The sequence below is a fragment of the Phyllobates terribilis genome, unplaced genomic scaffold (assembly GCF_046119375.1).
Source record: "Phyllobates terribilis strain yellow unplaced genomic scaffold, ASM4611937v1 Scaffold_12__6_contigs__length_324123572, whole genome shotgun sequence".
Classification (NCBI taxonomy): domain Eukaryota; kingdom Metazoa; phylum Chordata; class Amphibia; order Anura; family Dendrobatidae; genus Phyllobates; species Phyllobates terribilis.
Genome location: NW_027362772.1, coordinates 258,166,148 through 258,310,326, shown reverse-complemented (window position 1 = coordinate 258,310,326; position 144,179 = coordinate 258,166,148).

Below are 144,179 nucleotides of genomic sequence, written 5' to 3'. Positions count from 1 at the left end.
TAAGCACATGGTCCTGGCTTGGTACTTGTGTGAGCTCGCCTCGCCTCAGAGCCGCCACCAGGTTCTGGCCATTGTCACACACGACCATGCCTGGCTATAGGTTCAGCGGTGTGAGCCACAGATCTGCCTGCTCTTTCAGAGCTGTCCACAACTCTTCAGCATTGTGCGTTTTGTCACCTAAGCATAATAGCTTCAGCACAGCCTGTTGCCGCTTGGCCAAGTAAGTGCTGCAGTGCTTCCAACTTGTGACTGATGTGGTCATTTCGGAGTTAGAGGCTGAAGAGGAGGAGGAGGCTGAGGAGGATGAGGTGCAGGAGCTTTAGACTGTGGGGGCAATCCTGATTGACCTAGGGCCCGCAATCCTCGGCGTCGGGAGGACGTGTTCCGTCCCAAGGTCCGACTGGGTCCCGGCTTCCACTATGTTAACCCAGTGTGCCGTCAGCGAGATGTACCATCCCTGCCCACAAGCACTTGCCCATGTGTCCGTGGTTAGGTGGACTTTCCCGGTAACTGCGTTGTTGAGGGCACAACTAATGTTTTGGGACACATGCTTCTGTAATACGGGGATGGCACACCGGGAGAAATAGTGGCGGCAAGGGACCGAGTACCGAGGGACGGCCACCGCCATCAGATTGCGGAATGCTACCATCTCCACAAGCCTAAAAGGCAACATTTCGAGCGCAAGAAGTCGTGGAATGGGGGAATTTAGTAGTGTGGCCTGTGGGGCATTGGCTGCGTATTTGCGCTTGCATTCCAAGGACTGGGGTATGGACAACTGAACGCTGTGCTGGGACAAAGACCTGGACATGCTTACTGATGCTGCTACTTGAGAGTGTGCAATGACAGGTGCAGGGCAGGAGGCATCTTCGCATGCACCATGGACACGGGATTGGCTTGCATGCACAACAACGGAAGAAGCAATGGTGCCACCCGCAGACACTGTTTCTGGACCCTGGGGTTCGGCCCACAAAGTCGGGTGCTTTACTGCCATGTGCCTGATCATGCTGGTGGTGGTCAGGCTGGTCGTTTTGCCACCCCTGCTGCTGCTGGCCTGGCAGGTGGTGCAAATGGCCTTTTGGGGGTTATCGGCAGAGTCTTTAAAAAACAACCAGACTTGGGAAGACCTAACAGTTGTATTGGCAACTTTCTTTGTTTTGGTGTTACGGCAACGGTTGCCTACCTTCTTTCTTCGGCTACCACACTGCTTCTTCCTGCCTGTTGGGATGCTCTGCCTCCATCCCCCTGTGTGCTGCTGTCCTCTCTCTGCATGTCCTCCTACCATGTTGGGTCAGTTACTATATCATCCACCACATCGTCTTCCACTTTCGCCCTCTGGTCCTCCTCCTGACTTTCTGGCCATTGTGTCACATCATCGTCCACCTCTTGGGATACTTTCCCATTGTCGCCTTCATGTGACCACAGCTGCTCAAATATTTGGGCATCGCTACATGCGATCTCCTCTTGCCCCGCTTCAAGTGGACCAGGCGAGAGGCCGGAATCTATAAATGGGAAAGTAAACAGCTCTTTGGAGTGTCCAAGTGTGGGATCAGTTGTCTCTGGGCACGCGGCATGGTGGGAGGAAGGAGGTTCAGAGTGAGGAACATACGTGACTGTGACGAGCATGGCGGCGCCAGGTCTGATATAGACCCGATGACGCTGTGCGGCCAGCCAATCACTGTAATGCCACAACCAACATGGCTGCGGCATTACAGTGAGTGGCAGGCAATCCCTGCATGTTTATTGGCTCTCTAAAGAGCGCCAAACATGCAGGGAGGAGACCCAAGCTCCCGCCGAGCAACCACGGAAATACTCGGCGTGCACCGAGAATGTCGAGCAGTGAGATACTCGGGCGAGCACCGAGCAGTAACGAACATGCTCGCTCATCACTAATCACCTATAACAGTGTTCCAAAATCAGCCATTTCTGCCTTCTATTTTGTTGCAGTGTGCTGGTCAAGCTATTCACATTAGGTCTCTGTGTAGAATAATATTAGTAAATTACAGGCCTCCTATTTAAAACCGTGGTTCTCTGTCAGACATATCACCTGTAACAGTGTTCCAAAATCAGCCATTTCTTCCATTTTCATTTCGTTGCAGTGTCAGTCAAGCTATTCACACCAGGTCTCTGTGTAGAATAATATTAGTAAATTACAGGCCTGCTATTTAAAACTGTGGTTCTCTGTCAGACATATCACCTATAACAGTGTTCCAAAATCAGCCATTTCTTCCATTTTCATTTTGTTGCAGTGTGTCGGTCAAGCTATTTACACTAGGTCTCTGTGTAGAATAATATTAGTAAATTAGAGGCCTGCTATTTAAAACCATGGCTCTCTGTCAGAAATACCACCTATAACAGTGTTTCAAAATCAGTCATTTCTTCCATTTTCATTTCGCTGCAGTGTGTCGGTCAAGCTATTCACATTAGGTCTCTGTGTAGAATAATATTAGTAAATTACAAGCCTGCTATTTAAAACCATGGTTCTATGTCAGACGTATCACATGTAACTGCGTTCCAAAATCAGCCATTTCTCTTGAACGTTGAAAATATTGTCCTCCATTTAAAATTGGCAAGGTGTGCGGCAAGGGGCAGGGAAGTGGATGTGATGGTGATGGCGCATGCAGAGGCCAAGGCCGAAGGACGTGGCCGTGGGCAAGCTGAAATTGTGCCACAGTAAACACCCACATTTTGTTGCTCGACCTTCCTGTCCCAATTACTAGGGGGCCGCAGTACACCACTATTGAACTCAGAGCAGGGTTCTTGGTTGGATGGCAGATAATACTTTCAGTCACTTTGCCACTACCATCCTGTCTTCTACACGATCAAGTCTCAGTAGCCGTGAGTCTGGACCGCATATTCCTCACTCTGATCCTCCTTCCTCCCACCATGCCGAGTGCCCGGAGACAACTGATCCCACACTTGGACACTCAGAAGAGCTGTTCACTTTTCCATTTGTAAATTCGGGCTTCTCGTCCGGCCAGCTTCAAGAGAGGAGAACGCGTGTAGCGATGCCCACATATTGGAGCAGCCTCGGTCACACGAAGGCAACGGTTTGAAAGTGCAATTACTGTCGCAAGAGCTGGATGATGATGATGAGACACAATTGCCAGAAAGTCAGGAGGAGGACCAGAGTGCGGAAGTCGAAGTCGTGGTGGTGAATGATATATTAACTGACCCAACCTGGCAGGGGGACATACAGAGCGAGGACAGCAGCACACAGGGGGAGGGAGGTATAGCACCACAACAGGCAGGAAGAAGCAGTGTTGTCGCCACAGACACAAGGTGGGAAGCGTTCCTCGTAACGCCAATACGGCGGAAGTTGCCAGTACAACTGTTAGGTCATCCCAAGTCAGGTTTATTTTTTAAAGACTCTGCAGATAACCCCAAAAGGGCCATTTGCACCACCTGCAAGGCCAACATCAGCAGGGGTGGCTAAACTAGCAGCCTGACCACCACCAGCATGATCAGGCACATGGCAGCAAAGCACCTGACCAAATGGGCTGAACCCCAGGGTCCAGAAACAGTGTCTGCAGGACTGCTTGTTCCGCTGTTGTGCGTGCACGCCAATTCTTTGTCCATGGCACATGCCAAGATGTCTCTCGCCCGCCACGTGTTGTTGCACATTTTCAACTAGCACCATCAGCAAGCAGCTTGTCCCAGTGCAGCGTTCAGTTGTCCCTACCCCAGTCCTTGGAACGCAAGCGCAAATACTCAGTCAACGCCCCACAGGCCACACTACTATATTCACACATTTCGTGAATGCTTGCACTCGAAATGTTGCCTTTTAGGCTTGTGGAGATGGATGCTTTCCACAACCTGATGGTGGCAGGTACTCGGTCCCCAGCTGCCACTATTTCTCTCGGTGTGCCATCCCCCGCATTACACGAGAACGTGTCTCACAACATTAGCCCTCAACAATGCAGTTACTGGGAAAGTCCACCTAACCATGGACACGTGGACAAGTGCTGGTGGGCAGGGATGGTACATCTCGCTGACATCACACTGGGTTAATATAGTGGAAGCCGGGAACACGTCTTCCCGACGCCAAAGATTTCGGGCCCTGGGTCAATCAATTATGCCCCCACATTCTACAGCTCCTGCACCTCCTCCTCCTCCGCTTCAGACTCCATCTCCGAAATGACCACATCAGTCACAAGCTGGAAGCATTGCAGCACTGCCTCGACCAAGCGGTAACAGGCTGTGCTGAAGCTAATATGCTTAGGTGACAAACCGCACAAAGCTGAAGAGTTGTGGACAGCTCTAAAGAGCAGGCAGATCTGTGGCTGACACCATTGACCCTACAGCCAGGCATGGTCGTGTGTGACAATGGCCGGAACCTGGTGGCAGATATGAGGCTAGGCGAGATCACACACATACCATGCCTGGCCCATGTGCTTAATCTCGTGGTTCAACGGTTTCTCAAAACCTACCCGGATCTGACGGATCTGCTGGTCAAAGTGCGCCATGCATGTGCCCATTTTAGAAAGTCAGCTACAGCTTCCGCTGCCCTTGCTATGCTTCAGCAGCGTTTGCTGATTCCAGCTCACCAGCTGATCTGCGATGTCCCCACACGTTGGAACTCTACATTGTAGATGTTGGGAAGGATTTGTGAACAGAAGAGGGCAGATGTTGACTACCAGCATCAACAAGGCCGTCGGTATTCAGTTCAGGCTCCACACATAAGACCTCAGGAGTGGACATGGATGTCAGACATATGTACCATCCTCCAAAACTTTGAGAACTCCACCAAGATGGTGAGTGGCGATGAAGCCATAATTAGCATCATCATCCCGCTTCTCTGTTTTCTGAAACACTCTCAGCTCACAATCAAAGAGGATGCATAGCAGGCGGAGCACGATGAGATGGAGCAAGGAACCATACAGGGTGATTCCAGACAGCCCAGCCTCATCTCATCCCAATGTGAATTGGGTGACAATGAGGAAGAGGAGGAGGAGGAAGAACAGGATCTAGTTTCCTGGGTTATAGACGGTTCTACCTGCACAACTGTCATACCGTCTGTTCAGCGTGGATGACCTGAGGACAGGGAGGAGGAGGAAGAGGAGGAGGATGATGAGGAGGAGAGCATGGTCAGTCGTCCTCTTGGTGAGGACACGGAAGTCTTGCCTCTGCAGTCTGGCACACATGGCTGAGTTTATGTTACTCTGCCCTTCCCGTGACCCTCACATTGTCCAAATTTTGGGTGACAGTCATTACTGGTTGGTGACACTTCTAGACCCATGCTACAAGGAGAACTTTTTGTCTCTTATTCCCTTGCAGGACAGGTGTAATAAAATGGTGCAGTGCGAGAACGCCCTTGTTGCGGAATTATTGAAAAAATTCCCATCTGAAAACGCAGGCGGCAGAGGTCACAACCAAGGAGTACAGGTGAGATAGCCACCAATGCAATCCAGCAGAGTCAGGGGAAAACTGTCAAAGTTCTGGGACAGTTTTCTCAGACCCTCCCATCGCACACACCCTGAGACGCGGGGTACTCTCACAGGGAGGGAAAAGTTTCGGAAGATGGTGAGGGAGTACCTTGCCGACCAAACCAGCATCCTCCGTGATTCCTCTGTGCCTTATAATTATTGGATATTCAAGCTGGACATGTGGCATGAATTGGCTCTCTACGCCTTGGAGGTCCTGGCCTGCCCTGTCACTAGCGTTTTGTCAGAGCGAGTTTTTAGTGCCGCCGGTGGAATTATAACCAATAGGCCCATCCGCCTGTCAACTGAAAATGCTGACTGTTATAAATATGAACAAGGACTGGATTGGGCCAGACTTCTCAACACCACCGAATGCTAGCAGTGTAACATAAACTCAAATACAGTGGTTTTTTTTGGGAGGTCTAACTCTATTCCCATGCACCTCTGTCTTCACACCCAGACATGGGTATACGCTTCCTGATTTTGGCTATTTGCTCTTGTCTTCGTCCTTCTCCTCATCCACCACATCCTCCTCCATATCACCACCATATCTAACATATCAACGTCTCTTGCAAGGGACATTGGAGTTCCTCCAAATTTTTGACAGTCGTTGCATTCACTCCATAGGCAAACAGTATGGGAGACCCACTCCTTTTTAATGGAAACATGTCATACTTGTTACTGTAGCCCAGCTCCATGTGTCTTTAAATTGTTAGTAGGGTTTTTACTAAAATTTGTCAGCCATTGGACTCACTACATGCCCTATAACTGTATAGCAGACCCCCTCCTTTCTAATGGGAACATGTTGTTACTGTGGCCCAGCTGTATGTGTCTTTAAATTGTTAGTGGGGTTTTTCTCAAATTTTGGCAGCCCTTGCAGTCACAGCATGGGCATTACCACTATAGGAGACCCACTTTTTTATAATGGGAACATTTTTTTACTGAGATCCTCCTCTATGTCTCTTAAAAGCGGTATTGGGGTGCGTTCAAATTTTTGGCAGCCCTTGCAGTCACTGCATATGCAATAACAGTATAGGAGACCCACTCTTTAACCCCTTAAGGACCTTGGGTTTTCCGTTTTTGCGTTTTCATTTTTTGCTCCCCTTCTTCCCAGAGCCATAGCCTTTTTATTTTTCAGTCAATATGGCCATGTGAGGGCTTATTTTTTTCAGGATGAGTTGCACTTTTAAATGCCATCACTGTTTTCACCATATCGTGTACTGGAAAACGGGAAAAAAATTCCAAGTGCGGTGAAATTGCAAAAAAAATGCAATTCCATAGTTGTTGTTTTTTTGCTTTTTTTTAACCACGTTCACTGAATGCTAAAACTGACCTGCCATTATTATTCTCCAGGTCATTACGAGTTCGTAGACACCAAACATGTATATGTTATTTTTTATTTAAGTGGTGAAAAAAATCCAAAGTTTGCTAAAAAAAAAAAAAAAATGGCGCCATTTTCCGAGACCCTTGGCATCTCCATTTTTCGGGATCTGGGGTGCGGTCTGAGGTCTTATTTTTTGCGTGCTGAGCTGACGTTTTTATTGATACCATTTTGGGGTAAGTCCAATGTTTTGATCGCCTTTATTGCATTTTATTGCAATGGTGTGACGACCAAAAAAACGTAATTCTGGCGTTTAGAATTTCTTTCTCGTTACGTCATTTACCGATCGGATTCTTTTTTCATATTGATAGATCGGGTGATTCTGAACGCGGCGATACCAAGTATGTGCATGTGGGAATTTTTTTTATTATTTTATTTTGAATGGGGCGAAAAGGGGGTGATTTAAACTTTTATATTTTCTTTATTTTTTTATATTTTTAAAACCATTTTTTTTACACTTTCTGCATGCTTCAATAGTCTCCATAGGAGACTAGAAGCTGCAGTTTCCTGATCGTTTCTACTGCATACGGGCGACGAGCAGATCGCGTGTATGCAGGAGAAATGCTCCTGTGCTATGTCGCTCATAGCTAGCGAGACATGACAACAACAGGAGTCTGCTGCAGACCCCGGGTTGTCATGCTGACTCATCGGTGACCCATGATCACATGACAGGGTCACCGATGGACGGGGCTAAGTCCCCGCTTTCGGCGCGGCACTATTAAATGCCGCTGTCAGAGATTGACAGTGGCGTTTAACTGGCTAACAGCCGCGGCTGGATCGCGATTACACCCGCAGCTGTTGCGGGTACATGTCAGCTGTAAGAATCAGCTGACATGTGCCCGGTTCAATGCAGGCTCAGCGCCGGAGCCCGCACTCAACCGGGGGTAATAGCCTATAGCGTACTAATACGTCATAGGCTATTAAGGGGTTAATAATGGGAACAACAAAGCATAGCCAACTGCTGGCCCTTTAAGAATAGTAAGGCTGTAAAAATAGTGTTTGTGACTTTCACACTCTTTCCTTCATAAATGAAACAGGATGTGTAATGATGATGTGTCACATGCCACATGGTCAGATAAGGTTGTAAAATGTTAAAATGACATTTCCCGGTGAATGCATTTGTTCACACTAGTGTAGATCGAGCACTAAAATGCTCGGGTGCTCGAAGCTCGGGCCGAGCTCGCCGTGATACTCGGGTGCTCGTCCCGAGCAACGAGCCCAATGTTAGTCTATGGGAGACCCGAGCATTTTTGCGGTGGCACCCCCGGCAGTCTTTTAAAAGCCTAACAAGTGCCCAAAACGATAGTGACAGTGCTCAAATGACATGGGGACAGCATGGGGATCGCCCCAAGAAGCATTTCTGACCCCCAGGTCACTGCTGTCAACAACATGGTCAGAGGTATTAAGCCACTTTTACGGGCTCACAATAAAACGTTCAAAAGCGAAACTGAAACTTTTTTCCTGTGAAAAATGTTAAGGAATTTCTTTTCCACGGTAAAGACTTGTGTATAAGGTAAAATAAATAACCAAAAACAAAAATACTCCTCCACACCTTGGGCTATGTTCACAAGTAGCATTTTTTATGCGTTTTTGCACTTTTGTATTGCTTTCAACTGTGACAAATGCATTCACCGGGAAATGTCATTTTAACATTTTACAACCTTATCTAGCCATGTGCTGTGTGACACATGCATAAAGTGCTGAAAAGACATGGAAACAGCATGGGGAAGACCCCTGGAAGCATCTCTGACACCCAGGTCACTGTCTAAAAGTGTGCCCATCATAAGTGATCCTTGCCGCATCAGAAGATGCAGACTTGCAACTATCCCCGTGCAAGTTCTAGTCCCAGGGCAGTGTTCAATTGTACCTCCCCCATTCCTTGCATTACAAGCGCAAGTATGCAGCCTGCCACCCACCCACCCTCAGGCTGCAATAATATACTGCTTGCTTGCTTGCACTTGAAATTGGGCCTTTTAGGCATGTGGAGGCGGAATCTGGCCACCACGTCATGGCTGCGTTGGCGGTGTGGAATCCATACTCAGTCCCCAGCCGCCCGGCGGCCGGGTGTCCATACTCGGTCCCCAGCCTCCCCGCGGCCGGGTGTCCACACACGGTTCTCAGCCGGCTGGGGGCAGCCGGGTGTCCATAAACGGTCCCCAGCCGCCCCTATTTCTCCTGGGAACATCCCCCCACACACTTTTCTTAGCCCGGCCTGCTTTAAGGCAGCATTGGACGAGCCCACCAGAGAACCAGACTCCTCCGGTGGGCCCTGGCTTCTCCTTCAGGGGAGTTGAGAGTGCCAAGGTGAGGAGCATGATGATGATGACAGAAGTTAGCACCTGCTTTGTTTTCTTTTAATGCAAGTGTAAGTGTGCAGCCTGCCACCCACCCAACCCCAGGCTGCAATACCATACTGCTTGCTTGCTTGCACTTTAAATTGGGCCTTTTAGGCATGTGGAGGCGGAATCTGGCCACCACGCCATGGCTGCTTCGGCGGCCTGGTATCCATACTCAGTCCCCAGCCGCCCGGTGGCCGGATGTCCCCGCTTGCTCCCCAGCCTCCAGGGGGCGGCCGGGTGTCCATACTCGGTCCCCAGCCACCCCTATTTGTCCCGGCAACCTTTCCCACACTTTTCTTAGCCTGGCCTGCTTTAGGGCAGCATTGGCCGAGCCCACCAGACAACCAGACTCCTCCGGTGGGCCCTGGCTTCTCCATCAGAGGAGTTGAGGGTGCCAAGGTGAGGAGCATCATGAGGATGATAGAAGTTAGCATCTGCTTTGTTTTGTTGGAATGCAAGCGCATGTATGTAGTAGCGGCTAGGCCTGAGGTGGTCAGCATTTTGGCGCATATCCTACCTCCTCCGAGGATTGCTGGATGTTTTCCTGCTACTATCCAAGTTCTATGACTCCCATTAAAACAAAGCTTTAGGTGATAAATGATGGATGAGGTAGTGGCAAAGGAGAAAGAGCAGGAGGAACAGGGACCATTCACATCAATATCAGGCCAGTCAACCAGATATGTCTTGTAGGATATGTTTCTGTAACAAAAGGAGCGGTTCGGCTACACAGTTATAGGGCATACAGTGAGTGCAATGCCTACCAAAAATTTTGAGGCACTCCAATGCCCCTTGGAAATGACATGGAGGTCAGAGGGCCTTAACTAAACCTTTTTTTCCATTTATAGCAACTGGGTCTCCTGTGCACTGTTGGCCTAAGCAGTGAATGGAAGGCTTTCCAAAAATTATGAGGAACTGCAATGCCCCTTACAAGAGCCATGCAGTACAGCATATTACAAACATAAGTCCCATTATTGGGGAGTGGGTCTCCCATAGGATTTGCTTATGCCTTCCAAGCAAAAGCTTCCAAAAATTAAGGCGGAGCAACTTGCAATGCCCCTTACAAGAGCCATGCAGTACAGCATATTACAAACATAAGTCCCATTATTGGGGAGTGGGTCTCCCATAGGATTTGCTTATGCCTTCCAAGCAAAAGCTTCCAAATATTAGGACGGAGCAACTTGCAATGCCCCTTACAAGAGCCATGCAGTACAGCATATTACAAACATAAGTCCCATTATTGGGGAGTGGGTCTCCCATAGGATTTGCTTATGCCTTCCAAGCAAAAGCTTCCAAAAATTAGGACGGAGCAACTTGCAATGCCCCTTACAAGAGCCATGCAGTACAGCATATTACAAACATAAGTCCCATTATTGGGGAGTGGGTCTCCCATAGTATTTGCTTATGCCTTCCAAGCAAAAGCTTCCAAAAATTAGGACGGAGCAACTTGCAATGCCCCTTACAAGAGCCATGCAGTACAGCATATTACAAACATAAGTCCCATTATTGGGGAGTGGGTCTCCCATAGTATTTGCTTATGCCTTCCAAGCAAAAGCTTCCGAAAATTAGGACCGAGCAACTTGAAATGCCCCTTACAAGAACCATGCAGTACAGCATATTACAAACATAAGTCCCATTATTGGGGAGTGAGTCTCCCATAGGATTTGCTTATGCCTTCCAAGCAAAAGCTTCCAAAAATTATGACGGAGCAACTTCCAATGCCCCTTACAAGAGCGATGCAGTACAGCATATTACAAACATAAGTCCCATTATTGGGGAGTGGGTCTCCCACAGGATTTGCTTATGCCTTCCAAGCAAAAGCTTCCAAAAATTAGGACGGAGCAACTTGCAATACCCCTTACAAGAGCCATGCAGTACAGCATATTACAAACATAAGTCCCATTATTGGGGAGTGGGTCTCCCATAGTATTTGCTTATGCCTTCCAAGCAAAAGCTTCCAAAAATTAGGATGGAGCAACTTGCAATGCCGCTTACAAGAACCATGCAGTACAGCATATTACAAACATAAGTCCCATTATTGGGGAGTGGGTCTCCCATAGGATTTGCTTATGCCTTCCAAGCAAAAGCTTCCAAAAATTAGGACGGATCAACTTGCAATGCCCCTTACAAGAGCCATGCAGTACAACATATTACAAACATAAGTCCCATTATTGGGGAGTTGGTCTCCCACAGTCTTGGCTTATGCCTTCCAAGCAAAAGCTGACAAAAATAAGGACGGAGGAACTTGCAATGCTGGCACCCTGGTGGTATAGTGGTGGTGGAGGCTGAGGATAAGGAGAAGAACACAAAACAGCCGAAATGAGCAAGCGTATACCCATGTGTGGGTGTGAAGTGGTGCATGTGAATACACCTCCCGAAATAACACAGTGGATTTGACTTTATGTTACTCTGCTGTCATTTGGTGGTGATGAGAAATCTGGCCCAATTCAGCCCTTGTTCATTTTGATAAGGGTCAGCTTGTCAGCATGGTCAGTTGACAGGCGAGTGCGCTTATCAGTTATAATTCCCCCAGCGGCACTAAAAACACGCTCCGATAACACGCTAGCGGCAGGGCAGGCCAGGACCTCCAAGGCGTACAGAGTGAGTTCATTCCAAGTGTCTAGCTTGGATACCCAATAATTAAAAGGCACAGAGGAATCACGGAGGACACTGGTACGGTCAGCAAGGTACTCCCTCACCATCTTTTGAAACTTTCCACTCCTTGTGAGAGTACCCAGCGCCTCAGGGCCTGTAAGCTGGGCGGGTGTCAGAAATCTGTCCCAGAACGTTGACAGTGTTCCCCTGCCTCTGCTGGATTGGAGTTGCATCTCTCTCGCCTGTACGCCTTGGTTGAGCAACGAACTGTGACCACTGCCGCTAGCGTGTTCAGATGGGAATTTTTTTTAGAGTTCTGCAGCAAGGGACTTCTGGTACTGCCCCATTTTTGTAGACCTCTCCACCTCAGGAATAAGAGAGTGAAAGTTCTCCTTGTAGCGGGGGTCTAAAAGTGTCACCAACCAGTAATGACTGTCACCCAACATTTTGACAACGCGAGGATCACGGTTTAGGCAGCGTAACATAAAGTCAGCCATGCGTGCCAGACTGGTAACGGGCAAGATTTCCGTGTCCTCACCAAGATGACGACTGACCATGCTCTCCTCCTCCTCCTCCTCCCCCCTGTCCTGAGGCCACCCACGCTGAACCGACGGTATGACACTTGTTCAGGTACTACCTTCTACAGCACATGATAACAGCTCCTGTTCTTCCTCCTCCTCCTCCTTCTCTCCCTCATTGTCCCCCAATGCACGTTGGGATGAGATGAGGCTGGGCTGTGTGTAATCGCCCACTACGGCTTCTTGATCCATCTCATCATACTCTGGCTGCAATGCCTCCTCTTTAATTCTCTGCAGAGTGCGTTGCAAAAGACAGACAAGTGGGATGCTGACACTAATGATGGCGTCATCGCCACTCACCATCTTGGTGGCCTCCTCAAAGTTTGTCAGGATGGTACATATGTCAGACATCCAGGTCCACTCCTGAGGTCTTATGTGTGGAGTCTGACCTGAATATCGACGGCCTTAATCATAGAATCATAGAATGGTAGAGTTGGAAGGGACCTCCTGGGTCATCTGGTCCAACCCCCTGCTCAAAGCAGGATTCACTAAATCATCTCAGACAGATGTCTGTCCAGCCTCTGTTTGAAGACGTCCATTGAAGGGGAACTCACCACCTCTCGTGGCAGCCTGTTCCACTCATTAATCACCCTAACTGTCAAAAAGTTTTTTCTAATATCTAATCTGTGTCTCCTCCCATTTAGTTTCATCCCATTGCTTCTAGTCTTTCCTTGTGCAAATGAGAATAAAGATGATCCTTCTACAATGTGACAGCCCTTGACATATTTGTAGACAGCTATTAAGTCTCCTCTCAGTCTTCTTTTTTGCAAGCTAAACATTCCCAAATCCTGCAACCGTTCCTCATAGGACATGGTTTGCAGACCAGTCACCATTCTGGTCGCTCTTCTCTGAACTTGCTCCAGTTTGTCTATGTCTTTTTTAAAATGTGGTGCCCAAAACTGTACACAGTATTCCAGATGAGGTCTGACCAAAGAGGAGTAAAGACCAATAATGACTTCACGTGATCTAGACTGCATGCTTCTGTTAATACATCCCAGAATTGTATTTGCCTTTTTTGCTGCTGCATCACACTGTTGACTCATGTTCAGTCTATGATCTATTAGTATACCTAAATCTTTTTCACATGTACTGTTGCTTAGCTCTATTCCTCCCATTCTGTATATGCTTTTTTCATTTTTATTGCCCAGATGTAGTACTTTGCATTTTTCCCTGTTAAAAACCATTCTGTTGGTTGCTGCCCACTGCTCCAGTTTATTTAGGTCTTTTTGAATCCTCTCTCTCTCTTCTCTAGTATTAGCTATCCCTCCTAGCTTTGTGTCATCAGCAAATTTAATCAGTTTACCCTCAATTCCTTCACCTAAATCATTGATAAAGATGTTGAACAATACAGGTCCCAGGACGGAGCCCTGTGGTACCCCACTTGAGACATTCATCCAGCTGGATGTGAAGCCATTTACAATCACCCTTTGAGTCCGATCACTAAGCCAGTTATGAATCCACCTAACAGTTGCCTGGTCCATTGCATACTTGGTCATTTTTTCAATAAGGATGGTGTGAGATACTTTGTCAAATGCTTTGCTGAAGTCAAGATATACTATATCTACAGCATTTCCCTGATCCACCCAGTCAGTGATTCTGTCATAGAAGGAAATTAAGTTAGTCTGACATGACTTGTTAGTTATAAACCCATGCTGACTCTGGTTAATCACTTCATTCTTATCCAGGTACTTACATACATGTTGTTTAATAATTTGTTCAAAGATCTTTCCTGGTATAGAAGTCAGACTCACCGGCCTATAGTTCCCTGGGTCCACCTTCTTCCCCTTTTTGAAGATAGGAACAACATTTGCTCTTCTCCAGTCTTCTGGGACTTCTCCTGTTCTCCAAGAATTTTCAAAGATTATGGAGAGTGGTTCTAAAATTTCTTCTACGATCTCTTTCAGTACTCTGGGGTGTAATTCATCTGGACCTGGAGACTTGAACTCATTTATGTTAGCTAAATATTCCCTCACAATCTTTCTGTTTACAGATAACTTGGATTCTTCTATTCCTTTAAAAGGACAGCGAAGATCAGTTGATGTTACATTTTCTTTCTGAGAGAAAACAGATGCAAAATAGGAATTAAAAAGTTTGGCCTTCTTAACATCCTCTCTTACCATTTCTCCATTTTCATCCTGTAAAAATCCTATAGCATCTTTGACTTTTCTTTTACTTTTGACATACCCCCAAAATCCTTTTTTATTGCTTTTGACATCTTTTGCAAGCCTTAATTCATTGTCAGCTTTAGCTAACCTGATACATGCCCTGCAGGATCTGCAGACTGCATTATAATCTTCTTTAGATATGCCTCCCTCTTTCCATTTAATAAACATTTCTTTCTTTCTTTTTAGCATGTGTTTAAGTTCTGTGTTCATCCATCCTGGTTTCCTTAAATGCTTCCCATTCTTCCTACTTTTCGGGATTGTTAACGATTGTGCTTTGAGAATCTCATTTTTAAAAATTTCCCATCCTTCCTGGACATTTTTGTCTTTAAGGACATCCAGCCATTGGATCCCTCCTATTCTCTTTCTGAGTCTCTTAAAATCTGCCTTTCTAAAATCTAACCTTGAAGTTTGAGTCTTCACATGTCTTCCTCCTCTAGTTATCCAAAATTCTATAATAGCATGATCGCTGCCTCCTAGGGTCCCAGCCACTTTTACCTCCTCAACCATTTCCTCCTTGTTTATAAGGATTAGATCCAAAGTAGCAGATCCCCTTGTTTTCTCCCCTACCTTTTGGAAGATAAAGTTGTCAGCAAGAGAGGATAAGAATTTGCTTGACCTGTTAGTTTTACTTGAGAGAGATTCCCAACAAATGTCTGGATAGTTGAAATCTCCCATGACCACTACGTCATATTTTTTTGAGAACTTGGTCATTTGATACATAAAGAGTTCATCCATATCTTCAGCTTGCCCAGGTGGCCTGTAGTAAATGCCTACAATGGTGTCCTTTCCGTTGTTCTCTCCTTGTATTCTTACCCAAACAGTTTCCACAGAACTCCCAGTCTCTGAAGCTTCAATCTCTGTGCAGATATACGCTTTTCTAACATACAATGCGACACCTCCTCCTCGTTTATCAAGTCTGTTTCTTGCAAATAAGTTGTATCCTTTTAGCCTTTTATTCCAATCATGTGTATCGTCCCACCAAGTTTCAGTGATTCCAATGACATCATATTTCTTTTCCTGCGTTAGTAGTTCTAATTCTCCTTGTTTGTTGCCCATGCTTTGTGCATTTGTATAAAAACATTTTAGTTTGTGATTGGTTTCTCTTCTTCCCATATTTTTATTATTTAAATTGTTTTGTCTTTGTTCTTCCTTTCCACTTCCAGTAGCAGAGATCTCAATAGTATTTGTCAGCTGTATGGCTTTTTCTGGCCTTTTGCTTCCCTTCCCACATTGTTCTAGTTTAAAGCTCTCCTGATGAGTGCAGCAAGGCAATTTCCAAATACATGTTTTCCAGTCTTCGTAAGGTGCACCCCATCTCTAGCAAGTAGTCCATCGTATAGGTAATTCATTCCGTGATCCAGAAATCCAAATCCTTGTTGACGGCACCATCGACGTAGCCAGTTGTTCACCTGTAGAATCTTATTCCACCTCATTGTTCCATGGCCATCCACTGGGAGGATGGATGAGAAGACCACCTGCGCTCCCAATTCTTTCACTTTCTTGCCCAAGTCTTCAAAGTCACTGCAGATGGTTTCCAGGTCCTTTCTTGCGGTGTCATTTGTCCCCACATGTATTAGCAGGAATGGGTAGTGATCTGTAGGTCAGATCTGTAGGCCTTGTTGCATCTGGTACTCCACAACTGCTCTCTTCTGCTCACAAATCCTTTGCAACATGTGGAGGGTAGAGTTCCAACGTGTGGGGACATCACACACCAGTCGGTGTGCCGAAAGCTGCAATCGCTACTGCAACACAGCAAGGGCGGCGGAAGCTGTAGCCGACTTGCGAAAATGAGCTGACAGGCGGCGTACTTTCACGAGCAGATCTGGCAACTCGGGGTACGATTTAAGAAACCGCTGAACCACGAGGTTAAGCACATGAGCCAGGCATGGTACGTGTGTGATCTCACCTCGCCTCAGAGCCGCCACCAGGTCTCAGCCACAGATCTGCCTGCTCTTTCACAGCTGTCCACAACTCACAAGCAGTGTGAGGTTTATCTGTACACTGTGGGAGAAACTCTGACTGACATATGGCCCGCAATCCTCGGTGTGGGGAGGATGTGTTCCGTCCCAAGGTCCGACTGGGTCCCAGCTTCCACTATGTTTACCCAGTGTGCCGTCAGCGAGATGTACCGTCCCTGGTCACAAGCACTTGTCCACGTGTCTGTTGTCAGGTGGACTCTCCCAGTAACTGCGTTGTTGAGGGCATGGCAGATGTTTTGGGACACGTGCTTGTGTAGTGCGGGGATGGCACACCGGGCAAAATAGTGTCGGCTGGGGACCGAGTACCAAGGGATGGCCACCGCCATAAGATTGCGGAAAGATTCCGTCTCCACCAGCTTAAAAGGCAACATTTCCAATGCAAGCAGTCGTGAAATGTGCGAATTTAGGACTGTGGCCTGTGGGGCGTTAGCTGCGAATTTCCGCTTTCGTTCAAAGGTCTGGGATATGGACAATTGAACGCTGCGGTGAGACGTGGACGTGGACGTTCATGTTGTTTCTTGAGAAACTGCCATAACAAGTGAAGACTGAGAGGAGGGGGCATCTTTACATGCAGTATGGACAGGGGATTGCCTTGCACACACAACAGGGGGTTCTATTGCACGCACAACAGTGGAAGAAGCAGTGGTGACACCCGCTGACACTGGTCGTGGACCCTGGGTTTCGCCCCACAAAGTCGGGTGCTTTGCTGCCATGTGCCTGATCATGCTGGTGGTGGTCAGGCTGGTAGTTTTGTCACCCCTGCTGATGCTTGTGTAGCACCCTGAGGATTCGGCTGCTACAGGGGTATTGCACCTCAACCCAGAGGTGTGATATTCCACTCCCGGGTAAGGATGGAGTGTGGACCTGAGCTCGGTAGGCTGCATGCACTACACACATCCCATTTCCGAGGGGCAGACCGACGGTACTCCCACTTAGAAATGTGCAGGTACGACCGAGTCTGTTCCTGGCTGGAGTGGGAGGGGGGTGGAACATCCCAAGTAGTGTAGGGGCAGATAGGGGGAGCAGCCTGGGTAAAGATAGGAGCTCATTGGGTGCTGGTCACCTGAGCTCACACATAGAGGGTGTATATAAGGTGGGCACCATCAGAGAACAGGGTCAGTCTGTCAGAGTAAGAAGCAGAGGTCCAGATGAGCCTGCAGAGAGAGAGTGGAGCAGAGAAGAAAGACCCAGAGAAGACAAAGAGAGGACTCTGAGAACCCAAATTCAATCCCCGGGTGAAGAGTCGGCAATAGGGTACCGGATCCCAAGCTGGTGGGGGCAAAAGCACACCCTAGCCAGAGACCGGAGGCCGTGGGCAGTGTCTGCCACGGCCACCCACCACATCCACCCCGAAGGCATACCACGTGGAGGGTCAGGGAACCCAAGGCCAAGGGTCTCCCAACAGAAGGCCCGAGGGAGCTGGACCTAGGTGGATCACTAGTGGGGACGGCCAGAGGAAAGGACAGAAGGAGAGCTCAGGGTCACGCTCCGGACTTGCTTGGGGGTTGGCTGAATCCAGGACCTGGTGGACGCAGCACGGCTCGGGTGGTCACTTGAAGCTGGAGTGACCGGAACAACAGCAGTGAGTAAATACCCTAAACTGCACAACCCGACTCTGTCTTCATTTAACATCTATGCTGCACCACCACAACCCCCATTCTCTGCACCTGACCCCCTGAGGCTATACCCCACCCGTTGAGGGTTATACCACCAAAAGCTGCACCAACACCATCAGCCTCAGCGGACCCTGCTGCAGCGGCGGCCATAGTGACCGCAATACAACGGGTGGCGTAGTCGACATTAAGAACTTAATAACATCTGTAGGACTGCCACATACAACTGAGTTTGACACCCTGGGCACGGACCGGGTCACAGCCACTCGGAAGACTACAACTCCCATCTGATCCGGCTCCGGGTATTCCCCTAAAGAATATGGCCCAGGGGGCGCGTCACTTGCATGGCAGGTGGTACATATGGCCTTTTTGGGGTTATCAGCAGAGTCTTTAAAAAAATTCCAGACTCTGGAAGACCTACCGCTTGTACTGGCAACGTCCCTCGTGTTGGTGTTACGGGGAACGGTTGCCCACCTTCTGTCTGCGGCCACCACACTGCTTCTTCCTGCCTGTTGGGGTACTCTGCCTCCCTCCCCTGTGTGCTGCTGGCCTCACTCTGCATGTCCTCCTGCCACATTGGGTCAGTTACTAGATCATCCACCACCTCCTCCTCTTCCACTTGCGCACCATGATGCTCCTCCTCACTTCCTGGCAATTGTGTCTCGTCATCGTTCACCTCTTGTGACAAATTGCCAGCGTCGACTTCCTGTGGCCGTGGCTGTTCAAATATTTGGGCATCGCTACATGGGATCTCCTCTTCCACCACTTCAAGCGGAGCAGGCGAGGGGCACAAATATGGAAATGGACCAGTGAACAGCTCTTCAGAGTGTCCAAGTGTGGGATCAATTGCTGTCTGACGACACTCGGCATGGTGGGAGGAAGAAGCATCAGGGTGAGGAGGAGTATGCGGTCGAGACTCACGGCTACTAAGAGTTGACCGTGTGGAAGACAGACCGGAGGTGGTGGTGCCCAGGTAACTGGAAGTATTATCTGCTATCCAATTAATAACCTGTTCACACTGATCAGTTCTCAATACTGGTGTTGTTCTGTGCTTCCCTAGTAATTCGGTCAAGAAGTGGGAGCGAGAAGATGTGGCTGTTGGTTGTGGCACATTTTCACCTTGGCCACGGCCCCGTCCTCTGCATGAACCATCACCAGAACGTCCACTTCCACGTCCCTTGCCACGCGCCTTGCCCATTGTAAAGGAAGTAAAATAGCTTACACTTGCACTATCAATGGAAAAAGGGTAATAAAAAGTAGATTAGAACCGTGGAAGAGGAAAACCACAGTTCTATTTCTCTGGCCTACACCTGACTCTTTTAAACAATCTGAACAATCAGGGAGAAACTATTACTGTTTTTCTTTACGTGAAAAAATAACAAAACCTGAATAATATGACCCGTGGAACTGCAAAACTACACTGGGATTTGTCGAGCCTACACCAGACTATTTTCAACAGATATATTTTTGTGTCACAACAGTCAGGAGACACTACTGTTTTTCTTTACGGAAAATATACCAAAACCTGAATAATAGAGATTTTTTACCATGGGATGGCAAAACCACAGTTATTGTTTACTGGGGTATACCCGACTTTTTTAAATATATAGATTTGCGGCTGAACAGTGAGCGACACACTCAAACTGTGTTTTTTTAAATACCAAAGGCCCAAAACTGGATAGTACAGAGATTTGACCCGTGGAACTGCAAAACCACACTGGGATTTGTCGGGCCTACACCAGACTATTTTCAACAGATCTATTTTTGTGTCACAACAGTCAGGAGACACTACTGTTTTTCTTTACTGAAAATATACCCAAACCTGAATAATAGAGATTTTTTACCGTGGGATGGCAAAACCACAGTTATTGTTTACTGGAACTTGTCATCATTGTATGTTTCGTTGCGGCCTGCTCTTGGCGGAGTTCTTCTTTTTGCTCACTGTTGGACGATATTATTCGAGGGAACTTATCATCATTATATAATTCGTGTATGCTTTTTGTCTATTCTATGATTTTCATCATCTATTTTACATCAATAATTTTTGCATGTTAATTCAATATTCAGATTTTGGATTGTATAACCCTCTTCACAATATTTGTATTTGTATTTAATTTTTATATGTATGTATTATAAATTTTACACAATTACTTATTATATGTACACAATTTTGTCCTTTATACTTCTGTAACACTGTATATCGCTCCAGCATGTTTTAATAAGTGTGATTTCACACAGGCTTGTCCACATATATTTATTACAACAAACATACACTCTCATCTCCCATTCTCGCAATACTAATTTTTGTTTTCTCATTATTCACAAATGTACACATCTTTGCCCCTTATATTCCGCAACACTGCACATCGTTCACATGTTTCATTTACCATAGCTCATTCCCTTTTATTGTTGTCCCTAAGTTCCTTCACTACATTCATGCACTTCACAATCCTCTTCTTTCACTTCTTTTTTAGTCCCATCTCGATTTTTCATTTTTAAATTCATCATCATTATTTTCAATTTATTTTACATTTTTATTTTCCATTATTATTTTCATTTTTTCATTTTTATTTATATTATCATGTTTATTCCCATTCATATTTATTCTCATTATCATTATTCCCTTCATTTATATTTTTATTTTTAATTTTTTATTTATTCACATTTTTTTCATATACATTTTTATTCATTGCATTTGTTTATTTTCATCTATTCATCCCCCAATATTTATTCATTTTATTATATTTCACATTATATTTTTCATAATTGATTTATTCATATATTTTCCTTTCCTTTGTATATCCCTCTACCTTCTGACTCACTATTTCCATCGGCACATCAACAATTACTCCAATATTGCAGTTTGGTCGCGCATACAGGATTGACAGAGCTTCCGCCCCTTCTTGACGCGGATCATGTGACCCCTGGAACGCAGGTTGCATAGCAACCTGGAGCCTGCGTGTCACCCGCCGCGAACGGAAGTAAGGCCCATAGGAAGTGGTCATCACGCATGCGCGCCACGTGCATCTGCAAGTCCGGCAGCGCAGCTGTACAAGTTTACTTATTATAAATACCCACACATACACATATACAGTCATATGAAAAAGTTTGGGCACCCCTATTAATCTTAAGCTTAATGTTTTATAAAAATTGGTGTTTTTGCAACAGCTATTTCAGTTTGATATATGTAATAACTGTTGGACACAGTAATGTTTCTGCCTTGAAATGAGGTTTATTGTACTAACTGAAAATGTGCAATCTGCATTCAAACAAAATTTGACAGGTGCATAAGTATGGGCACCCCACCAGAAAAGTGACATTAATATTTAGTAGATCCTCCTTTTGCAAAAATAACAGCCTCTAGTTGCTTCCTGTAGCTTTTAATGAGTTCCTGGATGAAGGATGAAGGTATTTTTGACCATTCCTCTTTACAAAATAATTCCAGTTCAGTAAAGTTTGATGGTCGCCGAGCATGGACAGCCCTCTTCAAATGATCCCACAGATGTTCAATGATATTCAGGTCTGGGGACTGGGATGGCCATTCCAGAACATTGTAATTGTTCCTCTGCATGAATGCCTGAGTAGATTTGGAGTGGTGTTTTGGATCATTGTCTTGCTGAAAGATCCATCCCCTGCGTAACTTCAACTTTATCACTGATTCTTGAACATTATTGTCAAGAATCTGCTGATACTGAGTGGAATCCATGCGTCCCTCAACTTTAACAAGATTCCCAGTGCCGGCATTGGCCTCACAGCCCCAAAGCATGATGGAACCTCCACCAAATTTTACTGTGGGTAGCAAGTGTTTTTCTTGGAATGCTGTGTTTTTTTGCCGCCATGCATAACGCCTTTTTGTATGACCAAACAACTCAATCTTGGTTTCATCAGTCCACAGGACCTTCTTCCAAAAATAAATTGGCTTCTCCAAATGTGCTTTTGCATACCTCAGCCGACTCTGTTTGTGGCGTGCTTGCAGAAACGGCTTCTTTCGCATCACTCTCCCATACAGCTTCTCCTTGTGCAAAGTGCGTTGTATAGTTGACCGATGCACAGTGACACCATCTGCAGCAAGTTGATGCTGCAGCTCACTGGAGGTGGTCTGAGGATTGTCCTTGACTGATCTCACCATTCTTCTTCTCTGCCTTTCTGATGTTTTTCTTGGCCTGCCACTTCTGGCCTTAACAAGAACTGTCCCTGTGTTCTTCCATTTCCTTACTATGTTCCTCACAGTGGAAACTGACAGGTTAAAACTCTGAGACAGCTTTTTGTATCCTTCCCCTGAACAACTATGTTGAATAATCTTTGTTTTCAGATCATTTGACAGTTGTTTTGAGGAGCCCATCATGCCACTCTTCAGAGGAGATTCAAACAGGAGAACAACTTGCAAGTGGCCACTTTAAGTAGCTTTTCTCATGATTGCATACACCTGGCTATGAAATTCAAAGCTCAATGAGGTTACAAAACCAAAAAAAGTGCTTTAGTAAGTCAATAAAAAGTAGTAGGAGTATTTAAAACAAGAAAATGATAAGGGTGCCCATACTTATGCACCTGTCAAATTTTGTTTGAATGCAGATTGCACATTTTCTGTTAGCACAATAAACCTCATTTCAAGGCAGAAACATTACTGTGTCCAACAGTTATTACATATATCAAACTGAAATAGCTGTTGCAAAAACACCAATTTTTATAAAACATTAAGCTTAAGATTAATAGGGGTGCCCAAACTTTTTCATATGACTGTATATAACACACGATACACATCACTTACCACGCTCCTTGATAAAGAAGGAATGAAACGCGCGTCGGAGCGTTGTTGGGAGCCCCTTGTGTTCGTTTTAATAGCCCTGTCTCAGGTAAAGCGCCTCTATTTAGCATTAGAACTTAATTTTCAATTTGTACCCACTGAGCATTGCCGTGCTTTATCATTTGCTGTGTTGTATTATGCCATAATGGGACGTATATAATTTCTATATGGTTTCTCATTGCTAGTTTGGGCTTACTTGTTACTGGCATACTATGTCATTATTTTGCATGTAGATTTAATTATCTGTCTTTGTATTGAACACTTTGGCGATTGCTCCCTACTTTTCTGAAGCTGGGTTTTTTATTTTTATTTCTGTTTTTAATTTTATCTCAATAAAATGTAATATTTTAATATATCCTTAATACTCTTTTTGTTTTGTGTGTGGATGACTCATTCCCTATACAAACGTTTGATATATTGTCCTCGAGTTGGATATAATACATTATAAACCTATGGATACCATTGGGACTTTTTGTGGTTGTCAGATATATTTTTGTGTCACAACAGTCAGGAGACACTACTGTTTTTCTTTACGGAAAATATACCAAAACCTGAATAATAGAGATTTTTTACCATGGGATGGCAAAACCACAGTTATTGTTTACTGGGGTATACCCGACTTTTTTAAATATATAGATTTGCGGCTGAACAGTGAGCGACACACTCAAACTGTGTTTTTTTAAATACCAAAGGCCCAAAACTGGATAGTACAGAGATTTGACCCGTGGAACTGCAAAACCACACTGGGATTTGTCGGGCCTACACCAGACTATTTTCAACAGATATAATTTTGTGTCACAACAGTCAGGAGACACTACTGTTTTTCTTTACTGAAAATATACCCAAACCTGAATAATAGAGATTTTTTACCGTGGGATGGCAAAACCACAGTTATTCTTTACTGGGGTATAACAGACTTTTTTAAATAGATATATTTGCGGCTGAACAGTGAGCGACACACTCAAACAGTTTTTTTTTAGATACAAATGGCCCAAAAGTGGATAATACAGAGGTTTGAACCGTGTAACACTTCTGTTTCTCTAGCCTACACCTGACTATTTTCAACAGATATATTTGTGTCTCAAAAATCAGAGACACGCTTTTTTTTGGGGGGGGGGGGGGACACACCAAATGGTTAATAAGATGGGTATTTAAACAGTGTGAAGGAGGAAAAAAAAAAGAGGATTTAGATGAAAAAAAAAGGATTTTTCCTGTCCCTTGAGACCTGGAGCTAAGTCCAGCAATTTCAGCAACAGGAGCAGCACACAGGACTGTAATGCAGAATTTGCTGGTATAACCACTGCGTCTCCTATACAGCCTGCCTGCCTGATATCTGGGATGGATATTAGTCCTGAGAAGGACTGTTTGTTTGATCTGGCAGCCTTTACAGACCCTACACTAACTATTTCACAGTTTATATCTCTCCCTAAATCAGCAGCGCTGTCCTTACACTGTCTGATCCGGAGCGACTGTGTCCAAGATGGCGGCACTCGGTTTTAAATACTCGAGGTGACGCTGTGCGGCCAGCCAATCACTGTAATGCCCACAACCAACATGGTTGCGGCATTACAGTGACTGACTGGGAATGCCTGCATGTTCATTGGCTCTGTAAAGAGCGCCAAACATGCAGGGCGGAGACCCGAGCTCCCACCCGAGTAACCCGGAAATGCTCGGTACTCACCGAACATCCCGAGTAGCATGATGCTCGGGCAAGTACCGAGCAGTGTCGAGTATGTTTGCTCAACACTAGTTCACACGCATCAAAAACGCTACGTGTGAACATAGCCCAAGGTGTGGAGGAGCATTTGTGTTTTTGGTTATTTATTTTACCTTATATACAAGTCATTACCCTGGAAAGGATGTTCCTTAACATATTTCCCAGGAAAATCCATTTTGTTTTTGTTTTTGTATGTTTTATTGTGAGTCCATAAAATTGATGTAATACTCTGACAACGTTGTTGACAGCAGTGACCTGGGGGTCAGAAATGCTTCCAGGGGTCTTCCCCATGCTGTTCCCATGCCATTTGAGCACTGTTCCCATCGATTTGGACAATTTTTAGGCCCTCTGCAGACCACCGGGGGGAGCCAATGGAAAAATGCTTGAGTTTCCCATAGAATTACATTGGGTTCGTTACTCGGACTGAGCACTCGAGCATTACAATTTGCTCGACCCGAGCATCGAGCACCCGAGCATTTTAGTGCTCGCTCATCACTACTCTTTATACCTCAATTAGCCGTCAGTCAACCTTCATTTTTTTAGAGAATTGGCATCTTTCTCAATTGATGCAACCTCTAGGAGCCAAAGTACAAATATGGCTCATTGGTGTCACTTAGTAATCATGTTTTTGTTTGCACAGATGAGGCAGTACTGACTCACACCGCTACCCCAAATTAAAGTACATTGAATTATGTGAACAAAATCTACTCATCGTATGTTATGCACAAAATTACAAAAGTACCGAATGTGTTTTTATCCCGTAATCTCATCTTTTCCACAAAGTTATGCTCCAATGTGGCCAGCTTTATTAATTTATATTCAATTCATGTAGCACACGTTAGCCACTCCCTCCTTCAATGTTATAGATTATATAAACTTTAAACTATGTTTTCCAGATTTTCTAAATTTTCGGATTAAATCCTGAAACACTTCAAGACTACAGATGTGTCAAGCTGTCCAGTGGATAAAACATATTTTTAAAAGGGCTCAGTGAGTATTGATAACTTGCTTTTTATACTAGTTTGAACCCTTTTATATATTTTTTATTGGCTGGAAAATTAATTTTACTTCTTCAAGTTTTATTGAATTTCCTCACTATTCAAATTCAATACATTATAACGACATGAGAGCAATACCTTTGACAGTTTGTGTGACGACACAGCTTTTCTTCTTAATGATGCCAAACATAAATTCAGTAGACCCAGAGACATAACTATTATTCATGCGTCTGGATGTTAACTCTTCTTGAAGGTTGACTTGGAATTTGTAAATTAATAACTGGCTGTTATTTACCTCTTATATCAGCTCCTACAGTTTATTGTTCTGTTATCTTGGCAAGACAGGGATGCAGGGTCATTGAACAATGCTGTTTGCTAATATGTTGATTACACATAATACCAGACCATGCAGCTTGTTGACTTGCATTGTTTGAGTGGTTATAATTTATGCCTCCATGTTTACAAATCAACATTGGGTGATGAGCTGTGGATACTAGGGCACTGTGAGTTAACATCATCATCCCTGACCATTGACCTGTGGATGATAGCTTGAAAGGACAGTTGTGAACTTTTTTACTTTTGGGGGTATGTCAAAAGTAAAAGAAAAGTCAAAGATGCTATGGGATTTTTACAGGATGAAAATGGTGAAATGGTTAGAAAGGATGTTGAGAAGGCCGAACTTTTTAATTCCTATTTTGCATTTTTTCTCTCAGAAAGAAAATGTAACATCAACTGATCTTCACTGTCTTATTAAAGGAATAGAAGAATCCAGGTTATCTGTAAACAAAAGATTGTGAGGAAATATTTAGCTACCATAAATGAGTTCAAGTCTCCAGGTCCAGATGAATTACACCCCAGAGTACTGAAGGAGATCGTAGAAGAAATTTTAGAACCACTCTCCATATTCTTTGAAAATTCTTGGAGAACAGGAGTAGTCCCAGAAGACTGGAGAAGAGCAAATGTTGTTCCTATCTTCAAAAAGGGGAAGAAGGTGGACCCAGGGAACTATAGGCCGGTGAGTCTGACTTCTATACCAGGAAAGATATTTGAACAAATTATTAAACAACATGTATGTAAGTACCTGGATAAGAATGAAGTGATTAACCCGAGTCATCATGGGTTTGTAACTAACAAGTCATGTCAGATTAACTTAATTTCCTTCTATGACAGAATCACTGACTGGGTGGATCATGGAAATGCTGTAGATATAGTATATCTTGACTTCAGCAAAGCATTTGACAAAGTATCTCACACCATCCTTATTGAAAAAATGACCAAGTATGGAATGACCAAGGCAACTGTTAGGTGGATTCATAACTAGCTTAGTTATCGGACTCAAAGAGTGGTCGTAAATGGCTTCACATCCAGTTGGATGAATGTCTCAAGTGGGGTACCACAGGGCTTTGTCCTGGGACCTGTATTGTTCAACATTTTTATCAATGATTTAGATCAGTGTTTCCCAAACCCCATCCTCACGGCCCCCCACAGGTCATGTTTTCAGTATCTCCTTAGTATTGCACAGTTGAGAAAATTCCTGATGCCTTGATGATACTTCAATCACCTGTGTAATACTAAGGAGATCCTAAAAACATAACCTGTGGGGTACCATGAGGATGGGGTTTGGGAAACACTGATTTAGATGAAGGAATTGAGGGTAAACTGATTAAATTTGCTGATGACACAAAACTAGGAGGGATAACTAACACTAGAGAAGAGAGAGGATTCAAAAAGATCTAAACAAACTTGAGCAATGGGCAGCAACTAACAGAATGGCTTTTAACCCCTTTACAGCCTGGGGCGTAATAGTACGCCCCAGGCTGTCACCCTCTGTTCAGCACGGGCTCCGGCGCTGAGCCCACACTGAACCGGGCACATGTCAGCTGATTTATACAGCTGACATGTGCCCGCAACAGCCGCGGGTGGAATCGCGATCCACACGCGGCTGTTAACATGTTAAATGCCGCTGTCAATCTCTGACAGCGGCATTTAACAGCGCCGCGCCGGAAGCGCGTCACTTACCCCGCCCATTGGTGACCCTGTCACGTGATCGCGGGTCACTAATGGGTGGGCATGACAACCCTGGGTCTGCAGCAGACCCCAGTGGTTGTCATGTACTGATCGCTATGAGCGCCACCTAGTGGTCGGCGCTCATAGCACAGGAGCACAGGAGCATTTCTACTACATAGAGGTGATCTCCTATGGAGACTATAGAAGCAAGAAAAAAGTGTAAAAGAAATGTTTTTAAAAATATTAAAAAAAATAACAAAAAAATAAAAGTTTAAATCACCCCCCTTTCGCCCCATTCAAAATAAAATGATAAAAAAAAAACCACATACACATATTTGGTATCGCCGCGTTCAGAAATGCCCGATCTATCAATATAAAAAAAGAATTAATCCAATCGGCAAACGGTGTAATGAGAAAAAAATTCTAAACGCCAGAATTACGTTTTTTGGTCGCCGCAACATTGCAATAAAATGCAATAACGGGTGATCAATACATGGGATCTACCCCAAAATGGTATCAATAGAAACTTTAGAAACTTCAGCTCAGCGCACAAAAAATAAGCCCTCACCCAGCTCCAGATCCCGAAAAATGGAGACGCTACGGGTCTTGAAAAATGGCGCTACTTTTTTTTTTAGCAAATTTTGATTTTTTTTCACCACTTAAATAAAAAAGAACCTATACATGTTTGGTATCTACCAACTAGTAATGACCCGGTGAATAAGAATGGCAGGTCAGTTTCAGCATTCAGTGAATGTGGTAAAAAAAAAAAAACATCTGTGGTATTGCACTTTTTTTACAATTTCACCGCACTTGGAATTTTTTTCCCGTTTTCCCATACATGATATGGTAAAACCAGTAATGTCATTCAAAAGTACAACTCGTCCCGCAAAAAATAAGCCCTCACACGGCCATATTGACCAAAAAATAAAAACGCTATAGCTCTGGGAACAATGGGAGAAAAAAACAAAAATGCAAAAATGGAAAATCCCAGGGTCCTTAAGGGGTTAACAGGGAAAAATGCACTACATCTGGGCAATTAAAAAGAAAAAAGCATATACAGAATGGGAGGAATAGAGCTAAGCAACAATACATGTGAAAAAGACTTAGGTATACTAATAGATCATAGACTGAACATGAGTCAACAGTGTGATGCAGCAGCAAAAAAGGCAAACACAATTCTGGGATGTATTAACAGAAGCATACAGTCTAGATCACGTGAAGTCATTATCCCACTTTACTCCTCTTTGGACCTCATCTGGAATACTGTGTCCCGTTTTGGGCACCACATTTTAAAAAAGACATCGACAAACTGGAGCAAGTTCAGAGAAGAGCGACCAGAATGGTGACCGGTCTGCAAACCATGTCCTATGAGGAACGGTTACAGGATTTGGGAATGTTTAGCTTCCAAAAAAGAAGACTGAGAGGAGACTTAATAGCTGTCTACAAACATGTCAAGGGCTGTCATGTTGTAAAAGGATCATCTTTATTCTCATTTGCACAAGGAAAGACTAGAAGCAATGGGATGAAACTGAATGGGAGGAGACAGATTAGATATTAGAAAAAACTTTTTGACAGTTAGGGTGATCAATGAGTGGAACAGGCGGCCACAAGAGGTGGTGAGTTCTCCTTCAATGGAAGTCTTCACATAGAGGCTAGACAGACATCTGTCTGGGATGATTTAGTGAATCCTGCCTTGAGCAGAGGGTTGGACCAGATGACCCAGGAGGTCCCTTCCAACTCTACCATTCTATGATTATATGATTCTATATAAAAGGGTCTCTGGCTCTGTCCTAAATGACTCTACAGGATGTCAGTTTGCAGGACCCCAACTGGAGGAATACAGATCTGCTCCATTGACCATTCCTGAACTCTCAGAGACGTTTTGAAGAAATCCAGGTTGGGACTAGAGATGAGCGTTGTTCTACTCGAACTGTTCGCCAATCTCAAATTCGAGCTGTTTTGGGCGGTGTTCGAGCCGTTCGGCAAACACGAACAATTTGAGAAAAATTCGGCTGTTCAAGGTTATGTTCGATAACTGTTCGTGCACCAAAATCATAACTGGATTTTTTCTCAGTAATGATGAAAATTAATGTTAATACGCAGTTTGAGTGTACAGCGGGGTGGGGGGAGGGGCAGAGGATGGATCTCTGCAGGAACAATGAAGATCTCCATTTTTTTTTCTCTTTCCCGCATTTACAGTGGGGAGGTGCAATCTGTCAGCCTATCAGCAGCGCACACACGGAGCGAAGTGCTGTTTTTCACACAAGCAAGGGCATGTGTCATTGGCAGTGTATGTCACATGTCCTTGCCCTATAAGACCAAGCCATTTTCCCCGTCGCCACCATTTTCTCACTGCTGCAGCTGCGTGTTAGACGGCACCGCTGTTGCTGTGTGCGCTATACTTTGTTAATTTCAAGCCAATTTTCGCACAAATCTACAGATAGCTTGGGCGTAGGGAATAGTTGTGATTGCAGTCCTTTTAAGGACTAGGTTACAGCATTTCCTATGACTTTTATCAGGCAGGTCTGTGCTCTTAAATAGATAGGTTGTGGGAGTAAAGACTAATTGTAATTGGAGTCCTTTTCAGGACTAGGTTACATCAGTTCCTATCAGTTTTTGCCAGGCAGGTCTGTGCCAGTGCTGTGCAAGTTTTTTCACAGCATTTGGCTGAATCTAGCAAAGCTAATCCTTTTTGGTCTATTGCAGAGTGTGTTAGTCAGTGGAGTAGCCTATCTGTGTTGCAAGATATACCACCTGTGTATAGAATACCAATTTTTTTACTGCACCTAGTGAAGTAAAATCTTTTGGGCATAGCATCATTCTATTAGTCCATCTATACTGACCTCCATCAGGTTGCAAATTAAATATAATTTTTTTCTGCATCTAGCTCTGAAAAAATATTGGGCTTCTAGCTGTGTGTGGGACTTGTTGCATTAGTCCATCTATACTGACCTCCATCAGGTTGCAAACTGAATATATTTTTTCCTGCATCTACCTCTGAAAAAATATTGGGCTTCTAGCTGTGTGTGGGACTTGTTCTATTAATCCATCTATACAGACCTCCATCAGGTTGCAAACTGAATATATTTTTTTCTGCATCTACCTCTGAAAAAATATTGGGCTTCTAGCTGTGTGTGGGACTTGTTGTATTAGTCCATCTATACTGACCTCCATCAGGTTGCAAATTGAATATAATTTTTATCTGCATCTAGCTCTGAAAAAATATTTGGCCTTCTAGCAGTGTGTGGGACTTTCTCTATTAGTCCATCTATACTGACCTCCATCAGGTTGCAAATTAAAAATAATTTTTATCTGCATCTACCTCTGAAAAAATATTTGGGCTTCTAGCAGTGTGTGGGACTTGTTCTATTAATCCATCTATACAGACCTCCATCAGGTTGCAAACTGAATATATTTTTTTCTGCATCTACCTCTGAAAAAATATTGGGCTTCTAGCTGTGTGTGGGACTTGTTGTATTAGTCCATCTATACTGACCTCCATCAGGTTGCAAACTGAATATATTTTTTTCTGCATCTACCTCTGAAAAAATATTGGGCTTCTAGCTGTGTGTGGGACTTGTTCTATTAATCCATCTATACAGACCTCCATCAGGTTGCAAACTGAATATATTTTTTTCTGCATCTACCTCTGAAAAAAATATGTGGCCTTCTAGCAGTGTGTGGGACTTTCTCTATTAGTCCATCTATACTGACCTCCATCAGGTTGCAAACTGAATATAATTTTTTTCTGCATCTAGCTCTGAAAAAATATTTGGCCTTCTAGCAGTGTGTGGGACTTTCTCTATTAGTCCATCTATACAGACCTCCATCAGGTTGCAAATTCAAAATAATTTTTTGTCTGCATCTAGCTCTGAAAAAATATTGGGCTTCTAGCTGTGTGTGGGACTTGTTGTATTAGTCCATCTATACTGACCTCCATCAGGTTGCAAATTAAAAATAATTTGTATCTGCATCTACAGTACCTCTGAAAAAATATTTGGGCTTCTAGCTGTGTGTGGGACTTGTTCTATTAGTCCATCTATACTGACCTCCATCAGGTTGCAAATTGAATATAATTTTTATCTGCATCTACCTCTGAAAAAATATTTGGCCTTCTAGCAGTGTGTGGGACTTTCTCTATTAGTCCATCTATACTGACCTCCATCAGGTTGCAAATTAAAAATAATTTTTATCTGCATCTACCTCTGAAAAAATATTTGGGCTTCTAGCTGTGTGTGGGACTTGTTCTATTAATCCATCTATACAGACCTCCATCAGGTTGCAAACTGAATATATTTTTTTCTGCATCTACCTGTGAAAAAATATTGGGCTTCTAGCTGTGTGTGGGACTTGTTGTATTAGTCCATCTATACTGACCTCCATCAGGTTGCAAACTGAATATATTTTTTTCTGCATCTACCTCTGAAAAAATATTGGGCTTCTAGCTGTGTGTGGGACTTGTTCTATTAATCCATCTATACAGACCTCCATCAGGTTGCAAACTGAATATATTTTTTTCTGCATCTACCTCTGAAAAAATATGTGGCCTTCTAGCAGTGTGTGGGACTTTCTCTATTAGTCCATCTATAATGACCTCCATCAGGTTGCAAATTCAAAATAATTTTTTGTCTGCATCTAGCTCTGAAAAAATATTGGGCTTCTAGCTGTGTGTGGGACTTGTTGTATTAGTCCATCTATACTGACCTCCATCAGGTTGCAAACTGAATATATTTTTTTCTGCATCTACCTCTGAAAAAATATTGGGCTTCTAGCTGTGTGTTGGACTTGTTCTATTAATCCATCTATACAGACCTCCATCAGGTTGCAAACTGAATATATTTTTTTCTGCATCTACCTCTGAAAAAATATGTGGCCTTCTAGCAGTGTGTGGGACTTTCTCTATTAGTCCATCTATAATGACCTCCATCAGGTTGCAAATTCAAAATAATTTTTTGTCTGCATCTAGCTCTGAAAAAATATTGGGCTTCTAGCAGTGTGTGGGACTTGTTGTATTAGTCCATCTATACTGACCTCTATCAGGTTGCAAACTGAATATATTTTTTTCTGCATCTACCTCTGAAAAAATATTGGGCTTCTAGCTGTATGTGGGACTTGTTCTATTAATCCATCTATACAGACCTCCATCAGGTTGCAAACTGAATATATTTTTTTCTGCATCTACCTCTGAAAAAATATTGGGCTTCTAGCTGTGTGTGGGACTTGTTCTATTAATCCATCTATACAGACCTCCATCAGGTTGCAAACTGAATATATTTTTTTCTGCATCTACCTCTGAAAAAATATTGGGCTTCTAGCTGTGTGTGGGACTTGTTCTATTAATCCATCTATACAGACCTCCATCAGGTTGCAAACTGAATATATTTTTTTCTGCACATACCTGTGAAAAAATATTGGGCTTCTAGCTGTGTGTGGGACTTGTTGTATTAGTCCATCTATACTGACCTCCATCAGGTTGCAAACTGAATATATTTTTTTCTGCATCTACCTCTGAAAAAATATTGGGCCTTCTAGCAGTGTGTGGGACTTTCTCTATTAGTCCATCTATACTGACCTCCATCAGGTTGCAAATTCAAAATAATTTTTTGTCTGCATCTAGCTCTGAAAAAATATTGGGCTTCTAGCTGTGTGTGGGACTTGTTGTATTAGTCCATCTATACTGACCTCCATCAGGTTGCAAATTAAAAATAATTTTTATCTGCATCTACCTCTGAAAAAATATTTGGGCTTCTAGCAGTGTGTGGGACTCATTGTATTAGGCTATCTATACCAAGCTCCACCAGCTTTGAAATTAATAATAATTTTTAGCTGCATCTAGCCCTGAAAATAATTTTTCCCAATAGTGGTAGCAATAGAAATATGGGGCGCGCGCCTGGCTAACAAAAATATACGCTTCATAGCACAAAACACCAGCCTAGCGCACTGCATTAATATGATGGCATCATCGTCTCTCCCAGTGCTAGGCCTACTATGCAGGCTAGTATTCCTGTGCCTAAAACACAATGTATGGGTCCGAACTAGCCACTATGCTGAGGGGTCTAAAGCTGCTGCTAACGCTTTATAACAATTCAATTGGCAGATTTTCACAGAGCTCTTCCACAACGCCCACCCATCGGGCAACAGTTGCCCACCCTCCCTATGGGATCTAGTGGCAAATAGTTGATGCCATTAATCAGAGGGTCAGTTGCCCCGTCAACGTGGCAAGCATACGGTAAGGCATGGGAAGAGTGGACACGACTAGTAGCAGGCAGACGGGTTGACCAATGTGAACAAGCCAGATCACAAGTCACCATAGAATTTCTCCACCAGCTAATGATGAGGGGCATATCAGGGGCGTCAGCGCAGCGGTGTCTGACCGGAGTAGCATTTCACTTCCAACTACTGAATTGGGGAGATGTGACAAAGATTCATCATCAGACAATCCATAAAAGGGTGGAAAAGGGGTCAGCCAAGTCAGGAATGTAGACGTCCCGTCCCGTGTCACTAAAACTGATTTCTCACATCTTATCCCTAACGCCATTAACATGACACTCACAATTTGAAGCAACACTAATGTCTACTGCATTTGTGATCGCCTTCTTCGGGGCACTATGTATAAGCGAATTAGTCCCTCAATCCAAAATTACCACCAGTGGACGCTTATTACACCAGGAAGTAGTCATAGCCAATAATGCAATACGTGTACGCATACACCAACCGAAAACGGTTCCAGCGGGCAGGGGTACTTGGGTACTTCTACAACCCACAAACGGTACACTGAGTCGGGTAACAATAGTAAAAACATATCTAACCATCAGATCACAAAGTAATTTCTTCGTATCACACATTGATGGAACGCCATTATCAAGATACCTGTTCCAAGCTATATTTAATAAATGCATAACATCGGCAGGGAACCACCCCAAAGATTACGGGACACACTCATTCCGCATAGGTGGGGCCATGGAAGCAGCAAGAGCAGGACTGTCAGAAACGGAAGTTCAGAGGATAGGGAGATGGCGATCCCCGTGTTTGGCGAGATACATAAGACCGGACTTGTTATCCTAACGTGGTTTGTTTCTTTTACAGGTGACGCTAAGCCAACAGTGTGAGTGATAGGCCACTCGTATATATATTGGGCACAAAAAAGGGCGAAAGTCCGCCCAGGCGGGAGGAAATTAGAGTTTCATAACATATATTTCAACTGGAGAGGTATTAGAGGCCTGCTATGGCCACAGGTACTAATGGAGGTAATCAAGGTAGGGAGAGAGGCAAGAGGTCCAGTCATCTTAGTTATACAGGCCGGGGGAAACAACCTAGGTCATCACAAGAGCGCATAACTAATGGCAATAATGAAACTAGACACTGAGCGCTTCAGAGAATTTTTCACAAAATCAGCTATAGTATGGTCAGAGATTGTGCCGATAGCGGTATGGCAAGGTGCGCGAGACATCACGGCCATCGAATGGACAAGGCGGGTAATAAATATTCGGATGGCAAAATTTAGAAGAGACAGAGGCGGTGTAGTGATACGACACCGACAACTGGAAGGAGATAAAGCAGGCCTCATACGGCCCGACGGTGTTCACTTAATAGATATTGGACTGGACATATTCCTGTCAGGACTCCAGGACGGAGTGGAACAAGCGTTAAGAGTGATGGGTGGGGGTCAGAGTCCTGCATACGAGTACGCTGGATCCTCCGTGGCCTGGAAATAGAAAGGACATGTTGGAGAGTTACACTTGTTGGCCAACTTGCCGGAGTGGGGACCCAGGGCATGCTGCAACAAGCTGAATTATTTTAGAAATAAAATGCCTTTCTAATGGAATGAGTATAAAGAGTTAATAAAGCTGTGACCGATCCTCACCCATCCAGTTGTAAGAGTTACATTATTGGGTTGTCCATGAAAGGGGGGCGGTAGGGGGGCTGAGCATCTGGGTTTGGTTGGGGGTCCCCACAGTCTGCCTAGGCTAGATTAATTTAAAAATTCTTATTAGATACACAGGCGGTGCAGCTTGCTTCGCAGCTGGGCTACTACGCCCAAAGTATTGCCTAGGCTAGATGCAGTTAAAAATTCTACGCTGACTAGCAGACACTGAAGATTTGGAGCAGACTTCTGAGTAAACAGCTCTTCAGACTCAACCATCTGTGTTACCCCAAGCCATAGTGTATGTAGTTTCCTAGAGTTAAAAGGGGGGGGTGCGACCCAACCCACCTGGAATTGACGATGCCAACGTCACGTAAGACACAGCAAGGGGACTCCCAAAATTGTGGCACAGACACCACTTAACCCTAGAACGCATACCTGTGGCCTTGCAGGCCCGCCCAGTTAATTGTTTTCTATTTTCTGCAAGATTGCTTTAGTTAGAATTTTGAAACTCTAGGTATTCTTCATGTATATAGTTGTTTGTCATTTGAGTTTGAGTTATTCCATGTTATTTGCACACGGGCCTAAAGGGCCCCAGGTATGTGAAAGTGTAGATTTTTATGGTCATGCGTTCTAGGGTTAAGTGGCATCAATTGCCCCACTGTTGCTTAAAACGGTTGGTGAGGTGATTTTACCAAATCCCCAAGCTTTTAGTCTCCCAAGGATGACACAGGGGTAGAAATGTCCTTGCGAATCCATGACTTGATCATCTTTATGAACGTGAGTCTGTCTACATTCTCAGTGGACAGCCGCGTGCGCTTATCTGTCAGCACACCACCAGCAGCGCTGAACACACGTTCAGAGAGAACGCTGGCTGCATGGCATGACAAGATCTCCAAGGCGTGAGTGGCGAGCTCCGGCGATTTTTCAAGATTGGAATACCAAAATGAGCAAGGGTCCAGTGACACAGTCATGGCTTCGATGTTCACTTGGAGATTCTCCTGTACCATCCTCTCTAGGCATTGACTATGTGTCAGACTTCTTGTCTCCTGTGGCCTTGCAAAGGATGGTCTAAAAAAGTGGTGAAACAATTCCACAAAATTGCTGTTACCAGCAGATACTGTGTTACTGTTACTGTTTGAGTGATGAAGACTCGACAGTCCCACCGTTGGCAAGTTAGAACTGTGAGATTCACTACGTGCACCACTGGTGTTTTGTGGAAAAGCACATGTAAGATTCTGCAACAGATACTCCTGCATTCGTCAATACCTTTTTATGGCAGGAATTATTTCAGCAAATATACTTTTGTACCGGGGATCTAAGAGTGTGGCAACCCAGTAGTCGGGATTACTTCGAATTCTGACAATCCGGGGGTCATGTTGCAGGTAGTGCAGCAAGAAGGCACTCATGTGTCTTGCGCATCCAGAAGGACCAAGTCCTTGTTGTGTTGGTAGCGAGGTAAGAATCATGCTTCCTTCCTCTGCCCTCTCCCTCCAACCTCGCACAACAGAAATGTGATCAAGGTCTCCCTCATCTGATGAGTCTTCCATGCCCATTGCCAGTTCGTCCTCCACTTCTTCCTCGGCTCCTGCACCTTCCTTAACAGTTTGGCTGCTACCATGTGCCCTGGTTAATCCCTCTCCCCCACCCTCCCATGCCTGCCGCCTTGGTGCTGCCAACCGTCTGGACCTTGGAGATGTTATCCCTTCTGCATACGACTCCTCCTCTACTTCCTCCACCTCCTCTTGTCCCACCACCTGACTCCGAATTCTGTTTAACATGTGCTCCAGCATGTAAATCATTGTAATAGTCATGCTGATAATGGCATCGTCAGCACTAAACATCTTCGTCGCCATTTCAAGAATGTGCAGAAGGGTGCATAGGTCCCTGATCTGAGACCACTCCTCCAGCGTGATTTGCCCCACCTCTGGATCTCGTTGGCCCAGGCTATACGTCAGAACGTATTGCACCAGGGCTTGTCGGTGCTGCCACAGTCGCTGCAACATGTGCAGAGTTGTATTCCACCGTGTCGGCACATCGCATTTCAGCCGGTGAACTGGCAGGCCCAACGACTTCTGTAGAGATGTAAGTCGTTGAACTGCGGGATGCGAACGGCGGAAGTGAGCACACAGCGACCGTGCACTCTGCAGAAGGCCATCTAGTCCGGGATAGTGGGCTAAAAATTGCTGGACAACCAGGTTCAACACGTGAGCCATACAAGGCACGTGTGTGACATTGCCCCGGCGAAGTGTCGCACCCAGGCTTGCAGCATTGTCGCACATGGCCTTCCCTGGTTGCAGGTCCAGTGGAGACAACCTTTCATGAAACTGGGTCTCCAGAGCAGACCAAAACTCCTCAGCTGTGTGACTCACATTTCCCAGACATTTCAAAGTAAACACTGATGCGTTGAGCCCTGCTGCCAGCATAGTAAGGAGGTGTGCAGGATTCCTTCTGCGCAGTTAGAAAACAGGTGGCATTACCAGACAGGCTTTGGGTGCAGGTGGAGGACCGAGAGGAGGTTGAGGAGGCAGAAGCAGTGGAGGAAGTTTGAGATAAAGAGAATTAACACACAACTCGTGGGGACGGTAAGACTTGGACAGCAGCCCCTTGTCCTGCTGTCACCATAGTTACCCAGTGCCCAGTCAGCGACATGTAACGCCCCTGTCCATGCCTTCTCGTCCAAGTGTTTGTGGTGAAGTGCACCCTGTCACACACAGAGTTTCTCAAAGAAGCGGTGATGTTGTGTGCGACATGCTAGTGGAGCGCAGGCACACCTTTCTTTGAGAAGTAGTGCCGACTGGGCATCTGGTACTGGGGCACTGTGACGGACATAAGGTCTTGAAAATCCTCTGTGTCCTCCAGGTGGAAAGGCAGCATTTCTGTAGCCAACAGCTTGCAGATGGTGAAATTCAACCTCTTAGCTTTCTCATGGCTAGGAGGAAATGGTCTTTTACTTTTCCACATCTGAGGGACCGAGGACTGGCTGTTGTGCTTAGACGGTGTTGAGTAGGGTGTCCCCGGCAACTGCCGGTCTGTGAGGAAGATGCAGGCGGACATGTTAGGTTGCCTTGATCCAAAGGTGGTGCTCTCGATGTCGGAGAGCGCTCAACACTAGCAGGTGTTTCCACTTCCCAATGAACTGACGACCTGCCAATCACACTGGCTGTTGCGGGTAAAGAGGTGGCAGGTCTGCGTCCAAAAACATGTGTGACTGCTGTCCCCCCAGTCACAGAGGATGAAGAGGCTGCGGATGCACAAGATGGGGCAGACGGTGGTTGGCCCAGCCGGCTAGGCCGCATTGTAGCACAGTGAGCTTCCCACTGCAACTTATGCTTCATATCCATGTGACGGTACATGCATGAAGTACTCAAACTATGTATTTTTTGGCCTCTACTTAGCTTTTGCTGACAAATATTACAGATAACACGAGTTGGGTCATCCTTATCGATCTGAATAAATGCCCAGGCTATGTAAGGCTTAGAGCCCATGTGACCTGAAGAGCCACTACGACTTGTGGTCAGAGGCAGAGTTGTGGTTGAGGATGCAGTTGTTGACGTGCTTCCAATACTCCGTCTCTGTTCAGGAAGGCGCAACCTAACCTCGTCGTCAATAGCATCTGTGATGCCCCGCTGTGCTTGGTATCACAGATCCTACAAGAGTGCATTGATGGAATCCTCCACAAGAGGCCCCCATAAACATTCACACATCTCCACCTTCCACCTCAGACCAGCAGAGGGAGCCCGTTAGGGATATAAATAGGGAAGGTGGAGCTAGGCAGTTCAGTTCCTCTGAAGAGTTCCTGCAGTAGAGAAGCCTAAGAGAGGTCAGTCTGCAGTGGAGCTCAGTCTAGTCTAGAGAACACAGTTAATAGTTCAGCAGTGGAGCACGAGGCTCCTGCTTGCTAGATTCAGGGAGCCCAGATAGAGCTTAAGGTGTGCCGGTGCCGTAAGATCAGTGAAGCGCGTCAAGCTGCCGTTAATGTGTATAGCCTAGTGAGGGCCCGAGTAGGCCGAAGGCGAGTGGCGAGTTAGTACATAAGGGGCAGAGGAGCTTAACCAGCTCACCCCGAAGCATTTACCGGACACAGGATCCGAGCTTACCGGGATCTCTATGACCCAGTAAGGCATAACCGGAATCCCTGGAGAACTACAAGTCCCAGGATCGCTAAGGTGCTGATATGTAACAGAGCCAGGAGACGCTTAGGCCCCGCATACTGGGAGCGTGAACTCCAAGAGAAGGCCCTACCACAAGGTCAGCCAGCGCAGGACAGAGACAAAGTTAGGCCTAGCTCCAGGCAGGTCAGAAACTTACTACGCAGAGGCAAGAAACAGGAGGCCCTACACCCGCTCATTGGGGAGGATCCTGATATGCACCCTTCACCCTACAGTGCTCCAGGATGTGCCTGAATTTCCACCAGTAAAAGGTACTGAAGTGACTACCGTGTCCGTTCCCGTTCTTGCTCTGACCCAGCTGGGTCTCGCCTGTCCTGCATTCCCCCTGCATACGCTGCCCTGAGACCTAGCTCCACCTGTGGGGAGCTATACCATCGAGCTGCCTTATCACCGGCCTCAGTGGACTGCTGCAGCGCTGGTGCTTGTCACCAGATACCACAGGTGGCGTCATGAACTCTTATAAAATTAACAATTATCCACCCTTTTAAAGAGAGACCCCAGGGTACGGGCCAGGGAGCCGACCACCGCGACATCCCCAAGGCCAGGCAAATGCCCGGGTACCGAGTCATCCCCATCCCCAGGGCTAGTCACATCCTCCTCCACCTCCTCTGCTGACCTCATCGACTGTCTGACTGTGGGTTGACAGTAAGTGGGATCTCCAACCTCGTCATCATCACCCTGTGTGTTATCACACCCGTCGCCCTCAGAGCCAACCTCTTCCTGCCCTGACCGAAAAGTCAAGTTGTCGCTCCAATTAGGTATTTGAGTCTCATCATCGTCTTCATCACTGTCTCCACCAACAGGAGTTACAGTTTGGGAACAAGGGTCTACATTATGCTCAGAACCTTCTTCATCTGGTCCTGGATCCAACTTATAAAGATTCTGGGCATCGGATCAGATCATTTCCTCATCTGGATTAACAGAAGCTTTGGAGCAGACCTCCGTTTCCCAGGCTATAGTATGAGTAAACAGCTGGGCAGACTCAGCCATCTGTGTTACCCCATACTCAGACGGGCAGCTGGAGACTTGGGAGCTGTGAGGAAGCAAGTGCGATTGGGGTGACACCTCTGAGGACTGGAGTATTTGTGATGTTGAAATTGAAGTGATGGAGAGCCCACTTGAAGGAGCACTTGATATCCGTTGAAGCACCTGCTGTTTTTGTGCCTCATCTAGAATTTGTAGCGATGGGCGTGTCCGTAAGAATGGGATCGTATCACATTGTCCACGAAAAGAAGTCGACATCTTAGTTTGGCTGGAAGATGGTCTTTCTTCTGCAGATGTTACTCCCCCCCCCACCGTGGGGGGCCTCGACCCACCGGCGGACAGGCACCAGTATTGGGATAGGGGGGCTGGCCGTCAGGGTCCACCGCGGCTCTGGCACAAACCCGGCGACACAGAGGTGGCACAGGCAGGAACGGACTGGCCGTGTCGGCTTCTCACTTTTTGGATTTTAGAAGGGCATGACATGCCTATATCTGTGTCTCCCCCTCCTTTTACTCCTCCACCTCTTTTCTTTTCGCATGACTATATGTACTTGTCACTTTTCCATGTGTTAGTTGTGTCTTCTGAGCAGTTTGTCAGCTTTTGGACACCTTTGAAGGTGTTTTCTATGTGTTTCTATGTGTTTTTGTTTGCCTGCCATTGGTTTTAACGGTGTTCGAAGGTGTTCGACGAACAGTTCGACGAACAGTTCGGCGAACACCCGGGTGTTCGACGAACCGAACCGAACTCGAACACTACAGGGGTGGCTCAACACTAGTTGGGACACTCAGGTCACCTGGCCACATTCCTCACTGCTCTCGGTTAGTTTCCTAGGTTTGTCGTTACCTCCTCTCTGTTGGTGCCACTGATGGGGGTAGTCGGCGCTGGGAGCCCTGAAATCTCAGCTGCTCTATTCCCGGCGGGTCAGCGGAAGGGTGAAACTGTGCAATTTACACCATCTTGGGTATTTGCTGAGACTGTTCTATATGTTATTGTTTGCTGGTAGTTTAATAAATTATTGCCACCATGTTTTACCCTCACCCTGTGTTGCTTGAGAAGTAGTCTAACCATGGTAAAAGAGAGCGGGCATTCAGTGGTATGAGCCCTGGTCCATGCAATCTTTCTAAAGACTGCCAGGCCAGCGGACAGCAGCACCCGCTGATCCCGGTTTCTTCACAATTTGCAATTCACATCTAAACCACTGGTTGGCCAAATAAAGACACATATAGCATGAATAATTCTCAACAGACTATCAGACAATCATTTTTATTTTAAAGCTGATCACCTCATATATGAAGCCAAAAGAAAAGGTAAGGAAGGACGCATTTGTATAAACATTAGGGTCATCACTCTGCTTTGACTGAAAAATCTCTCCATGATACTCGATCACTCTTCACACTGTAGGCCTAGATTTATTTCAAGGGAACCTGACAGCTGATAAAGGCTGCTCAAACCATGGGCAGCATGGACACAGGGTATGTCATATATGATTGGTCCCAATAGTGATGCACGTACTGCATGTGCAACCGGACCAGCTGCACAGATTCCCTGCAATTGCATGTTTCTCAGTCAGGAAGCTGCTGTGTTCCTTCTGTTTCCCGGGTCTGTCAATAGATACTTTTACACGTAGTTAAATAATTCTTTGCATTTCTTGATGAGTGTTTTTTCCCGTATTCAAACTCCCAACCTCTAGAATAGCAGACCAAAACTTAATGGATATATTTTCTCTGCCTAAAGATCTAAATTTTATCCTTCTTATTTACAGGCATAATGTACTGGTGTATAGAGAAACATCTTGATATAGCTATGCATTAGCGCTAATATAAATTAGATTTTGTTTCCTTATTTGTTCCTAAAAAATAATGAAAAATACAGTGGGTACGAAAAGTATTCAGACCCCTTTAAATTTTTCACTCTTTGTTTCATTGCAGCCATTTGATCAATTCTAAAAAGTTCAGTTTTTTCTCATTAAAGTACACTCTGCACCACATCTTGACTGAAAAATAACAGAAATGTAGAAATTTTTGCAAATTTATTAAAAAAGAAAAACTGAAATATCACGTGGTCATAAGTATTCAGACCCTTTGCTCAGTATTGAGTAGAAGCACCCTTTTGAGCTAGTACAGCCATGAGTCTTCTTGGGAATGATGCAAGAAGTTTTTCACACCTGGATTTGGGGATCCTCTGCCATTCTTCCTTGCAGATCCTCTCCAGTTCCGTCAGGTTGGATGGTGAACGTTGGAGGACAGCCATTTTCAGGTCTCTCCAGAGATTCTCAATTGAGTTTAGGTCAGGGCTCTGGCTGGGCCAGTCAAGAATGGTCACAGAGTTGTTCTGAAGCCACTCCTTTGTTATTTTAGCTGTGTGCTTAGGGTCATTGTCTTGTTGTAAGGTGAACCTTCAGCTAAGTCTGAGGTCTAGAGCTTCTGGAAGAGGTTTTTATCCAGGATATCTCTACTTGGCCGCATTCATGTTTCCTTCAATTGCAACAAGTCGTCCTGTCCCTGCAGCTGAAAAACACCCCCATAGCATGATGCTGCCACCACCATGTTTCACTGTTGGGATTGTATTGGGCAGGTGATGAGCATTGCTTGGTTTTCTAAACACATACTGCTTAGAATTATCACCAAAAAGTTGTATCTTCATCTCATCAGACCAGAGAATCTTATTTCTCATAGTCTGGGAGTCCTTCATGTGTTTTTGAGTAAACTCTATGCGAGCTTTCATATGTCTTGGACTGAGCAGAGGCTTCCGTCGGTCCACTCTGCCATAAAGGCCCGACTGGTGGAGGGCTGCAGTGATAGTTGACTTTGTGGAACTTTCTCTCATCTCCCTATTGCATCTCTGGAGCTCCGCCACAGTGATCTTGGGGTTCTTCTTTACCTCTCTCACCAAGGCTCTTCTTCCACGATTACTCCTTTTGGCTGGACGGCCAGGTCTAGGAAGACTTCTGGTGGTCCCAAACTTCTTCCATTTAAGGATTATGGAGTCCACTGTGCTCTTAGGAACCTTGAGCAATGCAGAAATTCTTTTATAACCTTGGCCAGATCTGTACCTTGCCACAATCCTGTCTCTGAGCTCCTTGGCCAGTTCCTTTGAGCTCACGATTCTCATTTGGTCTGACATGCATTGTGAGCTGTGAGGTCTTATGTAGACAAGTGTGTGCCTTTCCAAATCAAGTCCTATCAGTTTAATTAAACACAGCTGGACTCCAATGAAGGAATAGAACCATCTCAAGGAGGATCACAAGGAAATGGACAGCATGTGACTTAAATATGAGTGTTTGAGCAAAGGGTCTGAATACTTATGACCATGTGATATTTCAGTTTTTCTTTTTTAATAAATTTGCAAAAATTTCTACATTTCTGTTTTTTTTCAGTCAAGATGGGGTGCAGAGTGTACTTTAATGAGAAAAAAAATGAACTTTTTAGAATTTACCAAATGACTGCAATGAAACAAAGAGTGACAAATTTAAAGGGGTCTGAATACTTTCCGTACCCACTGTATATGTGTTGCTAGCCCTGAGTTACTAAAAAAGTTTTTTCTTTGAGTTACTAGTTTTAGTTTTTTTAAGTGCCATTTTTTGTAGGAATATAATAAGTGCCATTTTTCCAAACACTTATATTAACGTTATATCTGTGTTAATTTTTTTAATGGAGTACAAAAAAAAAACAATTGCACCCTTTTTATTTTTACCGCATTTACCAATCACCATGGATAATCTGTTCACTCCTTTCTATGGGTTGCTACAATTACAGGGATACCAAATCTATCCATGTCATTTACTCATTTGTGATGTTTAATTTAAAACAAAGTGTAGTAAAAAAATGTGATTGTTGCAGTTACAGTGGGTACGGAAAGTATTCAGACCCCTTTAAATTTGTCACTCTTTGTTTCATTGCAGCCATTTGGTAAATTCTAAAAAGTTATTTTTTTCTCATTAAAGTACACTCTGCACCCCATCTTGACTGAAAAAAACAGAAATGTAGAAATTTTTGCAAATTTATTAAAAAAGAAAAACTGAAATATCACATGGTCAGAAGTATTCAGACCCTTTGCTTCTTCACGCCTCCAGAAAAAGCTAATGCGAAACGTGCGCGTCGGGGCATGAAGCAGGAGCGTTTACATTGGTATGGGATATTTCTTTGATGACTTTATTGTAAATTATCTATCTGGTATTGATACTTGTGTGTGATATTCCACTTTTCATTGGAGGACTCGCTTTGGCAATTGGCATGTCAGTTAGAGGAGAACTTTGTATTCTTTGGCCATATCATCTTATGTGATTAAGGCACGATAGCACTGCTGTTTCCCTCACCTGACATGCTGCTGTCGGTGATTTGCCCCGGTATGTGGAACATATAGGTCAATTCTGTGTGTTTTCTGTGTTTTTCATTTGATTAATTCCATCATTTTTTGAATGACATGAATTATATTCACAAAGAACGCTACTGAGCAGATATATATTTTTTACCATGAAACTTTGATTATGGACAACTTCAGCCCTATTTATATCAATTTTTTCATCCAAATATCCTCCCAAGTACTGAATAGCTCCTATTGTGTCTTCCTTTGATTGGTAACTTTCCCTTTTATTTTTTCAATTTTTTATATATATGTCTCAAATAAAATATTTATTTTAATACTTCTCTTGTTACTCCTTTCTTTACTTGGTGATTACCGTACACCTTTGTAAAAATGTGTTATGAGTATGTGTGTATTTATATATGCTTGTGTGCATGCTTGTACTATGTATGTGAGTGTGTAATGTGGAAATGTGCATGTTATTTATTAGCACATGCATATTTTATATATGTTCCCCTAATGTTCTTATGCATTGAAATGTGCATTTTTATATGCAGTGGTTGGCTAACAGAGGGAAACCCAAACACAAGACCTGCAGAGTAGCTCTTTATAGTCATTGTCCACGTCTGGGTCCAACCTGTGAGACCAGCACCTATCCCAAGACTGGGGGTCCTTCTTATGACACCAGAAATGGACAGGTGCCCTCCTATGTGCCACTTTCTCAACTCACTTCTATGGGAGTTCTAAAAATTGTCTCGTATGTGCGGCCACCTCTTCTTTCCCAACGAGGAAAGACAGGACACTTTTCTCAAGAAAGTGAATGTCTCAAAGGTGGAACCTACATCTGTTAGACAGTAATGACTCGTATAAAATAGCTATATCGTGTAGGCAAGAGACATCTCAAGCACAGATGACTAAGCTCAAAAGTGTAAGATTAAGCATAGTTAAAAAGGTTGTGCACTACCCAACAACCCCTTCTGAACCCTTATGATATCCCCCAGAAAAATTATAACACGTCTACTCAACTGTGATGCCGGTGCTGTTCCAGCGGTGTCAGCACTGGCTCTCCCAGGGCTAACGTGACATTGTTATGTCACGTGATCCCTGCGGTCAATCAGCGCTGGCTTCATTCTCCCCACCTTCAGACAAGTCAAGACATCCACAGCAGCCGCAGTTCTCACTTCCTCCGGATATCAATTACATCCATAGGACGTAGGTGCTAACTGTCCTCAGGGATCACATGACATGATAATGTCACGCGAGCCCCAGGAGAGCCAGTGCTGACACTGCATCGATACTGGAGGTGAGTATAAATACTTTATTTTACTGTGGAGAACCTTAGGGATTCAAAAGGGGTTATCCAAGTAGTGGACAACCCCTTTAATGAATATAAAGATTTCAGAGCAAATAGATTTTTTTTTTTCAGATTACACATATTTGTTACCTACAGTAAAATATTCTGATAGAAAATTAAGTGAATCTCTGTCCAAATATCAAATTGGTCTAATACACTATTTTCTACGTTACATTGGCAAAACATTGGGACTTTAAGTGGCGGAGATACAGCAAAAGGAACAGCTTCATACTAAAAAGAAAATAGATAAAGTCACGTGGCCAACATGAAATGGAAAATCTGACAGTATCATTTAGGATTTGGATCCAGTCTATGGTGTTGTTCTTGGCTATAGGAATTTTTATTATTAAAGCAGAACCAAAAAAAACCTATGAAATTCCTTTATGCATATTCTCCAGAGATCTCAATGTTATTTGGTTCAAAAACAACTAATTAAAAATCACTGTGTAAACAAGAAAACAGGTGGCTTATTAGCCCCATTTATTCACAAACTTGAAAATGTCCCAAGTGGCTCTACAAATTAGAAAGTGCGGATACAGGGGACAGATTTGCTTAAATGATACTTGTCGGTGAGTAGGAGCATATTGGCTTACACAGCACTGGGAGTGCAATAGGCTACTGACACTGCTGGTGCTACAAAAGAAGCAGGTCAAAACCTGTCAGCAGTTTTTTGCTATACAATTTGACAGCAGCATGATGTAGGGGCAGAGGCCCTGATTCCAGTGATTTGCCACTTAATTTACTGAGTGCAGCAGTTATGATAGAATCCCAGTTTTCTCTGCTGTAGATTTAGCAGAGCTCGGAATGCTGAGCCCTGTGTAACTCCGCCCAGATCACTGACTTGCAGCTTTATGTGTGCATTGTACACTGACAAAAAGCTGCCAATCAGTGGTGGAGGTGGGGTTGGTCCAGGAGGAAAAAGACACCTATTCCTGTAGTGATAATCCTCTGCTGATAAAACACTGATTGTATTGAAACAGCCACACAGTCCAGTAAGTGACACATCGCTGGAATCAGGGTCTCTGCCTCTATGCCATTCTGCTCTTTGATTACATAGCAAAAACCTGCTGACAAATTCCCTTTAAACCACTATTCCTAGATTTCCTACAGGCTTAAACGGTTATAGTGATTTAAAAAAACTTTTCGTAAATTAAAAATACATGGGGATATAGAAACCTTTTTCTATATAAATTTGCTTCTTTTGCTCCACTTATTCTTTTCCCTTTGCTTCCTGAAGTCATTATTCACCCTGAAAACTAATAAAATCCACCTGGCTTAAAATAACACAGCCTGACCGCTCACTGAGGGATCACATTACAGCTGCCTATTAAAGTCCATAGAGAGGGAAGGGGAATGTGGATGGAGGAGCAGTGTAAGAGTCAGGGAAGCCCAGACACACATAGGGTGCTGCATTCTTAAGAGTAAGAGTTTTAGCATATAAAGAACTGGACTCACAGCTACACTGCTGTCCTCTATGGTGATGCTTCTGGGGTGTGCTACAGAGCAGGAGTTTTTTTTATGTCTGTATATACTATGCATGGAGGACATAGTAGAAACTAGTCTTCCCCAAACTTGATTAGATACAAATGAAAACTAGAGCTAAAGCTTGCAGAAGGGAAAACTAGTGAGAACTGCAGGAGGTCCCTTCCAACTCTAACAATCTATGATTCTATCAATCATATAATGGCCAGAAATAATATTATTCCTCGAGTATGTGTGACATGCAGAAGTAGTGTTGTTGCAGAGTGTGACATGCAGAAGTAGTGTTGTTGCAGAGTGTGACATGCAGAAGTAGTGCTGTTGCTTTAAAAGCATTCAGCAACTATTAGAAGTAACACAAGCACAGGAGACAGGAAGTGTTGTGCTCCAGAAGCATCCTGCAACTAGAGGGGTTAACACAGTCACAGGAGAAGGGGAGAGTTTTAGCAGAGCCCCAGTGGGATTGGGGGAAGTGGTTTACTATCTGGCTGGAGCCGAAGAGAAAGGTGGTGTGTGTGTTCTGTATCTCACAAAAGCGCCTCTGCAAGTGAAAAGAATTCAAGTGAGGAGTGAAGCTAAGCACAGGTCAGGTAGAGTTCCTGAACTAGCAGTGCAGAGTATTGTCAGGCAGAAAGATAAGGACTGGAAGAAATGGTGTCACAGGGATCATCTCCCTCAGCAAACCCTCCCCCTCCTCCATCTCACTGTGTTGTAAAGAATGCTGTGTTCATTAATGTGGCTTGGCATTAGAACTGTGCTGTCCTGTACTACTGGGAAGACAGTGAACTGCTGTGCTGCTAAGGAAACTACTGCTTGTCACTGGAACTTGTTGCTCATAAGACTTAACTTGCACTGGCTGTGTGGCTTCTTATTAAATGCTACTGTTCTACTGTTTATGAGGACTCTTGTCAAGTGTGTCTGGTCAGCAAGTGAAACAACCTACGTGTCTGTGCCTGAGGGTCAATACCCCTGTGTGCTTGAGAGAAGCTGCAGCACATGGTCTATGGTCGCCCTGAGTAATGGTTCCCCCAGGATTCCAAAGAATTCATGTAACCTGTCTCGCCCCTATCTGAACCTAGCAGCGTGCATGTAACATATGCTATACATTAACAAGATTGTTTCCTAATCTCATTTTAGTAAATACATTAGATTACCTACTCTTTTGGAGCACATTGCTCTACTAGTTTTGTGGGACCTATAGTTCTGTTCAGCCTGAGCCTACTGGTTCATGGGTATAATGTATTAACTACAGGAATTACAGGACTACTGTGAAACCTGTTTAGACAGATCAGAATGTTACAATGAACAAGTCTATGCTGTAGCTTGTGCTGTAAGTGTGGTGTAGGGCACCAAAGAGGACCAAGAAGAGTAGCCAGGTAACTACCCTTGTAACATCAATGTGTTAGTGGCATGCAACAAAAAGAAATCAAAGTAGTAGTATGCAATGTAATGTAGTGAGTCTTCATAGCAATGGGTTGTCCGGGACCTTAATATTGATGGTCTGTCCTTAGGATAGATCATCAATGTCTGATCGGTGGAAGCGCAACTCCTGGCACCCCCACCGATCAGGTGTACACGGTGTCGGCAAGTGTTCAGTTACAGAGCTGCACATATCTGTCAACTGTATAGTGGTCACTGCTGAGTACTGCACATCTGCTCTCTATTCAAATCACTATACAGTCAATGGAGCTGTGCTGCCCAGGTCTGTAACTGAGCAGTTCCAGCCACTGTCAACACCGGGAACAGCTGATCGGCAGGGGTACTGGGTATCACACCCCCACCGATCATACACTGATGACCTTTCATAAGGATAGGCCATCAGTGTGAAAGTCCAGGACAACCCCTTTAACATAATTTGTAATTTTTATTGCCCTCATAATATTGCATGTTTTCCTAATGCTGATACATTAGTGGTACCCAAAAACCATGAAATACATATTTTCAAATGAGGATGGAATACAATATCTTTTGCCTCTAGTCATGGCACCTATTCTTTATAGAAGGGCTAAGTTTTTCATCTGGGATCTAACAAGCCAAAGCATTGAATCACCTGAACCTCATTAGTTGGTCAATATCTTGTCAAAAAAAGAATGTGTGAATGCAGTATGGCTAATGTGCTTAATCCTTTGGTCTTACTGTGGCCTCAAAACAGTGCCAACCACAGTATATGCATGACTGCTACTAGTAATGAGCAGGCATGCTTGTTACTAAAGATTTACAAGCATGCTCAGGTATTTTCCAAGCATCTTCGGCGTACTCGAATGTTATGTTTGAGTCACTCCGTGTGCATGATTTGCGACTGTTTGACAGCTTTAATACATGTGAGGAATGCATGTTTGTTAAATGGAAGAAGTTTGGGACCACGAGAAGTCTTCCTAGACCTGGCCATCCAGCAATACTGAGCAATTGTGGGAGAAGAGCCTTGGTGAGAGAGGCAAAAAAGAACGCCAAGATCACTGTGGCTGAGCTCCAGAGATGCAGTAAGGAGATGGGAAAAAGTTCCACAAAGTCAACTATCACTGCATCCCTCCACCAGTCGGGCCTTTATGGCAGAGTGGCCCGACGGAAGCGTCTCCTCAGTGCAAGACATATGAAAGCCCGCATAGAGTTTGCTCAAAAACACATGAAGGACTCCCAGACTATGAATAATAAGATTCTCTGGTCTTATGAGACAAAGATAGAACTTTTTGGTGATAACTAGTGTTGAGCCACCCCCGTAGTGTTCGAGTTCGGTTCGGTTCGTCGAACACCCGTGTGTTCGCCGAACTGTTCGTCGAACTGTTCGTCGAACACCTTCGAACACCGTTAAAACCAATGGCAGGCAAACAAAAACACATAGAAACACATAGAAAACACCTTCAAAGGTGTCCAAAAGCTGACAAACTGCTCAGAAGACACAACTAACACATGGAAAAGTGACAAGTACATATAGTCATGCGAAAATAAAAGAGGTGGAGGAGTAAAAGGAGGGGGAGACACAGATATAGGCATGTCATGCCCTTCTAAAATCCAAAAAGTGAGAAGCCGACACGGCCAGTCCGCTCCTGCCCGTGCCACCTCCGTGTCGCCGGGTTTGTGCCAGAGCCGCGGTGAACCCTGATGGCCAGCCCCCCTCTCCCAATACTGGTGCCTGTCCGCTGGTGGGTCGAGCGAGCCCCCCTGTGGTGGAGGCAGCTCTAAGCTTTTTAATTTAAATTGTCTCTCTAATTTGAATGAATACACTTTAAATCCATTTACAAGGATCTATTGGAGGGCAAGTCTCATGCCAGCAGCCGCGTAATTCCAGCTCCAGTAGCGTCCACTAAAGCTGCTGCAGTTAAAAAGCTTTTATAAGGATCAAGCTCGGCTGTCCACCGCAAGGCATCCTACTGCCAGTCCCAGCCCCTATGCCTTGGGGTGCCTCCTGATGCTCTTCACTGAGTATCCCATGGTCCCGAAGCATTTCCTTTGAAAAAATTAAGTGTCTAAACTACAGGTGGTGTAGCTTGCTTAACAGCCGGGATAATCCGCTGACTAGCAGACACTGCTACTAGGCACAAAGTATTTCCTGGGCTAGATGCAGTTAAAAATTTGTAATTAGATACTCTCGTTGGATGCTGAGAAAGCATTCCATAGAGTCTCCTGGCACGCCATATATGATTCTCTTAAAAAGCTTGGGGTAGGGGTCTAGGGGACCCTTTTATAGCCAAAATCACAGCCCTGTATCGCAATACGTCACCTAGGCTGAAGATAAATGGAACTGTAGCACCCTGAGGGCTCGGTTGCTACAGACGTATTGCACCTCACCCAGAGGTGTGATATCTCACTCTCAGGTAAGGATGGAGTGTGGATCAGGACCCGACACCTGCATGCATTACACCACATTGCCGTGGGGCAGGGCGACCAATATGCCCCTGAGATGGGCACGACAGTCCCTGTCCCTGGCTGGAGTGGGGGGAGGGAACACTGAGGAAGGGGAACCCTGTAGTGCAGGAGCAGGGAGGAAGCAGTTCCTGGGTGCATTGAGAAGGGAGTATAAAAGGTGGGCACCATCTTAGTTCAGTGCAGAGAAGTCTGAGCAGAAGTGGCAGGGAGCAGGGGCTCTGCATGAGCTCTGCTCCGGAGGCGGGCCTAGTAACAGAGGCCCAGGCCTGGAAGAGGGAGAAGGAAGGAAGAGGAGCGGAGAAGGCTCCAGGAACGAGGAATGAAGGGATCCCAGGGGTGCGGACGGGCGAGTCGCCACCGCACGCCCGAATCCACCTGCGTGGAGGGGTCAGGCCAAAGGGGGAGACCGGTCCCCGAACTAGTGGAGGCAGGAAACGACCCTCAGCTAGAAACCGGAGGCTCTGACATTTTATGTGGCGCAGCCCCTCGCTACACCCGCTAGGAAGGCACCACATAGGGTCAGGGAAACTGGCGCCAAGTTTACCAAGAGGAGGCCCGAGGCAGCCGGACAGAAGTGTTGGTAAGAAAGGCCAGACAAAGGACACACAAAGGGGGTCCTGTGAAGTGCTCCAAAGTTATCTGGGAGTTGTCTGAGCCCCTCACCTGGTGAGCACAGTACGACGTGGGCAGCCGTTACCTGCAGACGTGGTCTGGATAATAAGAACTGTGAGTAAAGGCCCTGGACTGCATCACTGACTCCGTGTCGTTACTGCTGCTGCCCTGCACCATCACCCCCATCCTCCGCATACACTGCCCTGAGGCTATACTCCTCCCGTGGGGAGTTATGCTACGCTCTGCTGCACCCACAACACCAGCCTCAGCGGTCTGCCCTGTAGCGGCGGTTCACTCTGACCGCAATCCACGGGTGGCGTAGTCGGACATTTAAACATCAAAACCACATAAATAGTTCCGCCACTGGTTTGACCGCCCTGAGCCACGGAACCGGGTCGCCGCCACGAAGACTACAACCACCAGCATCCACCAAAAAGGGTCCGGCTCCGGGTGTCCCAAGGCCCAGGGGGTGCGTCAGAACATTTTCATCACCTTTCACAATCACCAATGGGACAAGGCAGGGATGTCCTCTGTCCCCTCTCTTATACATCCTAGTGACGGAGCACCTGCTCTCATCAATTCGCCATAACCCCAATATTAGGTGGATTGAGGTGGGAGGCACCGAGTACAAGTGCTCTCTATTTGCTGATGATGTCCTAGTATATATCACTCAATCACATATATCCATCCATGCTGTTATGGCTGAAATAGATCACTTTGTTACATGGTAAAACTTTAAAATCAATGCAGCGAAGTCTGAGGCCCTCGATGTCTCCCTCCCCAAATCCATATAGGATTCCATCCAGTCCAACTTTCCCTTTGCCTGGCCCTCACAGGGTATCAAATACTTAGGAATTCCTATTCATAGAGACCTCTCCCATCTATGTTATCTTAATTTTGGGCCCTTTATTGAACAATTCCATACAGACCACGGTTGGCAAGTTAGAACTGTAAGATTCACTACGTGAACCGCTGGTGTTTTGTGGAAAAGCACATGTACACCGCGTTCCAAATTATTATGCAAAAAGTGTTTAGGAGTGATAAGGGAAGAATTTGTTTGTTTGTCAGTTAAACTCATTGATGGTGATGTGTGTCAGGGCTCTTTATATCACTGTAAGCAATTGCAGACACCTGTGCTAATTAGTTTGGCAGGTGTGTCCAATGAAAGGCAAGACTACTTAAGAAGGCTCTCTCACATTATTAAGCAGCCTACATTTTCTGCCAAAATGGGAAAGAAAAAGGATGTGTCGGCTGCTGAGAAGCAACAAATTGTGGAGTGTTTAGGTCAAGGCATGACTACAATCAACATTGTGCGATGATCAGGATGAAGTGTCTTGGCAATCAAGAAGTATGTAGCTGATTCACAGTACACACGTGTGCGTGCTGATAAGGGCAAATTGAGGACTCTTTCCTACAGGCAATTACGTCAGGTTGAAAGAGCAGCGGCAAAAAAGCCTTGTTATAGCAGCAGACAAGTTTTTGAAGCTGCTTGTGCCTCCAACGTCCCCCGAACAACAAGACGCAGGGTCCTTCAGAGGTTTGCAGCTGTGCATACGCCATCCTGTCGACCTCCTCTATCCACTTCACACAAGCAGAAACGGCTCCAGTGGGCCAAACATTACATGAAGACTGATTTCAAAACTGTTTTGTTCACGGATGAGTGCCGTGCAGCGCTCGATGGTCCAGATGGATGTGACGCGCCCCTGGGCCTGTGTCGCGCTGCGTTGCGCATGCGGGAGCTTACCCGGAGCCGGATCTCTTGAGGGTTGTAGTCTCGTGGCGGTGATCCGGTCCATGCCCAGGGAGTCAGACTAAGTGGCGCTGTATCAGCGGTAGATGTTGGACGACTACACCACCCGTTGAATGCAGCTATGGAGCTGCCGCTGCAGGACAGTCCGCTGAGGCCGGTGGATGGATGGTGCCGCGTAGATGGTATAACCCCCAACGGGAGGGGTATGGCCTCAGGGCAGCAGATGTGGATGATGGGGGTAGCAGGAATCACTCAGAGATGATGCGGTGTGATTCAGGGTCTTTACTGGTGACAAAGATAGACCCTCCCGGAGTACTGGCTAGCGATTGGGGCCTGGTCAGTCCTTGAGCAGATGGGATCTCCCCTGGCCAGGCGGAGTTGTAGGCCTCCCAAACTAACTGTACTCTTCTGGCTACCTTGCTAGAGGCGGGATAAGTAGCCCACGTCCCTGAGTGTACCGTGTGGTGCTCACCCGTATGGCCGGTGACTCGGGGCCTTCTAGTAGCTTCCGCTCCACGACGGCGGTGCTGGTCCCATGCGTGTGACCGTGCCTTCGGGTTTCTTGGCCAGAGGACCTGGAATCCCCTGCCTGACGGATTCTGCTGCTGGGTAGGAGTTAGTCCCCACAGCCTCGTACTCCGGGTCCGGTAAGAAATCTTCTCAGTTAGGGCGAGCTCTGCAGCTGCCAGCCCCTGACTCCTTGTAACACTGCTCCCACAGAGCTCCTGTTGTTTCTTCCTATGCTGCTTCTCTTCTCTACTTCTGGCATGGCCCAGGAGCTGGGCCCAGCCGGAGCCACAGCTCCCTGTCAGCCCTCCTGGCTGAACTCTCCCTCTGAACTCTCTAACCCTGTCTCAGCCCCAGGTTTATATAGGGGAAGTCCTTCCCCTCCCAGGACTGGGCAGGAGGTGTGGCATGCATAGGATTCCTGACCAAGAGACCTCCCACCTGCTCTCAGACATAACATTGCATTACTGTGGAAACCAGACCCCTGGGGTGCCACATTCCCCCCTAGTGAAATTTAGTACTCCGGGACTAAACATATTTTTAGAAAAACATAACAAGGTATAAACAATAATAATACAATAAGAAAAACACATAAAGATGGTTACGGCGTGTCCGCAACCGGGTGCAGTCTTTGAAGAAAAGCAAGGTGTCCATTTCACCAAAACAGGGAGACGTAACCAGGTAGGGGTCTGTCCTGCCCCGAGTCCTTAACAGTCTTTTAGTCCATCCTGGGTTACGCTCCACTAACTGTACAAAGGATTCCCGGTAAATCCACCAAGGACTCCTATAAATTACTAGAAACACATAATTATTTACAGGATATGGCCGCTCTCAGTCCTCGGCCAGTGGTGATAAGGATTGGCTGCTCACAGTCCTCAGCCTGGTTTAAGATAGGGGCACATGGGGAACAATTCACTAATCCCAACGGGGACCATATTTTAATTAGCAGCAGTCCTTGTACCCTTACGGGTAACTATTTACAGCTCTTTATTCACTCTACTTCCCTTCAGTAGCTATGTCCTCTTTGTGCTCCCTCCTGAGGGTAATCCTCAGACCCGTCCGGGTCCTCTTGGCTTTCCTCGTATTGGTAGTACTGCAGCTCCTCCTCGGTTAGCTGGGTTAGTATCTCTGCGACAGTCCTCCTCCCAGGTGGCCAGGACTTTACCTCCCTTTGGGCTGCCCCGGTTAATTGGGCCACCAGGATGCTCACTTTTTGCTCCTCTGTGAGGGGGTACACCTGGAAGAGGCTATCCAGCTTTTCTCTAAAGTCATGCAGGGTATGTGACTCCCCTGAGTACTGGGGTAGCCAGGCTGCCCCCGGGATATAGGGCATGGTGAAAGGCATGACCGCAACAGCGGTGGCGCTGGCGGGGGTTGAAGCGGTGAAGCTCTCCTCCGTATCCGGCATCCTTCTCCCCCCTAGTGGACCGTGGCCTACCTTGCGATGATCCTTTTCCGTAGGCCGCGGCTCCGCAGTGAATCGTCAGGGTTGAGGACCTTCCGTCGCGCTCCTGTGACGTCGGCGTCTGCTGGGCTCCTTCCAGGACCTTACGCAACGTCCGGACGTGAGGCGGGGCTTCAGTTCTCGCGCGCTTTTGGAGTCCACGCCCCTCTTCTTCCCGCGCGGCGTCTTCAAGATGGCGTCCAACGGCGGGAAAACTCCACGGAAGGCGGGAAGAAGGCTGAAAATGGCGCCGGATGGCGGGAATCTTCACCGATGGCGGGAAGAAGGCTGAAGATGGCGCCGGATGGCGGGAATCTTCACCACTGGAAAGTTTTAGCAGTCTTTTTCAGGCACGCAGTACCCGGTGATTGCGGGCACGAGATCCAGCCGACTACGCCAAAAGCTGACGCGCCCCTGGGCCTGTGTCGCGCTGCGTTGCGCATGCGGGAGCTTACCCGGAGCCGGATCTCTTGAGTGTTGTAGTCTCGTGGCGGTGATCCGGTCCGTGCCCAGGGAGTCAGACTAAGTGGCGCTGTATCAGCGGTAGATGTTGGACGACTACGCCACCCGTTGAATGCAGCTATGGAGCTGCCGCTGCAGGACAGTCCGCTGAGGCCGGTGGATGGATGGTGCCGCGTAGATGGTATAACCCCTAATGGGAGGGGTATGGCCTCAGGGCAGCAGATGTGGATGATGGGGGTAGCAGGAATCACTCAGAGACGATGCGGTGTGATTCAGGGTCTTTACTGGTGACAAAGATAGACCCTCCCGGAGTACTGGCTAGCGATTGGGGCCTGGTCAGTCCTTGAGCAGATGGGATCTCCCCTGGCCAGGCGGAGTTGTAGGCCTCCCAAACTAACTGTACTCTTCTGGCTACCTTGCTAGAGGCGGGTATAAGTAGCCCACGTCCCTGAGTGTACCGTGTGGTGCTCACCCGTATGGCCGGTGACTCGGGGCCTTTTAGTAGCTTCCGCTCCACGACGGCGGTGCTGGTCCCATGCATGTGACCGTGCCTTCGGGTTTCTTGGCCAGAGGACCTGGAATCCCCTGCCTGACGGATTCTGCTGCTGGGTAGGAGTTAGTCCCCACAGCCTCGGACTCCGGGTCCGGTAAGAAATCTTCTCAGTCAAGGCGAGCTCTGCAGCTGCCAGCCCCTGACTCCTTGTAACACTGCTCCCACAGAGCTCCTGTTGTTTCTTCCTATGCTGCTTCTCTTCTCTACTTCTGGCATGGCCCAGGAGCTGGGCCCAGCCGGAGCCACAGCTCCCTGTCAGCCCTCCTGGCTGAACTCTCCCTCTGAACTCTCTAACCCTGCCTCAGCCCCAGGTTTATATAGGGGAAGTCCTTTCCCTCCCAGGACTGGGCAGGAGGTGTGGCATGCATAGGATTCCTGACCAAGAGACCTCCCACCTGCTCTCAGACATAACATTGCATTACTGTGGAAACCAGACCCCTGGGGTGCCACAGATGGAGTGGAGGATGGCTGGTTGATGGACACCCCACGCAAACACGGCAACAGCGCCAACAAGGAGGAGGTGGAGTAATGTTTTGGGCTGGAATCATGGGGAGAGAGATTGTCGGCCCCTTTAGGATCCCTGAAGGCGCTAAAGATGAACTCCATAATGTATGTGGATTTTCTCAAACAGCACTTCCTGCCATGGTTCAAGAAGAAGAACCGTGTATTTCACAGCAAGATCATTTTTCTGCATGATAATGCACCATCTCATGCTGCACATAAAACATCTGCATCTCTGGCTGATATGGGCATAAAAGGGGACAAACTTATGGTGTGACACCCATGCTCCCCTGACCTCTACCCCATTCAGAACCTTTGGAGCATCATTAAAAGGAGTGTCTATGATGGCGGGAGGCAGTTCACATCTAAGCAACAGCTCTGGGAGGGTATTCTGTCCTCATGCAAAACAATTGAAGCAGAAACCATCCAAAACCTGACAAATTCAATGGACGAGAGAGTTCAGAAGCTCCTTTCGAACAAGGGGTCCTATGTGAAAATGTAACATCACCTAGAATAAAGTTTTGAGTTGAAAACTGTTTGATTTCAGTTTCTAACAACCTGCTAATGCTTATAATTTCAAAAATGACCATTTTTTTGGTCTTTATTAAAATGAAAAGGTTGATCGAAAAGTTTGGGGGATCTAAGAGTGTGGCAACCCAGTAGTCATGATTACTTCGAATTCTGACAATATGAGGGTCATGCTGCAGGTAGTGCAGCAAGAAGGCACTTATGTGTCTTGCGCATCTCGGAGCCCCAAAATTATTTTCCGGGCTAGATGCAGCTAAAAATTATTTTTAATTTTAAATCTGGTGGAGCTTATTATAGATGGCCTAATAGGATCAGTGCTGCACACTGCTACAAAGCCCAAATTATTTTCCAGTCAAGATACAGATAAACATGATTAGTAATTTGAAAGCTTAAAACGTTTGGTAGGGTGATTTTAACCAATCATCAAGCTTTTACTCTCCCCAGGATGACACAGGGGTAGAAAAGTCGTTTCGGATCCATGATTTGTTCATCTTTATGAACGTGAGTCTGTCTACATTATCAGTGGAGAGCCGCGTGCGCTTATCTGTCAGCACACCACCAGCAGCGCTGAACACACAGACAGAACGCTGGCTGCGGGGCATGACAAGATCTCCAAGGCATAAGTGGCTAGCTCCGGCCATTTATGCAGATTGGAAGCCCAAAAAGAGCAAGGGTCCAGTGACACAGTCGTGGCTTCAATGTTTACTTGGAGATACTCCTGTACCATCGTCTCTAGGCGTTGACTATGTGTCAGACTTCTTGTCTCCTGTGGCCTTGCAAAGGATGGGCTAAAAAAGTGGTGAAATGATTCCGCAAAATTGATGTTACCAGCAGATACTGTGGTTCTGTTACGGTTTGAGTGCTGAACACTTGACGGTCCCACGGTTGGCAAGTTGGAACTGTGAGATTCACTACGTGCACCACTGGTATTTTGTGGAAAAGCACATGTAAGATTCTGCAACAGTCTCTGCTGATACTCCTGCATGCGTGCATCCCTTTCTATGGCAGGAATAATTTCTGCAAATTTACTTTTGTACCGGGGATCTAACAGTGTGGCAACCCAGTAGTCAGGATTATTTCTAATTCTCACAATTCGAGGGTCATGTTGCAGGTAGTGCAGCAAGAAGGCACTCATGTGTGTTGCGCATCCAGGAGCACCAAGTCCCTGTTGTGTTGGTGGCGAGGTAACAATCATGCTTCCTTCCTCTGTCCTCTCCCCCCAACCTCGCACAACAGAAATGTGATCAAGGTCTCCCTCATCTGATGAGTCTTCCATCAGTTCGTCTTCCACTTCTTCCTGGGCTCCTGCACCTTCCTCACTAGTTTGGCTGCTACCATGCGCCCTAGTAAAACCATCTCCCCCACCCTCACATGCCTGCCGCCTTGGTGCTGCCGACCTTCTGGACCTTGCAGATGTTAGCCCTTCCGCATACAACTCCTCCTCCTCTACTTCCTCCACCTCCTCTTGTGCCACCACCTGACTCCGAATTCTGTTTAACATGTGCTCCAGCATGTAAATCACTGGAATAGTCATGCTGATAATGGCATCGTCAGCACTAAACATCTTCGTCGCCATTTCAAAACTGTGCAGAAGGGTGCATAGGTCCCTGATCTGAGACCACTCCTCCAGCGTGATTTGCCCCACCTCTGAATCTCGTTGGCCCAGGCTATACGTCAGAACGTATTGCACCAGGGCTTGTCGGTGCTGCCACAGTCGCTGCAACATGTGCAGAGTTGAATTCCACCGGGTAGGCACATCGCATTTTAGCCGGTGAAGTGGCAGGCCCAACGACTTCTGTAGAGATGTAAGTCGCTGAGCTGCGGGATGCGAACGGCGGAAGTGAGCACACAGCGACCGTGCCCTCTGCAGAAGGCCATCTAGTCTGGGATAGTGGGCTAAAAATTGCTGGACAACCAGGTTCAACACGTGAGCCATACAAGGCACGTGTGTGACATTGCCCCGGCGAAGGGCCGCACCCAGGTTTGCAGCATTGTCGCACACGGCCTTCCCTGGTTTCAGGTCCAGTGGAGACAAACATTCATGAAATTGGTTCTCCAGAGCTGACCACAACTCCTCAGCTGTGTGACTCACATTTCCCAGACATTTCAATGTAAAAACCGCCTGATGACGTTGAGCCCTACTGCCAGCATAGTAAGGAGGTGTGCAGGATCCCTTCTGCGCAGTTAGAAAGCTTGTCGCATGACCAGACAGGCTTTGGGTGCAGGTGGAAGACCGAGAGGAGGTTGAGGAGGCAGAAGCAGTGGAGGAACTTTGACATAAAGAGGATTGACGCACAACTCGTGGGGACGGCAAGACTTGGACAGCAGCCCCTTGTCCTGCTGTCACCATAGTTACCCAGTGCCCAGTCAGCGACATGTAACGCCCCTGTCCATGCCTACTCGTCCAAGTGTCTGTGGTGAAATGCACCCTGTCACACACAGAGTTTCTCAAAGAAGCGGTGATGTTGTGTGCGACATGCTGGTGGAGCGCAGGCACACCTTTCTTTGAGAAGTAGTGCCGACTGGGCATCTGGTACTGGGGCACTGCGACGGACATAAGGTCTCGAAAATCCTCTGTGTCCACCAGGCGGAAAGGCAGCATTTCTGTAGCCAAGAGCTTGCAGATGGTGAAATTCAACCTCTTAGCTTTCTCATGGCTAGGAGGAAATGGTCTTTTACTTGTCCACATCTGAGGGACCGAGGGCTGGCTATTGTGCTTAGACGGGGTTGATAAGGTTGTCCCCGGCAAACTGCCGGTCTGTGAGGAAGATGCAGGCGGACATGTTAGGTTGCCTTCATCCAAAGGTGGTGCTATCGATGTCGGACAGCGCTCAACACCAGCTGGTGTTACCACCTCCAAAGAAAATGATGACCTGCCAATCACGCTGGCTGTTGCGGGTAAAGAGGTGGCAGGTCTGCGCCCCAAAACAGGTGTGACTGCTGTCCCCCCAGTCACAGAGGATGAAGAGGCCGCGGATGCACAAGATATGGCAGACGGTGGTTGGCCCGGCCGGCTAGGCCGCATTGTAGCACACTGAGCTTCCCACTGCAACTTATGCTTCATGTCCATGTGCCGGTTCATGCATGAAGTACTCAAACTATGTATTTTTTGGCCTCTACTTAGCTTTTGCTGACAAATGTTACAGATAACACGAGTTGGGTCATCTTTATCGATCTGAAAAAATGCCCAGGCTATGCAAGGCTTAGCACCCATGCGACCTGAAGAGCCACCACGACTTGTGGTGAGAGGCAGAGTTGTGTTTGAGGATGCAGTTGTTGACGTGCTTCCAGTACTACGTCTCTGTCCAGGAAGGCGCAACCTGACCTCGTCGTCACTAGCATCTTCCTCCACCTCCTCTGCTGACCTCATCTCTTGGCTGACTGTGGGTTGACAGTAAGTGGGATCTCCGACTTCATCATCATCACCCTGTGCGTTATCACACCCGTCGTCCTCAGAGCCAACCTGTTCCTGCCCTGACAAAAAACTAAAGTTGTCGCTCCAATCAGGTATTTGAGTCTTATCATCGTCTTCCTCATTGTCTCCACCAACAGGAGTTACAGTTTGGGAATGAGGGTCTACATTATGGTCAGAACCTTCTGCGTCTGGTCCTGGATCCGACTCATAAAGATTCTGGGCATCAGTGCAGATCATTTCCTCGTCTGGATTCACAGAAGCGCTGGAGTCGACCTCTGATTCCCAGGCTATAGTATGAGTAAACAGCTCTGCAGACTCAACCATCTGTTCTACCTCATACTCAGACGGGCAGCTGGAGATTTGGGAGCTGTGAGGAAGCAAGTGCCATTTGGGTGACACCTTTGAGGACTGGAGTATTTGTGATGTTGAAGTTGATGTGGAGGAGAGCCCACTTAAAGGAGCACTTGATATCCGTTGAAGCACCTGCTGTTTTTGTGCCTCATCTGGAATTTGTAGCGATTGGCGTGGCCGTAAGAAAGGGATCTTATCACATTGTCAGCTAAAAGAAGTAGACATTTTAGTTTGGCTGGAAGATGGTCTTTCTTCTGCAGATGTTACTGTTGCTTTAACACCTACCGCACGGACACAACCTTTTTTCCCCTTCCCAACACGCCTATTCCCCTTTCCACCAGCAGCAGGCCTTTTTCCACTCAATTTGGTGGTTAACTAATTCACAACTCTGGAGTTGTTTGCACAAAAAAACAATGGATGGTAACCGAGCAGAGCTGAGTGGCCAAACTGTGGTATTAGGCCAAAACTATTGGCTGGGTTAGATGCAGAAAAAAATTATTTTGAATTTGCAACCTGATGGAGGTCAGTATAGATGGACTAATAGAGAAAGTCCGACACACTACTAGAAGGCCAAATATTTTTTCAGAGGTAGATGCAGAAAAAAATATATTCAGTTTGCAACCTGATGGAGGTCAGTATAGATGGATTAATAGAACAAGACCCACACACAGCTAGAAGCCCAATATTTTTTCAGAGGTAGATGCAGAAAAAAATATATTCAGTTTGCAACCTGATGGAGGTCAGTATAGATGGACTAATAGAACAAGTCCCACACACTGCTAGAAGCCCAAATATTTTTTCAGAGGTACTGTAGATGCAGATAAAAATTAGTTTTAATTTGCAACCTGATGGAGGTCAGTATAGATGGACTAATAGAGAAAGTCCGACACACTACTAGAAGGCCAAATATTTTTTCAGAGCTAGATGCAGAAAAAAATTATATTCAGTTTGCAACCTGATGGAGGTCAGTATAGATGGACTAATAGAGAAAGTCCGATACACTACTAGAAGGCCAAATATTTTTTCAGAGGTAGATGCAGAAAAAAATATATTCAGTTTGCAACCTGATGGAGGTCAGTATAGATGGATTAATAGAACAAGACCCACACACAGCTAGAAGCCCAATATTTTTTCAGAGGTAGATGCAGAAAAAACTATATTCAGTTTGCAACCTGATGGAGGTCAGTATAGATGGACTAATAGAACAAGTCCCACACACTGCTAGAAGCCCAAATATTTTTTCAGAGGTACTGTAGATGCAGATAAAAATTAGTTTTAATTTGCAACCTGATGGAGGTCAGTATAGATGGACTAATAGAGAAAGTCCGACACACTACTAGAAGGCCAAATATTTTTTCAGAGGTAGATGCAGAAAAAAATATATTCAGTTTGCAACCTGATGGAGGTCAGTATAGATGGATTAATAGAACAAGACCCACACACAGCTAGAAGCCCAATATTTTTTCAGAGGTAGATGCAGAAAAAAATATATTCAGTTTGCAACCTGATGGAGGTCAGTATAGATGGACTAATAGAACAAGTCCCACACACTGCTAGAAGCCCAAATATTTTTTCAGAGGTACTGTAGATGCAGATAAAAATTAGTTTTAATTTGCAACCTGATGGAGGTCAGTATAGATGGACTAATAGAGAAAGTCCGACACACTACTAGAAGGCCAAATATTTTTTCAGAGGTAGATGCAGAAAAAATTATATTCAGTTTGCAACCTGATGGAGGTCAGTATAGATGGACTAATAGAACAAGTCCCACACACTGCTAGAAGCCCAAATATTTTTTCAGAGGTACTGTAGATGCAGATAAAAATTAGTTTTAATTTGCAACCTGATGGAGGTCAGTATAGATGGACTAATAGAGAAAGTCCGACACACTACTAGAAGGCCAAATATTTTTTCAGAGGTAGATGCAGAAAAAAATATATTCAGTTTGCAACCTGATGGAGGTCAGTATAGATGGATTAATAGAACAAGACCCACACACAGCTAGAAGCCCAATATTTTTTCAGAGGTAGATGCAGAAAAAAATATATTCAGTTTGCAACCTGATGGAGGTCAGTATAGATGGACTAATAGAACAAGTCCCACACACTGCTAGAAGCCCAAATATTTTTTCAGAGGTACTGTAGATGCAGATAAAAATTAGTTTTAATTTGCAACCTGATGGAGGTCAGTATAGATGGACTAATAGAGAAAGTCCGACACACTACTAGAAGGCCAAATATTTTTTCAGAGGTAGATGCAGAAAAAAATATATTCAGTTTGCAACCTGATGGAGGTCAGTATAGATGGATTAATAGAACAAGACCCACACACAGCTAGAAGCCCAATATTTTTTCAGAGGTAGATGCAGAAAAAAATATATTCAGTTTGCAACCTGATGGAGGTCAGTATAGATGGACTAATAGAACAAGTCCCACACACTGCTAGAAGCCCAAATATTTTTTCAGAGGTACTGTAGATGCAGATAAAAATTAGTTTTAATTTGCAACCTGATGGAGGTCAGTATAGATGGACTAATAGAGAAAGTCCGACACACTACTAGAAGGCCAAATATTTTTTCAGAGCTAGATGCAGAAAAAAATTATATTCAGTTTGCAACCTGATGGAGGTCAGTATAGATGGATTAATAGAACAAGACCCACACACAGCTAGAAGCCCAATATTTTTTCAGAGGTAGATGCAGAAAAAAATATATTCAGTTTGCAACCTGATGGAGGTCAGTATAGATGGACTAATAGAACAAGTCCCACACACTGCTAGAAGCCCAAATATTTTTTCAGAGGTACTGTAGATGCAGATAAAAATTAGTTTTAATTTTCAACCTGATGGAGGTCAGTATAGATGGACTAATAGAATGATGCTATGCCCAAAAGATTTTACTTCACTAGGTGCAGTAAAAAAATTGGTATTCTATACACAGGTGGTATATCTTGCAACACAGATAGGCTACTCCACTGACTAACACACTCTGCAATAGGCCAAAAAGGATTAGCTTTGCTAGATTCAGTCAAATGCTGTGAAAAAAACTTGCACAGCACTGGCACAGACCTGCCTGGCAAAAACTGATAGGAACTCATGTAACCTAGTGCTGAAAAGGACTGCAATTACAATTAGTCTTTACTCCCACAACCGATCTATTTAAGAGCACCGACCTCCCTGATAAAAGTCGTAGGAAATGCTGTAACCTAGTCCTTAAAAGGACTGCAATCACAACTATTCCCTACTCCCAAGCTATCTGTATATTTGTGCGAAAATTGGCTTGAAATTAACAAGGTATAGCGCACACAGCAACAGCGGTGCCGTCTAACACGCAGCTGCAGCAGTGAGAAAATGGTGGCGACGGGGAAAATGGCTTGGTCTTATAGGGCAAGGACATGTGACATACACTGCCAATGACACATGCCCTTGCTTGTGTGAAAAAAAGCACTTCGCTCCGTGTGTGCGCTGCTGATAGGCTGACAGATTGCACCTCCCCACTGTAAATGCGGGAAAGAGAAAAAAAAATGGAGATCTTCATTGTTCCTGCAGAGATCCATCCCCTGCCCCTCCCCCCACCCCGCTGTACACTCAAACTGCGTATTAACATTAATTTTCATCATTACTGAGAAAAAATCCAGTTATGATTTTGGTGCACGAACAGTTATCGAACATAACCTCGAACAGCCGAATTTTTCTCAAATTGTTCGTGTTCGCCGAACGGCTCGAACACCGCCCAAAACAGCTCGAATTTGAGATTGGCGAACAGTTCGAGTAGAACAACGCTCATCTCTAGTGATAACTCTATGTGTATAGAAAACCAGGCACTGCTCATCACCTGCCCAATACAATCCCAACAGTGAAACATGGTGGTGGCAGTATCATGCTATGGGAGTGTTTTTCAGCTGCAGGGACAGGACGACTTGTTGCAATGGAAGGAAACATGAATGCGGCCAAGTACAGAGATATCCTGGATGAAAACTTCTTCCAGAGTGCTCTGGACTTCAGACTTGGCCGAAGGTTTACCTTCCAACAAGACAATGCCCGTAAGCACACAGCTAAAATAACAAAGGAGTGGCTTCAGAACAACTCTGTGACTATTCTTGACTGGCCCAGCCAGAGCCCTGACCTAAACCCAATTGAGCATCTCTGGAGAGACCTGAAAATGGCTGTCCACCAACGTTCACTATCCAACCTGACGGAACTGGAGAGGATCTGCAAGGAAGAATGGCAGAGGATCCACAAATCCAGGTGTGAAAAACTTGATGCATCATTCTCTAGAAGACTCATGGCTGTACTAGCTCAAAAGGCTGATTCTAATCAATACTGAGCAAAGGCTCTGAATTAGTGTTCAGCGAGCACTAAAATGCTCGGGTGCTCGAAGCTCGGGCCGAGCTCGCCGTGATACTCGGGTGCTCGACCCGAGCAACGAGCCCAAGGTCAGTCTATGGGAGACTCGAGCATTTTTGCGGTGGCACCCCCGGCAGTCTTTTAAAAGCCTAACAAGTGCCCAAAACGATAGTGACAGTGCTCAAATGACATGGGGACAGCATGGGGATCGCCCCAGGAAGCATTTCTGACCCCCAGGTCACTGCTGTCAACAACGTGGTCAGAGGTATTAAGCCACTTTTACGGGCTCACAATAAAACGTTCAAAAACGAAAGTGAAAATTTTTTCCAGTGAAATATGTTAAGGAACATCCTTTCCAGGGAAAAGACTTGTGCATAAGTTAAAATAAATGACCAAAAACAAAAATACTCCTCCACACCTTCGGCTATGTTCACAAGTAGCATTTTTTATGCGTTTTTGCACTTTTCTATTGCTTTCAACTATGACAAATGCATTCACCGGGAAATGTAATTTTAACATTTTACAACCTTATCTGGCCATGTGCTGTGTGACACATGCATAAAGTGCTGAAAAGACATGGGAACAGCATGGGGAAGACCCCTGGAAGCATCTCTGACTCCCAGGTCACTGTCTAAAAGTGTGCCCATCATAAGTGATCCTAGCCGCATCAGAAGATGCAGACTTGCCACTATCCCCATGCAAGTTCTAGTCCCAGGGCAGTGTTCAATTGTACCTCCCCCATTCCTTGCAATACAAGCGCAAGTATGCAGCCTGCCACCCACCCACCCCCAGGCTGCAATACCATACTGCTTGCTTGCTTGAACTTGAAATTGGGCCTTTTAGGCATGTGGAGGCGGAATCTGGCCACCACGTCATGGCTGTGTTGGCGGCCTGGAATCCATACTCAGTCCCCAGCCGCCCGGCGGCCGGGTGTCCATACTCGGTCCCCAGCCGCCCCGTGGCCGGGTGTCCACACACGGTCTCCAGCCGCCTGGGGGCAGCCGGGTGTCCATAAACGGTCCCCAGCCGCCCCTATTTCTCCTTGGAACATCCCCACACACACTTTTCTTAGCCCGGCCTGCTTTAGGCAGCATTGGACGAGCCCACCAGAGAACCAAACTCCTCCGGTGGGCCCTGACTTCTCCATAGGTGGAGTTGAGAGTGCCAAGGTGAGGAGCATGATGATGATGACAGAAGTTAGCATCTGCTATGTTTTCTTTTAATGCAAGTGTAAGCGTGCAGCCTGCCACCCACCCACCCCCAGACTGCAATTCCATACTGCTAGCTTGCACTTGAAATGGGGCCTTTTAGTTTGGAGGAGGCCAAAGCTGGCCACTACCTCATGGCTGCTTCGGCAGCGAGGTATCCATACTCAGTCCCCAGCCGCCCCTATTTGTCCTGGTGTGCCTTATACATAAGATTAAGTGCGTATACCAAAACATTACCTGTGCCCTCCCCAGTGCATTTAGTGGGAAGGAGAGCCTATTCCGCTGTAGTGTGTGCATGCCAAACCCCTGTTCATGGTACATGCGAAGATGCCTTCCACCTTGCACCTGTCGTTGCAGACTTGCAACTATCCCCATTCAAGTCCTTGTCCCAGGGCAGTGTTCAATTGTACCTCTCCCATTCCTTGCAATGCAAGCGCAAGTATGCAGCCTGCCACCCACCCACTCCCAGGCTGCAATACCATACTGCTTGCTTGCTTGCACTTTAAATTGGGCCTTTTAGGCATGTGGAGGCGGAATCTGGCCACCACGCCATGGCTGTGTCGGCGGCCTGGTATAAATACTCAGTCCCCAGCCGCCTGGTGGCCGGGTGTTCCCGCTTGCTCCCCAGCCTCCAGGGGGTGGCCGGGTGTCCATACTCGGTCCCCAGCCACCCCTATTTGTCCCGGTAACTTATCCCACACTTTTCTTAGCCTGGCCTGCTTTAGGGCAGCATTGGCCGAGCCCACCGGACTATCAGACTCCTCCGGTGGGCCCTGGCTTCTCCATCAGGGGAGTTGAGAGTGCCAATGTGAGGAGCATGATGAGGATGATAGAAGTTAGCATCTGCTTTGTTTTGTTGTAATGCAAGCGCATGTATGTAGTAGCGGCTAGGCCTGAGGTGGTCAGCGTTTTGGCGCATATCCTACCTCCTCCGAGGATATCTGGATGTTTTCCTGCTACTATCCAAGTTCTATGACTCCCATTAAAACAAAGCTTTAGGTGATAAATGATGGATGAGGTAGTGGCAAAGGAGAAAGAGCAGGAGGAACAGGGACCATTCACATCAATATCAGGCCAGTCAACCAGATATGTCTTGTAGGATATGTTTCTGTAACAAAAGGAGCAGTTCGGCTACACAGTTATAGGGCATATGTAGCACCCTGAGGATTCGGCTGCTACAGGGGTATTACACCTCAAGCCAGAGGTGTGGTATTCCACTCCCGGGTAAGGATGGAGTGTGGAACTGAGCTCAGTAGGCTGCATGCACTACATACATCCCATTTCCGGGGGACAGAACTACGGTACTCCCACCAAGTATATGTGCAGGTACGACAGCGTCTGTCCCTGGCTGGAGTGGGAGGGGGGTGGAACATCCCAGTAGTGTAGGGGCAGATAGGGGGAGTAGTCTGGGTAAAGCTAGGAGCCAATTGGGTGCTGGTCACCTGGGTTCACACATAGAGGGAGTATATAAGGTGGGCACCATCTTAGGACAGGGTCTTTTTAGCAGAGGAGCTCAGCCAGGAGGGCTGACAGGGAGCTGTGGCTCCGGCTGGGCCCAGCTCCAGGGCCAAGCCTGCATTGAAGAGAGAGAGGAGGAAGAAAGGCCCAGAGAAGCAGAGTCAGAAGGAACCCTAAGAACCCAGAAACAGACCAGAAAGGGTGAAGGGTTGGCGGACACGGGTACCGGAACCCGAACTGGTGGAGGCCACTTATCCTCAGCCAGGAACCGGAGGTTGTGGTCAAGATTTGCCACGACCCTCACCAAATCCACCAGAAAGGCACACCAAGCATAGGGTCAGGGAACCCAGAGGAGGTTTGACCACTAAGAGACCCGAGGGAGCCGGCCAAAGGTGGATCCCTGGTGGGAACGGCCAGGAGAAAGAGAGGGAGAAGGGAGCTCAGGACCACGCTCCAGAACTGCCTGGGGGTTAGCCGAGTCCAGGACCTGGTGGACGCAGCACGGCTCGGGTGGTCACTCAAGGCCAGAGTGACTGAGAGAACAACCGTGAGTAAAAACCCTGAAACTGCACCTCAAGTCTCTGACTCTCCTTTCTACAACATAACTACACCCATCATCCACACCTGCTGCCCTGAGGCCATACCCCTCCCGTTGGGGGTTATACCATCACTGCTGCACATATACCACCGGCCTCAGAGGACTGTTCTGCAGCGGCGGCTTCAAAGCCGCACTCAACGGGTGGCGTAGTCGATCAAGTTAACATCTACTGCCATAGACTGCCACTTAGTTTGACACCCTGGGCACGGACCGGGTCACCGCCACAAGGACTACTACCCCCATCGAGATCCGGCTCCGGGTATCCCTTGAACATGGCCCAGGGGGTGCGTCACATACAGTGAGTGCCATGCCTACCAAAAATTTTGAGGCACTCCAATGCCCCTTGGAAATGACATGGAGGTCAGAGGGCGTTAACTAAACCTTTTTTTCCATTTATAGCAACTGGGTCTCCTGTGCACTGTTGGCCTAAGCAATGAATGGAAGGCTTTCCAAAAATTATGAGGAACTGCAATGCCCCTTACAAGAGCCATGTGTGGCACCCCAGGGGTCTGGTCATCACAGTAATAGAGATATTACGTCGGAGAGCAAGTGGGAGGTTTCCTGGTCAGAATCCCTTAAACATGCAACATCCTCCTGCCCCAGTCCTGGGAGGGGAGAATTCTGCTCTTATAAACTGGATCTGGGGCGGGCTTGAGTGAGTCAGAGAACAGAGAACAAGGGAAAGTAACAGCAAGGAGCTCTGTAGGAGCTAGGAGCTAAAGACCAGGGGCTGGAAGCTGAGCAGAGCTCGCCCTGGCAGAAGACAATAGGAACCGGACACAGGAGTCCGAGGCTGTGAGGACTTATATATCCAGCAGCAGAAACCAGCCGGCAGGGGATTTCAGGTCCTCTGGCCATAGAAGCCCGGAGGCTCAGTCACAAGCAAGGGACCAGCACCGCCGTCGTGGAGCGGAGGCTAACAGAAGGCCCCAAGTCACCAGCCATACGGGTGAGCACTACACGGTACACTCAGGGATGTGGGCTACTTCTACCCGCTTACAGCAAGGTAGCCAGGAAGAGTGCAGACAGACGGGGAGGCCTACAACTCCACCTGGCCAGGGGAACTCCTGCTTGCTCACAGACTGACCAGGCCTCTTATGCTAGCCAGTACTCCCGGGAGGGTCTACCTTATAATCATCAGTAAAGACCCTGAACTGCACTGCAAAGACTCTGAGTCGTTCCTGCTGCGCTCGTGCACCATCACCCCCATCATCCACACTCACTGCCCTGAGGCTATACTCCTCCCGTGGGGAGTTATTCCATTTTCTGCTGCGCACACAACACCAGCCTCAGCGGTCTGCCTCGCAGCGGTGGTACTCCCTGACCGCAATCCACGCGTGGCGCAGTCGGACAATTAACCTCAAAACCTAAGAAAGACTGCCACTGGTTTGACCAGCCTGAGCCACGGGACAGGGTCACTGCCACGGAGACTACAGACCCCAGAGACCCGGCACTGGGTATCCCACACACGTGTACACACGGCCCAGGGGGCGCGTCACATGCAGTACAGCATATTGCAAACATAAGTCCCATTATTGGGGAATGGGTCTTCCATAGTATTTGCTTATGCTTTCCAAGCAAAAGCTGCCAAAAATTAGGACGGAGCAACTTGCAATGCCCCTTACAAGAGCCATGCAGTACAGCATATTACAAACATAAGTCCCATTATTGGGGAGTGGGTCTCCCATAGTATTTGCTTATGCTTTCCAAGCAAAAGCTGCCAAAAATTAGGACGGAGCAACTTGCAATGCCCCTTACAAGAGCCATGCAGTGCAGCATATTACAAACATAAGTCCCAACTTGCAATGCTGGCACCCTGGTGGTATAGTGGTGGTGGAGGCTGAGGATAAGGAGAAGAAGATAAAACAGCCGAAACGAGGAAGCGTATACCCACGTGTGGGTGTGAAGCGGTGAATGTGAATACACCTCCCGAAATAACACAGTGGATTTGACTTTATGTTACTCTGCTGTCATTTGGTGGTGATGAGAAGTCTGGCCCAATCCAGCCCTTGTTCATTTTGATAAGGGTCAGCTTGTCAGCATTGTCAGTTGACAGGCGAGTGCACTTATCAGTTATAATTCCCCCAGAGGCACTAAAAACACGCTCCGATAACACGCTAGCGGCAGGGCAGGCCAGGACCTCCAAGGCGTACAGAGCGAGTTCATTCCAAGTGTCCAGCTTGGATACCCAATAATTAAAAGGCACAGAGGAATCACGGAGGACGCTGGTACAGTCGGCAAGGTACTCCCTCACCATCTTTTGAAGCTTTCCACTCCTTGTGAGAGTACCCCACGCCTCAGGGCCTGTAAGCTGGGCGGGTGTCAGAAAACTGTCCCAGAACGTTGACAGTGTTCCCCTGCCTCTGCTGGATTGGAGTTGCATCTCTCTCACCTGTACGCCTTGGTTGGGCAACGAACTGTGACCTCTGCTGCTAGCGTGTTCAGATGGGAATTTTTTTAAGAGTTCTGCAGCAAGGGCCTTCTGGTACTGCCCCATTTTTGTAGACCTCTCCACCTCAGGAATAAGAGAGTGAAAGTTCTCCTTGTAGCGGGGGTCTACAAGTGTCACCAACCAGTAATGACTGTCACCCAACATATTGACAACGCGAGGGTCACGGTTAAGGCAGCGTAACATAAAGTCAGCCATGCATGCCAGACTGGTAACGGGCATGATTTCCGTGTCCTCACCAAGATGACGACTGACCATGCTCTCCTCCTCCTCCTCTTCTTCCTCCCCGTTGTCCTCAGGCCACCCACGCTGAACCGACGGTATGACACTTGTACAGGTACTACCGACTACAACGCATGATAGCAGCTCCTGTTCTTCCTCCTCCTCCTCCTCCTCCTCCTCTCCCTCATTGTCCCCCAATGCACGTTGGGATGAGATGAGGCTGGGCTTTGTGTAATCGCCCGCTATGGCTTCTTGATCCATCTCATCATACTCTGGCTGCAATGCCTCCTCTTTAATTCTCTGCGTTGCAAAAGACAGACAAGTGGGATGCTGACACTAATGATGGCGTCATCGCCACTCACCATCTTGGTGGCCTCGTCAAAGTTTGTCAGGATGGTACATATGTCAGACATCCAGGTCCACTTTCACGAGCAGATCTGGCAACTCGGGGTACGATTTAAGAAACCGCTGAACCACGAGGTTAAGCACATGAGCCAGGCATGGTACGTGTGTGATCTCACCTCGCCTCAGAGCCGCCACCAGGTTACGGCCATTGTCACACATGACCATGCCGGGATGTAGGTTCAGCGGTCTCAGCCTCAGATCTGCCTGCTCTTTCACAGCTGTCCACAACTCACAAGCGGTATGAGGTTTATCCCCTAAGCTTATGAGTTTCAGCACAGCCTGTTGCCGCTTGGCGGAGGCATTACTGCAATGCTTCCAGCTTGTAACTGATGTGGTGATCTCTGAGATGGAGGCTGAACATGAGGAGGAGGAGGAGGAGGAGGATGTGCAGGAGCTGTACACTGTGGGGGCAACTCTGACTGACATAGGGCCCGCAATCCTTGGTGTGGGGAGGATGTGTTCCGTCCCAAGGTCCGACTGGGTCCCGGCTTCCACTATGTTTACCCAGTGTGCCGTCAGAGAGATGTACCATCCCTGGCCACAAGCACTTGTCCACGTGTCCGTTGTCAGGTGGACTCTTCCAGTAACTGCGTTGTTGAGGGCACGGCAGATGCTTTGGGACACGTGCTTGTGTAGTGCAGGGATGGCACACCGGGCAAAATAGTGTCGGCTGGGGACCAAGTACAGAGGGACGGCCACCGCCATAAGATTGCGGAAGGATTCCATCTCCACCAGCCTAAAAGGCAGCATTTCCAAGCAGTCGTGAAATGTGCGAATTTAGGACTGTGGCCTGTGGGGCGTTAGCTGCGAATTTCCGCTTTCGTTCAAAGGTCTGGGATATGGACAATTGAACGCTGCGGTGGGACGTGGATGTGGACGTTGATGCTGTTTCTTGAGAAACTGCCATAACAAGTGAAGACTGAGAGGAAGGGGCATCTTTACATGCAGTATGGACAGGGGATTGCCTTGCACACACAACAGGGGGTTCTATTGCACGCACAACAGTGGAAGAAGCAGTGGTGACACCCGATGACACTGGTCGTGGACCCTGGGTTTCGCCCCACAAAGTCGGGTGCTTTGCTGCCATGTGCTTGATCATGCTGGTGGTGGTCAGGCTGGTAGTTTTGTCACCCCTGCTGATGCTGGCATGGCAGGTGGAACATATGGCCTTTTTGGGGTTATCAGCAGAGTCTTTAAAAAAATTCCAGACTCTGGAAGACCTACCGCTTGTACTGGCAACGTCCCTCGTGTTGGTGTTACTGGGAACGGTTGCCTGCCTTCTGTCTGCGGCCACCACACTGCTTCTTCCTGCCTGTTGTGGTACTCTGCCTCCCTCCCCCTGTGTGCTGCTGGCCTCACTCTGCATGTCCTCCTTCCACGTTGGGTCAGTTACTAGATCATCCACCACCTCCTCCTCTTCCACTTGCGCACCACGATCCTCCTCCTCACTTCCAGACAATTGTGTCTCGTCATCGTCCACCTCTTGTGACAGATTGCCAACGTCGACTTCCTGTGGCCGTGGCTGTTCAAATATTTGGGTATCGCTACATGGGATCTCCTCTTCCACCACTTCAAGCGTATCAGGCGAGGGGCCCAAATATGGAAATGGACCAGTGAACAGCTCTTCAGAGTGTCCAAGTGTGGGATCACTTGCTGTCTGACGACACTCGGCATGGTGGGAGGAAGGAGCATCAGGGTGAGGAGGAGTATGCGGTCGAGACTCACGGCTACTAAGAGTTGACCGTGTGGAAGACAGACCGGAGGTGGTGGTGCCCAGGTAACTGGAAGTATTATCTGCTATCCAATTAATAACCTGTTCACACTGATCAGTTCCCAGTACTGGTGTTGTTCTGTGCTTCCCTAGTAATTCGGTCAAGAAGTGGGAGCGAGAAGATGTGGCTGTTGGTTGTGGCACATTTTCACCTTGGCCACGGCCCCGTCCTCTGCGCGAACCATCACCAGAACGTCCACTTCCACGTCCCTTGCCACTCGCCTTGCCCATTGTAAATGAAGTAAAATAGCTTACACTTGCACTATCAATGGAAAAAGGGTAATAAAGAGTAGATTAGAACCGTGGAAGAGGAAAACCACAGTTATTGTTTACTGGGGTATACCATACTTTTTTAAATAGAGATATTTGCTGCTGAACAGTGAGCGACACACTCAAACTGCTTTTTTTTTAGATACCAAAGGCCCAAAACTGGATAGTACAGCGATTTGACCTGTGGAACTGCGAAACCACATTGGGATGTCGGGCCTACACAAGACTATTTTCAACAGATATATTTTTGTGACACAACAGTCAGGAGACACTACTGTTTTTCTTTACGGAAAAAGCTACCAAAAGCTGAATAATAGAGATTTTTTACCGTGGGATGGCAAAACTACAGTTATTGTTTACTGAGGTATACCACACTTTTTTAAATAGAGATATTTGCAGCTGAACAGTGAGCGACACACTCAAACTGCTTTTTTTTTAGATACCAAAGGCCCAAAACTGGATAGTACAGCGATTTGACCCGTGGAACTGCGAAACCACACTGGGATGTCGGGCCTACATAAGACTATTTTCAACAGATATATTTTTGTGTCACAACAGTCAGGAGACACTACTGTTTTTCTTTACGGAAAAAACTACCAAAAGCTGAATAATAGAGATTTTTTACAGTGGGATGGTAAAACCACAGTTATTGTTTACTGGGGTATACCACACTTTTTAAATAGAGATATTTGCGGCTGAACAGTGAGCGACACACTCAAACTGCTTTTTTTTTTAGATACCAAAGGCCCAAAACTGGATAGTACAGCGATTTGACCCGTGGAACTGCGAAACCACAGTGGGATGTCGGGCCTACCCAAGACTATTTTCAACAGATATATTTTTATGTCACAACAGTCAGGAGACACTACTGATTTTCTTTACGGAAAAACTTACCAAAAGCTGAATAATAGAGATTTTTTACCGTGGGATGGCAAAACCACAGTTATTGTTTACTGGGGTATACCACACTTTTTTAAATAGAGATATTTGCGGCTGAACAGTGAGCGACACACTCAAACTGCTTTGTTTTAGATACCAAAGGCCCAAAACTGGATAGTACAGCGATTTGACCCGTGAAACTGCGAAACCACACTGGGATGTCGGGCCTACACAAGACTATTTTCAACAGATATATTTTTGTGTCACAACAATCAGGAGACACTACTGTTTTTCTTTACGGAAAAAACTACCAAAAGCTGAATAACAGAGATTTTTTACCGTGGGATGGCAAAACCACAGTTATTGTTTACTGGGGTATACCACACTTTTTTATATAGAGATATTTGTGGCTGAACAGTGAGCGACACACTCAAACTGCTTTTTTTTTAGATACCAAAGGCCCAAAACTGGATAGTACATCGATTTGACCCGTGGAACTGCCAAACCACACTGGGATGTCGGGCCTACGCAAGACTATTTTCAACAGATATATTTTTGTGTCACAACAGTCAGGAGACACTACTGTTTTTCTTTACGGGAAAAAACTACCAAAAGCTGAATAATAGAGATTTTTTACCGTGGGATGGCAAAACCACAGTTATTGTTTACTGGGGTATACCACACTTTTTAAATAGAGATATTTGCGGCTGAACAGTGAGCGACGCACTCAAACTGCTTTTTTTTTTAGATACAAATGGCCCAAAATGGATAATACAGAGGTTTGAACCGTGGAAGTGCAAAACAACACTTCTGTTTCTCTAGCCTACACCAGACTATTTTCAACTGTTATATTTGTGTCTGAAAAATCAGAGACACACTTTTTTTTTGGGGAGGGGGGGTGGGACACACCAAAAGGTTAATAAGACGGGTATTTGTACAGTGTGAAGGAGGAAAAAAAAAGGAGGATTTAGATGAAAAAAAAAGGATTTTTCCTGGCCCCCGACACCTGGTGCTAAGTCCACAATTTCAGCAACAGGAGCACACAGGACTGTAATGCAGCGTTTGCTGGTATAACCACTGTGTCTCCTATACAGCCTGCCTGCCTGGTATCTGGGATGGATATTAGTCCTGAAAAGGACTGTTTGTTTGTTCTGGCAGCCTTTACAGACCCTACACTAACTATTTTGCAGTTTATATCTCTCCCTAAATCAGCAGCGCTGTCCCTACACTGTCTAATCCGGAGCGACTGTGTCCAAGATGGCGGCGCCCGGTTTTAAATACTCGAGGTGACGCTGTGCGGCCAGCCAATCACTTTAATACCCACAACCAACATGGCTGCGGCATTACAGTGACTGGCTGGCAATCCCTGCATGTTCATTGGCTCTGTAAAGAGCGCCAAACATGCAGGGCGGAGACCCGAGCTCCCGCCCGAGTAACCCGGAAATGCTCGGTGCTCGCCGAACATCCCGAGTAGCGTGATGCTTGGGCGAGTACCGAGCAGTGTCGAGCATGCTCGCTCAACACTACTCTGAATACTTATGACCATGTGATAATTCAGTTTTTCTTTTTTAATAAATTTGCAAAAATTTCTACATTTCTGTTTTTTTCAGGCAAGATGGAGTGCAGAGTGTACTTTAATGAGAAAAAAAATGAACTTTTTAGAATTTACCAAATGTCTGCAATGAAACAAAGAGTGAAAAATTGAAAGGGGTCTGAATACTTTCCATACCCACTGTATGAAACACGTTGCAACTGAACTTTTGTGTCAATCTGCAAATATCTCCCAATATTATGATAGATTGCTTCTATTGGGACAATGATTTCCTGGTTCTTAGAACCTGTGAAACTTTAGTGGCAAACCATGCCATTTTCTGAACTGTGAGATGCCTACTTTTGTGAGGTGTAGTGTTCTTTTGTCCCTTAAAAAGTCGAACACTTCACGAAACTTAACATGCCCCGTTATAAGTCAGTAAATCCATCTGCTGCTAGTGATGACCATCATGTAATGGAACTGGTAGCAATTTGTGACTTTCATTATACATAGTAACATAGTTTTTTTTTAAGGTTGAAGGAAGACTAAGTCCATCATGGAAGCTATATGAGAACAGAGACTAGCAAAAAGTTTTGGACATGGCTCTAGGTTTTACCAAACAATGTTTTGTCTAAAGTGTGAGAAGTTTCCCCTTCCCTTAAGTCCATAGACCACAAATCTAAATCATACTTTCGATCCTGTCCGATTTACATGTGTTTAAAGTGGGAAGAGTATTTTTAATCTACAATTGTGCTTTTTTAAAGTCTTATGTACACAACCGTATCATGGCTCTGTACAATTTAAAAGTAATATTGCACCACTGGAAATAAATGGAGCTTTACTGTACCTCCTGGAGCATAAGGATTTATACAGAGGCATACAGAGCAATAGCGCCATAAGAAACAAGCTGTAAGAAGATTGTGCCATGCCTTCTGGAGGAAAACATTTCTGAACTACATTACAATTTCTCTATTTGAACAAACGTTTGTCATGGCTCTGTACAACTTACAAGTAATATGGCACCCCTGGAAGTAGATGGGGCTTTACTGTACCTCCTGGTGCACAGAGATTTATACAAAGTCATATAGAGGAAGCGCCATAAGAATCCAGCAGAAAGAAGATTGTGCCATGCCTTCTGGAGGAAAACATCTCTTAATTACAATTTCTCTATTTGAACATGATATGGAGGCGTACTGAGATGGTGTCCATTGGAAGCAAGGACTCTGTGTAGCTTCAGACAGAATATTTCTACTGATCCAAGCTGGAATCCAGTGGACATTCTGTTTGCATCGTGCCTGTGTCATGTGCACCAGGTCTACGTGTGCCCAAGAGTTCACTCAAGTTTAGAAGGATAGTTTCTGATTACCAGTTGCAGAAGATTGGATGCACTAACACCTATATCATGTGATTGCAACTTATCCAAGACTACAAAATGGGAATCAACAGCACATTTACAGAGAAGCTTATTACCAGGAAGGCAACCGGCTGGCATCTAAGTTACACTCTTATCACTCAATACTGACCTTGTCTAATAATGATGGATTGATATCACCTATTAAAGTGCACCTGACACCTACACACAGTGCAGTCAGCCGTTATGTGAGCGTAGCTAATGCTCAGGAGAACGCAGCTGGGTTCCACAGGTCATCATTACTCATTACTTTTGGAAAGTTTAGTTTTGAAATGCTATACCATATAGTTAAAGAGTAACGGTCGTTTTAATTTTAATTTCATAAATCAATATCACACATAAAAATAAGCAACATTGTAATGTATCCTAACAGAGAAATCTGCTTCTTTCTCCTCCTGGATTGATCTTTCCCTCTCAATTGATGGGTGACTGTTGGTGCTTTTAAAATTCTATGGAGGGAAGAGGAGGAAGAAGGAGGAGCTAGAGGAAGACACAGAACTTTATGAGCACCAACTGTCATCATTCACTGAAGACAGATTTTACCTATGAATTTAGAGTTTTGAGAATGAAAGATAAGCCCGGGAGGTGAAAGAAGCCGATTTCTCTGATAAGATATATTACAAATTGGTTATGTTTATTTGTTCTATTGATTTATAGAAGAAAGAAAAAAATGATGGTTATAATAATAATGATAATAATAATACTGTTTAAAGCTTTATATATTTCAATATGAAATGAAAGGTAAATACAAAAATAAATCAAATGGAATTCTGATTTAAAGAAAGTGAAGATGCAGCTAATATAAAATTGGATCTTCAATTCTCACACACCCAATTAATTATATAGCATAATCCAAAGAGAAATATGGGGTACGAGAACAGCAAGAACCTCCTTAAATAAGTACACAAAAAGTTCACTACAACTTTGCAAGGAAAGGATAAACACACACACAATCCAAAAAGGTACCTAATTAGTGAATCGCGTGATGTAACCCAAAATATAGGTGATTCAAGGTAATTCCTCAGAACCCTAGGTCCAGATGAGCAATTGTTATGCAGAATGGTGTTTTTTGGATGTTATTGTGATTGCTAATATGAAGGTTTTTTTAAGATGTTAATAGAGTTACCAGCAATTTTAATCCCCAAGTGCTGCACTATCGTTAGGCTCACCTTGGTGAGGTGGATTCAGTAAGCCTTAGGTTTGGGTGGGCACATGGACTTAGGTCATTGGTGCAGTAGGCAGGAAGGCACATGTGGAGCAAGGACTTGGCACACTGGAGACCATAGGAGGACAGGTACAGGGAGGCAGCAGGCAAGTCCGAAGTAGCAATCAAGGGAGGCAGAGGATTCACAGGCGCAGTGCAGGAATGAAGGCTCAATGCGAGCAGAGTCCAACAACAGCACAATAGGGGTAAATACAGGAGGTGAATGGCAGAAGGTCAATCAAGAAATCAGAAGTGATGCAGGGCCGCAAACGTCCAGCAAGGGGGACACAATAGGATCTGAAGGTGGAGCCAATCAAGCAAACTCAATAGACAAGCCTCAATCCCAAGACACAGGTGTGTATTAATGGACCCTAAATAGGCCTAGGTAAATGGTGTTATCAAGCCACACCAGGCAACTTGCAAAACCCGACATTGAGCACAACAGAGGGTAGCGGACTGGGAAAGAAGCAGAGCCCGAGATACCCGGAGCAGGTGCGGAACAAGTACTATCTGATTTTGGATTACCTTTGGCTGTGGACAAGCATTATTATGATAAAATCTTTAGAATCTCTATTAAAGGGGTTGTCCACGACTTGTAGAACCCCTTCTTAAATACAACATTCTGCCATGTAAAATAAAAACACCATATACTCACCTCCTGCACCGGTGTGTTCCAGCGATATTAGTGACATTATATGACATGAGTTGTGCAGCTTATTAATGGCAGCTGATAGGCTGCAGTGCTCACACCTCCCTACTCCAAAACAGTTTTGTCCGAGTAAGCGCTGCAGCCCATCGCTGATAGGCTGCATTGCTCACGTGGCATAACTATGTCACACGAGCAGTGGCAGATGCAGTGCCAACATCGCTCGAACTGTGCCACTCTGGAAAATGAGTAAATGGTGTTTTTTTTCTTTTTACATGGGGCACTGATGCATTTAAGAAGGGGTTGTCCAAGTTTTACAGGTGCGAAACAACCCTAACGATTCATATCTCAGATGTTTTTTGTAACATACCGTACGGAATGTAATTTATTCAAAATCATGTTATCCAATTCACAGTAACACATTTATATGGTGTGAGTGACCGGAGACAGATATGGTTTAGTCGCTACAATTTTCTTGTATGAAATATTTAACAGCCAGCTGGGTCTGGAGAAGTACGGTAAGCTCAGTTTATATTAACGTCATGACTATTGCCTAGAACAGGCCCGTGACAGCTCAGCCAGATCCGAATGTAAACTCATACTGCAGAACCCTGCAGAAGGACTCCATTGCATAGATAACGCCATGGGACCTTTAGTAGATTTTAACAATATGGTCAAGTTGCCCCTTTATTTACTAAGTTATAAAGTTTTTTCTGTTATAATAAAGTAAGAAGCAAACGCAGAAGGACATGATAGAGGGGGTTTCTGACACTCTACCCCCTGTATGAGCCAGGATGAAGAAGTATTCTATTAGAGCATTCGTGTCAAACTCTGGCCCACGGGCCAAATCTGTCCCTCAGGGTGATTATATTTGGCCCGCAATGCCATATGGATAACTATGAGGGCCATTATTCTGCATAGAGAACTATGTGGGACCCATTATACTGTATGAAGGACTATGTGGGGCCCATTATACTGTATGGACGACTATATGGGGCCCATTATACTGTGTGGAGGGCTGTATGGGGATCACAGTTGGGCATCATACTGTGTTGGGGGTCACCATACTATGCCAGGTGAGTTTAAGTGGTGGGGATTACAGTAGGGTCACCATACCATGCTCATATTGTGGAGTATTTCACTCTGGGGGTATCATCTTGTGCTTGGGGGGCACTTTTGTTGGCATCATACTTTGTGAGGGCAATGAAAGGGCAGTCTAGGAGCTTTAATAGGAGGAAAGGGGCTGTAAAGTTGTGAGATATGCTCTTCTGTGACCCCACCGAATATTAAAGGTTTTTTTTTGGAGGGGGACGAGGCCCAATTAGAATTTCTGCTATGGGACGCCATGATTTCTTTGTACACCCCTGCCCACGAGGAAAAAGCCAATGCTCCTTTCATGTGGTCTATCTCTTAAGATGTATTAATTAAAATGTACTTTGTTTGTGGGACAACCCCTTTAAGTTTGTTTCCATATTAGATGATAAGGAAAAACTTCCTCAGTTCTACACATTTTTTTTAATAAATATCAAACTTGGCCCGTGACTTTGTCCAAGTTTTTAATTTTGGCCCTCTGGTTATTTGAGTTTGACATCCTTGTATTAGAGCGTCTCCTGGCCACAGTGGGGTACAGCATGGCCCAATAGACAGGGGGCTATGTTACACCTTCATATAACATGAGGCTTTTGCATAGCCATAAAAAGACGATCTGTAAGAATCCTAAATTGGAGTCTTTCCAATTACCTAGTCATTGTGGTGGCACTCGAGGTGTAGCATAAAGCTTCTAGGCACTGCTGCAAATCTACGTAAACCCTTCAACTATCATTATCACGTCCTTTTTAAGACTACTGCTGGTCTCCAGGGCCCTTTGCATCCTCCAAAGTGGCACCAAGACTAGGAATTTGGTTGCTCTCCCAATTATCCCAATGACTTCTGCTCCTAAAGAGAGCAATTACGGTGCAAGGAGAATATTAAAGAATTAAAACATTGCCGTCCCCGAGCATGGAAGTGAAAGTTCACTGAGGGTGAAACTCAACTTTAATAAATCCTCATTATTTCGGCACTTGTCTTTGCTGTAAGTGTCTTTTTATGCATTTTCTGTCTGAAATAGAATTGATTGCTTTTATGCCAGCTGCCAAGTACAGTCTTCCCTGGTCTTTAGGGGTGTATGGCTTATTTTCTAGCAATCTTGGAGGAGTGAAATATTTTGGAAGAATATCAGTGACATTAATCCTCTCGAGTAGAACTGTTACAGTTTATCGGCTTCTTGACCTTTTGCAAAATCATAGGAGGAAGATGCACAAATTCCTGTTATGACTTTAATTTTTTAGATATTGCAGTATTTGTGAGCTGGACGCTCTACAGCTGGAGTGATTAGAAGACCTTTACAGCTGAAACGAGTGCGTCTTAGATTAGAGCGTTGCTTGGCAGTCTATTGACAAACATTAGGAGAGCAGCCAAGAGTTTTGAAATTGTTGGGCAGTCTACTCGTGGGCTTGGCCCGAATTGCAATCAGATATAAAAAGATTAGATCTTGATGATCTCTGGTGTATGACACGCTGCTGGTTGACAATTTCCCAGAGACTATATCTCATGCCCAAGTTATGCTCAGGATTCCCAAGACTGGGAGGAGAACACTACTATGAATGAAAACATATGTGGAGGAATTATCAGCCTCTAACTCTGGGTTCACTTTAACAGTCATATGTCACACTGAAAAATTTTACAGAAAAATTAATATTTATCTATATTAAGGACGTATTTTTTTTCTCATTTCCATTTTTAATTTTTTAACCAGAATTTTGAAGCAAGCGTGACCATAGTATAACATTGGTTGGAGTGCTATCTGATAAAACATCGGATAGCACTGTTCCGACGTATACACTCGTGTGAGTGAGCACTCAGCAGAATTATAAAGCTCGGCACAAGTTCTGCTGTAACACATTCAGCCATCAGTGTTTTTGTAGCATCAGCGTCTCTGCCTCCTCACTGCCGCGGTCCAGGTCTGGCATCCTCTTGCTCACCTGCTGCTGTGGCGCGCACCCCGATCAGCTTCCCATGCACTATGCTTAGGGCACGCGCACACTCCCTCCCTCTTAAAGGGGCCGCGCACCGTCCTATAGAGTCCCCAGCCAAAGGCCGGAGGACTTCCCCTATATAAGGCACCTCCTCCAATATGGAGGTACCTGTGCAAGATTGTTGTTCCGTGTGCTAACACTAGCTCCAGCCCTCAGGTCCCGCTGCCTGTCAGTCCTGCCTGCCAGTCTGTCTGTCAGTCCAGCCCACCTGCCTGTCTAACAGTTCTGTCCTCCAGTCTGTCTACAGTTGTGTCAGCCAGCCTGCGTACCTGGAGCACCTGTCTGTTACCTGTTGTGCCCACCAGCCAGCCTACCTGGAGCACCTGCCTGTAACCTGCCGTGCCGGTCAGTCTGCCTACCTGGAGCACCTGCCTGTAACCTGTTGTGCCCACCAGCCAGCCTACCTGGAGCACCTTCTGTAAACTGCCGTGCCTGCCAGTCTGCCTACCTGGAGCACCTGCCTGTTACCTGTCGTGCCCGCCTGCTTGCCTACCCGGAGCACCCGTCTGGCTATCTGCCGAACCAGCCTGCTTATCCACCCGGACCACCCGTCAGCCTTCCTGCCATGCTCATCCACTGTACCGGTCAGTTCCTGCCATCTGACCCGTGGGAGTCACCTGTTCTCATACAAGGTCGGTCCCAGAGTGGCACCTGGTCCACCTGCCTGGTCCCTCCCTGGTTCATGGAGTCAACTAAGCCGCCGTGTGACCCTGGTCGGGCCGAGTAGGCACTTAGTCATGCCCCTCTGGTCCCTACTTGCACCGAAGCACAGAGGTTCCAGCACCCGGACCCGTAACAGTTTTGTTCTGAGTCAACACTCTCATCACAGTATTCACATATACAGTAGAGATAACAGGACATTTGAACAAGCACAGTGAGGGCTGATTAGGAGGCTTGCTCTGATAGCTACCATTACTGGGGAAAAGTGCTTTTGCAAGATTTATTACAGCAGCCTGTCAGGAGCTAAGAAGGAGGGTGATGGTGGTGAGCATTTAAATGCTGTATGGAAATTAATAAGCTGGAGAGAGGTGGCTGGTATGTTGGGAGTTAACCTCTCTTAGAATGTAACTACTGGTGGCTGAGCTCTATGGAAACCTTCTGTACAGCAGATAAAAAAAAGCAAGTTAATTGCAAAATAGCTTATTTCCATACTGTCTAACTTATTAAAGCAATTTAATAACTGGAGAATACCCCTTTAATGCACAGATGTTGCGAGAAGTGGTGTACTGTACCCTGTGTAGCAGGAAGCTGCATGTCACAAGCATCAGGCAAATAGCTCACTACAAGAAATGCAAAAACAGCTGTATAGTATATACTAATCACTTTATTAACATTATTCACACTACAGAAAGAGGAAAAAATCTGGAATCTTTAGAACTATATATCTACTGTAGGTATTTACACAGGTACCTCAGGTAGTCACTATATTTTGAAATAATGCAATATAAATGTTGCCTTTTGTGGTCACTTGAGGTTATTCTGCGTGGGACGGTGAAGGGCTACACTTTAGAGTCCTTCCGGGAATGGAGATTCATATAACTTATGGCACGCTCACATGGACTGTATACACTAATTATTTGATTTAATTTCCCTGCCAGAGTACAATGTATTGCTGACCCAGATAAAGTCAAAGGAATATATTATTTCACTCCAAAATCATGGAACAGCTGCACTGGAAGATTCCAAGTATACAAAGTCATTATTGACACAGACACAGCAAACTTTTTTTTGTGAGTGTGTGTTGAACAACTTTTGAGTCCAGAACACTAATGATCCCACTTGGCAGGAGCAAAGTGCAAACAAGTTGTAGAAAGGTACGGGTGTTCGGCTATTGACCTGGACTCATGCCACGGGGGAACATCTGGGCAGCGCAAGGGACTTCATGTAAGATGTACAGTACCATTTGGAGACGATATCAAAAATCAGTGCATTAAAATACAGTAACTTGATAACTTCCTCTACATTTTCATGGTGCAGATTGGATTAAGTCTTTATAACTTGGGTTACATTCCTTAGCAAGTTTCCTGACATTATAGATTCTGAGATTATAGTGTCTTATTCTAGAGATCCTCTTGCACATAAATTTAGATACTAAAGTCCTGAAATGGGGTACGTTTTGGTACTTTTTTTGTGGGTCATATTTAATTTAAAGGGACTGTTTCAGCTGAAAATAACCTATTATTTAAATCAAGTTTTTATTTTTAATGTATCTTTAAATATTTTTCATGATTTTTTTTTCAACTTTTCATATCACAATTTATGTAAAAGTAAATTCAGAAAACTTGAATTTTCACATTGTCCACTAAGCCTAATACTAGACCCTCTTGTGTAAAATAAGGCTATGTTCAAACATCATGTTTTTTTTGGCATCAGTTTTCTGCAGCAAAACCAGATCTTCAAGGACATATTGTTCAGGATATTTCTTGCAGTTTTGATGCTTTTTTTTATGCGTTTTTGGTGAATTTTTTCAGCGTTTTTTTTCACTGTCCTTTTGTCTCTTTTATGCATGTACATAAAGTTCTGTGAAAAAAAAGAACCCCATTCTATTTCGGCATCAAAAACGCTGATACAAATTTTCATGTGTTTTTTTCAGCGTTTTTTTCACCAGCTGATATTATTTTTCACTATGTACCGTATTTTTCGGATTATAAGACGCACCGGACCATAAGACGCACCTAGGTTTTAGAGGAGGAAAATAGAAAAAAAAAATAAGCAAAAAATGTGGTCACGATGCACTATTAAGGGGGAGCGGGTTTGCTGCTGACACTGGAATAGGGGTAATGTCCCCCAATTCTGATAATATCCCCCATCCTGGTAGATATGCCCCCCTTCCTATTATGCGTGGCTCCCATCCCCATCCTGATATGCATGGCACCCCTCCATCCTGATATGTATGGCAACCCGCATCCTTATCCTGGTATGCATGGCACCCCTCATCCTTATCCTAGTATGCATGGCACCCCTCATCCCTATCCTGGTATGCATGGCACCCCTCATCCCTATCCTGGTATGCATGGCCCCCTCATCCTTATCCTGGTATGCATGGAACCCCTCATCCTTATCCTGGTATGCATGGCACCCCTCATCAGTATCCTGGTATGCATGGCACCCCTCATCCCTATCCTGGTATGCATGGCACCCCTCATCACTATCCTGGTATGCATGGCACCCCTCATCCTTATCCTGGTATGCATGGCACCCCTCATCCTGGTATGCGAGGGGCACCCTTCATCCTTATCATGGTATGCATGGCCCCCTCATCCTTATCCTGGTATGCATGGCACCCCTCATCCTTATCCTGGTATGTATGGCCCCCTCATCCTTACCCTGGTATGTATAGCCCCCTCATCCTTATCCTAGTATGCATGGTCCCCCTAATCCCCATCAGGCTGCACATAAAAAAATAAACACTTCTACTCACCTCTCTTCTCTCTCCTCCAGCGCTGCATCCTGTCTGCCCGCACTGATCTCTACATGTGAGCCACACATGACATCACTGCCATGCGCGGCTCACAAGGAGAAATCAGCTGCCAGAAGTCACTGCTCCCCACGCCGGGACTGTGTGCGCGGGGAGCAGTCACTTCATGCTCCTTAATAGTCGTCACACAGTGTAGCCGCAGCACGGCTCCTGCTGCTGCCGGGCAATCGTGTGTGCCCGCTGTTAAAGGGCATGAATATTCACCCCTCTCCATTCCCATGGGCATGGAGAGGTGTTGAATATTCATGCCCTTTAATAGCGGGCACAGGCGATTCCGGCAGCAGCAGGAGTCGCGCTGCGGCTACACTGTGTGCTGCTTTTAAGAAACATGAATATTTACTGCTCCTCACGCCTATGGGCGTGGGCAGCAGTGAATATTCATTTTCTTTAGCAGTGGGGACAGTGTAGGCTGCAGCAGGCGGCTGCTGCCTCCTGTGCCCCGCACCTCCGCTGCAACCACTCCCCCCAGCACAGTATATATATATATACCCCGCAACATTCGGACTATAAGACGCACCCCCCATTTTCCTCCAAAATTTTGGAGAAAAAAAGTGTGTCTTATAGTCCGAAAAATACGGTATATGTATGTGTATATATATATATGTATACAAGGCCAGCTTCAGCACCCGGGCAAGTGCCAGGACCCTGGATAAAGGCAGTGGCCCACTCGCTGTTGGGGCCGCTACCCCAGCAGCTGTGCAGGGCTGCTGGCACTGTTTGAAGGCCATCATTTAAACAGACATGGCCCCTCGCAGTGTGCTGTGTGGCTATGTCTGCTAGCAGACGCGGCAGGGGCGACACACATGCAAAATAAAAAGGCACAGTGCTGACCCAGCCGCGTCATTACTAGCAGACACACAGTGCACTGCGAGAGGCCATGTGTGTTTAAGTGACGGCAATCAAGCAGCACACCATGCAGAGCCACATACCAGAGGAGCTGGACGGGAGGCAGGCCGGGGGAGGTGAGCAAGGCTTGTTGCTGACGTCCTCATATTAAAAATATGTCTAATGTGTCTGTGTGTGTGCATGTATGATGTGTATATCTATGCATGTCAGTGTGTTTGACTGTGTATATATTTATGTCTTTTTATATGTATTTTTGTGAATTTGTCTTCAAATATGTATATGTACGTATCCCTGTATGTGTATATATCTGTGAATGTGAATATGTTTGTGTATGTGCATGTCTGCGTATTTTATGTGTGCATATCTGCGTACCGTTTATATGTGTGCATGTCTGCGTGTGCGCGCATGTCTGCGTACTGTGTATACATCTCTGCATACTGTATGTGTGTGCATGTCTGCGTGTGTGTGCATGACTGCATGTGCGTGCATGTCTGCGTACCTTGCATGCATGTCTGCGTACCGTATGTGTGTGCATGTCTGCGTACAGTATGTGTGTACATGTCTGTGTACTGTATATGTGTGCATGTCTGCATAGTGTATGCGTGTGCATGTGTGTATTGTATGGGTGCATGTCTGCATACTGTATGTGTGTTCATGTCTGCGTACTGTATGTGTGTGCATATCTGTGTACTGAATGTGTGCATGTCTGCGTACTGTATGTGTGTGCATGTCTACATATTTTGTGTGTGCACGTCTGCGTACTGTGTGTGCTTGTCTGCGTATTGTATGTGTGCATGTCTGCGTACTGTATGTTTGTGTATGTCTGCATATTGAATGTGTGTGCATGTCTGCGTACTATATGTGCGCATGTCTTTGTATTGTATCTGGGCATGTCTGCGTACTGAATGTGTGCATGTCTGTGTACTGTATGTGTGCATGTCTGCATACTGTGTGTGTTTGCATGTCTGCATACTGTATGTGTTTGCATGTCTGCGTACTGTGTGCATGTTTGCATATGTGAAGGATGAAGGAGCAGGCTGGGTTCTGTGTTGCATACCTATATTTCTTTGCCGTATCTGTGCATCATGAATCGTGGGATGTGTTAAAGGGGCCCACCAAGACTCTTTCGTCCGGGGCCTGCGAAAACCTGGAGCCGGCCCTATATGTATATGTATATATATGTATGTGTGTGTGTGTATACATGTGTATATACAGTACAGACCAAAAGTTTGGACACACCTTCTCATTTAAAGATTTTTCTGTATTTTCATGGCTATGAAAACTGTACATTCACACTGAAGGCATCAAAACTATGAATTAACATATGTGGAATTATATACTTAACAAAAAAGTGTGAAACAACTGAAGATATGTCTTATATTCTAGGTTCTTCAAAGTAGTCACCTTTTGCTTTGATGACTGCTTTGCACACTCTTGGCTTTCTCTTGATGAGCTTCAAGAGGTAGTCACCGGAAATGGTCTTCCAACAATCTTGAAGGAGTTCCCAGAGATGCTTAGCACTTGTTGGCCCTTTTGCCTTCACTCTGCGGTCCAGCTCACCCAAACCATCTCGATTGGGTTCAGGTCTGGTGACTGTGGAGGCCAGGTCATCTGGCGTAGCACCCCATCACTCTCCTTCTTGGTCAAATAGCCCTTACACAGCATGGAGGTGTGTTTGGGGTCATTGTCCTGTTGAAAAATAAATGATGGTCCAACTAAACGCAAACCGGATGGAATAGCATGCCGCTGCAAGATGCTGTGGTGGTCATGCTGGATCAATATGCCTTCAATTTTGATTAAATCCCCAACAGTGTCACCAGCAAAGCACCCCCACACCATCACACCTCCTCCTCCATACTTCACGGTGGGAACCAGGCATGTAGAGTTCATCCATTCACCTTTTCTGCGTCCCACAAAGACATGGTGGTTGGAACCAAAGATCTCAAATTTGGACTCATCAGACCAAAGCACAGATTTCCACTGGTCTAATGTCCATTCCTTGTGTTCTTTAGCCCAAACAAGTCTCTTCTGCTTGTTGCCTGTCCTTAGCAGTGATTTCCTAGCAGCTATTTTACCATGAAGGCCGGCTGCACAAAGTTTCCTCTTAACTGTTGTTGAAGAGATGTGTCTGTTGCTAGAACTCTGTGTGGCATTGACCTGGTCTCTAATCTGAGCTGCTGTTAACCTGCAATTTCTGAGGCTGGTGACTCGGATAAACTTATCCTCAGAAGCAGAGGGGACTCTTGGTCTTCCTTTCCTGGGGCGGTCCTCATGTGAGCCAGTTTCTTTGTAGCGCTTGATGGTTTTTGCAACTGCACTTGGGGACACTTTCAAAGTTTTCCCAATTTTTTGCACTGACTGACCTTCATTTCTTAAAGTAATGATGCCCACTTGTTTTTCTTTACTTAGCTGATTTTTTCTTGCCATAATACAAATTCTAACAGTCTATTCAGTAGAACTATCAGCTGTGTATCCACCAGACTTCTGCACAACACAACTGATGGTCCCAACCCCATTTATAAGGCAAGAAATCCCACTTATTAAACCTGACAGGGCACACCTGTGGAGTGAAAATCATTTCCGGTGACTACCTCTTGAAGCTCATCAAGAGAATGCCAAGAGTGTGCAAAGCAGTCATCAAAGCAAAAGGTGGCTACTTTGAAGAACCTAGAGTATAAGACATATTTTCAGTTGTTTCACACTTTTTTGTTAAGTATATAATTCCACATGTGTTAATTCATAGTTTTGATGCCTTCAGTGTGAATGTACAATTTTCATAGTCATGAAAATACAGAAAAATCTTTAAATGAGGTGTGTCCAAACTTTTGGTCTGTACTGTATATATCTATGTATATGTATGAATGTCATCTGTCACCAATGCTGTCTCCAATTCTTCCTATAGGAACTTCCAAGAATATCTCTTTTATTCCATCCCATGCGCCAGTTACACAGTAACGATGCCATCATTATGCATTATTTCTATAGATTGCTTATGATTTATTCAATACCTCCTGCTCCAGATTTTTTTTTTTTATAGAATGTTTGCATAAATATTCCACTTTTCATCTGCCCAGCACAAGTAAGATGTAACACTATCTGCATAATAATACTAATAATGATACAGTCCAGCGTGGCTAGACAGAAAAGGTCAATTCTCACTCCATTTTATTAACATATATTATGCAGAAGAAAATATTTTTCCCATCAAACGTTCATTGGTAATGCGAGAATTTAGATCACAGAAATAAAATGTATAAAAAAAAATAAAAATTTTTGCAACCATGTATATTTTGCTATGCTTTGATACAGTTGTGTAGATTTGATTAAGGCTTAAGCAGTAGTTGATATTGGACAACTTGCTGGCTCGTGCGCATATTACATGGGAGCAATTTCTAGTTGTATCGGAATGAGCCTGGGGCGTCCATTTTGTTCACATCAAGCAGAGTCAGGGAACCTATTACGATGACATCGGTGTTGCCTATAGGGTTTATAATCATATGGCTCTCGTCTGGTATCAAAAGCAAAGCCATTCCTTTACAGTGGACATCAGAGTCAAATCAGATAATCTGTGAAGTCCTTGTAATAAAGAAGAATTGATTTTTTTCTTCTTCTCCTCTCAGCGTTCGGAGGAGAGTTTACAGCTAACCACCGGCTATCTAGAGCTAGGTTACTTGTTCAATGCCTGTTAAGGGCTCTTTTTATTTTAAGAGTCAGATTTACTAAGCCGTGGTAATTGGATGCAATGATTTGTAGCCGCATTGCTGGTCTTGACTGGAGCCTACTGCTTTTTATGGAGAAAGAGATAGAAAATTATCGCAAGGCTACAAATAGGAAACAGCCACGGGAACTTCATGGAATTACATTATATATCTTTGTGTTTTGGAGAAAGCTGAACCGAAACACTAAAATGAAAAGAAACTGTACAGAAATTATAGATGTTATAAAATAACTTTGGCTTTTACATTATGAGAAGGCGGCAAAAACTTTTCGGTCTAAAGTTGTCCGATTTTGCAACGGATCCATAATAAAATGAGAAAATGTGGCACAATTATAAAATGTTTCCATTACATGCATGAAAATTATCTTATAAACTGATGGACACAATTTTGCAATATTGGCAAAGTTACTGGTCCAAAATAGTAGACAGTATAGTTTCGTTTCTGGAAATTTTGCTCAAGGAATGTTTAAACATTCTCCTTTTGCGGGTCATCCTGTCATGGGTGTGTCAGGTGTGACAGACAGTCGCTCTGGATCCGGCTGTAGAAGGTCACTGCGCTTGGCATTGCAGATGTCTTCTTGATTCTCTCATGTCTGTAGTATAGTTATAGAACCCAGCAGCGACCTCCACTTTCTGCTGCTGATTGACACACCCTTGCTTGGTAGTTAAAAACTCTCAGTTTCTCCAGAGAGTCGCCAGTGATAGTTCTATGTACCTCTGTGCAGACTTGGAGTACTGGCAGTTGGCTAGTCTCGTCTTTAGTGCCCTTGGAGGACAGTTGGCGTTATCTCTCTGGTGTCTGCTAAAGCTAAGTGTATTCCCTTTGTTTGTTTACCCTGTTGTCTTTAGTTTGTAGTGGGATCTGACTAGTGTTCACCCTGCCCCCTCCCTATATAGGGCCTAGCTCAAGGGACATTCAGGGTTTAGGTTCCTGCTCGGCGATAGGTGCAGAACCTATATAGGGACGATAGGGTAGGCAGGGTGATTTTAGATCTGCCTAGGGGTCTCCCCTCCACCTTTCCCTAGTTGTTTGGCTCCCTTTCCCCTCTTCCCGTTATTGTACACTTATTCCTTCCCTCACCTTGCGTGATGCATCCTTTTTTCCACACCCTATTCCTGTCTCTTGAATGTCTAAATACTAAGACTCAAAATCATCTTCTCCCAAACCATTTTCTCAGAGAATCCTCTATTGTATGAACTCGGGCACATGGCCGTATTTTTGGTCCAAGTGCCATCCAACAAAGCATCGGATCAGACTGGAGCAATGTTAGTCTGTGGGGCCGTGCACATGACGCATTTTTTTGTTGGACCACACTGGTCTGAGGAAAATTTGCTGCATGTCTGAGTTTAATCCAACATTGGGATCGCAGTTGGCCATGCAAGCCAACAAGTCCATGGAAACCATTGGACTTCACTCGGATAACATCTGAGTGCAGTCCAATTTCTAAGGACTGACACAATGGAGAAGATGGAGAAATACTTTTCTCCATCTTCTCCTTATCCAAGAGAATTATATCACAGTGTGATTTGCATAATCGACCTGACACGGTCATCTGCACTTAGCCTACGAAACCGCAACTAGAAGCAGAAAGTGTATTTATTTAAATTCATATTTTGTAAAATAGAAATTGAGACCTAATTCTTAATATATTTTCTATATAAGCTTGTGGCTTGAAGATTTCTATTGGCAGTCATTTATTAGGAAATTATGAAAAAATTTGGTCTGGTCCTGCGATGATCACAAGGCTCGTAAATAGAGTTAAGCGAATTGATTCTAGGCAAATAAAATTCACCTTGAATTTCATTAAAAATAAAATTCAGATTTGCATGAATCCAAATTTGTTGCTATTGTCTTCGCGTGAATCCAATAAAATGGTGGCCAACCTCCATTTTGCAGGATGATAAAAGGTCCAGGAATGGGTTGAAAAGACTTTTAAAAAATTATACTTACCTGTCCCACCATGCAGACCCGCTCTGGTCTGGTCATCTTCTGTGGTCTGGTCTTCACTTGGTGTCTTTGTGTGTGTTGTCAGTGATGTCATGAAGTCGCGATGAGAGTCATGATGACATCTCAAGAGGCTTCACATGACGCAGTGAAGATACGTGAAGACCGGACCTGGTTAGGGCTGAGCTATGGGACAGGTGAGGTTTGGGTAGGTATAGTATTTTTTTAATCAATGTTTATAGCCAGAACATAATAATGCACATTCGATTTGCATCAAATAAACTGAGAAAATGGAGAATGGAGAAATTCGAGCAAATCTACAGTTTCTAAATTTTTCAGGTTTGATTATCTCTCTACCCATAGGGGCGCAGTCAGAAGGACGTATTCCTAGCATGGGGATCACATTGAAATCCTCGGACTAGCCATCCGCTCTCCTGCCCTGAGAGTGACAGCATGTGTTTCTATGCAGCTGTCACACTCAGGTGACGAGAGCCGACGGCCAGTCCGAGGATTGAGATGTGGGCCGCCCTAACAGTTACAGTACCCCGATATCAGAACGGTGTCCTATATTGAGCCAAACACCATGTCCATCACATGAAATCTGCTGTAAATAATGATAACATTTCAGATTGAATGACTGCAGAGAAATTGTGACACAGAGCTTATATTAGCAAATTGTATAACTTCTTTATATAAAATATGACCTTTATTTTCTAAAACCCAGAATACCCCTTTAATTCTACTTTTTACATTGATATTAACAATAGCAATTAGAGGGATCAAAATTTGAAGAGTAAAATGCCCAATATGTAAAGGATTTCTTTTTGTGGATTATCGCAGGCGGTAAACACCTTGAATCTGCTTTAATTCCAGGTTAAAAAATATATGATTGTTCTTTCATCTCACAATTAATAGCTCATTTGAATGCATTTAAATATATTTAAATAGATTGTATCCAGTGTTGTAAGATCAGCACAATGCCAGTACATGTTTAATGTAATTACCACCCATTTGTCTATGGTGGTTGGGGTTAATTAATATGGATGTTCAATTATTGTTGGAAAGAGATATTGATAGTGATATCTATAATAGGCGACCTCTTGGGAATATGTGGCGTGTTGCAGAATATTGAGATGCAAAGCTTTTAATGGTTGCAATGTGTATGACCATAAATTAAACAGTTATCACTTGCAGCACAGAACAAATGTTAACAGCCGGCATTTGTATCGCGCAATAAGGACTACGTATATATCTTTCTTGTGATAATATGGCTTTTATTCTCTTACCTTTGCTTTGTTAGTAAAGTCAGCTCCTCTAGTAAATGTAATTTGTGCAGTAGTTTTGGACAATCATAATCAGAAAGCAAAGCAGTACATAGAGGAAGGGAAGGTTTCGTTGCTACTGCTATGAAGGTTGCCTTCGGTGTGGGAAATTTAGTGGCAAAAAAATATGTAGACACAAGACTTTTCACAGATCTAATTGCTTTACACATTATGCACAGATCTTTACCAGGCTGCAGTTTGATAAACTGATTATGAGCTTGGCTATAACCATCTCGCAATATCTTTTGCCTTGGGTGCATCATATGGGGATGGCAAGGAAAATCTTACTCTTACATCTCAGTTGTGACATCGGTACACCAGGTGTCTTCCTTTGTCTTACTTTTCAGTTGTGATACTGGTACACCAGGTACCTTCCTTACTCCTACATTTGAGTTGTGACATCAGTACACCTGGTGCCTTCCTTTATCTTACATCTGAGTTATGATATCGGTACACCAGTTGTCTTCCTTACTCTTCCATCTCCGTTGTGACATCGGTACAACAGGTGTCTTCCTTTGTCTTACATTTTAGTTGTGACATCGGTACACCAGGTGCCTCCCTTACTCCTACATTTGAGTTGTGACATCAGTACACCTGGTGCCTTTCTTTATCTTACATCTCAATTGGGATATCGGTACACCAGGTGTCTCCCTTACTCTTCCATCTCTGTTGTGACATCGGTACACCAGGTGTCTTCCTTTGTCTTACATTTCAGTTGTGATATCGGTACACCAGGTGCCTTCCTTACACTTACATCTCAGTTGTGATATTAGTACACCAGGTACCTTCCTTACTCCTACATTTGAGCTGTGACATTGGTACAACAGGTGCTTTCCTTACTATTACATTTTAGTTGCGACATCGGTACACCAGGTGTCTTCCTTTATCTTACATTTCAGTTGTGATATCGGTACACCAGGTGCCTCCCTTTATCTTACATTTTAGTTGTGACATCGGAACACCAGGTGTCCTCCTTTATCTTACATCTCAGTTGTGATATCGGTACACCAGGTGCCTCCCTTTATCTTACATTTTAGTTGTGACATCGGGACACCAGATGCCTTCCTTACTATTACATCTCAGTTGTGACATCGGTACACCAGGTGCCTTCCTTACTATTACATCTCAGTTGTGATATCGGTACACCAGGTGCCTCCCTTTATCTTACATTTTAGTTGTGACATCGGTATACCAGGTGTCTTCCTTACTCTTACATCTCAATTGGAACATCGGTACACCAGGTGTCTTCCTTACTCTTACATCTCAATTGGGATATCGGTACACCAGCTGTCTTCCTTACTCTTACATCTCAATTGGGATATCGGTACACCAGCTGTCTTCCTTACTCTTACATCTCAATTGGGACATCGGTATACCAGGTGTCCTCCTTTATCTTACATTTCATTTGTGATATCGGTACACCGGGTGCCTTCCTTACTCCTACATCTGAGTTGTGATTAGAGATGAGCGTTGTTCTACTCGAACTGTTCGAGTAGGTTGCAAATTAAAAATAATTTTTTTCTGCATCTAGCTCTGAAAAAATATTTGGGCTTCTAGCAGTGTGTGGGACTTGGTCTATTAGTCCATCTATACTGACCTCCATCAGGTTGCAAATTAAAAATAATTTTTTTCTGCATCTAGCTCTGAAAAAAAATTTGGGCTTCTAGCAGTGTGTGGGACTTGGTCTATTAGTCCATCTATACTGACCTCCATCAGGTTGCAAATTAAAAATAATTTTTTTCTTCATTTATCTCTGAAAAAATATTTGGGCTTCTAGCAGCGTGTGGGACTTGTTCTATTAGTCCATCTATACTGACCTCCATCAGGTTGCAAATTAAAAATAATTTTTTTCTGCATGTAGCTCTGAAAAAATATTTGGGCTTCTAGCAGTGTGTGGGACTTGGTCTATTAGTCCATCTATACTGACCTCCATCAGGTTGCAAATTAAAAATAATTTTTTTCTGCATCTAGCTCTGAAAAAATATTTGGGCTTCTAGCAGTGTGTGGGACTTGGTCTATTAGTCCATCTATACTGACCTCCATCAGGTTGCAAATTAAAAATAATTTTTTTCTTCATTTATCTCTGAAAAAATATTTGGGCTTCTAGCAGCGTGTGGGACTTGTTCTATTAGTCCATCTATACTGACCTCCATCAGGTTGCAAATTAAAAATAATTTTTTTCTGCATCTAGCTCTGAAAAAATATTTGGGCTTCTAGCAGTGTGTGGGACTTGGTCTATTAGTCCATCTATACTGACCTCCATCAGGTTGCAAATTAAAAATAATTTTTTTCTGCATCTAGCTCTGAAAAAATATTTGGGCTTCTAGCGGTGTGTGGGACTTGGTCTATTAGTCCATCTATACTGACCTCCATCAGGTTGCAAATTAAAAATAATTTTTTTCTGCATCTAGCCCAGCCAATAGTTTTGGCCTAATACCACAGTTTGGCCGCTCAGCTCTGCTCGGTTACCATCCATTGTTTTTTTGTGCAAACAACTCCAGAGTTGTGAATTAGTTAACCACCAAAATGAGTGGAAAAAGGCCTGCTGCTGGTGGAAAGGGGAATAGGCGTGTTGGGAAGGGGAAAAAAGGTTGTGTCCGTGGGGTAGGTGCAGAAGAAAGACCATCTTCCAGCCAAACTAAAATGTCTACTTCTTTTAGCGGACAATGTGATAAGATCCCTTTCTTACGGCCACGCCAATCGCTACAAATTCCAGATGAGGCACAAAAACAGCAGGTGCTTCAACGGATATCAAGTGCTCCTTTAAGTGGGCTCTCCTCCACATCAACTTCAACATCACAAATACTCCAGTCCTCAAAGGTGTCACCCAAATCGCACTTGCTTCCTCACAGCTCCCAAATCTCCAGCTGCCCGTCTGAGTATGAGGTAGAACAGATGGTTGAGTCTGCAGAGCTGTTTACTCATACTATAGCCTGGGAATCAGAGGTCGACTCTAGCGCTTCTGTGAATCCAGACGAGGAAATGATCTGCACTGATGCCCAGAATCTTTATGAGTCGGATCCAGGACCAGACGCAGAAGGTTCTGACCATAATGTAGACCCTCATTCCCAAACTGTAACTCCTGTTGGTGGAGACAATGAGGAAGACGATGATAAGGCTCAAATACCTGATTGGAGCGACAACTTTAGTTTTTTGTCAGGGCAGGAACAGGTTGGCTCTGAGGACGACGGGTGTGATAACGCACAGGGTGATGATGATGAGGTCGGAGATCCCACTTACTGTCAACCCACAGTCAGCCAAGAGATGAGGTCAGCAGAGGAGGTGGAGGAAGATGCTAGTGACGACGAGGTCAGGTTGCGCCTTCCTGGACAGAGACGTAGTACTGGAAGCACGTCAACAACTGCATCCTCAAACACAACTCTGCCTCTCACCACAAGTCGTGGTGGCTCTTCAGGTCGCATGGGTGCTAAGCCTTGCATAGCCTGGGCATTTTTTCAGATCGATAAAGATGACCCAACTCGTGTTATCTGTAACATTTGTCAGCAAAAGCTAAGTAGAGGCCAAAAAATACATAGTTTGAGTACTTCATGCATGAACCGGCACATGGACATGAAGCATAAGTTGCAGTGGGAAGCTCAGTGTGCTACAATGCGGCCTAGCCGGCCGGGCCAATCACCGTCTGCCATATCTTGTGCATCCGCGGCCTCTTCATCCTCTGTGACTGGGGGGACAGCAGTCACACCTGTTTTGGGGCGCAGACCTGCCACCTCTTTACCCGCAACAGCCAGCGTGATTGGCAGGTCATCATTTTCTTTGGAGGTGGTAACACCAGCTGGTGTTGAGCGCTGTCCGACATCGATAGCACCACCTTTGGATCAAGGCAACCTAACATGTCCGCCTGCATCTTCCTCACAGACCGGCAGTTTGCCGGGGACACCCTTATCAACCCCGTCTAAGCACAATAGCCAGCCCTCGGTCCCTCAGATGTGGACAAGTAAAAGACCATTTCCTCCTAGCCATGAGAAAGCTAAGAGGTTGAATTTCACCATCTGCAAGCTCTTGGCTACAGAAATGCTGCCTTTCCGCCTGGTGGACACAGAGGATTTTCGAGACCTTATGTCCGTCGCAGTGCCCCAGTACCAGATGCCCAGTCGGCACTACTTCTCAAAGAAAGGTGTGCCTGCGCTCCACCAGCATGTCGCACACAACATCACCGCTTCTTTGAGAAACTCTGTGTGTGACAGGGTGCATTTCACCACAGACACTTGGACGAGTAGGCATGGACAGGGGCGTTACATGTCGCTGACTGGGCACTGGGTAACTATGGTGACAGCAGGACAAGGGGCTGCTGTCCAAGTCTTGCCGTCCCCACGAGTTGTGCGTCAATCCTCTTTATGTCAAAGTTCCTCCACTGCTTCTGCCTCCTCAACCTCCTCTCGGTCTTCCACCTGCACCCAAAGCCTGTCTGGTCATGCCACAAGCTTTCTAACTGCGCAGAAGGGATCCTGCACACCTCCTTACTATGCTGGCAGTAGGGCTCAACGTCATCAGGCGGTTTTTACATTGAAATGTCTGGGAAATGTGAGTCACACAGCTGAGGAGTTGTGATCAGCTCTGGAGAACCAATTTCATGAATGGTTGTCTCCACTGGACCTGAAACCAGGGAAGGCCGTGTGCGACAATGCTGCAAACCTGGGTGCGGCCCTTCGCCGGGGCAATGTCACACACGTGCCTTGTATGGCTCACGTGTTGAACCTGGTTGTCCAGCAATTTTTAGCCCACTATCCCAGACTAGATGGCCTTCTGCAGAGGGCACGGTCGCTGTGTGCTCACTTCCGCCGTTCGCATCCCGCAGCTCAGCGACTTACATCTCTACAGAAGTCGTTGGGCCTGCCACTTCACCGGCTAAAATGCGATGTGCCTACCCGGTGGAATTCAACTCTGCACATGTTGCAGCGACTGTGGCAGCACCGACAAGCCCTGGTGCAATACGTTCTGACGTATAGCCTGGGCCAACGAGATTCAGAGGTGGGGCAAATCACGCTGGAGGAGTGGTCTCAGATCAGGAACCTATGCACCCTTCTGCACAGTTTTGAAATGGCGACGAAGATGTTTAGTGCTGACGATGCCATTATCAGCATGACTATTCCGGTGATTTACATGCTGGAGCACATGTTAAACAGAATTCGGAGTCAGGTGGTGGCACAAGAGGAGGTGGAGGAAGTAGAGGAGGAGGAGTTGTATGCGGAAGGGCTAACATCTGCAAGGTCCAGACGGTCGGCAGCACCAAGGCGGCAGGCATGTGAGGGTGGGGGAGATGGTTTTACCAGGGCGCATGGTAGCAGCCAAACTAGTGAGGAAGGTGCAGGAGCCCAGGAAGAAGTGGAGGACGAACTGATGGAAGACTCATCAGATGAGGGAGACCTTGATCACATTTCTGTTGTGCGAGGTTGGGGGGAGAGGACAGAGGAAGGAAGCATGATTGTTACCTCGCCACCAACACAACAGGGACTTGGTGCTCCTGGATGCGCAACACACATGAGTGCCTTCTTGCTGCACTACCTGCAACATGACCCTCGAATTGTGAGAATTAGAAATAATCCTGACTGCTGGGTTGCCACACTGTTAGATCCCCGGTACAAAAGTAAATTTGCAGAAATTATTCCTGCCATAGAAAGGGATGCACGCATGCAGGAGTATCAGCAGAGACTGTTGCAGAATCTTACATGTGCTTTTCCACAAAATACCAGTGGTGCACGTAGTGAATCTCACAGTTCCAACTTGCCAACCGTGGGACCGTCAAGTGTTCAGCACTCAAACCGTAACAGAACCACAGTATCTGCTGGTAACATCAATTTTGCGGAATCATTTCACCACTTTTTTAGCCCATCCTTTGCAAGGCCACAGGAGACAAGAAGTCTGACACATAGTCAACGCCTAGAGACGATGGTACAGGAGTATCTCCAAGTAAACATTGAAGCCACGACTGTGTCACTGGACCCTTGCTCTTTTTGGGCTTCCAATCTGGATAAATGGCCGGAGCTAGCCACTTACGCCTTGGAGATCTTGTCATGCCCCGCAGCCAGCGTTCTGTCTGAACGTGTGTTCAGCGCTGCTGGTGGTGTGCTGACAGATAAGCGCACGCGGCTCTCCACTGATAATGTAGACAGACTCACGTTCATAAAGATGAACAAATCATGGATCCGAAACGACTTTTCTACCCCTGTGTCATCCTGGGGAGAGTAAAAGCTTGATGATTGGTTAAAATCACCCTACCAACCGTTTTAAGCTTTCAAATTACTAATCATGTTTATCTGTATCTTGACTGGAAAATAATTTGGGCTTTGTAGCAGTGTGCAGCACTGATCCTATTAGGCCATCTATAATAAGCTTCACCAGATTTAAAATTAAAAATAATTTTTAGCTGCATCTAGCCCGGAAAATAATTTTGGGGCTCCGAGATGCGCAAGACACATAAGTGCCTTCTTGCTGCACTACCTGCAGCATGACCCTCATATTGTCAGAATTCGAAGTAATCATGACTACTGGGTTGCCACACTCTTAGATCCCCCAAACTTTTCGATCAACCTTTTCATTTTAATAAAGACCAAAAAAATGGTCATTTTTGAAATTATAAGCATTAGCAGGTTGTTAGAAACTGAAATCAAACAGTTTTCAACTCAAAACTTTATTCTAGGTGATGTTACATTTTCACATAGGACCCCTTGTTCGAAAGGAGCTTCTGAACTCTCTCGTCCATTGAATTTGTCAGGTTTTGGATGGTTTCTGCTTCAATTGTTTTGCATGAGGACAGAATACCCTCCTAGAGCTGTTGCTTAGATGTGAACTGCCTCCCGCCATCATAGACACTCCTTTTAATGATGCTCCAAAGGTTCTGAATGGGGTAGAGGTCAGGGGAGCATGGGGGTCACACCATAAGTTTGTCCCCTTTTATGCCCATATCAGCCAGAGATGCAGATGTTTTATGTGCAGCATGAGATGGTGCATTATCATGCAGAAAAATGATCTTGCTGTGAAATACACGGTTCTTCTTCTTGAACCATGGCAGGAAGTGCTGTTTGAGAAAATCCACATACATTATGGAGTTCATCTTTAGCGCCTTCAGGGATCCTAAAGGGGCCGACAATCTCTCTCCCCATGATTCCAGCCCAAAACATTACTCCACCTCCTCCTTGTTGGCGCTGTAGCCGTGTTTGCGTGGGGTGTCCATCAACCAGCCATCCTCCACTCCATTCATCTGGACCATCGAGCGCTGCACGGCACTCATCCGTGAGCAAAACAGTTTTGAAATCAGTCTTCATGTAATGTTTGGCCCACTGGAGCCGTTTCTGCTTGTGTGAAGTGGATAGAGGAGGTCGACAGGATGGCATATGCACAGCTGAAAACCTCTGAAGGACCCTGCATCTTGTTGTTCGGGGGACGTTGGAGGCACAAGCAGCTTCAAAAACTTGTCTGCTGCTATGACAAGGCTTTTTTGCCGCTGCTGTTTCAACCTGACGTAATTGCCTGTAGGAAAGAGTCCTCAATTTGCCCTTATCAGCACGCACACGTGTGTACTGTGAATCAGCTACATACTTCTTGATTGCCAAGACACTTCATCCTGATCATCTCACAATGTTGATTGTAGTCATGCCTTGACCTAAACACTCCACAATTTGTTGCTTCTCAGCAGCCGACACATCCTTTTTCTTTCCCATTTTGGCAGAAAATGTAGGCTGCTTAATAATGTGAGACAGCCTTCTTAAGTAGTCTTGCCTTTCATTGGACACACCTGCCAAACTAATTAGCACAGGTGTCTGCAATTGCTTACAGTGATATAAAGAGCCCTGACACACATCACCATCAATGAGTTTAACTGACAAACAAACAAATTCTTCCCTTATCACTCCTAAACACTTTTTGCATAATAATTTGGAACGCGGTGTACATGTGCTTTTCCACAAAACACCAGTGGTTCACGTAGTGAATCTTACAGTTCTAACTTGCCAACCGTGGTCTGTATGGAATTGTTCAATAAAGGGCCCAAAATTAAGATAACATAGATGGGAGAGGTCTCTATGAATAGGAATTCCTAAGTATTTGATACCCTGTGAGGGCCAGGCAAAGGGAAAGTTGGACTGGATGGAATCCTATATGGATTTAGGGAGGGAGACATCGAGGGCCTCAGACTTCGCTGCATTGATTTTAAAATTTTACCATGTAACAAAGTGATCTATTTCAGCCATAACAGCAGGGATGGATATATGTGATTGAGTGATATATACTAGGACATCATCAGCAAATAGAGAGCACTTGTACTCGGTGCCTCCCACCTCAATCCACCTAATATTGGGGTTATGGCGAATTGATGAGAGCAGGTGCTCCGTCACTAGGATGTATAAGAGAGGGGACAGAGGACATCCCTGCCTTGTCCCATTGGTGATTGTGAAAGGTGATGAAAATGTTCTGACGCACCCCCTGGGCCTTGGGACACCCGGAGCCGGACACTTTTTGGTGGATGCTGGTGGTTGTAGTCTTCGTGGCGGCGATCCGGTTCCGTGGCTCAGGGCGGTCAAACCAGTGGCGGAACTATTTATGTGGTTTTGATGTTTAAATGTCCGACTACGCCACCCGTGGATTGCGGTCAGAGTGAACCGCCGCTACAGGGCAGACCGCTAAGGCTGGTGTTGTGGGTGCAGCAGAGCGTAGCATAACTCCCCACGGGAGGAGTATAGCCTCAGGGCAGTGTATGCGGAGGATGGGGGTGATGGTGCAGGGCAGCAGCAGTAACGACACGGAGTCAGTGATGCAGTTCAGGGCCTTTACTCACAGTTCTTATTATCCAGACCACGTCTGCAGGTAACGGCTGCCCACGTCGTACTGTGCTCACCAGGTGAGGGGCTCAGACAACTCCCAGATAACTTTGGAGCGCTTCACAGGACCCCCTTTGTGTGTCCTTTGTCTGGCCTTTCTTACCAACACTTCTGTCCGGCTGCCTCGGGCCTCCTCTTGGTAAACTTGGCGCCAGTTTCCCTGACCCTATGTGGTGCCTTCCTAGCGGGTGGAGCAAGGGGCTGCGCCACATAAAATGTCAGAGCCTCCGGTTTCTAGCTGAGGGTCGTTTCCTGCCTCCACTAGTTCGGGGACCGGTCTCCTCCTTTGGCCTGACCCCTCCACGCAGGTGGATTCGGGCGTGCGGTGGCGACTCGCCCGTCCGCACCCCTGGGATCCCTTCATTCCTCGTTCCTGGAGCCTTCTCCGCTCCTCTTCCTTCCTTCTCCCTCTTGCAGGCCTGGGCCTCTGTTACTAGGCCCGCCTCCGGAGCAGAGCTCATGCAGAGCCCCTGCTCCCTGCCACTTCTGCTCAGACTTCTCTGCACTGAACTAAGATGGTGCCCACCTTTTATACTCCCTTCTCAATGCACCCAGGAACTGCTTCCTCCCTGCTCCTGCACTGCAGGGTTCCCCTTCCTCAGTGTTCCCTCCCCCCACTCCAGCCAGGGACAGGGACTGTCGTGCCCATCTCAGGGGCATATTGGTCGCCCTGCCCCACGGCAATGTGGTGTAATGCATGCAGGTGTCGGGTCCTGATCCACACTCCATCCTTATCTGAGAGTGAGATATCACACCTCTGGGTGAGGTGCAATACGTCTGTAGCAACCGAGCCCTCGGTGCTACAGTTCCATTTATCTTCAGCCTAGGTGACGTATTGTGATACAGGGCCGTGATTTTGGCTATAAAAGGGTTCCCTAGACCCCTACCCCAAGCTTTTTAAGAGAATCATATATGGCGTGCCAGGAGACTCTATGGAATGCTTTCTCAGCATCCAACGAGAGTATCTACTTACAAATTTTTAACTGCATCTAGCCCAGGAAATACTTTGTGCCTAGTAGCAGTGTCTGCTAGTCAGCGGATTATCCCGGCTGTTAAGCAAGCTACACCACCTGTAGTTTGGACACTTAATTTTTTCAAAGGAAATGCTTCGGGACCACGGGATACTCAGTGAAGAGCATCAGGAGGCACCCCAAGGCATAGGGGCTGGGACTGGCACTAGGATGCCTTGCGGTGGACAGCCGAGCTCGATCCTTATAAAAGCTTTTTAACTGCAGCAGCTTTAGTGGACGCTACTGGAGCTGGAATTACGCGGCTGCTGGCATGAGACTTGCCCTCCAATAGATCCTTGTAAATGGATTTAAAGTGTATTCATTCAAATTAGAGGGACAATTTAAATTAAAAAGCTTAGAGCTGCCTCCACCACAGGGGGGCTCTCTCGACCCACCAGCGGACAGGCACCAGTATTGGGAGAGGGGGGCTGGCCGTCAGGGTTCACCGCGGCTCTGGCACAAACCCGGCGACACGGAGGTGGCACGGGCAGGAGCGGACTGGCCGTCTCGGCTTCTCACTTTTTGGATTTTAGAAGGGCATGACATGCCTATATCTGTGTCTCCCCCTCCTTTTACTCCTCCAACTCTTTTCTTTTCGCATGACTATATGTACTTGTCACTTTTCCATGTGTTAGTTGTGTCTTCTGAGCAGTTTGTCAGCTTTTGGACACCTTTGAAGGTGTTTTCTATGTGTTTCTATGTGTTTTTGTTTGCCTGCCATTGGTTTTAACGGTGTTCGAAGGTGTTCGACGAACAGTTCGACGAACAGTTCGGCGAACACACGGGTGTTCGACGAACCGAACCGAACTCGAACACTACGGGGGTGGCTCAACACTAGTTGTGATATCAGTACATCAGGTGCCTTCCTTACCTTTACATTTTAGTTGTGACATTGATACACCAGGTGCCTTACTTACTCTTACATCACAGTTGTGACATCAGTAACTCAGATGCCTCTCTTACTCTTACATGTTAGTTGTGACATTGTTACACCAGGTGCCTCCCATACTCTTACGTCTCAGTTGCGACATCAGTACACCAGTACATCTCAGTTGTGACATCGGTACACCGGGTGCCTTCCTTACTCTTACATCTTAGTTGTTATCTTGGTGTACCAGGTGCCTCCTATTGCTGATACATCTTTATAGCTACCTTGCAGACTCTCAAACCCACTAGTTTTACTCACCTATTTCCTGATCTGAAGTCAACATTTTGAACTTAGAGGATTTGTGACCAATATTTAAATGTTGCTCCTCTACAACAACTTCTTACTGCTTTCCTTCCTTTTTGTGCACCACTGTGAAGCTCTACCAAACTTACTCCTGCTTTGGTCTCTGTCTCATGAATTCGCATCAAACAAACTTAAAGGGATTGTCCGGGACTAAAGTATTGATGATTAGTCCTCTATATGAGATCATTGGGTGTCTGAACACAGCTGTCCCATACAGTATATTGCTTAGGGCCCACTGCCAACTACTATACTTTATCTCTCAATCACTTGAGCTGATCAGTGGAGGTGCCAGGTGGGTAGGACCACCACTGATCTCATATTGATAACCTATTCTTTAGATAAGTCACCAATTGTTAAATCCTATGAACTCCTTTACTCTCTGTCTGTAAAACTTTTCCCTTCCAAACCAACCATCTAATGGATGGTTCCAAAGCCCTTAAGTGAGAGATTGCCCATAAAATAGACCACATTCTGGCTGATGGTTATGTAAATATGTCTGAAGGTGACTGCGTCTTGAATGTCATGTGGGCATTACTGCATGGATCTAAATGGGGATTAGAAATGTCCCATGAATGTGGCAGAATTTGACTCTGTACACTTTAGAGGTTATATAAAGTCATAATACAGCCATGTACACATATGACCTTTAGTCAGTAAACAAACATATCAGTCATCAATAGGGGAAATGATCAGAAATCTTGAAGAATTATTCCCATGATTGGAAATGACAGCATATAGCTGGGGTTGGCCTTAATATTAAATACAGTTGAAACCAGAAGTTTACATACACTATATAAAAAGACACATATGCATGCTTTTCTTAATATTAAACATTATGGTAATCCTAATTGACCTAAAACGGGAAATATTTATTCTGATTTTCATGTCAGATATTGAGAAAAACATTCATATGTGTCTTTTTATATAGGGTATGTAAACTTCTGGTTTCAACTGTATATAGCATAGAGCAAGGGTTATTCTCTGCACAGAGCACTCCTGGCCACACAATGCTATATATACTCCTCAGCATTGAAATTGCAACACCAAGAAAAAAAAGTTGTAATATTATGGAAATCATAGGATCTAGTCTTCATTCAAGGTCGTTAACCAGTGGTACGGATATTTCTTCAAAGTGTTCCATTTTTCAACATGACAATGCAAGGCCGCATATTGCTCGTGCTACTGTGAGCAGCCTGCATAGCCTAAACATGCTCCCATGTCCTGCAGCGTTTCCAGACTTTTTCAAAGGGAGCTGCCAGCAGCGGATCTTGATGGTTTGACCAAGTGCATTCAGAGTGGCAGAACCATCCTTAGACATTAATAACTTCGTTGATAGCAGCCAAGGTGTGCAAGTGCGGGGATTTTTGTGTTGAGATGTTTTGCAACTTTTGTTTCCATTTTTTCCTGATTTGCATATCATTCATCTGTCTATCCATCATGTGATTGCCACTATCCCATTAAATTTCCTTCTTGGTGCTGCAGTTTCAATGTTGAGGAGTGTCGATAGAGCCTGCATATTGTGTGACCCAGAATTCACTGTGCAGGGACTAATCCTTTAAATATGCTATACAATGGCATGTAAAAGTTGGGGCACCCCTGGTCAAAATTACTGTTATTGTGAACACTTAAGCAAGTTGAAGAGAAAATAATCTCTAAAAGGCCTAAAGTTAAAGATGACACACTTCCTTTGAATTTTAGGCCAAAAAATATATATATATTTTTTTTCATCTTTTACATTTTAAAAATTACAAAAAGGAAAATGGGCAGATACAAACGTTTGGGCATCCTTGGAGATTTGTGTGCTCAGATAACTTTGGCCAAGGTTTCAGACCTTAATTAGCCTGTTACGGTTATGACTTGTTCACTATCATTGTTAGAAAAGGCCAGGTGATGCAAATTTCCCAGCTTTATAAAAACCCAGACTCCTCTAACCTTGTGCCAAAAAAGCATACACGGGTTCTTCTAAGCAGCTGCCTAGCACTCTGAAAATGAAAACGGTGGAGGTCCACAAAGCAGGAGAAGGCTATAAGAAGATAGCAAAGCGTTTTTAAGTTGCCATTTCCGCAGTTTGAATTGTAATTAAGGAATGGAAGTTAACAGGAACAGTGGAGGTCAAGATAAGGTCTGAAAGACCAAGCAAAATTTCAGTGAGAGCCCAAACTTTTATATTCCACTGTATATTTTGGCATTTTGGCATAATTATATTTAGTATTTTTGGTACCATGATATTTGCTTTCCTTAGGACTACATATAAGCTGTCAGGGGTGTGTCAGAGTTGACAGACAGTCATAAGGTGTGCGGCTGGAAAATTTCGCTGTGTTTGGCCTTACAAACATCTCCCTGATCCTTTTATGATTCCTCTCTTTAGGACCCAGAGGTGATCCTCACCTTGTTTGGGGATTATACCTTTCCCTTTAGGACCCTGAGATATCCTCACTTTTCTGCTATTAATCAGCACTTCCTTGCTGTGTCCTTAAATACTCTCAGATCCTCAGATCCTGCTGGTGATAGCGTGTCTTACCTATTCAGGCCTGGGATTCTAGTATTCAACTAGAATTACCTTGGAGTTCCTTCGTGGATTGTTGCCGTGCTTTCTCCAGTGTCTTCTTGAAGCTAAGTGTATTCCCCTGTTTGTTTCCCGTGTGTACTTTAGTTTGCAGTGGGGCTGACATAGTGCTCACCCCTCCCGCTCCATACCTAAGGCCTAGCCTTAGGGTCAACTAGGGCCAGGTTTCCTGCTCGGCGATAGGTGCAGAACCTATTTAGGGTCTATAGGGGAGTCAAGGTTTGTTGTCTAGATCTGTTTAGGGGCCTCCACGCTCCCTTTCCCTCCCCTTTTCCCGTCATTTTGCGCTGGGTTCTCGCCATACCTAGTGTGACATAAGCGTTAATTCAGCATAAAATAAATGTTCAGCACTGCTGTATCTTTATAAATAATTAAGCAAAAACAATATAAAAAAGAAGATGTTGATGTTAGCGTCTCATTAGCACTGCAATGTGCAGCATAGAGGCGGACGGGGCATGAACTATTAAATGAGGACAGATCTGGCCTTGGGTACAACAAATGTTAACACAACTTTTTATCATTAATTGTATTCAGAGCGGAAACGTGACATCAATATAACACCCTGGTTAAATTAGACGCTGGTACTGAGTTATATACGGAATCTATGGGCTTGAAGGTTTGGCTTCTTGGTACGTGTATCAAACGTGAGGATAATATGCGAGTTATCCGGGAGTGAGGCAAAATAATAGGTTTATTCGAAGGCATCTCATTAAGGTATGTAATGGCAGAATTGTGATGCGTCGTTCTCCCTGCAAATTAAATGCTGAAAATGTATTTGTAAATACATTGACTGTAACGAGGTCACAATGTGTCGTTCTCCTAATAGTAGTGAAAGGGGTTAGGTTTACTGTGATGTTATCTTTTATCTGTCACCAGAGAGAGGGAAAATAGCTCATTAGAATACCCCGAGATACAAAGCGAGACATCTCATTAGCTTACAGTAGGCACAGTAATGAAGGTGGCCGCATCCAGATCTGAATTAGACACATATTAGAAGCGCTGGTCTAATTCAGCAGACAAGGAGAGAAAGTTTCATCTTGACACCTCTCAGGGAAACAAAATGTTTTGCTTTTTTTATTAAACTGGTTTTCGGCACATGTTTAAAAGGAAAATTTTTCTCTGTGCACAGTGACTTTCAAGGAAATCCAAGAAATGCGGTGTACACTTTGTGAATGAAATCCAAATTGGGATCCCCCCTTTGGCTTTGATCTCTCGTCCAAGAACCCATCTCTAAAAAATATCTCTCTCAATACTGACAGTTTCAGAAAAGCATCCAAGCATCTCCTCTTTGCAGCAAAAACAATAAAATTGGACTCCTTAACATTTAAAGGGGTGGTCCGAAGTCCAAATGAATTTTCTTTCTAAATCCCTATCCATTTAATGCCATAGTCTAAACTATTTTTTTAATACACTTGAATTAAAAATTCCCTATCCTTCCCTAACTACACCATTTAACGGCTTTTCTTTTTTTTTCCACTTCCATTTTGGTGATGCTTAATTTGAGAATCCCAGCGCATACTGGGATATTCAAACGAAGCGTCATCAGGGGGCAGAGACTGTGGTCACTTCTGCAGCCTCTGTCCCCTCCCTGAAATGAAGAGTCCTTATTGACGCTCATTTTAGGGTCTGGGCTTGTGTCTGTGCAATGTGCACAATGACAGTGCGCTCTCTGTTGCCAGCTCAGATCAGCAGTAACAAGCCAGCACCCGAGCGTGTTGTCAAAATACCTGGCGTGCAGACACCAGTGATGCCTCTTGCGAAGGTGGCACTGATCTCTGCAACCCACGTATTCTGACACCCCACGCTAACAGTGAGATCTGGAGCCGACACATTACTATTGATCTGCACTGGCAACAGAGAGTGTGCTGTTATTGTGCACATCATGCAGGGACTAGATCAGACCCTGAAACAAACATCACTGATGATGCTTCATTTCAGGGAGGGGACAGAGACTGCGGTGGTGATGACGCTTCATTTGAGTATTCAAGCATGCACTGAAGTGTCATCAAAAAGAAAGTAAAAAAAAAGAAAAGCAGTTAGCTAGTGTAGTTATTGAAGGATACAGAATTTTTAATTCTAGTATATTAGAAAATAATTTAGATTATGGCATTAAATAGATAGGGATTTAGGAAGAAAATTATTTTGGACTTCAGACCACCCCTTTAAGATAAACCACTATAAATATGCAATATGAACACATCTTTGACCAGAGTAGAGACCACAGATATGTTCACCCTTAGCCTTTTTTTAATTAAAGACTCTAATGTGTTACAAAATAAATTCAATACAATATTGCAGCAGACTAGCAAATGTCTTGACAGGACAGGGTGCACCCCACATCACAACCAGTGGGTGGCCATATATAGAGACATATAGCATAAACATGTCCAGATATAGAATCACAAAATCATGTTGTTGGTTTTTTATAGATATGTCAAGCTGTGATAAAAGGTAAGCAAAGACATATCAGTACTTTGTAAATGCAGTTCCTACACCTCCAGTCTGGCCAAGTATTAAATGTATAGCCATTCATTTATAGGACCATGTAACTCTACATTTTTCAAGCCTTGGCTGCTACAGTCAAAATGTCTGGCCAGAAGTAGATTTTGGATGGTCAGAAAATCATTGTCTTCATTTGATGGCCCTTTTAACTGGTTTTGCGGCAACCTCATTGCCTACCTAATTGACGTTCCACTTGTTATTCAAATCTACTGGAAGCTTCTCCACTATTTATACGTCTCCATACATACTATAGTACATAGGCAGTATTATGTAGGCATTAAAATACCAACTGTGGTTGGCATATGGGACAAAAATCCTTCACTTATGTCACCAATGAACGATACTTCAACACTTTCACCGTCTAAGCTATATATGAGGCTTTAGTCCGTCTGACACATCTCTGATTGATAGACACACATTTGTGCAATGACTCCTGATCATGTTTTACATTTTCTAGATGAGGACTGTAATGGAGCTGACAGTCCATAATAGGGCTTTCCAGACAGTCTCTGTACAAGCCACCTCATCTAGCAAGTCCCAGAGGACCTTATATAGGGATCCTTGGACTTATTCAGGTGCCACTGGTTTGTGTCCAAGGAGTGTCTCTGAGCTGGCAGAGAATTGTCGGAATGTTAGTTCTGAAACACGAGGTCAAAGTCAAGAAAAAGAGACAGTCGGGTAGTCAAAATACAAGCCGAGGTCAGGGATGGGAATCAACAGGCTGAATGGGAGCATAGAAGCAGGAATGAACCAGTGTAAGTATAATCTATAACTGGCAGTTAGAAACAGACCACTGGGGGGTTTAAATAGGGAGGAGCTCTGACCATGGCTCCCAGCAGATAGCTATTTATATTGATAACCAGCTCACAACTGTAAAACACAGATGAACCGGAGGGGGGAAAAAACAAGTCCGAGTTATCTGAAACCTTATATGAAACTTCCTATTGTTACCTAACAATATCTGTAGTATTAGTGGCAGGAGCATTTTCAGATATGGATGTTACACAGTCAAGCTTGTCTCCAAGTAGTAGACGGGTGGTGCTACTATCTCACATTTACACAAGACAAAAGACAAAAGACAAAAATATATCTCATACCCTACCATCATTATATATAAATGTAAAGCAAAGTTGCATAATAAATATAGGGTACTTAGTGAACTATTTTTGATCAAAAAAAGTATACAAGCCGTCCCACCAGCGGCAAGGTGACCCTAAATTGGGACGGTACCTATACTGCCTATATTAAAAACCTTACTGTATATCAAAGTTGAAGTAATGCATATAAAAGGGTAGACAAATAGGACCGGGTCCCAACTCCAGACCACCCAGGCCCGTGGTAAGCTACATATATACCAGTCAGCTCAACAAAGGGGATGCCACACCCTTAAATTGCACAGAATGCAAACAAGATAAAAAACCAAGCAATGTGAACTGAGGTCTAAGATGGTAGACATGCAAGAATTAGGAGCATGTTCACACTAGCAAAAAGAAGCAAAACCTACACAAGACAAAAGACAAAAGACAAAAATATATCTCATACCCTACCATCATTATATATAAATGTAAAGCAAAGTTGCATAATAAATATAGGGTACTTAGTGAACTATTTTTGATCAAAAAAAGTATACAAGCCGTCCCACCAGCGGCAAGGTGACCCTAAATTGGGACGGTACCTATACTGCCTATATTAAAAACCTTACTGTATATCAAAGTTGAAGTCCTATTTGTCTACCCTTTTATATGCATTACTTCAACTTTGATATACAGTAAGGTTTTTAATATAGGCAGTATAGGTACCGTCCCAATTTAGGGTCACCTTGCCGCTGGTGGGACGGCTTGTATACTTTTTTTGATCAAAAATAGTTCACTAAGTACCCTATATTTATTATGCAACTTTGCTTTACATTTATATATAATGATGGTAGGGTATGAGATATATTTTTGTCTTTTGTCTTTTGTCTTGTGTAGGTTTTGCTTCTTTTTGCTAGTGTGAACATGCTCCTAATTCTTGCATGTCTACCATCTTAGACCTCAGTTCACATTGCTTGGTTTTTTATCTCACATTTAGTAACTGTCAAGGAAAACAAAGAGAGAAGGGATGGACCCTCTGTGTGACCAGGTGACCAACAAAAATAAGCCAGAGGAGAGTGAATGTGGCTGAAAATGGTGTAAGTTATATAGTGACAAGCCAGCACCCCAACTAGGAGTGTGAATAAATAAAATCTATCTAAAGTATCTAATAACTTTATACTCTGTATATAGAATATATGATTGCAATGCATTCAAATGTCTGACGTTAATCTGTTAGCGTGTATAACTGGCCCAACAATCCGTCCTTCTTTGCTGATTTGCATGTGGATATTCCATACTTTAACACCCCCTTGCAAACTGTTTTCTCTTCCTCCTCCACACCCACCTGCCACATTGTTCACTATATTGTCAACGAGCATCTAGAACATAATATGAAAGAAGTACGTAGGGAAAAATCTGTCCTCTTATTTGATCCAGGAACATTGATAGCTGAATAAACAAGGGATTTATAGCCAAGCATCTTGTTATCAGGAGGTTGGGAGGGGGACTTATGGCTAGGACTGATAGAGAGCAAAACTGGGATGAAACGTGATAAACAGGAGTGATGTCTTACTTACCGAGAGCAGAGATTCCCCCCATAATTTCTGAGCCCTGTTAATAATTGCAAGTAAGAAGACGTCTTTTTCCTTCTGTCTGTGCTTTTTTATTACAATGACTGGACAGCTAATAACAGGATGTCATGCTAGAAGACAAGAACGCGGGAATGCAAACAACAGATTCTCAGAATGTTAACAGCTTTGCGGATTGTATCTATGAGAAGATAAATGTATTTAGGTCTGGGAGCCTACACCAATAATGTGTTCATAGAGTAAATGTCCTCATCTTTACAACCTACACACTGCCACGCAGCATCAGTTCCTTCCAGACAGTCTGTGTTACATCTACCACAATGTTCGATGAGTTTTTGCTTATTATTTCTAGATATTAATACTTTAAAAAAATCCAAGTGCAACATTTTTCTAAACCGACATGCTTAATCTAAAAGCCCCTGTTTGGGAGACAAATTTTTATTTTAAATAAGTTCAAAATCTTATCTTCTTTATAGCAATTGGAGATCAAGTTTTTCATACAGAGTTCTCAATGCCCTACATAGGCATCGAGTTAGCGGGAAACAGTTGAAAATACAGCCTAATCTGAAGGGAACATGTTATAGAGCAGGAGGAGTCGAGCAGATTGATATGTAGTTTTGTAAGAAACAATTTGGTATAACTTGTAATTTATTCATTTAAACTTCTGCTTATTCTGGATTTAGGAGTCCAATGGGCGGTCACTTATACAGGGAAGGCTGTCCATTACTGTGTAGGATGGCCCACTGGACTCTTTAGCTCAGAAAAGACATTTACTAGTTATACTGAAACTTTTCCCAAACACATGCATGTTAATCTGTTCAACTCTTTCTGCTCTATAATATTTTGTTCACAGATTGGACTGCATTTTACAACTGGTTCCCGTAAAGTCCATGCGTATGCAGAGAATCGGGAGCTCTAAGGGGTTCTCTTTAAATTACAAAATTCTAGGTCCCTTTAGTTACCGCTAGAGTGACTTACTATGTACCAGGGGTGCACAACCTGTAGCCCAGGGGCGACATGCAGTCCACAATGCCATTCTGTGCAAATGCCAACCATGTGGACAGAAAAATGCTTGACTAACAGGTTAAATATATGTGAGCAGCCATATACAGAAGAGTAGTGGCAAATAACTGAGTTGCAGGGACTGGCAAGTACTAATGGTGCACGGTGTAGATATTTCTGGAGGCCTCATACAACACGAGAATGTGGTCACTTAACCTGTTTGGCACTCCAAAAAGTAGAATGCGAATTAAACAGTTGGCCTTCTGTGTCTGTGGCTCGCTCCACTGTCTATGGGAGTTCTGAATTATTAGGCAGTAAGGAAACAACCCATGGCCTATTGATTGTAGAGAACCATGTGCATGCATGACCTCTTCCTCTATAGGGCCTATTCACACATTTTTTACGAGGATCTAGAAGAGGATTGCACTGCAAATACACAAAAAATGCTTATCTGATAATCGTTTTCCAAGGCAGATTACCTAAAATCAGAAGGTAATGCATTTTGTGAGGCTGGTTGCAGCCTAACTAGAAATAAACAGATTATTTTGATATTTTGATACCAGACGTCCAGAACTCCTCTCTGGTCCGGACACAGGTTCCTGATCTGTTTATATGAGATCAGAGGATATTTTCCCTTGAGTTATCTCCTGATTAATCCTAAAATGATGTCCAGCACATTATCAAAATGAATATACTCGCAATATAAATCCAAAAATCTTACATCAGTAAGATGGTTCCCACAATTACAAGGCTTAGAGACCATTTATATGTCAGCTCCACCAACAGCTATTTGAGCTTTTTTTTGCTCCGGAATATTAATGTAGCATTTGTTCTGTCAATTAACAGATATGGATGCGAAACCTGGACGATAAAGAAACAAGACAGAAGAATAATCATCTTCGAAATGTGGTGCTGGAGGAGAAGAACAAACAAATCAATTTTGGAACAAATCAAGCCAGACATGTCACTGGAAGCAAGGATCACCAAGCTATGACTTTTCTACTTTGGACACAACATACGAAGAGAGCAATCACTGGAGAAGGACATCATGGTCGGAAGAATAGGAAGAACAAGGTGAAGAGGAAGACCAGCATCCCGATGGCTTGATACAATCAAGATAATGGCAGAGAAGACCCTGGTGGACCTATCTAGGCTGCACAAGATCGATCTTCCTACAGATCGTTCATCCATCAAGTCGCTATGGCTTGTGATCGAGCTGAAGGCCATTAAATAATATTATTAATAGTTTTGCCTGGGTGAGCTTTCCAGGTGGAAAACTTTTGGGGTTCAGTTTAAAAGCACAGATGGTAATTATTGTGCCTCCAAAACTAAGTTGACAAGAGACACCACATAGGCACATTTGGCTATAGCTCCTTGCCTTGTTATAGCCACAACCACGCAATATCGCTTGACTAATCAAACCAGGAGCTGCCTGAGTTAGTGTGGCACCCCAGGGATCTGGTTTCCACAGTAACAGCAATGTTATGTCTGAGAGCAGGTGGGAGGTCTCTTGGTCAGGAATCCTATGCATGCCACACCTCCTGCCCAGTCCTGGGAGGGGAAGAACTTCCCCTATATAAACCTAGGGCTGAGGCAGGGTTAGTGAGTAGAGAAGAAGTAGAGACAGAGAAAAGAAGCAAATATAGGAACAGAACATCAGGAGCTCTGTGGGAGCAGTGTTACAAGGAGTCAGGGGCTGGCAGCTGCAGAGCTCGCCCTGACTGAGAAGATTTCTTACCGGACCCGGAGTCCGAGGCTGTGGGGACTAACTCCTACCCAGCAGCAGAATCCGTCAGGCAGGGGATTCCAGGTCCTCTGGCCAAGAAACCCGAAGGCACGGTCACACGCATGGGACCAGCACCGCCGTCGTGGAGCGGAAGCTACTAGAAGGCCCCGAGTCACCGGCCATACGGGTGAGCACCACACGGTACACTCAGGGACGTGGGCTACTTATACCCGCCTCTAGCAAGGTAGCCAGAAGAGTACAGTTAGTTTGGGAGGCCTACAACTCCGCCTGGCCAGGGGAGATCCCATCTGCTCAAGGACTGACCAGGCCCCAATCGCTAGCCAGTACTTCGGGAGGGTCTATCTTTGTCACCAGTAAAGACCCTGAACTACACCGTACCGTCTCCGAGTGGTTCCTGCTACCCCCATCATCCACGTCGGCTGCCCTGAGGCCATACCCCTCCCGTTGGGGGTTATACTATCACGCTGCACAATCCTACCACCGGCCTCAGCGGTCTGCCCTGCAGCAGCAGCTCCTTAGCTGTACTCAATGGGTGGCGTAGTCATCCAACATCTACCGCTGATACATCGCCGCTCAGTTTGACTCCCTGGGCACGGACCGGGTCACCGCCACGAGACTACAACCCTCAACAGATCCGGCTCCGGGTAAGCTCCCGCGTGCGCAACGCAGCGCGACACAGGCCCAGGGGCGCGTCAACTTTTGGCGTAGTCGGCAGGATTTCGTGCCCGCAACCACCGGGTACTGCGTGCCTGAAAGAGACTGTTCAAACTTACCTGTGGTGAAGATTCCCGCCATCCGGCGCCATCTTCAGCCTTCTTCCCGCCATCGGTGAAGATTCCCGCCATCCGGCGCCATTTTCAGCCTTCTTCCCGCCTTCCGTGGAGTTTTCCCGCCGTTGGACGCCATCTTGAAGACGTCGCGCGGGAAGAAGAGGGGCGTGGACTCCGAAAGCGCGCGAGAACTGAAGCCCCGCCTCACGTCCGGACGTCGCGTAAGGTCCTGGAAGGAGCCCAGCAGACGCCGACATCACAGGAGCGCGACGGAAGGTCCTCAACCCTGACGATCTACTGCGGAGCCGCGGCCTACGGAAGAGGATCATCGCAAGGTAGGCCACGGTCCACTAGGGGGGAGGAGGATGTCGGATACGGAGGAGAGCTTCACTGCCTCAACCCCCGCCAGCGCCATCGCTGCTGCAGTCATGCCTTTCACCATGCCCTATATCCCGGGAGCGGCCTGGCTACCCCAGTACTCAGGGGAGTCACATACCCTGCATGACTTTAGAGAAAAGCTGGATAGCCTCTTCCAGGTGTACCCCCTCACAGAAGAGCAAAAAGTGAGCATCCTGGTGGCCCAATTAACTGGGGCAGCCCGAAGGGAGGTAAAGTCCTGGCCACCTGGGGGGAGGACTGTCGCAGGGATACTAACCCGGCTGAGGGACACCTTTGATACCCGCACCTCAGCCGAGATCAAGCTTAGATTCTACGGGTGCAAACAGCGGGCACATGAGAGTATAAGGGACTATGCCCTGAACCTACAAGAGGCCCTGAGAGCCATTAAGCAGACCGACCCTGACGGCGTGGGAGACGAGGACAGGCTGTTGACTGAACAATTTATAGAGGGTTTATATTGCAATGCCCACCGAACCCAGTTGCGGGCAATGGCCTTACAGGATCCTCATCTGGGATTTGCACAGTTCAAGGACAGAGCCATCCGGGTGCTCCGAGAACCGGCACCAGGTGGCGTTGTGACCCACAGACGCCCCACTACTACTTACCACCAGGAGGCGGCGCCCTTGTCGGCAGGGCCTGTGGGAGCTGATGCGCAGGCTTTGAGCAATGACCCGGCTCCAGACCTGCACCATCAGGTCCAAGAGCTAGCTAAAAGCGTTGCTGCGCTAACTCGAACTGTGCAGTCTTTACAGGTTTCTACTCCAGGGAAGATCCAGCTGGCATCCGGACCGGAGGACATCCCGTGGCGTCGACCAAGGAGGACCCCACCGGCCAGAGGAAGACCCAGCGACCTATACAACGAGGACGGACGACCCATCTGCCGCCGCTGTAATCAACCCGGACATATGGCAAGGTACTGTCCTTTAAACTGGCACAACCTAGGGTAGAGGGCCAACCCCTAAGAAAAAGATCATCAGGCCCATCGAACTGGCGCGATAAATATGTGGGAGGACGTCCATTCTTGCCTGTGGTACTGGATGGCATTCCTATGAGTGCCCTACTGGACACCGGGTCACAGGTCACCACCATCCCGTACGTGCTCTTCAAGCAGTACTGGAATGACTCGGATATTACCCGCTACCCTGACGACGACTTGAGTATCATCGCCAGCAATGGTCAGCCCGTGCCACAGATCGGATTTAAAGAGGTGACCATTAAAATTGGTAGAGTTGAACTGGCAGCACAGGGACTGATCATTGTAGACATTGACAAGCGCGAGAGTCACCCAAAGATAACTCTAGGAACTAATGTAATTGAAAATTGTCTTGCAATTTTCCTTTTACAGCAGGTTGCCAAGAACGCCAGCTCCGGCGAGCAGCGAGTGCTCCAAAAAGAGATCCGGGCACTGATGCGACGGCAACAGGTGAGATTGGTAGCGTGAGAATGTGTGACCCTTTCCCTATTGCCATGCCCCCAAAAAGTGAAATGATGATTTGGTGCCGGGCAGCTATTGGTCTGAGAGGTAGAGATTACCAGGCAATGGTAGAACCAGTTTACTCAGACAGTAGGCCCACCATCTTGACAGCACGGGGGGTGGTTAATGTACGCCATGGGAGGGTGCCCGTTCGCATAATCAATATCGGGAAGAGGGAAGTGTACCTGCCCCGGTATGCCACGCTAGCCAAATTATATACCATTAACTAAAATGCTATACAATCTGTGGAACCCTTGCCTCCATCTCACCCGGAGGAAGGTAACGGCTCTAAGAAAACAATGGAGGACTGGTGTCAGCAACTACATTTAGGTACTGACTCCACTCCCTCACACCAGAAACAGGGAGTCTATCGGGTGGTTCAAGAGTACGAGAGAGTGTTTAGTAAACACCCGTTAGACTTCGGGCGAGTCAAGGGGGTAGAACACCACATCCCCACGGGAGACCATCCTCCCATAAAAGAGAGGTATCGACCCGTACCCCCTGCACACTACCAACACGCCAAGGGGATGCTTAGAGACATGAAGGAGGCTGGGGTGATCAGGGATAGCTGTAGCCCCTGGGCAGCTCCACTAGTCTTAGTCAAAAAGAAAGACAACACCATGAGGATGTGTGTAGATTACCGGAAAATCAACCGTATCACACACAAGGATGCGTACCCCTTACCAAGGATAGAGGAGTCTTTGGCTGCTTTAAGATCTGCTAACTTCTTCTCTACCTTGGATCTCACTAGTGGGTACTGGCAGGTTCCTGTAGCAGAGGCGGACCGGGAGAAGACCGCATTCACCACCCCGATGGGACTTAGCGAGTTTACCTGTATGCCGTTCGGACTCTGCAACGCACCAGGAACCTTCCAACGATTAATGGAGTGCTGTCTGGGCCACAGAAACTTCGAGACGGTCCTGTTGTACCTGGACGATGTCATCGTATATTCTAAGACTTATGAGGACCACCTGAAACACCTGGCGGAAGTGTTCGAAGCTCTGGCAAGCTACGGCCTAAAGGTGAAACCCTCCAAGTGTCACCTCCTGAAACCAAAGGTGCAGTACCTGGGACACGTGGTGAGCGCTGACGGAGTGGCTCCCGACCCTGATAAGATCACCGCAATTAAGGAATGGCCAAGTCCCTCCAGTGTAAAGGAAGTGCGGCAGTTCCTCGGGTTGGTAGGCTACTACCGCAGGTTCATCCCCGGTTTCACCAAAAAGGCAGCTCCTATGCAGGACCTCCTGATAGGCCAGTCCCGGAAGGCCAAGAACCAGAAGCCGCCCTTCAGATGGGAGAAGTTGGAAGAAGAGTCCTTCCGCCAGCTGAAGATGGCCCTCACGGGGGATGAAATCCTGGCGTACCCGGATTACAGCCAGCCCTTTATCCTCTACACCGACGCAAGTAACATCGGGCTAGGAGCCGTGCTGTCCCAGATCCAGCAGGGGAAAGAGCGAGTAATCGCTTACGCCAGCCGAAAACTGCGACCCACCGAAAGAAACCCTGAGAATTACAGCTCATTTAAGCTAGAGTTCCTGGCGGTGGTGTGGGCAGTCACGAACGCTTTAAGCACTACCTCGCTTCTTCCCGATTCGTCGTGTACACGGATAACAACCCGTTGACACACCTGGACACGGCAAGACTCGGTGCCCTAGAGCAGAGATGGATGGCCCGCCTGTCCAACTACGAGTTCACCATCAAATACCGGGCAGGACGCTCCAATACCAACGCGGACGCCCTGTCCAGGATGCCAAACCTACCGGACGTAGGGGAAGATCCAGAGGGACTGGAAGAAGTCGAACTCCCCGCGTTTCACCGTCATGGGACTATCCAGTATTCCCATCGGGTAAGGAGTAAGCAAGGCGCTACGCTTAACCCCTTACCTCACTACAACTGGGCGGAAACGCAAGACAGTGACCCTGCTGTCCGGCTGGTGAAGGAGATGCTGACTCAGCCAGAGGCTCGCCTTGACCCAGACGCTCCGGAGGAAGCCAAGCAACTGTGGGCAGAAAAGAGTAGACTGTTCCTTTACAAGGGGAAGTTGTGCCGCAGGATGGTTAACTCCCGGACGCATGAACTAATCTGGCAAGTAGTGGTGCCACGACGAGACGCAGCCATGGTGATGGAGGCATACCACGATGGAGCTGGGCATTTCGGATGGAAGAAGCTGGAGTTCCTGCTGCGCGGGCGGTTCCATTGGGTAGGCATGAGGGGAACCATCGAGAGGTGGTGCAGAGACTGTGGCCCGTGCAACCTGAGGAGGAAGGACCGTGCCAGCCAGAAGACTCCCCTGCAGTCCATCATCACCCGGCAGCCGTTGGAACTGGTAGCCTTGGATCATGTAAAACTGACCCCAAGCAGAAGTGGCTACGTCTACGCGTTAACCATCGTGGATCATTACTCCCGGTTCTTGGTTGTCGTGCCCGTCAAGGACTTAACGGCTCAAACAGCAGCTAGAGCCTTCCAGCAGCACTTCTGCCGTCCACACGGGTACCCGGACCAAGTGCTGACGGACCAGGGACCTGCCTTTGAAGCGGAGGTCTTCCAGGAATTCTGCAATCTGTATGGCTGTCGGAAGATAAGGACGACACCCTATCATCCGCAAACTAATGGACTTTGTGAGAAAATGAACCAGGTGGTAATGGATCTTCTGAAAACGTTGCCCCTGGAAGAACGCAGTCTGTGGCCTGAGAAGCTGCCCGATCTGGTGGACCTATACAACCACATCCCGGTAGGTTCCACCAACTGTACCCCGGCTTACCTAATGAGGGCGAGACCTGGTAAGTTACCTGTTGACCTGGAAATGGGAGTCCTGACACCCGAGGACACTTCACCAGAAGCAGACTGGGACACAGAGAGGCAGCAGCAGTACCGGAAAGTACAGGAGAGCGTGGAGCGAAGTCTCTGTCAGGCTAGGGAGAGACAAGAGAAAACTTACAACCAGTATGCTCCCGCTGTTCCCCTGGTGCCCGGAGAGCAGGTCTTGAAGAGGAAAAGACGGCTCCACAAGTTGGACGACCAGTGGGAGAAGGACCCGTACACCGTACTGCCCTCAAGCCACGAGAACCCGAAGGTCTGTACCATCAGTAAAGACGGAGGGGAGACCACAGCCATTGTATCCCGGGATCACCTGAAGAAGTGTCCTGAACAGCTACGGAACCCTGAAGAGGAACAAGAAGACCATCGACCCGTAGAGGAAAGGGAAGATATGGTTAGTACTGTGCTCGGAGACTTCCCTCGGTCTTGGACTCAAGTCAATGGTGCAGTTGTGGTACCCGTACTCACCTTCCTCCAACCAGCATCCCAAGCACCTACGGAGCAACAGGTAGAGCTGGAAGAACAGCCGGTCCAGGAGGCAGAAGACCCCACACCAGCAGACCAGGAGGATCAACCCTCTGCTTGCAGTGAGCCTGCCATATCCCTAGTGAGCCAAAGGGCCCGTAGACCGCTGCCCAGTTTACCCTTAACAGCTCCTACACCCTGTAGTTCAGGGCCAGACAGTCAGCTCCGTAGGTCCACTAGGGCCACTAGAGGCCAGTTACCCGCACGTTGGAGGATTTGAAGTGTATAAATTGTTTTACTTGTGGTTACCTGTTTTTCTTGTTGCTTGTGTATAATTATGTGTTTCTAGTTGTTTATAAGAGTCTTTGGTGGATTTACCGGGAATCCTGTGTACATAGTTGGAGCGTAACCCAGGACGGACTAAAGACTGTTAAGGACTCGGGGCAGGACAGACCCCTACCTGGTTACGTCTCCCTGTTTTGGTGAAATGGACACCTTGCTTTCTTCAAAGACTGCACCCGGTTACGGACATGCCGTGACCACCTTTATGTGTTTCTTTATTGTATTGTTATTGTTATATCTTGTTATGTTTTTCTAAAATATGTTTAGTCCCGGAGTACTAAATTTCACTAGGGGGGAATGTGGCACCCCAGGGATCTGGTTTCCACAGTAACAGCAATGTTATGTCTGAGAGCAGGTGGGAGGTCTCTTGGTCAGGAATCCTATGCATGCCACACCTCCTGCCCAGTCCTGGGAGGGGAAGAACTTCCCCTATATAAACCTAGGGCTGAGGCAGGGTTAGTGAGTAGAGAAGAAGTAGAGACAGAGAAAAGAAGCAAATATAGGAACAGAACATCAGGAGCTCTGTGGGAGCAGTGTTACAAGGAGTCAGGGGCTGGCAGCTGCAGAGCTCGCCCTGACTGAGAAGATTTCTTACCGGACCCGGAGTCCGAGGCTGTGGGGACTAACTCCTACCCAGCAGCAGAATCCGTCAGGCAGGGGATTCCAGGTCCTCTGGCCAAGAAACCCGAAGGCACGGTCACACGCATGGGACCAGCACCGCCGTCGTGGAGCGGAAGCTACTAGAAGGCCCCGAGTCACCGGCCATACGGGTGAGCACCACACGGTACACTCAGGGACGTGGGCTACTTATACCCGCCTCTAGCAAGGTAGCCAGAAGAGTACAGTTAGTTTGGGAGGCCTACAACTCCGCCTGGCCAGGGGAGATCCCATCTGCTCAAGGACTGACCAGGCCCCAATCGCTAGCCAGTACTTCGGGAGGGTCTATCTTTGTCACCAGTAAAGACCCTGAACTACACCGTACCGTCTCCGAGTGGTTCCTGCTACCCCCATCATCCACGTCGGCTGCCCTGAGGCCATACCCCTCCCGTTGGGGGTTATACTATCACGCTGCACAATCCTACCACCGGCCTCAGCGGTCTGCCCTGCAGCAGCAGCTCCTTAGCTGTACTCAACGGGTGGCGTAGTCATCCAACATCTACCGCTGATACATCGCCGCTCAGTTTGACTCCCTGGGCACGGACCGGGTCACCGCCACGAGACTACAACCCTCAACAGATCCGGCTCCGGGTAAGCTCCCGCGTGCGCAACGCAGCGCGACACAGGCCCAGGGGCGCGTCATTAGCATATGACTAGTGTTGAGCATTCCGATACTGAAATATCGGGTATCGGCCGATATTCGCGGTATCGGAATTCCGATACTTAATTCCGGTACTTTTACAATATCGTATACCGGAATCGGAAGTTCCCATAATGCAATGAGCCAGTTTCATTTTATTCAGCCAATGAGGATCCTAAGAAGTGTGGGCACATCCTGTTAGGCATGTAGGCATCTTAACTAATGGCATGGCTGTGATTGGCTGCTGAAATGATGTCATGATGCACTATAAAAGCCGCCGCCGCCATTTTGAGCTCACTCTGCTGTGAATTCAGTTAGGGATAGGACGCTGTTGTTCTGAGGGACAGTTTTAGCTACCTATTTGGTCTATTCTGCTTTACCCAAGCTACTTTATAAATCGCTGTGCCTTGCAGCACTAGTGCACAGTTCTCTGTGCTGTTCACCGCGGTCTGCAAGGTCTGTGTGTGTGAGTGCAGCTCACGCTGTAGTGTGTGCTTCAGCCACGTCTGGTTGTAATGCACTCAGTGTGTGTCACTGCCTCATACATTGTCCTTTTTTGCTAATTCATAATTTTTCCTGATATCTCCTATTAGTGTGGTGGTTCCATCCGTATTCAGCTAAATTGGTTCCAAACACACTATATAGGAGTAGATAGAGAAATTTTTTTTGTCTTGCAGCGCTAGTGCACAGTGCTCTGCATCTGCACTGTTCACCACTGTCTGCAAGGTCTGTGTGTGTGAGTGCAGCTCACCCTGTAGTGTGTGCTTCAACCACGTCTGGTTGTAGTGCACTCAGTGTGTGTCACTGCCTCATACATTGTCCTTTTTTGCCAATTCATAATTTTTCCTGATATCTCCTATTAGTGTGGTGGTTCCATCCGTATTCAGCTAAATTGGTTCCAAACACACTATATAGGAGTAGATAGAGATTTTTTTTTGTCTTGCAGCGCTAGTGCACAGTGCTCTGCATCTGCACTGTTCACTGCTGTCTGCAAGGTCTGTGTGTGTGAGTGCAGCTCACCCTGTAGTGTGTGCTTCAGCCACGTCTGGTTGTAGTGCACTCTGTGTGTCACTGCCTCATACATTGTCCTTTTTTGCCAATTCATAATTTTTCCTGATATCTCCTATTAGTGTGGTGGTTCCATCCGTATTCAGCTAAATTGGTTCCAAACACACTATATAGGAGTAGATAGAGAATTTTTTTTTGTCTTGCAGCGCTAGTGCACAGTGCTCTGCATCTGCACTGTTCACCGCTGTCTGCAAGGTCTCTGTGTGTAAGTGCAGCTCACCCTGTAGTGTGTGCTTCAGCCACGTCTGGTTGTAGTGCACTCAGTGTGTGTCACTGCCTCATACATTGTCCTTTTTTGCCAATTCATAATTTTTCCTGATTTCTCCTATTAGTGTGGTGGTTCCATCCGTGTTCAGCTAAATTGGTTAGAAACACACTATATAGGAGTAGTTAGAGGAGCCTTTCTGCAGCATTGTGCCCTGCAGCCCCAGCCAAATTAGTATTAGCCTATTTTTTGTAGCCTCATCTATTGCATTGTAGGTTACCTTCCTACATTGTAATAGCTACAAAAAGTTTGTGATACTATCGGTATTACATCTTTGGGCACATCCAGTGTCTTTTTGTGACAAAAAAAACCTAAATAAAGTTCACCAAACACTCCACTTTACAGTTGTGTAGGCCACATTAGCTCATATTAAAGTCTAGTCCACACTTTATAAAATTAGTGTTTCTTATACCTGTTAGCAGCTGTTCAGGAATAAGCACACTAAGCCCTTAGTACTTTTCTGCCTATCTTTATCAGTCTACCAAGATGAAGAAGGCAGGGAGTAAGGCATGTGGTCGTGGTCATGGGCGTGGGCATGGAGTTTCTGCAGGGAGAGGACGTGAGGATTCTGTGCCTGCAGGGAGAGGATGTGGGGATTCTGTGCCTGCTGTGGGCACCAGTGACTCAGCATCCCCCAGTTTTACCAGGGAACAGTCCTTTATGCGCAGCTTTGTAGGAGCTAGCCGTACCCCACTGCTGCGGGAGGACCAAATTGAAGCCGTTGTCGGATGGATGGCAGCTAACGCATCGACTTCAATTAGTTCCAGATCCTCTCAGGTCCTGAGCACTGAAGAGCACCCATCTGTCTCTTCACCACCTGCCAAATTGCCCAGGCAGTCAGAGAGCTCTGGACAGGAGCCATCTCTACTTCGGTTCTCTGAATCTCTTGGCTTGGAAAGAGGGGGCCAGCCAAGCAGAATTCGAGAATTTGAAGAAGAGGTAGTATGCAGTGATGCGCAACCGTTTTGTCTCTTTGAATCTGAAGAGGCGGGTGGGCCAGTGCCTATGGTCAGCAGCACACCTCAGTACGCATCTCATGATGAGACTCAGGTGCCACTTTCTGGTGCGTACTGTGCTGTCGAGACTACCCAGGAGAATCAGTTGTTTGAAGAGGGTGGTGTAGATGATGAGGTCCTTGACCCATCATGGCGTGAGGGACAGGAAGGTGGTGGGAGCAGCTCTGAGGAAGAGATTCCCCGAACGGCCCAAAAAGGAGGGAGAGGGAGGGGGCAGACTTTGTTGCCTGTAGCCTCCACTTCGGCACCCATTAGGAGCATGGCTCTTCCAAAATCCAAAGCGGGCGCTCCCAAGACTTGCAGTGCCTGGTCCTTTTTTGACACAGTTGCAGATGACATTTGCTTTATCAAATGCAAGCTGTGTAATCAGAAGGTGAAAAGAGGGAAAAGTGTCAGCAACCTCAATAACACAAATATGTGGAAACATGTGCGGACCAAGCACGTGGTGGAGTTACAAAAACACACTGAAGACCTAGGCCAACCTATAGCGCCACCTACCACCTCTTCAGCTCGTGTTGTAGCCTCTTCCTCCAGCTCACACACAGCTGGTTCGGCTTCCTCACAGGATCACCATGGAAGAATCTCTGGCACTGTTGTACAGAGACACAGTGTAATTCCACCCACAGCACCACTTTCCCTGTCATCCTCACACTCCCAGGCCAGTCTACAGCCATCGTTAGCACAGGCATGGGAGAAAAGGCGCCCATACTCAGCAAACCACCCCAGAGCACAGGCTCTGAATGCTGGCATTGCTAAACTACTGGCCCTTGAAATGCTATCATTCAGGCTGGTGGAGACTGACACCTTCCGTAACTTTATGGCATTGGCAGTCCCACAATACAACGTGCCCAGCCCCTTTTATTTCAGCAGGCAAGCCGTCCCTGCCCTGCAACAGCATGTGGAGGGAAAAATTAAACATGCGCTACAAAACGCCGTCAGTAGCAAGGTCCACCTGACCACCGATGCGTGGACCAGTAAGCATGGACAGGGACGATACCTTTCCCTCACTGCCCATTGGGTAAATGTTGTGGAGCCGGGTACAGATCTTGAGAGTGGCGCTGTACATGTTCTGCCAACTCCAAGGATTGCAGGAATCCAGTCTGTACACATTGACTCCTCCTCATACTCCAGTTCCTCTGAATCAGCGTTGCAGGATCCGTCACGGTCTACCTCCACATCGACCCGTGAACGGTTACCTGTTATGATGCCGATATGAGCACAGCCATGGCCAAACGTCAACAGGCCGTATTAAAATTTATTTCTTTGGGGAATCGAAGCCACACAGCGCAGGAGCTCTGGAATGCCATCAAGCAGCAGAGCGACGTGTGATTTGTGCCAGCGAATCTCCAGCCAGGCATGGTAGTGTGTGACAATGGCCGAAATCTGGTGGCAGCTCTGGGCCTAGGCAACCTCACTCACATCCCATGTCTGGCACATGTGCTCAACTTGGTCGTGCAGAGTTTTTTGAGGGACTATCCGGATCTTGATGCACTGCTTCACAAGGTCCGCATAGAGTGCGCTCACTTGCGGCGTTCCAGCAACGCAAGATCGCACATTGCAGCTCTGCAGCGCTGATTACGTCTTCCGGAACATCGCATCATATGTGACCTACCCACCAGGTGGAATTCAACGTTACATATGTTGGAGAGGTTGTGTGAGCAGCAGGCAGCAGTAATGGAGTACCAGCTGTAGCAGGCGCAAACAAGTCGCAGTGCGCGCCGTTCACACTTCACCACCACTGAGTGGGCCTCTATGAAGGACATTTGCCACGTTTTGCGTGCCTTCGATTATTCCACGCGGATGGCGAGTGCAGATGATGCACTAGTCAGCATGACTATCCCCCTTATCTGCCTGCTTGAAAAAACACTGCAAGCACTAAGGGAGGAGGTTTTGGAAGAAGTGGAGGATGAGGAGTCACAAATGCCATCTGCTTCTCTATAGTCTGCGCAACGTGGTTCCTCACAAAGGCCTAGGCAGGGGACACTTTGTGAGGAGGATGAGGAGGAGTCAATGGAGGAGGAAGACATCTGTCCAGAGGAGGGAGGTACACAATGCTCTAGTAGTCAGTATCTAGAGCGAGGGTGGGGTGATGCAGAGCAGGCAGAGATCACGCCTCAAGCAGGGGACAGCGTTTCTTAGCCAGTTGGCAGTCTGCAGCACATGGTTGATTTCATGCTGCAGTGCCTGAGAAACGACCGCCACATCGCCCACATTCTCAACACGGCTGATTATTGGGTGTCCACCCTCCTAGATCCTCGCTACCGGGACAACTTACAAAGCCTCATAACACCGTTGAACCGGGAGCGTAAAATGCGGGAGTACCAAGACGCACTGGTGCATTCCATCATGTTCTCCATTCCAACCGAGAGCAGTGCTGCTGCTGCTAGTGCTTTACAAAGCAGCTCAGTGCGTCGAGGCTGTGGAGGAAGCTCTGCACAAAGAGGGAGCAGAAGCAGCGCTTCAGCACAAGGCAAGACCTGTATGGCCCAAATGTGGCAAAGTTTTGTGTCCCCGCCGCCACAAATGTCTACACCATCACAGACGGCTCCTGTCAGCAGGAGGCAACGTTTCCGTCAGATGGTGACAGATTACATGTTTTGCCCTCTCAGTGTACTCCCAGACGGCTCTTCTCCCTTCAAGTTTTGGGTTTGTAAGCTGGATACATGGCCAGAGCTTAGCAAGTATGCACTGGAGGTGCTAGCTTGCCCTGCTGCTAGTGTATTATCGGAACGCGTCTTTAGTGCCGCAGGTGGTGTACTAACAGACCGTCGCATGCGACTATCCTCCGATAACGTTGACCGGCTTACTTTTCTCAAAATGAAAAAGGCCTGGATCTCGCATGAATTTGCCAGTCCTCTTCCAGAATAAATAATTGGTTGGCAACACTGTCCAGGTCTCCTTTTGTGTTCATGTTTCTACCACCTGAACTGTAATCCCAGAGCTCCAACACCGCCAGTTGCTGATCAGAAGTGCCATTTGCACAGTCAACACTTGCTGGCGTGTTATTGGGGTTCAGTAACGTCAGCTGTTCCCCTGCTGTGCGGACGGCAATTTCTCTTGCTCTGTCCACATTCACACTACTACAGATTTTAAAGTTGCTCCAATTACACCTCTGGCTCCTCTGTTTTCAATATTATCCCTGAGCTCCAACACTGCCAGTTGGCGCTCGGAAGTGCCGTTTGCACAGTCAACACTTGCTGCCGTGTTATTGGGGTTCAGTAACGTCAGCTGTTCCCCTGCTGTGCGGACGGCAATTTCTCCTGCTCTGTCCACATTCACACTACTACAGATTTTAAAGTTGCTCCAATTACACCTCTGGCTCCTCTGTTTTCAGTATTATCCCTGAGCTCCAACACCGCCAGTTGGCGCTCGGAAGTGCCGTTTGCACAGTCAACACTTGCTGCCGTGTTATTGGGGTTCAGTAACGTCAGCTGTTCCCCTGCTGTGCGGACGGCAATTTCTCCTGCTCTGTCCACATTCACACTACTACAGATTTTAAAGTTGCTCCAATTACACCTCTGGCTCCTCTGTTTTCAGTATTATCCCTGAGCTCCAACACCGCCAGTTGGCGCTCGGAAGTGCCGTTTGCACAGTCAACATTAGAGATGAGCGTTGTTCTACTCAAACTGTTCGCCAATCTCAAATTCGAGCTGTTTTGGGCGGTGTTCGAGCCGTTCGGCGAACACGAACGATTTGAGAAAAATTCGGCTGTTCGAGGTTATGTTCGATAACTGTTCGTGCACCAAAATCAAAACTGGATTTTTTCTCAGTAATGATGAAAATTAATGTTAATACGCAGTTTGAGTGTACAGCGGGGTGGGGGGAGGGGCAGGGGATGGATCTCTGCAGGAATAATGAAGATCTCCATTTTTTTTTCTCTTTCCCGCATTTGCAGTGGGGAGGTGCAGTCTGTCAGCCTATCAGCAGCGCACACACGGAGCGAACTGCTGTTTTTCACACAAGCAAGGGCATGTGTCATTGGCAGTGTATGTCACATGTCCTTGCCCTATAAGACCAAGCCATTTTCCCCGTCGCCACCATTTTCTCACTGCTGCAGCTGCGTGTTAGACGGCACCGCTGTTGCTGTGTGCGCTATACCTTGTTAATTTCAAGCCAATTTTCGCACAAATCTACAGATAGCTTGGGAGTAGGGAATAGTTGTGATTGCAGTCCTTTTAAGGACTAGGTTACAGCATTTCCTACGACTTTTATCAGGCAGGTCTGTGCTCTTAAATAGATAGATTGTGGGAGTAAAGACTAATTGTAATTGCAGTCCTTTTCAGGACTAGGTTACATCAGTTCCTATCAGTTTCTGCCAGGCAGGTCTGTGCCAGTGCTGTGCAAGTTTTTTTCACAGCATTTGGCTGAATCTAGCAAAGCTAATCCTTTTTGGGCTATTGCAGAGTGTGTTAGTCAGTGGAGTAGCCTATCTGTGTTGCAAGATATACCACCTGTGTATAGAATACCAATTTTTTTACTGCACCTAGTGAAGTAAAATCTTTTGGGCATAGCATCATTCTATTAGTCCATCTATACTGACCTCCATCAGGTTGCAAATTGAATATAATTTTTTTCTGCATCTAGCTCTGAAAAAATATTTGGCCTTCTAGCAGTGTGTGGGACTTTCTCTATTAGTCCATCTATACTGACCTCCATCAGGTTGCAAATTAAAAATAATTTTTATCTGCATCTACCTCTGAAAAAATATTTGGGCTTCTAGCTGTGTGTGGGACTTGTTCTATTAGTCCATCTATACTGACCTTCATCAGGTTGCAAACTGAATATAATTTTTTCTGCATCTAGCTCTGAAAAAATATTTGGCCTTCTAGCAGTGTGTGGGACTTTCTCTATTAGTCCATCTATACTGACCTCCATCAGGTTGCAAACTGAATATAATTTTTTTCTGCATCTACCTCTGAAAAAATATTTGGGCTTCTAGCTGTGTGTGGGACTTCTTCTATTAGTCCATCTATACTGACCTCCATCAGGTTGCAAACTGAATATAATTTTTTTCTGCATCTAGCTCTGAAAAAATATTTGGCCTTCTAGCAGTGTGTGGGACTTTCTCTATTAGTCCATCTATACTGACCTCCATCAGGTTGCAAACTGAATATAATTTTTTTCTGCATCTACCTCTGAAAAAATATTTGGGCTTCTAGCTGTGTGTGGGACTTTCTCTATTAGTCCATCTATACTGACCTCCATCAGGTTGCAAATTAAAAATAATTTTTATCTGCATCTAGCTCTGAAAAAATATTTGGCCTTCTAGCAGTGTGTGGGACTTTCTCTATTAGTCCATCTATACTGACCTCCATCAGGTTGCAAATTAAAAATAATTTTTATCTGCATCTGCCTCTGAAAAAATATTTGGGCTTCTAGCTGTGTGTGGGACTTGTTCTATTAGTCCATCTATACTGACCTCCATCAGGTTGCAAACTGAATATAATTTTTTTCTGCATCTAGCTCTGAAAAAATATTTGGCCTTCTAGCAGTGTGTGAGACTTTCTCTATTAGTCCATCTATACTGACCTCCTTCAGGTTGCAAACTGAATATATCTTTTTTCTGCATCTACCTCTGAGAAAATATTGGGCTTCTAGCTGTGTGTGGGACTTGTTCTATTAATCCATCTATACAGACCTCCATCAGGTTGCAAACTGAATATAATTTTTTTCTGCATCTAGCTCTGAAAAAATATTTGGCCTTCTAGCAGTGTGTGGGACTTTCTCTGTTAGTCCATCTATACTGACCTCCATCAGGTTGCAAATTAAAAATAATTTTTATCTGCATCTACCTCTGAAAAAATATTTGGGCTTCTAGCTGTGTGTGGGACTTGTTCTATTAGTCCATCTATACTGACCTCCATCAGGTTGCAAACTGAATGTAATTTTTTTCTGCATCTAGCTCTGAAAAAATATTTGGCCTTCTAGCAGTGTGTGGGACTTGTTCTATTAGTCCACCTATACTGACCTCCATCAGGTTGCAAATTCAAAATAATTTTTTGTCTGCATCTAGCTCTGAAAAAATATTTGGCCTTCTAGCAGTATGTGGGACTTTCTCTATTAGTCCATCTATACTGACCTCCATCAGGTTGCAAACTGAATATATTTTTTTTCTGCATCTACCTCTGAAAAAATATTTGGGCTTCTAGCTGTGTGTGGGACTTCTTCTATTAGTCCATCTATACTGACCTCCATCAGGTTGCAAACTGAATATAATTTTTTTCTGCATCTAGCTCTGAAAAAATATTTGGCCTTCTAGCAGTGTGTGGGACTTTCTCTATTAGTCCATCTATACTGACCTCCATCAGGTTGCAAACTGAATATAATTTTTTTCTGCATCTACCTCTGAAAAAATATTTGGGCTTCTAGCTGTGTGTGGGACTTTCTCTATTAGTCCATCTATACTGACCTCCATCAGGTTGCAAATTAAAAATAATTTTTATCTGCATCTAGCTCTGAAAAAATATTTGGCCTTCTAGCAGTGTGTGGGACTTTCTCTATTAGTCCATCTATACTGACCTCCATCAGGTTGCAAATTAAAAATAATTTTTATCTGCATCTGCCTCTGAAAAAATATTTGGGCTTCTAGCTGTGTGTGGGACTTGTTCTATTAGTCCATCTATACTGACCTCCATCAGGTTGCAAACTGAATATAATTTTTTTCTGCATCTAGCTCTGAAAAAATATTTGGCCTTCTAGCAGTGTGTGAGACTTTCTCTATTAGTCCATCTATACTGACCTCCTTCAGGTTGCAAATTGAATATATCTTTTTTCTGCATCTACCTCTGAAAAAATATTGGGCTTCTAGCTGTGTGTGGGACTTGTTCTATTAATCCATCTATACAGACCTCCATCAGGTTGCAAACTGAATATAATTTTTTTCTGCATCTAGCTCTGAAAAAATATTTGGCCTTCTAGCAGTGTGTGGGACTTTCTCTGTTAGTCCATCTATACTGACCTCCATCAGGTTGCAAATTCAAAATAATTTTTTGTCTGCATCTAGCTCTGAAAAAATATTTGGCCTTCTAGCAGTGTGTGGGACTTTCTCTATTAGTCCATCTATACTGACCTCCATCAGGTTGCAAACTGAATATATTTTTTTTCTGCATCTACCTCTGAAAAAATATTTGGGCTTCTAGCTGTGTGTGGGACTTGTTCTATTAGTCCATCTATACTGACCTCCATCAGGTTGCAAATCGAATATAATTTTTTTCTGCATCTAACCCAGCCAATAGTTTTGGCCTAATACCACAGTTTGGCCACTCAGCTCTGCTCGGTTCCCATCCATTGTTTTTTTGTGCAAACAACTCCAGAGTTGTGAATTAGTTAACCACCAAAACGAGTGGAAAAAGGTCTGCTGCTGGTGGAAAGGGGAATAGGCGTGTTGGGAAGGGGAAAAAAGGTTGTGTCCGTTGGGTAGGTGTTAAAGCAACAGTAACATCTGCAGAAGAAAGACCATCTTCCAGCCAAACTAAAATGTCTACTTCTTTTAGCGGACAATGTGATAAGATCCCTTTCTTACGGCCACGCCAATCGCTACAAATTCCAGATGAGGCACAAAAACAGCAGGTGCTTCAACGGATATCAAGTGCTCCTTTAATTGGGCTCTCCTCCACATCAACTTCAACATCACAAATACTCCAGTTCTCAAAGGTGTCACCCCAATCGCACTTGCTTCCTCACAGCTCCCAAATCTCCAGCTGCCCGTCTGAGTATGAGGTAGAACAGATGGTTGAGTCTGCAGAGCTGGTTACTCATACTATAGCCTGGGAATCAGAGGTCGACTCCAGCGCTTCTGTGAATCCAGACGAGGAAATGATCTGCACTGATGCCCAGAATCTTTAGGAGTCGGATCCAGGACCAGACGCAGAAGGTTCTGACCATAATGTAGACCCTCATTCCCAAACTGTAACTCCTGTTGGTGGAGACAATGAGGAAGACGATGATGAGACTCAAATACCTGATTGGAGCGACAACATTAGTTTTTTGTCAGGGCAGGAACAGGTTGGCTCTGAGGACGACGGGTGTGATAACGCACAGGGTGATGATGATGAGGTTGGAGATCCCACTTACTGTCAACCCACAGTCAGCCAAGAGATGAAGTCAGCAGAGGAGGTGGAGGAAGATGCTAGTGACGACGAGGTCAGGTTGCGCCTTCCTGGACAGAGACGTAGTACTGGAAGCACGTCAACAACTGCATCCTCAAACACAACTCTGCCTCTCACCACAAGTCGTGGTGGCTCTTCAGGTCGCATGGGTGCTAAGCCTTGCATAGCCTGGGCATTTTTTCAGATCGATAAAGATGACCCAACTCGTGTTATCTGTAACATTTGTCAGCAAAAGCTAAGTAGAGGCCAAAAAATACATAGTTTGAGTACTTCATGCATGAACCGGCACATGGACATGAAGCATAAGTTGCAGTGGGAAGCTCAGTGTGCTACAATGCGGCCTAGCCGGCCGGGCCAACCACCGTCTGCCATATATTGTGCATCCGCGGCCTCTTCATCCTCTGTGACTGGGGGGACAGCAGTCACACCTGTTTTGGGGCGCAGACCTGCCACCTCTTTACCCGCAACAGCCAGCGTGATTGGCAGGTCATCATTTTCTTTGGAGGTGGTAACACCAGCTGGTCTTGAGCGCTGTCCGACATCGATAGCACCACCTTTGGATCAAGGCAACCTAACATGTCCGCCTGCATCTTCCTCACAGACCGGCAGTTTGCCGGGGACACCCTTATCAACCCCGTCTAAGCACAATAGCCAGCCCTCGGTCCCTCAGATGTGGACAAGTAAAAGACCATTTCGTCCTAGCCATGAGAAAGCTAAGAGGTTGAATTATACCATCTGCAAGCTCTTGGCTACAGAAATGCTGCCTTTCCGCCTGGTGGACACAGAGGATTTTCGAGACCTTATGTCCGTCGCAGTGCCCCAGTACCAGATGCCCAGTCGGCACTACTTCTCAAAGAAAGGTGTGCCTGCGCTCCACCAGCATGTCGCACACAACATCACCGCTTCTTTGAGAAACTCTGTGTGTGACAGGGTGCATTTCACCACAGACACTTGGACGAGTAGGCATGGACAGGGGCGTTACATGTCGCTGACTGGGCACTGGGTAACTATGGTGACAGCAGGACAAGGGGCTGCTGTCCATGTCTTGCCGTCCCCACGAGTTGTGCGTCAATCCTCTTTAGGTCAAAGTTCCTCCACTGCTTCTGCCTCCTCAACCTCCTCTCGGTCTTCCACCTGCACCCAAAGCCTGTCTGGTCATGCCACAAGCTTTCTAACTGCGCAGAAGGGATCCTGCACACCTCCTTACTATGCTGGCAGTAGGGCTCAACGTCATCAGGCGGTTTTTACTTTGAAATGTCTGGGAAATGTGAGTCACACAGCTGAGGAGTTGTGGTCAGCTCTGGAGAACCAATTTCATGAATGGTTGTCTCCACTGGACCTGAAACCAGGGAAGGCCGTGTGTGACAATGCTGCAAACCTGGGTGCGGCCCTTCGCCGGGGCAATGTCACACACGTGCCTTGTATGGCTCACGGGTTGAACCTGGTTGTGAAGCAATTTTTAGCCCACTATCCCAGACTAGATGGCCTTCTGCAGAGGGCACGGTCGCTGTGTGCTCACTTCCGCCGTTCGCATCCCGCAGCTCAGCGACTTACATCTCTACAGAAGTCGTTGGGCCTGCCACTTCACCGGCTAAAATGAGATGTGCCTACCCGATGGAATTCAACTCTGCACATGTTGCAGCGACTGTGGCAGCACCGACAAGCCCTGGTGCAATACGTTCTGACGTATAGCCTGGGCCAACGAGATCCAGAGGTGGGGCAAATCACGCTGGAGGAGTGGTCTCAGATCAGGGACCTATGCACCCTTCTGCACAGTTTTGAAATGGCGACGAAGATGTTTAGTGCTGACGATGCCATTATCAGCATGACTATTCCGGTGATTTACATGCTGGAGCACATGTTAAACAGAATTCGGAGTCAGGTGGTGGCACAAGAGGAGGTGGAGGAAGTAGAGGAGGAGGAGTTGTATGCGGAAGGGCTAACATCTGCAAGGTCCAGACGGTCGGCAGCACCAAGGCGGCAGGCATGTGAGGGTGGGGGAGATGGTTTTACCAGGGCGCATCGTAGCAGCCAAACTAGTGAGGAAGGTGCAGGAGCCCAGGAAGAAGTGGAGGACGAACTGATGGAAGACTCATCAGATGAGGGAGACCTTGATCACATTTCTGTTGTGCGAGGTTGGGGGCAGAGGACAGAGGAAGGAAGCATGATTGTTACCTCGCCACCAACACAACAGGGACTTGGTGCTCCTGGATGCGCAACACACATGAGTGCCTTCTTGCTGCACTACCTGCAACATGACCCTCGAATTGTGAGAATTAGAAATAATCCTGACTACTGGGTTGCCACACTGTTAGATCCCCGGTACAAAAGTAAATTTGCCGAAATTATTCCTGCCATAGAAAGGGATGCACGCATGCAGGAGTATCAGCAGAGACTGTTGCAGAATCTTACATGTGCTTTTCCACAAAACACCAGTGGTGCACGTAGTGAATCTCACAGTTCCAACTTGCCAACCGTGGGACCGTCAAGTGTTCAGCACTCAAACCGTAACAGAACCACAGTATCTGCTGGTAACATCAATTTTGCGGAATCATTTCACCACTTTTTTAGCCCATCCTTTGCAAGGCCACAGGAGACAAGAAGTCTGACACATAGTCAACGCCTAGAGACGATGGTACAGGAGTATCTCCAAGTAAACATTGAAACCATGACTGTGTCACTAGACCCTTGCTCTTTTTGGTCTTCCAATCTGGATAAATGGCCGGAGCTAGCCACTTACGCCTTGGAGATCTTGTCATGCCCCGCAGCCAGCATTCTGTCTGAACGTGTGTTCGGCGCTGCTGGTGGTGTGCTGACAGATAAGCGCACGCGGCTCTTCACTGATAATGTAGACAGACTCACGTTCATAAAGATGAACAAATCATGGATCCGAAACGACTTTTCTACCCCTGTGTCATCCTGGGGAGAGTAAAAGCTTGATGATTGGTTAAAATCACCCTACCAACCGTTTTAAGCTTTCAAATTACTAATCATGTTTATCTGTATCTTGGCTGGAAAATAATTTGGGCTTTGTAGCAGTGTGCAGCACTGATTCTATTAGGCCATCTATAATAAGCTCCACCAGATTTAAAATTACTAATCATGTTTATCTGTATCTTGGCTGGAAAATAATTTGGGCTTTGTAGCAGTGTGCAGCACTGATCCTATTAGGCTATCTATACTAAGCTCCACCAGATTTAAAATTAATAATAATTTTTAGCTGCATCTAGCCCGGAAAATAATTTTGGGGCTCCGAGATGCGCAAGACACATAAGAGCCTTCTTGCTGCACTACCTGCAACATGACCCTCATATTGTCAGAATTCGAAGTAATCATGACTACTGGGTTGCCACACTCTTAGATCCCCCAAACTTTTCGATCAACCTTTTCATTTTAATAAAGACCAAAAAAATGGTCATTTTTGAAATTATAAGCATTAGCAGGTTATTAGAAACTGAAATCAAACAGTTTTCAACTCAAAACTTTATTCTAGGTGATGTTACATTTTCACATAGGACCCCTTGTTCGAAAGGAGCTTCTGAACTCTCTCGTCCATTGAATTTGTCAGGTTTTGGATGGTTTCTTCTTCAATTGTTTTGCATGAGGACAGAATACCCTCCCAGAGCTGTTGCTTAGATGTGAACTGCCTCCCGCCATCATAGACACTCCTTTTGATGATGCTCCAGAGGTTCTGAATGGGGTAGAGGTCAGGGGAGCATGGGGGTCACACCATAAGTTTGTCCCCTTTTATGCCCATATCAGCCAGAGATGCAGATGTTTTATGTGCAGCATGAGATGGTGCATTATCATGCAAAAAAAAGATCTTGCTGTGAAATACACGGTTCTTCTTCTTGAACCATGGCAGGAAGTGCTGTTTGAGAAAATCCACATACATTATGGAGTTCATCTTTAGCGCCTTCAGGGATCCTAAAGGGGCCGACAATCTCTCTCCCCATGATTCCAGGCCAAAACACTACTCCACCTCCTCCTTGTTGGCGCTGTAGCCGTGTTTGCGTGGGGTGTCCATCAACCAGCCATCCTCCACTCCATCCATCTGGACTATCGAGCGCTGCACGGCACTCATCCGTGAACAAAACAGTTTTGAAATCAGTCTTCATGTAATGTTTAGCCCACTGGAGCCGTTTCTGCTTGTGTGAAGTGGATAGAGGAGGTCGACAGGATGGCGTATGCACAGCTGCAAACCTCTGAAGGACCCTGCAACTTGTTGTTCGGGGGACGTTGGAGGCACCAGCAGCTTCAAAAACTTGTCTGCTGCTATGACAAGGCTTTTTTGCCGCTGCTCTTTTAACCTGATGTAATTGCCTGTAGGAAAGAGTCCTCAATTTGCCCTTATCAGCACGCACACGTGTGTACTGTGAATCAGCTACATACTTCTTGATTGCCAAGACACTTCATCCTGATCATCGCACAATGTTGATTGTAGTCATGCCTTGACCTAAACACTCCACAATTTGTTGCTTCTCAGCAGCCGACACATCCTTTTTCTTTCCCATTTTGGCAGAAAATGTAGGCTGCTTAATAATGTGAGACAGCCTTCTTAAGTAGTCTTGCCTTTCATTGGACACACCTGCCAAACTAATTAGCACAGGTGTCTGCAATTGCTTACAGTGATATAAAGAGCCCTGACACACATCACCATCAATGAGTTTAACTGACAAACAAACAAATTCTTCCCTTATCATTCCTAAACACTTTTTGCATAATAATTTGGAACACAGTGTACATGTGCTTTTCCACAAAACACCAGTGGTTCACGTAGTGAATCTTACAGTTCTAACTTGCCAACCATGGTCTGTATGGAGTTGTTCAATAAAGGGCCCAAAATTAAGATAACATAGATGGGAGAGGTCTCTATGAATAGGAATTCCTAAGTATTTGATACCCTGTGAGGGCCAGGCAAAGGGAAAGTTGGACTGGATGGAATCCTATATGGATTTGGGGAGGGAGACATCGAGGGCCTCAGACTTCGCTGCATTGATTTTAAAATTTGACCATGTAACAAAGTGATCTATTTCAGCCATAACAGCATGGATGGATATATGTGATTGAGTGATATATACTAGGACATCATCAGCAAATAGAGAGCACTTGTACTCGGTGCCTCCCACCTCAATCCACCTAATATTGGGGTTATGGCGAATTGATGAGAGCAGGTGCTCCGTGACTAGGATGTATAAGAGAAGGGACAGAGGACATCCCTGCCTTGTCCCATTGGTGATTGTGAAAGGTGATGAAAATGTTCTGATGCACCCCCTGGGCCTTGGGACACCCGGAGCCGGACCCTTTTTGGTGGATGCTGGTGGTTGTAGTCTTCGTGGCGGCGACCCGGTTCCGTGGCTCAGGGTGGTCAAACCAGTGGCGGAACTATTTATGTGGTTTTGATGTTTAAATGTCCGACTACGCCACCCGTGGATTGCGGTCAGAGTGAACCACGGCTGCAGGGCAGACCGCTGAGGCTGGTGTTGTGGGTGCAGCAGAGCGTAGCATAACTCCCCACGGGAGGAGTATAGCCTCAGGGCAGTGTATGCGGAGGATGGGGGTGATGGTGCAGGGCAGCAGCAGTAACGACACGGAGTCAGTGATGCAGTCCAGGGCGTTTACTCACAGTTCTTATTATCCAGACCACGTCTGCAGGTAACGGCTGCCCACGTCGTACTGTGCTCACCAGGTGAGGGGCTCAGACAACTCCCAGATAACTTTGGAGCGCTTCACAGGACCCCCTTTGTGTGTCCTTTGTCTGGCCTTTCTTACCAACCCTTCTGTCCGGCTGCCTCGGGCCTCCTCTTGGTAAACTTGGCGCCAGTTTCCCTGACCCTATGTGGTGCCTTTCTAGCGGGTGTAGCGAGGGGCTGCGCCACATAAAATGTCACAGCCTCCGGTTTCTAGCTGAGGGTCGTTTCCTGCCTCCACTAGTTTCGGGGACCGGTCTCCATATTTGGCCTGACCCCTCCACGCAGGTGGATTCGGGCGTGCGGTGGCGACTCGCCCGTCCACACCCCTGGGATCCCTTCATTCCTCGTTCCTGGAGCCTTCTCCGCTCCTCTTCCTTCCTTCTCCCTCTTCCAGGCCTGGGCCTCTGTTACTAGGCCCGCCTCCGGAGCAGAGCTCATGCAGAGCCCCTGCTCCCTGCCACTTCTGCTCAGACTTCTCTGCACTGAACTAAGATGGTGCCCACCTTTTATACTCCCTTCTCAATGCACCCAGGAACTGCTTCCTCCCTGCTCCTGCACTACAGGGTTCCCCTTCCTCAGTGTTCCCTCCCCCCACTCCAGCCAGGGACAGGGACTGTCGTGCCCATCTCAGAGGCATATTGGTCAACCTGCCCCACGGCAATGTGGTGTAATGCATGCAGGTGTCGGGTCCTGATCCACACTCCATCCTTACCTGAGAGTGAGATATCACACCTCTGGGTGAGGTGCAATACCTCTGTAGCAACCGAGCCCTCAGGGTGCTACAGTTCCATTTATCTTCAGCCTAGGTGACGTATTGTGATACAGGGCCGTGATTTTGGCTATAAAAGGGTCCCCTAGACCCCTACCCCAAGCTTTTTAAAAGAATCATATATGGCGTGCCAGGAGACTCTATGGAATGCTTTCTCAGCATCCAACGAGAGTATCTAATTACAAATTTTTAACTGCATCTAGCCCAGGAAATACTTTGTGCCTAGTAGCAGTGTCTGCTAGTCAGCGGATTATCCCGGCTGTTAAGCAAGCTACACCACCTGTAGTTCGGACACTTAATTTTTTCAAAGGAAATGCTTCGGGACCACGGGATACTCAGTGAAGAGCATCAGGAGGCACCCCAAGGCATAGGGGCTGGGACTGGCAGTAGGATGCCTTGCGGTGGACAGCCGAGCTCGATCCTTATAAAAGCTTTTTAACTGCAGCAGCTTTAGTGGACGCTACTGGAGCTGGATTTACGCGGCTGCTGGCATGAGACTTGCCCTCCAATAGATCCTTGTAAATGGATTTAAAGTGTATTCATTCAAATTAGAGAGTAGTGTTGAGCCACCCCCGTAGTGTTCGAGTTAGGTTCGGTTCGTCGAACACCCGTGTGTTCGCCGAACTGTTCGTCGAACTGTTCGTCGAACACCTTCGAACACCGTTAAAACCAATGGCAGGCAAACAAAAACACATAGAAACACATAGAAAACACCTTCAAAGGTGTCCAAAAGCTAACAAACTGCTCAGAAGACACAACTAACACATGGAAAAGTGACAAGTACATATAGTCATGCGAAAAGAAAAGAGGTGGAGGAGTAAAAGGAGGGGGAGACACAGATATAGGCATGTCATGCCCTTCTAAAATCCAAAAAGTGAGAAGCCGACACGTTCAGTCCGCTCCTGCCCGTGCCACCTCCGTGTCGCCGGGTTTGTGCCAGAGCAGCGGTGAACCCTGACGGCCAGCCCCCCTCTCCCAATACTGGTGCCTGTCCGCTGGTGGGTCGAGCGAGCCCCGCTGTGGTGGAGGCAGCTCTAAGCTTTTTAATTTAAATTGTCTCTCTAATTTGAATGAATACACTTTAAATCCATTTACAAGGATCTATTGGAGGGCAAGTCTCATGCCAGCAGCCGCGTAATTCCAGCTCCAGTAGCGTCCACTAAAGCTGCTGCAGTTAAAAAGCTTTTATAAGGATCGAGCTCGGCTGTCCACCGCAAGGCATCCTACTGCCAGTCCCAGCCCCTATGCCTTGGGGTGCCTCCTGATGCTCTTCACTGAGTATCCCGTGGTCCCGAAGCATTTCCTTTGAAAAAATTAAGTGTCCAAACTACAGGTGGTGTAGCTTGCTTAACAGCCGGGATAATCCGCTGACTAGCAGACACTGCTACTAGGCACAAAGTATTTCCTGGGCTAGATGCAGTTAAAAATTTGTAATTAGATACTCTCGTTGGATGCTGAGAAAGCATTCCATAGAGTCTCCTGGCACGCCATATATGATTCTCTTAAAAATCTTGGGGTAGGGGTCTAGGGGACCCTTTTATAGCCAAAATCACGGCCCTGTATCGCAATACGTCACCTAGGCTGAAGATAAATGGAACTGTAGCACCCTGAGGGCTCGGTTGCTACAGAGGTATTGCACCTCACCCAGAGGTGTGATATCTCACTCTCAGGTAAGGATGTAGTGTGGATCAGGAACCGACACCTGCATGCATTACACCACATTGCCGTGGGGCAGGGCGACCAATATGCCCCTGAGATGGGCACGACAGTCCCTGTCCCTGGCTGGAGTGGGGGGAGGGAATACTGAGGAAGGGGAACCCTGTAGTGCAGGAGCAGGGAGGAAGCAGTTCCTGGGTGCATTGAGAAGGGAGTATAAAAGAAGGGCACCATCTTAGTTCAGTGCAGAGAAGTCTGAGCAGAAGTGGCAGGGAGCAGGGGCTCTGCATGAGCTCTGCTCCGGAGGCGGGCCTAGTAACAGAGGCCCAGGCCTGGAAGAGGGAGAAGGAAGGAAGAGGAGCGGAGAAGGCTCCAGGAACGAGGAACGAAGGTATCCCAGGGGTGCAGACGGGCAAGTCGCCACCGCACGCCCGAATCCACCTGCGTTGAGGGGTCAGGCCAAAGGGGGAGACCGGTCCCCGAAACTAGTGGAGGCAGGAAACGACCCTCAGCTAGAAACAGGAGGCTGTGACATTTTATGTGGCGCAGCCCCTCGCTACACCCGCTAGGAAGGCACCACATAGGGTCAGGGAAACTGGCGCCAAGTTTACCAAGAGGAGGCCCGAGGCAGCCGGACAGAAGGGTTGGTAAGAAAGGCCAGACAAAGGACACACAAAGGGGGTCCTGTGAAGCGCTCCAAAGTTATCTGGGAGTTGTCTGAGCCCCTCAGCTGGTGAGCACAGTACGACGTGGGCAGCCGTTACCTGCAGACGTGGTCTGGATAATAAGAACTGTGAGTAAAGGCCCTGGACTGCATCACTGACTCCGTGTCATTACTGCTGCTGCCCTGCACCATCACCCCCATCCTCCGCATACACTGCCCTGAGGCTATACTCCTCCCTTGGGGAGTTATGCTACGCTCTGCTGCACCCACAACACCAGCCTCAGCGGTCTGCCCTGGAGCGGCGGTTCACTCTGACCGCAATCCACGGGTGGCGTAGTCGGACATTTAAACATCAAAACCACATAAATAGTTCCGCCACTGGTTTGACCGCCCTGAGCCACGGAACCGGGTCGCCGCCACGGAGACTACAACCACCAGCATCCACCAAAAAGGGTCCGGCTCCGGGTGTCCCAAGGCCCAGGGGGCGCGTCAGAACATTTTCATCACCTTTCACAATCACCAATGGGACAAGGCAGGGATGTTCTCTGTCCCCTCTCTTATACATCCTAGTGACGGAGCACCTGCTCTCATCAATTCGCCATAACCCCAATATTAGGTGGATTGAGGTGGGAGGCACCGAGTACAAGTGCTCTCTATTTGCTGATGATGTCCTAGTATATATCACTCAATCACATATATCCATCCATGCTGTTATGGCTGAAATAGATCACTTTGTTACATGGTCAAATTTTAAAATCAATGCAGCGAAGTCTGAGGCCCTCGATGTCTCCCTCCCCAAATCCATATAGGATTCCATCCAGTCCAACTTTCCCTTTGCCTGGCCCTCACAGGGTATCAAATACTTAGGAATTCCTATTCATAGAGACCTCTCCCATCTATGTTATCTTAATTTTGGGCCCTTTATTGAACAACTCCATACAGACCACGGTTGGCAAGTTAGAACTGTAAGATTCACTACGTGAACCACTGGTGTTTTGTGGAAAAGCACATGTACACTGTGTTCCAAATTATTATGCAAAAAGTGTTTAGGAGTGATAAGGGAAGAATTTGTTTGTTTGTTAGTTAAACTCATTGATGGTGATGTGTGTCAGGGCTCTTTATATCACTGTAAGCAATTGCAGACACCTGTGCTAATTAGTTTGGCAGGTGTGTCCAATGAAAGGCAAGACTACTTAAGAAGGCTGTCTCACATTATTAAGCAGCCTACATTTTCTGCCAAAATGGGAAAGAAAAAGGATGTGTCGGCTGCTGAGAAGCAACAAATTGTGGAGTGTTTAGGTCAAGGCA